Below are 143,197 nucleotides of genomic sequence, written 5' to 3'. Positions count from 1 at the left end.
TTTTTGGTTTTTCAAAGCATGGGTTCTCTGCGTAGCCATGGCTGTTCTGGAACTCACTCTGTAGATTCTGAAGTGCAGATTCTGAAGACCAGGATGGCCTCAAACTCAGATCTGCCTGCCTTGCCTCCTCGGTCCTGGGCTTAAAGGCGTGTGCCACCACCAGCAGGTTAAAACATGTGTCTTTTCATCCATTCATTTTTTGTTTGCTTTTGTTTTTTGAGACAGGGTTTGTCTGTGTAACAGTCCTGGAACTTGCTTTGTAGACCAGGCTGGCCTCGAACTCACTGAGATCTACCTGCCTCTGCCTCTCGAGTGCTGGGAACATCCATCCACTCATGAGTAAGTGAAGAGAAAGGAGGAACAGGTGAGGGGGCGTGGAGGCGCTTAAACACCACAGGACAAGACTTTGGAAGCGAATTACACTAAAGAGAGCATATATTCCAATTCCTTTATCTCATTTTGTTCTGTAAGATTAAGGTGGTTTCAAAACGAGGTAAAATAAAACCCTTCCCATGCTTTCTGCCACCACCACCCTACTCCAAGCAGTAGTCTCCAGTGCTTAGAGGAGGGCAGCTCCTTCCGGCTGCTCTCCATCCCCCGTAGGCATCACGCTCATCTTTAAAATCCCAAATCCAACTGTGGGTCACAAAGTACTTCTGGGCCTCCCATCATACTTAAAACCCAGCTCTCTCCCAGAAATGCCTGCCCCATCTAGCTCCGACTCCATCTCTAACCTCATCTGCCACGTCTCTGTTTCTGTTGTTTCATGCTGGCCTTGTCACGCTGGCCAGACAGCTACAAGGGATCTTGAGGCGGGTCCTGCTGTTGAAACTTCATGCTCATCACTCCCTCTCTGCAAGGTCCTGCCCTGCCCTCCCTCTGTTCCAGACTCTGCTAAACGGCCTTCCCTAACCTTGAACTACATAAACAGCAGAGCTGCCGTTCATTCTAAGTACGTCTCCTTGTTGCCTTAACGTTTTTTTTTTTTTAGACACATCTCTTTATGTGGGAGACATGCTCTCTCTGTCTCTCTCTCCAGAGCCTCGAGTATCCCAGACTAGCCTCTAAATTACTATGCACCCAAGAATAATTTTTTTTTTTTTTTGGTTTTTCAAGACAGGGTTTCTCTGTGGTTTTGGAGCCTGTCCTGGAACTAGCTCTTATAGACCAGGCTGGTCTCGAACTCACAGAGATCCGCCTGCCTCTGCCTCCCGAGTGCTGGGATTAAAGGCATGCACCACCACCACCCGGCACCCAAGAATAATTTTGAACTGCTTGCTGATCCACCTGCCTCCATCTTGAATGCTGGGATAACTGGTGATAGATTTTTAATATATACATATATATTATATATAATATATATTTTAAAGGGGCAAGAGAGATCAGTTTACACATAAAGCTTTAATGGTGCCCCATTTCTGAATAGTTAAGTTCACCTTGTCATAGGACCCTCTGCCTTTGCTCTAAATAATTTGTATATTGTTGGGAGCTGTGACCCCCCTCATCCTGAATTTCTTGTAAACAACTTGTTTTCCCCTGATCTGAGTGCCTACAGCTGCTCTGAGCACGAGACCCTCAGGAGTTCCTGATGGCAGGGGAATGGTTTCTGGTGGGTTTGACTGGGGCATGGCTATCTCTATACAAGCTGGCCCTGGACACAATAAAGGAGGCATTCTGGCATCAAGGATGACCTGTCTCTCTGCCTGTGAGTCTTTGTGTGTTTCAATCTCCAGCCCCTTGCCCGGTTCCCGAACTGTATGGTGGCGCATGGAGCACAGATGGGCGTGGTGCACCACAGTATATAGTCAGGCACCCTTGGGTTTTAGAATATCAAGTGTCGCATGAACAATACTGAAAAATAAACCTTCTGTTCTGGTGAATCTGGCATTCACATGAGTGAATCATATAATAAACCAAATCCAAAAAATACATAATATGCTAGAGATACACTATAGAGACACGGGGAGAGGGGTTGGGAGTGGGGAACCTATTTTAAACACAGGAGGCTGGCTTTCAAAGCTAAGAACAGGTCAGAGGGAGAGTGAGGCATGGGGCTACCCAGAATTGCCGGCAGATAGCTGTGGTCTTTGAGACAAGACCATGCTTGGCATGTTCAAGGTGGGACAAGCAAGCCAGGATACCTTGAGAGGAGTAAACAGAGGAGAGAATGATTACATGAAGTCAGAGAGGGAGGAGGAAGGTAGGTGGGCAAAGTCAGAGAGGCCAGTAATCACAGGATGTGTGGGTCAGCGGTAGATGTACCGTCCGTACTACTACGTGTACTACGGTACTACACCTATAGTGCGGCATCTACATTACAGGACCATTCACGAGCCAGGCAAGGGCCTGGAGATTTAAACACACAAAGACACACAGACAGACACGGGTCATTCTTGAAACAAAAATGCCCTTTTATTGCGTACCAGAGCCGCTTATATACGGACCCTTAACTGATAGCCATGCCCCAGTCAAACCCACCAGAAATCACTCCCCTGCCATCAGGGACTCCTGAGGGTCTCGTGCTCAGAGCAGCTGCAAACACAGGAAAACAAGTTGTTTTGCTCACTGCAGCTGCAAGCATAACAAGTTGTTTACAGGAAATTCAGGGACTGGGTCAACAGCCCCCAACAGGGAGATGCTGACCTTAAAAGATGTTTTCTGTTGGACTTAGGTGTTAGCGCCAATGGACAAGTCCATGGCTGTTCTGAGCCTGCAGTGCAGAGAAGCTAGCGAGGACGTGGGACAAGGCAGGATTTTAAGGCGCTCTAAAAGGCTGGTCCTTTTGACCTTGGGGTGAGCTGGACCCTGGAGGGGGGGGGATGGCCCTCTCTACAATGCATCATATCTCCTCCCAGTCTCCCAGCAAGCCACACAAACCATTAGCATCACCTGTGTGATGGCAAAAGCAGTAAGCACTGAGATAAAACTGATGGGCCAGGAAATAACCTGTGCAGAGGGCTCCATGGGGAGATTACTCTGTGTGTGTGTTGTGTGTATATGTTGTGTATGGGCTGTGTTGTATGTATATTGTGTATTTAGGTGTTCTGTCTATATCGTGTGTTGTGTTATGTATGTTGACTGTTTCTGTTGTTTTGTATGTTGGGACCATTTGGAGTCCTGGCCTCCAGCTGCTCTTCCCTGCTAGAATCTTCACTTTCCTTCTGATTTGAGTTACTGAAAGCTGTGTCAAAGTTGTTTACCAGCTCTGCTTCATGGGCACATGTTGCCTTGGGCTTGAAGATCAGAGGATAAGGTTTTCACCTGTTGGCCTACCTGACTGTGTTGGGTATATAAGCCTCCATGGTGCTATTGAATAAGAGTTTTCTTGCCAGTGACTAGAGGTCTGTGTCTCTGTCTCTCTGTCTGTGTGTGTCTTTGTATGTTTCAACCTCCAGCCCTTTGCCTGAAGCTCGCGAACTGTATGGTAGCACATAGAGCGCAGACAGGCGTTGTGAGCAGCAGTATATATGTTGTGGGCTGGGTTATATGTGTTGTGCTATGAGCATGTATGATATATGTTATCCTGTGTGGTTTTGTATGCTGTATGTGTATAGGACCCACTGTACTGTGTGGATTCAGAAGTAAATGGACCTGACGTGGCAAGAGACCTCCCATCCCTCTCCCATCCATAACAAGTCCTGCATGTATCAAGTGTCAGTGTGGCCCTCAGCTGTTAGTATCACAATTTGTTTTGTTTTGTTTTGTTTTTTTGAGGCAGGGTTTCACTGTAGTTTTAGAGCCTATCCTGGAACTAGCTCTTGTAGACCAAGCTGGCCTCGAACTCACAGAGATCCGCCTGCCTCTGCCTCCTGAGTGCTGGGATTAAAGGCGTGCACCACCACTGCCACCCGGCACATCACAAATTTATTTATGCATTCTTTGTCTCTACCACTAGATTGTAAACTGTCACATACCAGAGAGGTGCTGTCTCTTCCTCCTGGTTATCCTCCACACCCAGGTTTGTCTGATAAATGGATACTCTGAGAAAAATCTAACAGGGTCCCAGCCCTTGAAGAACTCATATTATGGTGGAATTCACTTCTACTGATGGCTTGAACTAAACGTCTACCTCAACGGTTCTTTGAGATTGTCTTAAGATCATTCTGTTTTCTCACTTGGATGCTCCTGTCTTCTGTTCACACCCCAAACCCACCATGTGTGGCTAGGTCCTGAACCTGAGTTCCTTCCCATAGTCCCCTTGCTCAAGGACACACCTCCCTCCATTCCAGAATGCCCTTGCATTTAATTGTCAAGGACATTTTGTTCATTAAACAAAACAAAGCAAAAACTGTGTACTTATTAATGCTGCCCTCTCTGGAGTATCTTTAACTTCTTAAAGGGTACTGCAATGTCTTGGTGTGTCTCAGACCAGCTTGCCTTCGCAGAATGGAGTATGGAGTCCACAGTGGGGGCCTTTCAAATAGTCCAACTGTTAAACTTTGCAGACCTGAGTCTGCTAAGAAGCGCATGCTAGCTGACCCCCACAGAGGTGGGCGGTGGAGCCTGTTGTCTGAGCGTGATACTGGCTCCCTTTTGATTTATTTGCTCACCATTTCTGCCTCTTCCTTCTCTGGAAGGAAGGACCGACCGTCGGGGATCAGTTGACCTCAGCTGTCGGGGTTAGGCCAGACATACTGAGTGTCTAGAGAAGAAAAACAAGCAGTAGTACCTGACTCGAGCCCTTGAGCAAGAAGACTCTGGGAGGCAGATCACGTCTAAGCCTGAGCTTGCTGTGGAATCATTTGAGGGCGTGGACTAATTAGAAAAATGCCAAGTACACTCCACTCCTGTGTGTCTAGATTCAGCCGTGACCGTCAGCCAAGGCCCACATCTCTACACCCACTAGCGAAGCCTGGTGACTCAAGATGGCAAATGGTGCTGCATCTGTCTACTGCCCACTGCTGCCGCCCCCTGTCTCCTGGGATGCTGAGACCACATCTCTGATTGACAGGCACACAACTGTGCCTCACTGACTTTTTTTCTTCTCATTGCCTCTCTTTCCTACACGTTTTCACCCGCGTGTTTTCTCCTTCTTTCCCTGAACACGCTCATTCTCCCTGAGAAAACCCTGCCATAAAAGACAAAAAGAATTAGCCCGCCAGTTGGGCTTACAGAGAGCACTGTTGGCGTAATGTGGATTCATGTCTGTGGATCCACGTCTTAACCATAGGGATGACGAATAGCAGAACACAAGAAGATACAGACACACTGGGGAGCCGAAGCTTCTCTGTCAGCTTGACTAGACTTAGAATCACCTGGGAGATTCACCTCTGGACGTGCCATGAGAAAGAATTAACTTAAGAGGGGGAGCATCCTGAATATGGGTGGTATTATCTCAGAAGCTAGGGTCCTAGGCTGAATTTAGAAAGGAAGGAAGGAAGGAAGGAAGGAAGGAAGGAAGGAAGGAAGGAAGAAAGAAGGAAGGAAAGAGGAGGGAGCAGAGGAAAAAAGAAAGGAGAGAGAGGGAGAGATAGAGATAGAGATAGAGATAGAGAGAGAGAGAGAGAGAGAGAGAGAGAGAGAGAAGAAAGCGAGCTGAGAACAGGCATTCAGTTCTCTCTGCTTTCTAACTGTGAACCCGACATGACAGGCCTCTGTGATAGACTACATACTCTCAAATCTATGAGTCAAAGATAAAGCTTTTCTTTCTTAGGTTTCTTTTATTTGTATTTTGTAGCAACCACAGAAAAGTGATATGCACACCTGCATGCACACCTGCACACGCACCTGCACACATATCAAAATTTATTTGTTTTAAATGTTTTGAGAAATCCAGATGGTGGTGGTACATACCTTTAATTCCACCACTCAGGAGGCAGAGGCAGGTGGATCTCTGTGAGTTTAAGGGCAACCTGGTCTACAAAGTGAGTTCCAGGACTGTCAGAGTTGTTACAAAGAGAAACCCTCTCTCAAAAAGAAACTGTTTTGAGGGCCACAAAAATGTCAGTGATTATTTTTGAAAAGTACATAGTCCTCTAGCTGAGGACCTGGGTTCATTTCCCAGCATGCACCTGGTGGTTCACAATCATTCATAACTTCAGTTTCAAGAGATCTATCTGTCACCTTCATCTAATCTCTGAAGGCACTAGGCATGTGCTCGGTATATAAATACACATTCAGGCAAAAATACCCATACATATAAAAATAAAAATAGTCATACCTTAAAATTGTTTTGATTATTATACATTAATAAAATATACTACTGAGTTTTATTTTGACATTTCATACATGTCCATATTTTGATTCACTCCAACCCAGTACTCACTTTTACCCCCAGCCCAACTCCTACCAATCCTCTTCCCCTTCCCAATCTTTCTACTTTCATGCCTTTGTTTTTAATTAAGAAATGAATAATGGAGCCGGGCGGTGGTGGCGCACGCCTTTAATCCCAGCACTCGGGAGGCAGAGGCAGGCAGATCTCTGTGAGTTAGAGATCAGCCTGGTCTACAAGAGCTAGTTCCAGGACAGGCTCCAAAACCACAGAGAAACCCTGTCTCGAAAAACCAAAAAAAAAAAAAAAAAAAAAGAAAGAAAGAAATGAATAATGGAGTACAATACTTAAACATCAGTAGTACATATTTGCTGTGGGACAATGGTCTGTACCCTGTCACTTGTATTTTAAGTAAACACTGATTGGCCAGTAGCCAGGCAGGAAGTAGAGGCAGAACAACGCGAATTCTGGGAAGAGGGAAGTTTCAGTCTGCAGTTGTCACCCAGAGACAGAGAAAGCCAGGCACAGAGCAAGCAAGATGTGACTGCCTCACTGAAAAACATACCAAGCCATGTGGCTAGCTAACACAGACAAGGATTACAGGCTAATATAAGTTATAAGAGTTAATAAGAAGCCTGAGATACTTGGCCAATCAGTTATAATTAATGTAGATCTCTATGTGTTTATTTGGGACTAAACAATTGCAGGACCATGTGGACAGAAACCTCAGCCAACACATATTTAGTAGGTGTCTATGACAGTTTAAATGAGAATGTCCCAAGCCAGGCGATGGTAGCGCACGCCTTTAATCCCAGTACTTGGGGGGCAGAGGCAGGCGGATCTCTGTGAGTTCGAGACCAGCCTGGTCTACAGAGCTAGTTCCAGGACAGGCTCCAAAGCCACAGAGAAACCCTGTCTCGAAAAACCAAAAAAAGAAAAAAAAGAGAGAGAGAGAGAATGTCCCCTATGGGCTCAGATATTGGAACACTTGGTCACCACCTGGGGGCGTTGTTGTGGAGGCTTTGGAGGTGAAGCCTTGCTGGAGGAAGCATGTAAGTGTGACAACCTCACTTAAAGCCCACTTACCTTTCTTCAGTTTTTATACTTTCGTACTGCTGGACAGATGCAAAATGCAAGGCTGTCACTGATACCCTTTTCTTGTTCATTGCTGAGCTGTGTGCTATGTATGGACAGGCAGAGGTATTCTGAATCTGTCTGTAGTTAGTGAGAAGACCAAAATTAAAATCTGCATCTGTGCAATAAAAATGTAATGGATATCTTAAAAACTGTATCGAATGCAGCAACCCTAGTGGCACCTGTCCCAGCTGCCAGAGCATCCGCTGCTTGTGTCTAGGGCCATGTGGGTGGGTGCTAAGGAGCCCATATGGTGTGATGTTCATTTCCTGAATTCCAGGCAAACAGCAGGTGGACTGTCTTCCGACCGCCTTTAACAGCTAAAAAGTCCCGTATCTGGCAGGGGGTGTGAGTACTTGGGAAAGGTGAAAGGACACAGAGGGAGAACAAGCCTGTCGTCTTTGATATTTCTATAATGGATAATTAGGAATACTGAATAACTCATCAGGGCCCACAGTTAGCTCTCAAACCTACTGTACACGTAGCATGTATGCCAAGAACGCTGTAGCTTTTGTTTTGTTTTCTTTCCTTTTGTCAGGCCAGGACTTTGCCACCCTGCCATTAAAAGTGGAACCAGAGAGGCCGGAGAACCAGTTTAGGTGCTAAAATGTTTTTTTGCGAGTCTGAGGACCCGAGTTTGGCCCCTAGAGGCCATGTAAAGCTGAGTGTAGGATGCACACATACAATCCCATTGCTGGAAAGGGAGAGACAGGTGAAACACGGGGGCTCACTGATAAGTAAACCTAGTCTCTGGTGATTCCAGATCAGTTGTGCTAACATCTTAGGGACCTACTAAGGTCTGGGGCCCTCTTATACTAGGATATATATATGTATGTATGTATATATATATATACACATACACACATGTGTGTGCGCACATGCGTATGTATGTATATTTATATATGTGTGTGTATATATATATGTATCCTGCTGAGTCAACCCTTTTGTGTAGTATAAATATTTTCAACCTTTCTTAATGTCCCCAAAATAGGCCTGTTCATCTCTCCCCTCATGTCCAATTTCTAAGCAAGCCTTCCTTGACCTGATCTTCAAATTCTATTTATAGTCCATCTCAATGTCTCCTTGCCTTCTTGTGTCTTCATCGAAGTTATCGGTGTTTTTTGGTTAACCCAAGGTAGAAGTTCCTGTGTCAGGGTTCTCCAGAGAAATACATCCCAGAAAAGATGGATTAATAGCCACAGAGTCATATAGGCAGAGGGGGGGAGGGGGAAGGGGAGCCGAAGGCTTGTAGGGCATTGTAACATGACTTTTTTCCTGGAGTTGGCATTTACTGAGCACAAACAATGTATTCTAAGAGAAAAAGAACCAGGCCCTAATGGACATGGAGTTACTCTTGGAAGGTCTAAGGACTGCAGAAATCATTTAGCCTCTCTCTCATCATGTGTGCGTACATACATGTTCACATATGTATGCATGTGTGTATGCACATGTGGAGGTCAGTGGTCAACATCAGTGTTTTCCTTCACTCTCCACATTATGTATTTGTCTGTATTTCAGGGTCACTCGCTGAACTTGGAGCTCATCCACTGGCTATACTGACTGATGGAGAAAACCAAGGGATCCACGTACGCGCTTGTCCCTGCCTCCCCAAGGCTGGCACTGCAAACCCATACTGTGTAGGTATTTTTTTAAAGGTGAGTCCTAGGGATCAAATTCAGACCCAGCGAGCACTGTACTAACTGAGCTGTCTTTACAGTCCCTTTTTGTCCATCACTCCGTTTCTTCTTAGTAACAAAAGAAATTGCTCTGATAAAAATGGACAATGAAGGGTCTTCAAAATTCTCTCATCTTTCTGCACGCAGGGAGTGTGAATGAGTCACGCCTGGAAGTCTCCCAAAGCTTCTCTGTCACCACCAACCTTCAAGAGGGTTTTTGAATCGAGTGTGACCTACAAAAAGTCACTAGAAATGGTACCAGCTCTCAAGGCAGGCACACGCTGGTAAGGACAAGCTGCAGATGTTCAAATCTGACTTTTGGCCCCGGCCTCAGCAGGCCTGTCTCACCACGAGGCTCTTTGATTTCCTGGGTCTTTTCATGAGGAGACATCATAGTTAATAAACCTTCAGTGTCCCTGATGGAAGATGGCAGATGCAGGGCTTTATATGTTAGCTGTCTTCTATGTGACTGTATCTTAAAGACACAGAGAGGTGGCCAAAGGTGAGACACAGCTTAGCCTCTTGCAGCCAGTGAGAAATGTCTCAGGACGCTGTCACAAAACTGGAGATTCCTGCAGAGAGCCAAAGCACTTTGACCGTTCTTTTTCTCCCGTCAGTCACACAGGGGAGCTTCTACTATCTCCCCCAAACTAAAAACTCTCTGAGACGCAACGACAAATAAAAAATGTGGCCTATGGTTTTTGAGCTGAAATGGTTCTTCAGCACCCTCCTGGGAACAGCCCTACTTTTTAGGGTCAGTGGAAGGGATTAGAACTCAGATCCTTACCTTGCACAATGAGTGCTCTTAACTGCTGAGCCATCTCTTCAGCCGCGACATTTGCCGTAAGCCTGGCACTTATAAGGCAACTGGGACAGATATTTGCTATCTGAACGTTAGACTTTTCACATTCAAATCGAATATTGAACAGAGGCTGGAGGATTGGAAATTCAAGATCATCCTTGGCTACTGAGTGAATCTGAAGACAGCCTGGGTTCCGTGAGACCCTGAGCCCCCCTCCCCAAATGAGTACTGAAAATGGACCTACTGTGCCCCTAAATCTTTCTGTGAATTTAAGGACTCTTCCAAAGAAATTAGTGGTTCCCTGTATTAACAAACATGGCATGATCGGAACGATACAAAGATATCATCGACATCTGGAAAAGTTGCATTAACTAGGAAAGTTCTGTGTTCTAAGTCATCAATGCTCAGGGCTGTACAACCACGTGTCAGAAAAACACTTCATCCAGGATGCAGTACTGCTCAGTTTGTTTGTTTGTTTAAATTTAGTTTTATGTGGTTGGGTGTTTTCCCTGCATGTGTGTCTGTGTACCACATGCATGCCTGGTGTCTTCAGAAGCCAAGAAGAGGGCATCTGGATCTCCTGGATATGAAGTTTCTTACTGGTGGTGAGCTGGCTATGTGCGTGCTGGGATTCAAAACCAGGTCCTCTGGAAGAGCAGTCAGTGCTCTTAATGGCTGAGCCATCCCTCCAGCCCCAAGTACTGCTCAGTTATATTTAAACGATCTCGTCTATCTATGTGTGTGTGTGTTGGGGGGGGGGGGGCTGTTCACACGTGTGCGTGCAAGCGAGTACTACTGCATACCCGTGAAGGTCAGAGGACAACTCTCAGGAGTTGGCTTGCTTTCCACTCTGTTGCAACAGGGTCTCTCTTGTTGCTTCTGATGCTTTGTACTCCAGGCTAGCTGGCCCGTGAGCATTCCCCTGTCTCCCTCCTCCCTATAGAAGTCTAGGATTATAGATGAGTGCTACGGTATGCAGGTCTTTTACATGGATGGGTTCTAGGGATTCAACTCAGGTGGGCTTATATAGCGAGCACTTTTACTCACTGAGCCCAGGTCAACATTTTTTTAAATTATTTTTATCATTTCCTCATTGTGTGCCACTGTGTGTATTTACTGATGAGCATGTGCGTGTTGAGTGCCGGTGCTGGTGGAGACCAGAGGCCTCGGATCCACTGGAGCTGGAATTACAAAACAGGCTGTGTGCTGCTTGATGTGGGTGCTGGGAACTGAACACTGGTCCTCTGGAAGAGCGGCAAGTGCTCTTGGCTGCTCAGCTACCTCTCTAGGGGCAACAATTTCTAACAGAAGTGTGAGCTGTTGTTTCTGGTGGTGTTAGAGCAATGAGAGCTGGCAGGTGTTGTTACAATGTCAAATGCCCTCCCTTCCCCTACTGCATGTTCATGAAAGACCGAATTTGTTTCCTCTCCTTCACCAAGAGCAAAATCTCACCAGAGACCAGATAGATGCCCAAGAATATGCATGACTTCCACATCCTTAGTGGAAAATGATCTTCTTGTTTGTTTCATTTTCTTTCAAAAATTATTTTTCACAAGCAGATATGTTAGATGGATTTACGTACTTTAACGGATAAACTACTTTAAATGTACGATTTTTCTGTTTCAGGTTCTAGGAGACTAAACATCAAGAACAAGAACGGGCCCAGAAAGAGAAATTGCTGAGTCATTTCTTTGAGAACGCCACAATGTCCGAAGACAAGAAAGTCCGAACACCTCTTGTATTCGGAGCTTGTCTTCTGGCTGTGACTAAAGAACTGAGCAGACACAGGGGTTGCATGGGTTCCTCTGTTCAGAGTGGGAGCCTGGCTCAGCATAAGCAAGGGAGCAGAGGCATTCCCTTTCTCAGCCTTTGTGTTCCAAGAGAGGCCCAGCCACGAGGTGTGGCTTGTTTGACTCAGCCTAGGACTCAAACGCTAAAGCTGCCTATAACACCCTAACAGAAAACATTCATATACTACACATACCTGAACACCCCATGACCCAGCCAGGGTGACACATTAGAGACAGGAAGAGATCAAGGTCATCTTCAGCCACATAGCAAGTCTGAGGCCATTTGCAGCTGCAGGAGACTCTGCCTCCAAAAATATAAATAAATAAAAGAAAAGAGAGAAGGGGCGAGGGTAGGAAGTCTTTATCCTAGGTTCCCATGCCTAGAAAACCCAGTAGGGTTCAGTACTGTCCAGGTTTCTGATGTCACTAGTCCTCCTCGAAGTTCCTCTGTGGATGGGAGATCCCTGTAACTGTGCTTCAAGTTACACTTCCCTCAAGGATTGGGTTCTGAGTGCAAAGGAGAGGCAGGGTTCAGATGGCGGCCATGAGTGTCGGGAGCAGCAGCTTGCAGCAGCAGCAGCAGCAGCAGCAGCAGCAGCAGCGGGCGCGAGAGGCTCCCCCATCATTGGCTCCGATGGCTTTTGAAAAGCAGAGAGGCTGGGGCTAAAGATGGACCCTGAGACTGGCGCTCACATAACTAAACATGTAGCCTGGAAGCAAGCCAGGACACCTCCCGTGGCTGGAATATCTGCTGCTGTTATCCTCAGAGACAGGTCTTAGCTCTGCGCTCGTTGCCATGGAGACCATCTAAGCCTGATGTTTTTCCCTTAGTGATGATCAAGAAAACCTACACACATACCTATTCAGGAAATATTCTAATTTGTGGGCTCACACCAAAATAAATGACTCTGTTCTTTGTAGAAAACAAAAGCAACAGTGTCTGGGAAAGAACAGGGAAGCTGGTCTGCTCCAACAATGGGAAGGAGGCTAGTAGTTACCTTCTAGACAGCACTCTGCCTTTCTGGCTCCAAATAAAACCTGTTTATATTAGAAAATATGGAAATTTCATATAAAATACAAAAGAGAATCCTTAAAACTACCTATACTTGCGTTTCTTTATAGAGTAAGAAAATAAATAAGATTTAAGCTTATTATTCCTTTTATTCCTAGGACAACCACCTTTATTAATTTGTTCCAAATCAGTCCTGCCTATATGTCTTATTTTTGTATATGTCTGTCTGTCTGTCTACCTAGCTATTCATTTATCCATCCATCCACACATCTATTTTTTTTTAATTTTGAGACAAGGAGCAAGGCAGTGGCAGCTCACGCATTTAATTCTAGCACTCGGGAGGCAGAGGCAGGCAGATCTCTGTGAGTTTGAGGCCAGCCTGGTCTATAGAGCGAGTTCCAGGAAAGCCAAGACTATACAGAGAAACCCTCTCTTGAAACAAACAGACACACAGAACAAAAAGTTTTGAGACAGGATTTTGCCATATTGCACAGACTGGCTTTGAACTCTTTTTTTTTTAAGATTTATTTATTTATTTATTATGTATACAACATTCTGCCTTCATGTGTGCCCACAAGCCAGAAGAGGGTGCCAGATCTCATTGCAGATGGTTATGAACCACCATGTGGTTGCTGGGAATCGAACTCAGGACCTCTGGAAGAGCAGCCAGTGCTCTTAACCACTGAGCCATCTCTCCAGCCCTGGCCTTGAACTCTTGAGATATTTCTGTAGGCTCCTGTAACTGCAAGTACATGCCATTGAGCTTAGCTCGTCTGTTCATTTACTGACTTATACAATACTTATTAATATTAATAATAATACTTATTACCTTGGTCCAACATTGTCCTGGACATGAGCAGGTCATTGATAAATCTCTGTCACTCTCCTGTTACTGGGATATAATACTATGCCCAGGAACAACTTACAGAAGGAAGAGGTTATTTTGGCTTACAGCTCCAGAGAGGTAAGAGTCCACCATGAGAGGGGACAAGCAAGCAGCAGACACAGCAGCAAGAACAGAAAGCTACATCACATCTTGAAAACGCATGAAGCAGAGAAAGCAAACTGCAAGTGGGGAGAGACTCTAAACACTCAAAGCCTACTCCCCAGTGACACACTTCCTCCAGCAAGGCTCCACCCCTCCTCAAAGGTTCCACATCCTCCCTAAACAGTGCCAACAACTGGGGATCATGTGTGAGAAGACCCTTGTCTATGGGGGACATTCTCATTCACACTTCCATAGCCAATAAGAAGATCTCCTTTACCACGGATGTTACGTTATGTTCTACTGAAAGAAGACAGGAAATTAACCAGACATGAATGAACAAACAGAAAACTACTGACTAGTGGCAAATGCTTTACAGAAAAAAAAGGTTGGATCATCCTTAGATGACCCATTAAAGAGAAAGTCAGCTTGGGGAAGACCGGGAGATGATATTCCTGAGGCCAGGAACAGTGGAGAAAGAAGGAGCCTTCATGCTTACCCAGAAAGGAGAGCAGTGTGTCTAACCTGTGACTCACGGACCATGGGGCCCAGCGCACTTGTAGATGACAATATCTTGTCACAAAAGGCTGAGTCTAGAGTCTGGTGGGAATGGAGGGAGAACAAGAAGTAGAAGCAGTTGACGAGATGAGCTGTAGAAAAGTCATAGAAGGTTTTGGAAAAGAAAGTACCAAAACCAAATTTTAAGACGCTGACTGTTTTAACAGGGGGTGGAGGAATCTGTTCTTTTCCTTTCTTTCTTTTTCACTCTAGGGAAGAGAGTTAGGGAAAAGGTCAGCAGAAATCTGCAGGTTCATTACTTAAGTGGGAAAGGAGGGCATGGCTCAGGGTCTTAGAGGGGGATACACTGGGGAGATGACTCAGTGGGTAAAGGCACTTGCTACTGGTCCTGATGCTGAATCCCTGGGACACACACGGTGGAAGGAGAGAATTGACTCCTGCCAAGTTGTTTTCTGACCTCCACTGTAGTCTGTGGCGTGTGTGCCCAAACACACATACACATAAATAAATGTTTAAAGATGGGCGTATCTTAAAACTTTAAAATTACCATATTAACCTCATGATTCTTCTCCACAAAATTATAAGCGACTGTGGTTTCAAGAGAATAATCATGATACACTTCCCAAGCAAGGACAGCAAGGCTCTTCTTCTTTCTACTCTTTTCCCCTTAAGATCATGTTTAAATGTAAATCCTACCGAAGATCTACAAATTTAAATAGCTTTATACAAAACGAATGAAAACCAAAAGCTTAGCTTCATGATAAGTAAGCAAGTTGAGAGCGGCACTGGGGTCAGGGTGGAAGAGTCTCCGCAGCAAGATCGCAGCATTGCCTTATCCTAATCCCACATTACCTCAGATTTTGGCTGAGGTAAATAAAAAAAATGCCAGAAAAAATAAAAAATGGAGATGTCAAAATACAGATCCCCATGCGCCACACTGACTGACTGTTTCTTCACTATTCTGTTTTATTTGTTGTTGTTATTGTTGAGAGTGCCTAGGAGTATCAGTGTACATGTGTGTACGTGTGAGTGTGTTAATGTGCCTCTGTGTGTGTGTGCGCACGCGCGTGTACGTGCTCGCATGTGTGCGCTTGAGCGTGCGTGCGTGCGTGCGAGTGCTCGTGTGGGCACAACACGGTGCGGTGCGTGTGTGGAAGTTAGAGGACAGGTTTTCCAGAGCTGGTTCTCTTCCACCTCAAGGGTCTCTCTCATCTCTACAGCTGTACTATGTGCCCCAGGCTAGCGAGCCTGTGACCTCTGTGTGAGCTCCTGTCTCTCCCTCCCATCCCTCAGGGTGGGGGGGAGTGCTGGGTTTGCGAAGGGAATCGCAGGCTCTGAGTTTTTATGTGGGCTCTGAAAGATAGCACTCAAGTGCATTTACGCACGGAGCCATCACTCTGGCCCCCTGACTCACTGCTTCTAAAGGTAGCAGCTAAGAGTACTGCTGTCCATTATCGTGATAGCCCATTTAGAAAATGCTGCAAGTTATCTGTGAAGACGTGCAAGACCCCACGGAGCATGCTCAATCCAGTCCCAGGGGAGGCAGCACAATCCACGTGTGGTCTCTGGTTTAAAGGACAATGGGCATCTCTGCTGGCGATTTATTACCAGGGTGACCAGCATAGTAATACAGTAATACACGGAGCAATTTATATTCAGCTGCCGAGATTACTGGCACAGAGAAAGGAAGTGACTTCATTTGTCTTTCATCCGACCCTTCAAGATGTAAAATTATTTCTTCTCACACTGCCAGAACAAATGCACTCCACTTAGTGTGACCCAGAAGCACATAATTTATTAGATGACACAGTGTGGCTCCCATAGAAATGATTATTACTACATATGCATGCAGAGTACTGGTATGGTGATGGCTTAGATCAGTGTGTGTGTGTGTGTGTGTGTGTGTGTGTGTGTGTGTGTTGTGTGTGTGTGTGAGCATACTGCATGTGTGCCTGTGGGTTTTCTGATAAAATGAAGGGCCTTTTTATTTTCAAAAGGCCCACAGCATATGAGAGAATCGGAGTAGCAGCTCGAAATGCTGTTGTACTAGTTCCGAATCCCTGGCATACGCAGCTTAAGAGGGCCCAGGGCTTCAGAGCGTCCTGTGGTCACTGGCCTCTGTGTTTCTGCAGTGAAGCACAACATCATGATGTCTTCTGAAGACAGGAAGTGCGGTGGGTGGGCGGAGATGACAGAGGCTGAGACTCAGGACAAGTGTAACCTTAAAAAAATACACCCCAGCAATGAGATCCCTCTAACAATCTCCATTTTCTACCACTGCCCAAAATTGGTACTGCACCATCTAGGGACTAAGCCTGTGCCTGGGAGGGGTGCTTCATACTCAAACCGTTAGCCACTATCTAGACGCTGCTGGCCCCATCCCTGACCGTGGCGCTGAATCTCCGCATCTCACATCCAGCTGTTGCCTTGCCATCGACACTTACTTTAACAAGTGTGGGAAGCTCGGCTGAACTTTTGAACTTCCTGCATCCCTCACTCTTTCCCATCTCCGTGGATGGCAATTCCTTCCTTGCAGTTGCTTAGTCATCCCTGAGTCTTGATTCTCTCCCACTCCACATTACAAATTCATCAAACCAATTCTTTCTTCCTCCTAGAATAGCTCCAAAAGGCACCCACTTCTCCACAGCTCCACCGTCCCCATCCCACACCACCTTTGCTTCTCCCCTGAATCTGGAGGAACCTTCTTTCTCTCACTTTTTATATTACATTTTATTTTATTTATGAAGAGTGTTTTAATTAGCATATACGAAGTATTGGGTTTCGTTACGGCATTTTCAAACATAGCCATTGTTGATTCTTCCCTCAGCCCTTCCCCGTATTCTCTGAAGTGGTCTTCTGATGTATTTGAAAACGTCTCTATTAACAATCAAACACACAGTAGAGAATATGATAAAAGCCCTAGGTCCATTCTTCCTCCAGCCTCTGTAGTTATTGCTGCATGACTATTTTTGTTTTATTAACATCACACTCTTCCAACTCCAATGACTGCTCGTCTCTTCCTCAAGTTTAATACAAAATCCTTTCCAGACATACAAATGCTCTTCCTCTTGCCTTGCTCTGCCTCCTCCCACAGCTGCAGACTTCCAGTTGTCTCTCACCAGCCTTAAGGATGCTCTTGCCTTGGTCCTAGCTATTCCTCCTCATGCATGTTCTCTCTCTTCCTTCAGGTCTTCACCCATTGTTTCCTGAAGTCTGACCCAGCCGACTGTCTACATGGAACAAACTCAAGTGTTCCTCTACCCTGGGATTTCCTAAAAATTGACTGCTAAGAGCAATAGTTTACATGCCTTGACCTCACCCCTGGCTTGCCCCCTTTCTATACTGAAATGGATTCACGCAATGACTTAACTAGGTGGAGCTACCCTGTGGGAGGAGGCTCACTAGCTGTCTCCCCTGAGCTGAACGGTGCAGTCTCATTGCATATAGGTAAGTCGGATACCAGCATGTACATGTTCCAGGAGCGAACCTTCTGTCCTGCTGCAAGCCAGAAATCTCATCTGCAGGCTAGGGCAGGGATTTTGAATTTTATTCTTAATGTGTGTAGTGATATAAATGGGAAATGCCACCCATAGACTTGGTTATTCGAAGAGCTGGTCCCCAGCTGGTGGCACTGTTTGGGGAGGTGGACAAAGTGTGTCAGTGGGGGCCAGCTCTGAGACTTTCTTTTTTTTTTAAATATTTATTTATTGTGTATACAGTGTTCTGTCTATGTGTATGCCTGCAGGCCAGAAGAGGGCACCAGACCTTATTACAGATGGTTGTGAGCCACCATGTGGTTGCTGGGAATTGAACTCAGGACCTTTGGAAAAGCAGACAATGCTCTTAACCGCTGAGCCATCTCTCCAGCCCCCGCTCTGAGACTTTCTAACATTGTTCGGCTTCCATGGTGCCCTCTTTACTTCCTGTTTGTGATTGAAGACGTGACCTCTCGGCTGCCAGCTCTGGCCACCATGCCTGCCACTTGCTGCTTCTGCCCCCCACCCCCTACCAGGACAGACCCTCTGTAACCAGCAGCCAAAATAAAGCCTTTTATCATAGCAACAGGGAAGCAACTCATACAGTGCTGCCGTGTAATGTCCGCGCTGTCAACAAACGGTCTCCTTTATTTAGCATTATTTTAGCAAATTAAAAAGGGGCCACACATGTACTTAATGACGTTGAAGTGCACGCTTCGAAATCAAATGCTGTGCTTTTTGTCATACAAATGTAGAATGATGAAGACAAACAAAGTGTGTGCTTTCCAGGGAGAGAGTGACGCAGAATCACACACGTCCCCTCCACCATGCTTGAAGGCTTCCGCTGCTCCCAGGACCCATTGAAACCTCAAAGGCTCAGGTGCAAAACATTGCCAGTCAGAGGCCAGCCGCATCTGGCTGCACACTGTACCCCATCAACCTGTTAGAATTTGGGTATAAACCCTGAGTTCATTCACTTGTACACAATTCATCAAAAGACTCATCTTTGTCTCTACTCAGGAAAAGGCAAGTGCCCTGGGCTATGAGGTGCCAGAGCTGCAGAAGGAGCCCTGTTGTCTTTCCCCAGCATCCTCTGGGAGTCAATGGACTGCCACAGAAGGCTCATGCTGTGCCTGGGGTACAGATTAGGGAATGTGTGTGCATGTAGCCCCTTAAGTTAGTATAACTGTAGGCTATTTACCCAGCTAACATAGAAGTTGATTCATACCGTTTCCTGTGGGTTAGTCACTAGACTAAAATGTGTTGATACCCACTAAGGATTTTTAGCCACCTGCGAGATGGCTGTCCCCACACATCCCATTTATTTATTTGTTTATCCACTCATGTGTGGGTGTGCATATGAAGGTTAGAGACAACTTGCTGTTTCCTTCCTTCCACCGCTTGAGTCCTGTGCATTGGAGACTCAGGTTGGCAAGCAGGCACGTAGCACCTTTTCCGGCTGAGCCATCTCACTGGCCCCAGCCCTTGTCTTTTTAGACAAGGTCTCACTGTGTAGCTACACAGTGGCCTTGAGCTTGCTATGCCACCCAGACTCAATCTCAGCCTTGTGATCCTCCAGCCTCCAGCTCCTGAGTACTGGGGCTCTAAGACTGTCTGTCTCACTAAACTTTACAGTGTTAACTACATAGATATGACTCAATTTAAAAGTGGAGGAAGCCGTGATGCACGTTCATCAAACAAAACGTCCACAGCCACACCATAGGTTGTCAATCAACGGAGATGCCATTTGAACATCAGCAGATTCCAGTTTTGGCCCCTGCTCTGCAGCTACCCACACAGTCCCGGCAGTGACAATGGAGGACTCTGGCAGTCTGCCCTCCATTTGATTAACAGTTTGGGTAAAGATTACATGGCATGGTGATCAGATTCACGTATAACCTAAAGGGTAAGCAGAACCTGTAGAGAAAACGAACCAAACAAATGCACACCTGAGCGTAGGCTCCTCCACCTCAGTGCTGTTGACACTTGGGACGAAACAATTTTTCCTTTGTGAGGAGCTTGATCAGATGTCTGGCAATAGCCCTGGCTTCTGGTCACTGGATTCCACCGACAACCCCAGTTAGGACAACCAGAAATACTCCAAACATTGCCAAATGTCACCCAAGATATAAAACTCCTTCTGGTTCAGAACAACTGACTTCATTTTTATCTCACCCGGCTTGATTTCATCATTGTGGCAAGAAGGAGGTGGGGTTGAAACTGAAATCAAAGTTACCTGACTCCAGATGGCATGCTCTTATCACGACAAGTTAACTTGCAACGAAGGTAGGTTCCCGTAGTTGGAGCCAAAACCAAATAAAACAGAGTATAAACCAAAGAAAGAGTTGGAAGAGTAAATGCTAAGAAAGGCAGGTGGGTAGGCCAGCAAAGGGCCATAAGGCACGAGTGTGTAAGCCTAGCACAGGGAAATGGTCAACTAAAGGAAGAAATGGTCCAAGATGGAGGCACTGATGCAAACAACCTTGGCTAGAGAAAATTCAAAGATGGGAAGAGAGGAACTGGAAGGAGTCGCACACATTCAACCTAAAAGGGAAAGAAACACAGCTTGAGACTTGTCTTGGAAAACCTGGAGACTCGGGAAGCAAGCCAGTATACGTCTTTTGATACTTTTTCCTGGGTGAAATAAGAACTGGGGGCATTTTAAAATTATAATAAACAGTTGGCTGAGGTGGAGTTCTTAAGAGAAGAGCTAATTTTATCGAAATTTCTTTTGAAATTGATGTTTTTTTTTTTTTTGGTTTTTCGAGACAGGGTTTCTCTGTGGCTTTGGAGCCTGTCCTGGAACTAGCTCTGTAGACCAGGCTGGTCTCGAACTCACAGAGATCCACCTGCCTCTGCCTCCCGAGTGCTGGGATTAAAGGCGTGCGCCACCATCGCCCGGCAGAAATTGATGTCTTTAAGGGAGAATGAGAAGGGAAAGGATGAAGAGAGAGAGAGAGAAAGGAAAGAAAAGAAGGAAGTGCTCACTTTGAACAACCTGAAAAGTTCAATTGACCAAAGAATGAAGGCAATTCTCCCAAGGCCATAAACTTCCTTAGCAAATTCTCCTTGAGTTTGGACGACACACACTTACTACCAAGCCACGTTGCTTCTACCTCACCCTTATGTGACAGACACACGCAAACCATCTTTGCATACATCGAGGACATTGTCAATCAATTTGTACCCTCTGACAAGTTCTGTCCTCAGCTTGAGATGCCATCAGTCTGCCTTCTACAAGAGTTCTTCTGCCTTTGTGCATCTTGGAGACTGAACTTGAGAAAAAAACTCCTCCAGATGTTTTCTAGCAGAGGGACCCTTCGGCAGCATCCCCAGGCCCTCTCCTTTCAAACAAATATGCATTATTTACTTATTTGTTTTTATAATTTTACAGTTTTAATCTTTCAGTAAGAGCGTGACGTTTCTTCTTTCTTTAAAAATTTTATTTACTTATTATGCACATAGTGTTCCACCTGCATGTATGCCTGCAGGCCAGAAGCAAGCACCATATCTCATTACAGACGGTTGTGAGCCACCATGTGGTTGCTGGGAATTGAACTCGGGTCCTCTGGAAGAGCAGCCAGTGCTCTTAACCTCTGAACCACCTCTCCAGCCCCCTGAAGTTTCTTATTAATGGTGCTAATCTTTTTAACAATTACAGATACTGCCTCTGTGCCCTCTTTTTGTCTACCACGCTACAGCGTCTCACGTTCTTCCTACCAAACTGCACATTTTCCCCGCTCTGTCTACTCTTTCACTGAAGATCTGACCACGTACTGCGAGCAGTAGCCACGCCACATCCTGAATGTTGTGCTGTCTTGAAATGTCCTCTGCCAAAGAAAACTGAATATAACCTCACTCGAATTTTTGGAACTTAAGTAGGACGCAACACAATCCTTTGCCAGAATGCTATACAAAATGGCCTGTAGTGAAGTTTATTATAAGCCTGTTGCCCTCTGAAACTTCATGAACACAGTCTCCACTGCCAGTGGCTCTCCCGGGATTCTGCTCATCCTCACTCCCAATAGAATAGCCCACTAAGTTCTGCTTGCAGATCTCTACGCTTTCTCTAGTTTGGAGCGCCAGACTTTCCACGGAACATTCTAAAGGTCTAAGAAAAGTATGCTTATGTTTATAAAAAGCAGTGGCCCTACTCCTGGTACCAATTCTTAAAAGTATAATATTTTGGTGGCTTTTTAGCATTTAATACATGTATACAATATAAAACATGTTAACCCCCACTCCTCCCTTTAGCTCTTCCCAGATTCATTCCCATCCTTCCCAACTTTATACCCTCATTTTAAAAAAAAATAGCCTATTTATTCTAATGTTTGCTACCCACATATACATGGGTGTGAGGCCATCCACTGGAGCATGACCCATTTAACCTGGTACCAATTTTATGTATTAAGATGCTTTTGTTGTTGTTGTTGTTGCTATGACCAAATACCTGACCAGAAGCAAATTAAACGATAAAATACTCATGACAAAGAATAAATACAAAATATTTGAAACAAAACAAACAAGCAACAGCAGAAGCAACTTGAGTGAGGGTTTATTTTAGTTTTAGGTTTGGAGAGATAGAGACCATTTTATGAAGGATAGCAAAAGTGTGCTGTGGCCGGTCACACTGTATGCACAGCCTGGAGACAGAGAGAGAAATGGCAATGCTGGGATGGCTTCTCCTTTGGATTTAGGTTAGAACTCCATGGCCTGGAATGGAGTCACCCACACTCAGGGTATATCTTCTCACCTCAGCTAAACACCCTCCAAGACAGACTTGGAGGCTTGCCTCATAGAAGATTCTAAATCCAGTCAGAATAGGTAGTGAAGATCATGGAAGACGAAAACAAATCTGGGTGAGGTGGTCCATGAGGCTTTCTGCACCAGGCTTAGTTCATTGCAAGGAAGCATGAATTCTAGAAACAACATAACAAGTATTCCTTCTTGTCTGTGGAGCCTTGAACTGGTCCACTATTTTTATATATTATCTTTCTCCCTCAGTTTCTGAAAGCTATAAGTCAATTTTCTCTTTGCATGGATCTCCAAACCTGGGCAATTCACATAGGTGAAATCTTTTTTCTAGAAGTCATATTTATGTGTATAAGTGTATTGTTTACGTGTGTGTGTGTGTGTGTGTGTGTGTGTGTGTGTGTGTGTACAACAAGTATATGCAGTGCCAGTAGAGACCACAAGAGGGTGTCAGATCCCCTGGGACTAGAGATACAAAGGGTTGTGAGCCTCCCAGTGAGGATGATGCAAACTGAACCCAGGTCTTCTGCAAGAGCAGTGCATGTTCTTGGCAGTACGTGTTCTTAACTGATGGGCCAGCTCTTCAGCGGCTAAAATAAAGCCACATGAGGGGTGTCTTTCACGTTTGTCTTCTTTCACTTAGCATAGCATCTTCAAGATTTGTGTGCTCCATGGTATGAGTCATTCTTTCGTCTAGTGGTTAAAAAAATATCCATTTATGGATGCACTGCGTTTTGTTTATCCATTCATCAGCTTACTAGCATTTGGGTTATTTTAACTTTGGGGTGATTCTGAATAACAAGGTTATGAATGCTTGTGTGTAAGTGTTTGAAAGGACAGTTTTGTTTCTCTTGGATGTGTACTAGGGCTAGGATGGATTAGTAATAAAATTCCCTTGCTGAACATTCAAAATCCTGAGACATTGCCAACTTGTTCTCCAAAATGGCTGCCAGTCCAGTAGCCCAGCCAGCAACATATGAAGATTATAAAGGGTTTTTTCACTTTCTCCCCAATAACTTATAATGTCTGTGTTTGTTTTTGGTTTTCTGAAGGACTATCTCATAGTTTTCATATATATTTCCCTAAAAGCAACAGGTGAACAGTATTTCCATTGACCAGTAGAAATATGCAGCCAGGTACAGACACACCTTTTGTCCCAGCACTCAGGAGGCAGAGGCAGGTAAATCTCTGAGTTCAAGGATAGTGGTGTCTACAGAGCGAGTTCCAGGACAGTCAGAGTTACACAGAGAAACCTTGTTTTGAAAAACCAAAATAAAATATTAATATAAACTTTTCAACAAAGGAGTGGATAATAGTGAAGAGTTTCTATTACTTATTCTTTTCAAAACTTTTTCTGCTGTGACCTGCAAGGCTTTGAGACTGACCAGTTGTGGTGACAGGGATGGAGATATGACAGATCCATGTACAGCAAAGTTGGGCTCTGGGCCTTGTGCTCTGATGGAGACGCAGCAGCAGCAGCAGCAGCAGCTAGGAAGCTCATAGAACTTATTATATTTAGTTGAATGAGGGGTTGGATTAGTAAACCTTGATAGGGGGTCCTTGTAGGGGAACAGTCTCAAACAGTCGTCACAAGGAGGAGGAAGCTGTGGTTGACAGTTTCTGTGCAGTCAACATCTATGCTCTGACCAGGACAACACGTTGCGTTTCCCACCAGTCGGAGGCGTTGGGGTCCTTGACATGGCCACGTTCCTGTCAATCACCCATGTTCACTCAGGGTATTATCCACTTGTCAATCTTCAGAATCCTAAATTCAGTTTTCCCTCTATCCTTCTGTGATTTAAAATCCCCAGAAATATGTCATTATGATGGTTGAGACTTAAATTGCCCTTATCTCTCATCATTAGCTTATCTTTCTATAGCCAGTGGCTGTCTTTCCTGTCTGGTGTTGTATAATATTGTTTTTATTGATCTGTAATTATTATTTATATTTTATGCTGGGTCACAGCTAAAAGTCTTTGGGACCGTTCTGTTCCATCATATTTTCACTGTAGGTACCCCCTGAATATGAACATTGTTGAAAAGTTCTCAGCAATTTCCACTTTAAATTTACCCCTCTCTAATCCCTCTTTGTTCTCCAGTTGTCTACTAGCGGGCCAGTCCCTTAAACATATTTCACCCGCTGTTATGGTTTTTCTTTTTTAATATCTGGACATCTCTGTGCAGCATTCTAAGGTCCTCAGTCCTTTTTTCCTCTTTGTTAATTCATCTCTCGAGAACTTTAAATTTTAGTTACTTAAAAAACTAGACAAGGGTTGGACAGATGGCTTAGTGGTTAAGAGCACTGGCTGCTCTTCCACAAGACCAGGATTCAATCCCCAGCACCCACAGGGCAGCTCACACCCATCTGTAGCTCCAGTTCCAAGGGACCTGATACCCTCTCTGGCCTTGACAGGCACTGTACACACAGGGCGCACAGACTTAACACACAGACTAAATACTCATGTGCATTAAAAACAATCAGACAAAGGAAACTGAAGGAATTTTCAGGTTTCTGCTGTAGTCAGGCCAATATGCTCCCATCTGGAACAACCAGCCAACTCTAGCAGAATAAAAGCTGCTTGAATAAATCCACTCCATGTCGGTGGCTTTACCAAAGCACAAAGGCAACGCCAGCCACACAAACCAGAACAACCCTCTGGACTAATGTGATTGCTTTATACTCCTTTGTCAACTATTTGTCACATGATACCTTGGACACACCTACTCCCTAGTCAAAACTTAGCAGGACATTCAATTACCAAGTGCAAACCCCACAAGTATCATGTCCCACAGTTCCTCCAGTGTGTATGGTTGTAGTTTAAAAAAACTAAACAGGCTTAATTTGCTTTTTTAAAAAAAATTCAGATGCATTCCTAGTTTTTGTACAATGGCTTAAAAATTATTGATTGATTGATAGAGTTACGGAGTCTTGCTGTGCAGTTCAGGAACTCATAACAAATTAAATGTTAGGGTGTTTTTTGTTTGTTTTTTTCATTTTCTATTCTATGTGGCTCATCTGTAATTCTGTTTTCATGTTTAAAAATCTTCCTTTCTATGCTTCCCATTCCATTGTTCTTGGCTCTGATTATTTTAGACAGTTTTATCCAACTCAGTTCTTTCTGATAGTCTTATTGATTGAAGCTGCGCATACTCTCCTGCTCTTCTTTGCCCGAGGATGTCTGCTCAGAGTGGATTACTTGTCTGTCTTATGTAGTTTCCCATTGTAAGTGCATCTTCATTTCGAAGCTTCACTCCTTCCTGAGTGCATCCTGTGCCTGTGTTTTCAAGGCACCCCAAGGTAGCAAATCAGTGCCAACTATTTTATTTTAATAATTGATTTTATTGTCATATTTTACACAGTGTGATTCACCCTTTCAAAGTGTGTGTGACAAGATCAGACACCTGTGGCATCCACCATCTGAAGTCTGTAGGTTTTCAGGAAGGAAAGCCGTCTAGGAGACTGCAGTGTGGACCCTCATCTTTCACAAATCCTAGTCCACAGAGAGAGTTCTCCGAAGATATTAAAACGACAAACTCTCTGGCTCCTAAATCCCACACGGCTGCTGCCTCAGGTTCAGCCCCCAGGCTTACTACCCTTTTTCAGCCCTGTCTCCTTCCCCTGTTTGTATTCATATATTTTACTGAAATATAACATTTATGCAGAAACACACACCACCCTAAGTATATATTCAAATACCACTTTGTGACTGAACACACATGGGCACTCAGATAAGGAAGAGTAAGGCAGCTAGGACTTCCCAGTCTCTTCTCTGCCTCACACAGCCTCATTAGTCTCACTCCCGACAGCACACACACACACACACACACACACACACACACACGTTAATTAAATAGCTTTGTGTTTATGCTCTTCTGCTTATCGAAAAAGATTTAGAAAGAATTTTCTGGACCTCAGTGCTAGCCAGTCCACTGCAGGACAAGTTTCCAGGACTACAGACTGCCAATTTCCGCACATAATCACGGTTTATTATATTTAACTGTATTTAGGTGTAACTATACAGCAGATTCTAAGTCTAGCTTCTTTTGTTATTATTTATATTTATTTAGTGCTTTTGGATACAGGATCTTGCTATATAGCCCTGGCTATCCTAGAATTCACTGTGTAGACCAGGCTGGTTTTGAGCTCACAGAAACCAATCTATCTCTGCCTCCCGAGTGTCCAGCTTCCTTCCTCCCTTTTGAGCTCTGCTGTATGGTGAATAAGAGTTAAACTATATATATATATATATATATATATTTTTTTTTTTTTTTTTTTTGGCTAGTAATTTTTAGATGGCCTGCCTCGGGACAATTTTCACACGACTTGGCTACCTCATCTCCAGACATACTTCATATTTAAATAGTTTTTGCAGATCCGCCTCTTTGATTCTATTTCATTTACTTTAACTGATAACTTAGATCTGAGACACACGAACACAAAAGACGGGGTAAAGAGTGATATGTACAAACTCATCTTCCAGTCGTGACCTCCTGACTGGGCGGGAGTTTGAGGTGAACAACATTTATAGCAAAGCCAGTGAAAAGGTGAGTGACTGGAGCTAAGGATGGGAGGAAAAGTGGATGTGCTTGCTTGGGGACAGACTTTCAGGGGAGTTGACATGAAGTACCAAATGTGGACAAAATGGTCCTGGTGGCTCCACAGTAGGCCACCAGCGTATTGCTGGTTTGAAAGCATCCTGATGCGGGGCTACATTATTCTACTGCCATTCTAGATGTAATCCACTAACGTGCCTTCTGGGTGGTACCTATGGAGGAAGAGCTCTTCTGCAGCGCTGGTCTGACTCTGGCTAAAGCTGTAAGTGTGGACAACCACGAACAGAAGGTTTTGCTAACTTACATATACTTTGAGTGTATGCATTCCATATCATCATCCTTAAATCTGTTGTAGGTTCCAGGCTCCAACTCACACTCTGAACAATTTAAAGTACAGGAGACTGCTTGTCTGGCCACTTGGGCAGATGGGAGATTTACACAGCAGAGGCCTTGCCGGAATTATTGCTTAAGTACACCAGTGTTGGTTTTTTCCAATAGTTGTTACCAGGGGTCATCTTGCCCACTGGGCACAATTATGCTTTTCCTGATAAGAGTACAGAGGACTTAATGGCAGACCAGCCTTAATGCTGGCGGTGACCCTGTGCTGACCCCTTGAGCTGACCCTTAGAGGCAGGGTTCTTTGCTATGGGGATGGGCCTAATGGCTGGTATCAGGGTTGTCTCCCTTTGTTTTAGGAAAGGAGCCTAATTGGGGGTCAATCCTAGTGAACAAACACATCCTAGCATCCTAAATTTCTCTTATCTCTAACAAGCCTGGTTAGCGCCCTACTTATCTTTGGGGTATTTTGGAGGCAGAGCTCTTTCAGCTGAAATTCCATTTGTCTGACTTAAAGCCTCCTGAGTAAATCTAGTAGTAAGTCCTTTATAATACCAGTTCTAGAGTTTCTTCTACCTCAGCAGCAGAACAGCCGATTCTGGGGTGGGCGAGGGGGTGGTGAGATGCAGTTCTGGCAATGTCTGAAGACATTTTGGTTGGCACACTACGGGCATCTGGCAGGCAGAGCAGGGGAGTGCGGGATAAACAAAACAAACCCTCACTACAACAAAAAACCCATCTAGCCGGAAGAGTTGGCAAGGCCCAGCGGCCAGACACAGGCTCCAGTCGTGCAAACTACCTTTCTGAAAGTGACTGCCCCACCTTTGGTTCACTCCAAGTCTGCTGCTCTAAGTAGTGCGGCTGGAGTCATGACGGCTCAGCGGTTAAGAGCATAGACTGCTCTTCCAGAGGACCCAGGTTCAATTTCCAGCACCCATATGGCAGCTCACAAATGCCTGTAATTCTGGTTTGAAGGGACCCAACACCCTTGGCAAAACAACAATGCACATAAAATAAAAAATAAACAAATAAAAGCAGCAACAACAAAACCTCTAGTAGTGGGACCGGAATCCATCAAATCACTCAGAGTTGAGTGATGTCACATGAATCTGATATTGGAAGAACCAGTGATGCCTGATGATATATATATATATATATATATGTATGTATGTATGTATGTATGTATGTGTGTATGGTCATTACAATTAAGCGACAAAAATTTCCTATGATTTATGCCACTATTTTTATATCAGCATTGAGAACATTATAGTTTTAAGGGTACCCAGCAAATCAGAATGCAAAATAAAGTATTTGAGAATTTGAGAAACAAAGATTTCAGTGTCGGTTTCCTATCCCCCCCACCCCAATTCAATTGTGAGGCACCCTTTTCCTTCATCCACAGCTCTCATCACCTTGCACTCAGGGTGAAGCTGATTTCAATATTTCTGCAGTGGAGGTGCCAATTTAAATATTGTCCCTTCCTCCTCCAGAGAACTCAGGCTACCGCTACCCACGGATGCACTTCCACTGGGAAGCTGAGGCGTTTCATAATGATCCGATCTATTTTGTAGCTGGTGTTTCCATTGTAATGCTATTACCGAACCAGTGTCGTGACAAATCGTCTGTTTATGAGGAAAATCACTTCTACAAGAAGTAGGAAATTAGACATGCTTCTGTTCTGCAACAAAACCTGGAGGGGGGAGGGAATTCTCCAATTTATTCCCATTTGTACCAGCAGAGAAGCTTTAGAAGATGAATTTTTCCTAACATCTTCTAAAACCGATTGGTAATTACAAATACGATGTAAAAAAAATGCAGTTCCCCAAATCCTAACGAAGACCAAGACATTCTCAAGCTTTCACTGCCACGGGCCCTTTAAGAAAACCAGGCACTTTTAACTCCACCCCTCTGCCGACTGGAAGCCTGCAGGTCGCTTTCCCAAGGCAGTTAGTTTTAGTGATAAACACCAAAGAGCTAATTTGCCCCCCTACCCTGCCAGCAAGGAATGTTCCCGAAGCTGTAAGCCCTCTAAATGTGGCGGTCTGGAGGTCGGGTGGGAAAAGAACAATAGAAAACTTGTGGAGTATGGAAGCCACGCCCACCCCAGACTGCCCTGCACTGAATAAAGCGGAAAGAATGCAGTTAAATCCCAGTCCCCGGCAGGGCTCCCCATACCCCATCCATCTCCCCCTGAGTCGGTTTTCTAGAAGCTTGCTGAGAGCGAAGGAGCTGAGTGTCTCCTGTCCCAGACCCAACACGGCAAGGATAAGGAGCCAAGTAAACTTAGTGGCTCCCTCAGCAGAGGCTTATTTGAATTGGCGATATATTCCTATAGGGGAAAGCCCTTTCCCCCTCGATTTTTTTCAAAACTGTTGTCAAATTGTGCTTCACCGACGGTGCTTTCAGAAGCCCCCTCAGCACTAAACTGAAGAATGTCTAGGACAAGTTTGGGGGGCTCACTGGAATTTCTGAGTTGACTAGGAGCAGCCATCTTGGTAGAGATGAGGTCAAGGTTCCTCCGTTGGCAGGTTGATGGACAAGGTTGAAATGCAGGTTTGATGGACAAGGGGGAGTGGGACTAGGAACGAGGACCTCGATTTCTTAAGTCATACTAAATGCTTTATATAAACTCCTGGAGCAGCTAAAGGCTAGAAAACACCTTTAATCCACCCCACCACCCCCTTTTTGCATTTTGTTTCCATGAGTTTGTTCTTCCTTTGACTAAACTCGGATAATAAAACCCGTCTGGTCAGTTTCACTTTCCAATTTTTTTACCCGTAAGTGAAAGCTGTTTGGTATCAGCGGGGTGAAGTGTTTAGACCCTGTTCACCTGCTAAGCCAGTTTCCTGCAAGCCCTTCGAGGGAGGGAAGGGCCTAACAGTATTTGAGTTTCTGATTGTTTGAGGCTGGCTCTCTACGGTAGTAATTACGGTTTTATTTTTACCTCCTGGAGTTTTGTAGGAGTTGGTGAGCGGTAATAATGGTTATACAGTTCCCTTACTTAATCGTGGCTATTTGTTTAGCATTGTGCCTGCAGTTACTTTGGAAAATTGGCACTTGAAGTGTGTTTCAACCCTTCTGGAAAAAATACTCCCGTTTCACGACTAGATGAATCTTGGTGTCTTAATCCTATTTCGTGCAGTGAGTGTTTGCAAGAAGCAAAGGGGGAAGAGGGTGGAGGGGGCTGCGCCCGGTTTTAAACAACTGGACGAAAGGGGTGTTTGTCTTCTCTGCAAAATTCTTTCCCAAGCGAGGCTAACCTGTGGCTGCCGTTTTGCAGTGCCCCCTCCCCCCACCTCCCGGGGCCCACTGCAGGGGAACTTTCTGTTCCTAGCTCCAAGCGAGCCTCTGCATGAAGCAGCCAGAGAGATCCACGCGCGCCGGCGCCGACGGAAGGTGCCAGGCTACAGCTTGGCGGGGGTGGGAGGGTGGGGTGGACCGAGGAGCCCGGCTGCCCCTCCCACGTGTCCCGGCACCTGCAGGGCTGGCGCGGTCGTGGAGTCCGCCTTTCTCCGGAAGAGGCGGCGCGGCCGTGGGTTGGAGCCTGGGACGCAAGGGCCCGGGGCGGGAGCACGTGCGCGGGAAGGCGGCGCGGACCCGAGCGTGTGTGTGCGTGCGAGCCGGTCGCTGAGCGCGGGGCTGGGGCTGCGGGGACGTCCCCCGCCGAGCGCGCCAGGCCCCGGCGCTGCAGTACTGCCCGAGTCCGGGCGGGGTCTCTGTTCCCTGGCGGAGCAGCTCGCGCGGCCGCGGGAAGCGCCCTCTCTTTCTCCGCCGCCGCCGCCGCGCGTCTGCGCCCTGCCACTCGCGCCGCGCTCTGAGCTCCCCGCTCCCCGCCGCGCGCCCGGCCCCGCGCCCACTCGCCGCGCGCCCGGTCCTCCGCGCCCCTCTCCGGGCTCCCCGCTTCGCCGGCTCCCCGGCTCCCCGCGTCTACTCGCTCCGCCATGGCGGACAGCGCGAGCGAGAGCGATACCGACGCGGCGGGCGGCGGCCCGGCAGCCATGCAGTCGTCCTGCTCGGCGACCTCGGGCGGCAGCGGCGGGGGCGGCGGCGGGAAGTCGGGGGGCATTGTCATCTCGCCGTTCCGCCTGGAGGAGCTCACCAACCGCCTGGCCTCGCTGCAGCAGGAGAACAAGGTGCTGAAGATCGAGCTGGAGACCTACAAACTCAAGTGCAAGGCGCTGCAGGAGGAGAACCGCGACCTGCGCAAAGCCAGCGTGACCATCGTGAGTGCACCCCGCCGACCGGGTGGGGGACCCCGAGGGCGCGCACCCGCGAGGGGCTGCGGGCCTGGGGACACAGGGAGCGGGCCTTGGGGTCCACGCGCGCCCCCCCTCCCTTGGGGTGTTGAAGGTGCTTGGGGAGACCCCACACGTCTCCTCTTCGCCCCGGGTGGAGGCCCCTCCGAGGCAGGGCTGGAGGCTGGCGGCGTGGCTTGGGGGGCGGGGTGGGACTCTCTCAGTCCTCTGACGCCTGGAGACTCCGAATCGCCAACCCCCACCCCCACCCAGTCCTCATGAATGGACGAAGCTGGGGTCTGTTTGGGGGTTAGTGGGGGAGGCGGGGTGTGTCGCTGGGCCGGGCACCCAGTTGGCAGAAGCACGGCGGTTTGCTGGGTCGCCGGCGCAGGGGGAGGGAGAGAGTGGCCCGGAATCCGGGAAGTGGAGTTTTCTGGCCAGGATAGAGAGGGAAGGGCGGACACTGGGCTACACTAGTACCTCGTTCGGAATCCCTGTCCTTTTGGACTACTAGGTTGGGCGGGTACGGAGAAGGAGGGGAGTGTAGCGTCTGGCACTGGCTGGGACAGGGTTGGAGCTGAAGCCAGGATGGAGGGTGGCCGCTGGGACCGCCTGGCTGAGCAAGGATGTACGTGCGTCTCCTTCATTGGTGGTGGAGTGCTTAGGAGTACTTGCCTGTGAGTCTGGGTACTTGACGGGAACACAGGCCATCTGTTCTGTTTCTACCTGGCCCCTCGAGGCTCCCTGGAAGAGGGTAAGATTAGTCTGAGATCAGCCTCCTGGTGTAGCAGGAGTGGAAAGGCCCCCGTAGCGGTGATGAGGCGAAACGTAACTAGAAAAAGTACGCGTTGTGCTCTCACCTCCCATCCTTGCCAACTCCACATCATTAACATGCAGAATCCCCCACAGACAACCCTATTCAGATCAAAACAGTTTCCCGGCCAGCAGCACGGAAGAAAATGTCAAGAAATCAAGGAGGATAAATTGCCAGAGCCGCTTGCACACAGCTGATTAGATGAAACCTTCCAGCGGAGAAAAGAAATTTGATGATGGGTCAAGGATCACATCCTGGAGACGAAAACGGGACAAATTTAAGCTGCCCTTGTGCCAAGAAAAAGTGAAGTGTGTGTGTGTTCCCTGTGCCTGGCTTCTCCATGGCCTTTCTTGGTTTGTGTAGATAGCAGGTTTCAGCCAAGGAGGCTGTGTGATTTGCAACCTAAATAGCCCGTTGATTTTTTTTTTGTAGAAAAGCACCCTGCTTGCTTTCTTACAGCCCGGTTCCCTGGGGCTGGACCCGTAAGCGTGCGTCTCCAGGTTGCAAGTTGTTGGACCGGCCTTTTGATAGGGAAGGAAACCGGTTTGTGGAGGTGATGGCCTGCAAGACTCCAGTCTGACTGGCCCAAGTGGGGACTTGGCAGAGTTGATTTGGAGCAGGGAGGACGTCGGTGGCAGTTGTTTATTTAAGATTTGATGTAAATGAAAACTACTTTAAATTCCTTGTAAAAAAAAAAAAAGCATTAGTCTTTCACAGACCTTGAGCAGTGGAAAGGAACAGAGCTTACCTTCAGCCTCTTCCCCCACAGGCTAGGCTGCTGTTTGTTGAGGTGCGGGAGACCCTGTTGAAAGGGTTATCTGTTTGACGTGTTGACCTCTAAGTGTGCTCGTCACCCGTACACAGACTCTGCGGCCTCGCAGGGACAAACGTGTTCATTGCTGGCGTGCAAGACCAGAAGCGTCCTGAATAATTGGGAACATTGGGTAAGGGCACATCTTTGTTCTTAGCACTCCTAACTGGAGCTAACATGCCATCCAGTCCCTTGTGGAAGCAAGTGTTTTGTAGTCCCAGTCAGTAAGGGTCTGACATTGTTCATGCTGGCAGTTTGAAAGTGTTGGGCAGGTCTCTCTCTCTCTTTTTTAATCCCTAATGTATTCGGAGAGATAAAAGCGCTTGTGGTCCATCTGGGTCCCTCATTTTTGGCAGGGGTTAGTTAGGAGCTAATTGTCCTGTGTAGCGAAGGGATTGCTGGGACTTTTGACCTGGGGTGAAGATGGGGCTGGGTGGGGCTTGGCCTCTAGAGCAGACCACCACCTGTAGAGTTCCTGCCAGTGTCAGGCTGTGTGGATTCCTGATAGATTGAACCTGGAAGGCTGTGACAAGGCCAGGGCAGGCAAGGAAGGCTTCTACTATTTTCCACAGTTGTTGTTAATTTGACAGGAACATGGGGAGCATCATCCTGTTTCTTGCTTTCCTGGCTCTTATTAGTTCATCTAATTATAACGTTACCTTCCTTGTTGATGAGCACGAAAGGCGATGAAGGCTGTCCGTGGAGTGGAGGAGAGAGAGAGAGAGAATGCGAGAGACCCATGAGAAAAGTAGGTTTTGTTTTTTTTTTTAAATCAACAGAAAGTCGTTTCTCCCACCTGCTTGCTGCACTCTTGGTAGGCACAGCTTCCTCCACCAGCAGCCCCGAGAGTACCGGAGAGAGTACTGGAGCAGTGTGTTTGTTAGAGTTGAGTGTCCCATTTCCACCCATATGGTTTACATCAGGGCTTTCTGGGAGTTGTATTTGTTGTGCGCTTGGACAAATGGACAGAGACATCGCTCACCCTAAGAGCATAACGAAAAAGAATTCTGCCACCGTAGTAATTCTGTGTCTTCCTTTTTGCTTCCTCCTGCAAGACTTGGAAACCCGTTGAGCCTTTACTGTATAGTTTTGCCATTCCCAGGATGTTATATGTTGGGTGTGGAAACAGGTTGGGTTCTGTCACTTGGTAGAAAGAATTGAAGGATCCTCCATGCTCTTGGTGTGTGTGTGTGTGTGTGTGTGTGTGTGTGTAGGCCTTATGTTGGGGGTCAGGTCTTTCTCGCTTTAACCCACAGCCTGAAGATTAGGTTAGTCTAGCTAGCCAGCTTGCTTAGGGCCCCCCTGTCGCCACCTCTTGAGGGCTAAGATTACAGGCTGGTTTCTAGGCTCATCCAGCATTCATGGCTTTTTCTTGGGTTAAGGGAATTGGAACCCAGTCCTCGTGACTATCCAGCAGGTACCCTCTCTCCCCAGCCCCTCTATAATATTTGTTTTCACGACTTGTTTCTTTTGAGTGTTTGGATGGAAGCCTTTATCTCTAGCTACATACCGAAGGACGTCTTAGTTGTTTGCAAGTCCTGGCCGTGGTGACTAAATCCGCCTTAAACATTCCCATCCATTTGTCTAGACAAAAGTTTTCGGCCCGTTCGGGTAAATACCCAGGATTAGGGTTGCTGGGTTATGTGGTAACTGCGTGTTTACTTTGGTAAGAAATCGCCAAACTATGTTCCAAAGTATCTGGAAGTGTTTTCATCCCTACCAGTGTTAAGTGAAGTTTGGAGTGCCCTTCCCCTCCTCACTGAGTGCTGTTCTGCGGCTTCTGGGATTCTGCTCTTTCTCAGGGTACTTGACCTCTTTTTCCACAGTCAGGTTCAAGGCCGATAGAGGCTCTAGCTTTTGGGCTCTCCTGTCCCGTCCGGTGCAGGCGGCTCCTTCCATCGTGATTCCCATTTCAAGAAGGGTGGCTCCTTTGCTCCTCAGCATCTGTGTAGCAAGAGGTAGCGATCGCCTGTGGGGAGAATAACCTGTAACAGACCTCTTCCCTAGGCCTGTGCATCCTGTGAGGGACGAGTTAGAGCGAGTCTTCAGTGTCTTTATCTGGGGCTTAGAGGGGGCTAGAGTGTTTTGAGTGATTATCCAGTTTTCTCCGTTAAATCAGCGGCAGAGCCAGGCTACTGATTATAGATGACGATCTCATTTTTTTTTTTTTTGGAGTGGGAAAATAAACAAACCAAATGCTTAGTCACCCCTTTGCATGGTGTTCACGTGCTCATCGAGATCAGCCTGCCAAGTCCTGGGAGAATGTGGTCTCTGGTTGTTTTGACTCAGAGCCTGAGGGTGGTCCCGGGGTGCAGGTGTGGAAGTACCATCCTGGGCGGTCCCTGTGGGGTTGCAGAGTTCTCAGCCAGCTGCTGGTACTCCATGTGTGAGCATGGTCACTGCCAGCTCCGCAGGTGTGTCTCTCTCTTCTAACTAGGCCCAGACATTCAGTATGTTTAGTTTGGAAATAAATGCCTGTAACCACTAGGATTAGGTTAGTACAGAAATAAAAAGTTGTGTTTTTTTTTTTTTAAATTTTATGTTTGCCTATACGCATAAATGTGCACCACACGTGTGCAGTGCCCTCAGCGGCCTGTAGAGGGTGTTGGATCCCTTGGGACTGGAATTGAGGGTTGGCTGGGAACTGCTGTGTGGGTGCTGGGATCTGAATTAAGGTCCTCTAGAAGAGCAGCCAGTGCTCCTAACCTTGGAGCCGCCTTTCAAATCCAATACAAAAGTCTTTGGAAGTGGTAGCCTAAAACAATGGCCGGCTGAACGCCATATTTAGAAACCTCCAATGGCATGTCCATCAACAATGGTGTTCTTACCTAGTGAAGGACACCCTATATGTAGTTCATAATGTGTATTTAGGATTATTTTATTTACTGTGGAGCCTCAGGCTGCAAGATTCCATTTTTAAGACTTAATTTTGGCAGGCCTCAGTTTTGCCCCTTCTTTTTGATAAATGAAACATACTTTTGGTTCTTAAGGAGTCATGCACTTAATAAAGTTTTGAGGGAGCAAGCTGGGAGCTCAGTGTTAGGTCACTCTGTACACTTCTCTGAAAGAAACTGTCCTTGCACTGAACGTTTTTTTTTTCTTTTTTCTTTTTAAATATATCTGTGAGTGCCTCTGGGTGTCTCATTCAAAGCACCCCGAACCTGACGGAGGTCACTACATTCTTTTGTAGTCCTCTTGTTATCCATTTGCTGGAAATGGGGCTAGTTAGAAATGGGGACTAGTTAAAGAATCCACAGTGTTTGGTTTGTGGGGACAGCTGTTCAAGACTGGAGAAACGAGAAACCTGTCAAGCCAACAGCAAAGCTGCTTGAACTTTTTCTGTGTTCTCTCTCAGTCCAGGTCGGCGCTCTGTTTGTGTCCCAGGCGGTGTGACTGACCCGACTTGCTTCTCAACCACTCTGTTCTGATCTGCTGGTTTGTGTGCATTTTCTGAGCCCATATAGGCCTAAACCGAGTTCCCTAGCTCCATCCGACTATACTGCTGGCTGGCGTATTTTGCCCTTCTGCTCCACCCTCGTGTCTCCAGTGTGAATTCTAGTAGCCTATGCTGTCTCCACACCCGTGTGCCCTGGCCTTGATGCTCTGTGAGCTGTGATTGGCCAGTCTCATAACCCATCTGCCACCACCCCCATCTTTTTCAGGAGAGGTGGGTCTTCCTGTGGGATCAGACTCCTTCTTTGTCCATGTTTCTCTGCAGTTGGCATCTGGGAGACACACGAGGGTTGGTGAGCTGGCTCAGGAGGGGCCCTGCTTGCATTGGTTTTCTGGGGTGAGGGTTTTGTCACCTGCACTTGCTGTTCATAGGCCACTCCTGGCACAACAGCAAATCCCGGTCTTCATGGTTTGCCAAATAGAATAGGTGGATGAGTGGATACACTGTATATTGTGGGAACTCACTGCAGCCAGTGTACCCTAAGCCCTGGCCTCTACCTTGTAGGCTACCTTGTAGCACATACCTGGATGTTGCCGCTACATTTCATTTGCAAGGGGACAAAGTGTCTTCAGGTTGAGTTTCCAAGAAAGGCCCAGGACAGAAGCAGGCCTGTTGGAAGTGGGCATGTTCACATTTGCTGCTTTGGTGGTACTGATGGTGACAGATCTTCCAGATGGTTCTTATGGCTTCTTTCGTATTAAAATCACCTGCACTGCCTCAGGGAAACACCCATGACCATCATAGGGCAGGGAGAGTGTGCAGATGCAGGGGACCTGGGTCTTGGCTTGCGGATGGGTGTGAGAAGAGGTTCGGGAGTCTTGAGTCCAGAGCTGTCTCCTAAGGATACTCTGAGTGGAGGTGGGGATACCACACCCCCTGTAGGTGCATTCTTCACGTTTTTCTCCCCCTGAAGACATACCTTGCAGACATAAGGGCGATTACACTTAGCAATGCTAATGCTTGTGTTTAAGATGCAGCAAGGCTGAGCGAGGTGTTTTTTGTCCTTCGGCATAATTTTTCCCTCAGTGGGGAGGCCTTGCATTTTCTCTTCAGTCACAGCGCCGGTTGCTTTTAGGTATATTGAATTATTGTCAAAGCTAGCAGAGTGAGTGCTCACAGGTTCAGTGTGTTTCTGACAGGAAGAGATGCTCTTGAAAACACTTGTAATGGCCAGGACCCTGGAATGGAAGCTCGCAGACTGGTCTTGCCTTCCACAGAAATTGTGTGTGTGTGTGCACGTGTGTGTGTAAGCACACATGTTTGATAGTTGTTAGATGCAGTGTGAAGTTTATCCCCACATCCACGTCAGTGAGTTGCAGATACCACTTTAGCTCTCTGAAGGATGAGGAATGTTGCTGCCGGCTCTTTAGAATCAGCGCTCCTCTCTTGTCTCTAGATCCGGGGGGGGGGGGGTGCATTTTATTTAAAAATCTGTTTAATTACTGATGTTCACTGTATACATCGGTGGTTTTCCTAAGGACATTTCCGTTCGGATATGTCATAGGCTTGGACCATGCTCACCCCTCAGTGACCCTGCAGGGTGGAGTGTGTTTCAGTGATCCAAAGTCATGATGCTTCTTTGTTTGATGGTAGGAACTTGATCTCTGATCCCTCCCCTCTGTACCTTTCTTTCCCCAGAAAGGCACAGAGTGACAGCTAGTACTAATGGCTCCTTAGTGACAGGGTCCGGTCCCTGTCCCCAGTGACTGCACCCGATCTTCTATGTGCTAGGTACTGAAAAATATCCAGAAGGAGTCTGGTGGCTCCTGTAACGCTCACCCAGGACCACACCTGACTTTATCCAGCTTGGCCCTGGCTGGGCACTGCAGGCAGTTGAGCGCAGAGGGAATGAGACTTGATCTCCAGGATCCCCCGTACCCCCATACAAGGAAGAAAGGAAGTCAGTACACGCTCCTTTAGGGTTTCTGAACCAGGGCCCCTCTCCCTTCGGCTTTCTACAATGAAGTTTATCTATCTTGATGTGCGTCTGTCAGGAAAGCGTGGTGTCAGAGCCCCTCATAGCTTCGTTAGCTTGTAGTTTAGCTTGTAAGGGGGGCTGTCGAGAGCTGCTGCTCCATTCATCTCTGCTGAGGTGGTTCAACCTTTTGTTTGTTTTTAATTTTCATTTTTATTTGGTGACGATGGAACAGAAATGTCACTGGTGTTTAAGTTTTGTGATTCGTGTCTGGCGGCATAGCAGGTAGCCCTCCGTGGTTCTCGTCCCCCCTTCCCTTCACGGAATGTAGTTGGAGGGACCAGACTGTCAAAGCTTTTTAAGCCCAGAACTATGGGAAGGCAAAAGACCACGTAAGGTAAGGTTAATTAAGCAGAGGATTTTCTGGGCAGGTTAGCATCCCAGCTGTTGGAAAGCCCGATGCTGATGGATGGGGCTAATCTCTCACAACATCTGTTTCAGATCGGTCCAGCCCCCCGAGGAGGCCAGGTGTGCCTCCAGTATGATCTGCTTAATACCCATCAGGGCATCTCAGGGCACCAGGGCATCTCTGGGCACCAGGGCATCAAGTGAGGCCATGCTCAATGGGGAGTGGAGGTGGGGTGCCCTCCCAGACATGGGTCATCATTCAAAAGAGCTTTCCAAAAAAGGAAGGGGGAAATGAAAGCGTGAGGACAGTGGTTTGTGGGCGCGCTTCAGCTAGAGTCCTAGTTGCCCCTGTGGAATGTTCTCTGTGTTGTTCACATGGAATCTTTTGCGGCATAGGCCTTCACAGATTAAATGAGAGGGCCTAAGAGATGGGTGTTTGGTGTAGAAGTAGTATATAGGTGGCCACATTCAGCCCCCAGGTGCCACAGTGAAGGCCTGTGTCTCCTGGAAAGAACATGAACCCTTACACACCTCTTTGAACCTTGAACACAAGGAACGGGAAACACTCAGGCACCCAGAGGAGGGGCCAGTAACTTTCTCGTAGTATGAAATTCTCAGCGTACACTCTGCTGACGTTAACCAGGGTGCAGTGTAAGATTCGGAACCACAGATGTATGCAGGGTGTTTTGGTGTCGTCACTGATCAGAACCAGAACTTTATGCTCTTCGGTGCCCCCGCTTTCCCTCCCTTGTGATCTCTTTTAATAATCATTACACTTATTTGTTCATGTTCTTTATCTGTGGTGTGCGGGGTGCAGGACTCTCCCATTGAGCGATACACTCGGCTCCATATTTATTTATTTACCTGTGTGTGTGTCCCTGTATGGGAACGGGGAGGTGGGGCCAGCGCAGAGGTCACCACTGGGTGTTTTCCTGTGTATGCTCTGTACTTTTTTGAAGCAGGGTCTCACAGATCCGTAAGCTTACCAGTTGGCTAGACTGCTGTTAGCCCCCAGGGCCTCTCTTGCCTCAGTGCTGGGATTTCATGCGAGTGCTAGCTGCTGAACCCTGGGATTTGCTGGATGCTGCTGTGCTGGCGACTTTTCTGTCAACTTGACACAAACCAGAGCCATTTGTGAAGAGGGAACTTTAATTGAGACAATGCTCCCGCTTGATTGGCCTGCAGGCCAGCCTGTGGTGGTGTATCCTCTTGATTGATATGGGAGGGCAGAGCTCACTGTGAGTGGTTCCAGCCCTGGGCAGTGGTCCTGGGTGCTTTAAGAAAGCAGGTGGAGCAAGCCATGAGGAGCAAGACAGTAAGCGCCACCCCTCCATGGTCTCTGCATCCGCTCCTACCTCCAGGTTCCTGCCTTGAGTTCTTTCCCGACGTCCCTGAATGATGGCCTACAAGCTATAAGATGAAATAAACTCTTGACTTCACACGCTGCTTCTGGGTGTGATATTTTTCACAGCCGTAGAAACCCTAGCTAAGATGCTGGATCTCTAACCTTAGGTCCTTAGGCCTGAGGCCAAGCTTTTTACCCACTGGCCACCTCTGTTCAGATTGTCTTCTTCTTCTTCTTCTTTTTTTTTTTAAAAAGATAAACTCCAGTCTACTAAAGCAGTCCTGGAACTGACGTTAGAGTTGAGACTTCTAGTGTTGTCAATCTCTGGCTCCTACATAAGTTCTTATGACCTGCTTTCTGCCCTGCCTCTGGTTTTTCTTGACCCTGTCACAAGTGAGCACAGAGGCCTGGCCCCGCACTTGGTACCAGTGCCCTGATTTATATGGACACCTAGAGAAGGGACTTGGTCATCCTATCACAGATTATTTGCCTTTTGTTGTTGTTTTTAAATGTAAATTCATTAATACTAAAATGAAAAGTGTTGCATTCTCTGAGCCGAATTTTGAGTAAACTATTACTTGACGGTGAAGGAACAAAGAAAACCTTATAGAATTCCCAAGAACATTTTCCCACTTGTCTTTTTTTTTTTTTTAATGTATGTGAGTGTTTGCCTGCCTGTATGTATGTGTATTGTGTGTGCAGTCCTCACAGAGGTCAGAAAAGGGTGTTGCCTTCCCTCGAGCTGGAGTTATAGATGGTTCTGAATTACTGCCACATGGATGTTGGGATCTGAACCAGGGCCTGTGGAAGAGCAGCGAATGCCCTTAATCCCTGAGCCACCTCTCCGGCCTCTTCCAAGTCTTTTATCTGTCTCTGTGGTAAGAGAGGTACCAAGGGAAGAGTTGTTGTAAGCATCCTCTCGTACGTCTTATATTTATTTGCGTATGTATGGGTGTGGTATTCCCTGTGGAGGTCAGAGGAACTTGAGGGAGTCTGTTCTCTTCTCCCACCGTGTTCCCAGGGATTGAGCCCAGGTCGGCAGATTGGGCAGCAAGCTCCTTTACCCTCGAACCTTCTCTTGGGTGCTGCATCTTCTCACTGAATCCTTATTAATCATTATTGCTGCGAACCCCCAAACAGGTATGCTGAGGTTTCGTTATCCGGGGCACAGCGAAGGGGGTGGTCTCATGGTTTTCAGGCGAGGCCATCGTTTGAACTTGAGTCTGGCTCCAAACCGAAAGCCTGAGGTGACAGCCAGTGGGAGGGTGATATTCTAAATTAGACGGTTCGGTCTTGATCTAGTTGTAGGTATTTGCTCTTGGTTTCCATACACTTAGTTCATTCACTAAGGTCATCGGAGGCCATCCTATCTACAGCAGTTTCCCCAGGATCCTGGGCTCAGGGGAGCATTGCCAGGGCAGCAGACTCTGTCTGGGGAAAGCAGCCACAGCAGAGAGGGTGTCTGCACTGTCCGGGGCTAGTTCTGCTGCCTGTCTGTCTGGCTTACCATCCGACACTGCATCGGTGTGTGCCACGGTAATCCTGCTCCTACACCGCGTGTCATTTGACCCATCCCAGGCCGGAGTCAGTTTCTAGTTCTTTGCTTAAAAATAGCATGGTTAGCATAGCACAAGGAGTTGGGTCGTGCCCCCCCCCCCCATACGCTGAGTACCGACTTCATGTCAGGAAACTGTGTCTTTGTGTGTCACTGAGGAGAGACTGTTAGGGTGGTTGTCCGGTTTGAGCGAGAGTGAGGGTCTGCTCTAACACAGTGGTTCTCAACCTTCGTAACGCTGCAACCCTGTAATACAGTTCCTCATGTTGTGGTGGCCCCCACCCATAAAATTATTTTCATTGCTACTTTATAACTGTAAGAATCATGACGTAAATATCTGATATGTAACCCAGAGGGGTCGCGACCCATAGGTCAAGAATCACTGTTCTAGAAGGAGGCCAGTTTGTAGTCAAGACATGAAGGAGAAGCTGGATTTGATCTAGAAGAAGAGGGACCGATCTCATGCTCAACAACCCCCCCCCCCAAATGTCTAGGGACCAGGGGAATCTTGGGAGGAGAGTAGGGAGCTGTTGGCTGCATCTGGTTGGGCTCTGCCCTGTCTCTTGAGAAGTAGGAGGGAGAAGTCAGGTGCACGAGCGATAAGGGCACCCTGCCTTGGCTGCTTGTGGCAGCCATTTGTCTGTTTTCTGTTTGGAGAGCAGGTATTTCATTGCAATAAGTGATCTGCCGTGTTCCCCATCATGGTACCAGCTGGATATTGTCTTCCTCTTGCCAGGTCAGCTCTCCCCCTACAGCAGCTCTTCGTGGTCTCCCAGTCCCAGATACCTCAGAGATGGCAGTGTGTGCTGGGATAGGACCTGGCATGACGCCCTGCGAGGGAAGACCCTGCTGGTTGTGTTTACTACGGACTTAACACAGCTGTCCAACACAGTTCATGCCGTGCAAGCTCTGGAGGGGAGTGGGACGTGATTACTGTGCAGCGCACAAACCTCCCACAGGTGGATTGAATGGAGGGGTGGGTTTAGAGAAGAAACCACGGTGCTGTCTCTGCTCGGCTCAGGGTAGCAGCTGTCTACAGCACTCTGAGGTCTTCAGTGCTCTCACGTCGGATCCCCCAGAGGCCTTTCTGACGCTTCTCAGTGCGCATTTCTTCTGTGTCCAGACTTCCCATGGTTGGGATTATATGAACGCTACTCTGCATTTGCCTCCTTTGACGCCTCCTTGTTGGGAATATTATTTTAAGGTGTGTTACTTTTGTTTATGTTGCATTTGTTTAACTCCGTGAAGCTGTGATACTTCGCTTGTCGTCTCGAACACCTGATGGCCTAAGACCTGAACAGCCAGTAGCGAGGCAGGGGGAAGGGTATGTGGGGCTGGCAGGCAGAGAGAGAGTACATAGAAGGAAAAAGCTGGGAAGAAGGGGTTTGGAGTAGTAGTCCGAGAGAGGGGAGGATTTCAGGGGCCAGGGGCCAGCCACCCAGCCTCACAGCAATCCACGGAGTAAGAATAAGATTTACGGAAGTAAGAGAACCGGGAAAACACAGAGGCCAAAGGGTAGACAGGATAATATAAATTAAGAAAAGCGGGCAAGAAACACGACAAGCTAAGGCTGGACGTTTATAAATAAGAATAAGCCTCCGTGTGTGCTTCATCTGTGAGCTGGGTGGCGGGCCCTCCAGAAGAGTCGAAAGAGCATAATAGCATCATATTACAACACCTTCTAGTTCGGTTACTAGTGTCCCACAGCGTCCATGTTGGAGTACAGGCTGGGTATTATTGCCGGAGAATATTCCACGCTCCGAGTACCTATCAGGTGTTTTTAGTTTCTGCCGTGTGGGTTCTAGTGATCATCTCAGCCCGCCCCTCTCTGCAATTCCGTAGAGTACATTTCAACAACAATCTCTCTCTAGCTAGTCCTCCAAGATGTCAGTGATATTTTGAAATGATATTTCGAAAGCTGGGAGAAGAGCCGGAGCCACACCTGGATGCTGGAGACCGCAGGCTAGGGAGAGCCTCACCTCAGTTCAGTCACTTAGGGTGCGTGCTTCTCTGACTAGGGGGATGGGATACCTGGGAACCTGGCCAGTGTCTAGGGGTTTGGTAAACCATGGGACTATGCTGTTTCATAGGGGCAAGCCTGATTCCTGATTGATCCCATCCCCAGGGCTGAAGGGCTCTTCCCATCCTTTCTGGAAAAGAAAGCCAGCATGTACCTTCCACCTGTTCATTTCCTGGCTTGAGCACTGTGGAAAGACAGGGCTGCCCTAGTCTTCTCTGTCGACCCTGCTCTCGGCTTCCAGAGGGTGAACTTGCACACTAGTGCAAGTTGTGCCTAACAGTTGGCTTGAAGACCAGAAGCCGAAACACCAGTCTTTACTGATGGTGCTGGCGTGGATGGGGCTTGAGTCGCGGAGAAGAGCTTGAAGGATGCAGACGAAGAAAGAGAGCCCAGCAGCGCGAGCCAGGGTCAGGTCTGGTAGACAGAAATTTGCTGTTGAGAAGACTCTCACGTGCCCTCTTTCCCCTGTCTGGTGTCTCAGTCTCTTCCGTGGCTGTCGTGTTAGTGTCCCGGGGACTTAGGAAGGTTGAGGGCTGTGCTCCTCATGAGGATACCACACTTGAAGTTTGGGGTCGAAGGTGAGAAGCCTACCTTTTCTGAGTGAAGAGCTCTCTGTTGTCACTGTTGTGATCCTTCTACCCTCACTCTCCCTGACTGACAGTGGAACTTCCTTGTGGTCTGTAACTGACAAGGATGTTTGTGTTCTTTCTGGCCGGTGGGTCTCCACAGAAGCAGTAGAGGTATAAGAAGTTTCTGAGCAAAATAAAGGTTGCTGTTCTTCCACCTGAAAAGAGAAGCCTCCGGGTCTCAATCCCGGCACCCCTGCCAGTCTTGGCTATCCAGGCTGCGCTTCCAGGCTGCGCTGACTGCGGCAGTCACTAGCTACAGAGCCATGGAGGAAGCCCTCACCTCCTCTGCAGTCACCAGGGATGTAGGACTGCAGCGAGGACTCTAAGACCCTTTCGGTTTCTGTCTTTTCTGTCTTCATCAGTCTTCTCTGAATGCCCTCCCATTGACCTAAGGGGGGTGAGTGCTCGCTCGTCACCGCTGTCCCTCGCTTGCTTCCTACTTGGCCTTGAGCTTCAGGCGTTGAGTCACTGACTGGTACCTGCGGGGTGGTAGGAAAAGGAAAGTGGACTTTGCGTCAGCAGTTGCTGCTTCCTGTGGGTACAAGGCACTCTCCCTCCAGGCCTCCCCAAGTCCTCTGTGGCTTCCAGGACCTTTGGTTCATGCTTCCGGTTTTATGTGCTGCCGCGCAGCTCTGTCAATAAGTCCTCTTTTGGGTTTTATTTGTTCTTTGAGGGAGGTCAAGGATAAGGGGAAAGGTTCCAAATGAAACAGGACACATACATAGCCCTATATATTTAAAAAACAAAACCCCTGACAGTTTTTACATACACGTTGAATGTTGCATGGGATATACGCTTTAAAATTGTTTGTCATTTGAAGTTGAGTTTTAACTGTGTTGGATGCTCTGACTGGCAGTTCTGAGCCCTGGAGGTGTGTTCTCTTCCCAGGCTGTTCTGATCCTGGCCCATCTCACCTCTCAGGGTTTGTTGGTAGAGGACTTCACTTACGAAAGCTCTTGGGACCTATCTGTGGGACTTCTGTTTTCCTTTTTCCATTGGTTGTGGATTTGCCTCTTGCCTGTGTTCGTAGTCTGCCTCCTTTCTGGATCTGGAGGCAGCCCAACCCAATGAGATCTCTCCCCTGGGTTCTTGAGACTCTGATGGCCTCAACAGTGGTGTCCCCGGTCCTCACGTCACCCTTTCCGTCCTTCCACCACCGGGTTCCTCTTTTCCACTCTGGCTTTCACTGTAGGTGTCAGGTGTCCCTGTGTATCAGCCACAGGGGAGCCCGCCTCTTTGATTCTCCTTTCCGCCTGAGCTTGTGATGGCCCAGGGAGATCTGGCTTCTTGGCGTCTCACCCCTTGGGAACATACCTCTTAGGACCTCACTTGTCTCCTCAGCGTGCTGAGGTGTACTTGCAGTTGGCTAGACAACCTGTTTTTGGCCAACAGGTGAACAGCTTGGTTCCTGAATTTTGAAAGTCCCTTCCAAGGGGGTGTCTTAGGAAGGGCGGACATCAGACCTGCCTGCTTTGTGACTCGGATGGCCTTTGGGTCTGAGAGCCTTGATGGAGGATGCAGGCAACCAGTGTATTCTGTTTGGGTCGAGCCTTGAAACAAAACTAGGGGACGCTGTTGCTGCGGCCTCGGAAACTGAAGAACTGATGTGGAGATGTTCCTTGGCCGAGGCGATTCTGCTGGTTTTGTTGGGACTAGGGTTTGGCAGCCTGGCTTTGGAACCTTTGTACATACCCACTCTACGTTTCTGTGACTGCCTGCTGTTGGGGGCCTGTGACAGTCCTCACAGATGCTAAGGACAAAGCAAATGGGTTTTGTTTTTGATTTTTCTAAAATGAATTCGGGTGCTCACTCTATAGGTTGGACAGTTGCTTTAATTTTTAGGGAGTGAATTCTTAATAGATAAATATTTCTTACACCCGCCGTTCCTTAAACATGCTCGTCAAAGTGTTCTTGTCTCGTGGCCTTTTTGCTTAGCTTTTATAGATGATGAAATGCCTACTTATTTAACTGAACAGTTTTCGGACACCTGGATAGTATTAGCGGTTAACTTGAGATGTTCCTTCTGGAAGGAAATCAGAAAACGACGAATAAACCATCCAAAGCCCAGGGACCTTGCGACTTCAGTGGAGATGGCATTAGGCTGTTGGAGAAACAGGCACGGACAGTGTGACTGCCGGGGTGGTCATCTCAATATTGAGGATTCACCGAAAGCGTGAGATCCTGGGAATCAGCTATCCCCGTGATGGGAGTGTTGTGAAGACAGAAGCCGGACAGGGAGCAGCCCAGAGTTTGCAGGGCCTGTAGTCCCGTGCTTTCCCTGAAGGATGCTGGTATTTTTGGAGCCAGAAGATGGATTTACAAGTGGGGAGCCTGGGCAGGGTGGAGGAAAGAATCACCCTTCCTGCCTTCTATTTTCATTGCCTCACATTGGTGGAACACAGCTGTAGGTTAGCTGACTTCGGGTACTGGGTACTATGGCCTGCAGATCAGGAGAAGGCAGTATGGAACCCTCTTAAGCTGATTGCTCAGTCCTAATGAAACGGAAAAGAGAATGGGTTGGCTATGTCTGCCCTGGGCAGCTACTGAGTGTTTTGCAGATGCTAGAATATTAAAAGACTTCTAGGTTCCTCTCAAGAGGCTAGAACGGGGACCATTCCAGGGAGAGGGAACAGGGGAGACAACGGCATGACAGGCTGTGCAGCCCCAGATGGCAGGATTGGGCCTAGTCTTTCGTGTCTTGTTCTCCTTTAGGACCTTGTGATGGAATGCCTCCTCGTGGGTTGGTGTTGTCATTTCTGACTGACGTGAGTCTTCCCCGGGGATGCCTGTGGGAGGCTTTGCACATGGATGTCTTACAGACCATCTGCTTCTGACACACACATGCCATTTAACTAGTACTGAGTTGCTTGTGATGCCTCCTCAGCACTGGGAGGAAGTTCATGGACAAGAATAGTGATGCTCCCAATTGGCTGTCTGGTTACCCACGTGTCAACGTCCAGGAGAGATGGCTGCCCAGCCCAGTGCCCTTTGGGGACTTGTCTCTCAGCCCCGGTGTCTGCGGATTGACTACGTCATTAGGATATACACAGTCTTCACAGTCCTCCACTGTGAAATTAGTTTTTCGATGCTAATGAATTTTATTTTAATTATGTGTAAAGGTGTGTGTGTATGTGTGTGTCTGTAGCTGTCTGTCTGTGTGTATGTCTGTGTGTGTTCAGATACTCAAGGCCAGAAGTGTCAGATCTCTGGAACTGGAGTTCTAGGCAGTTGTGACCTACCAGTGTGTGGGTTCTGGGAACTGACCTAAAAAAGCAGAGCACATTCTTAACCACTGGGCCATCTCCCCAGCCCTGTGCCAATAATGAATTCCATAGTCAGCTTTTAAAGATTTATTTACCTTGACTTTATGTGTATGCTGCTTAGTCTGTAGGATGTCTGCACCACATGCATACCTCGTGCCTGCAGAGGCCAGAAGAATGTTTTGGAGTTAGAGGTGGCCTTGTGCTGCCACATGCGTGCTGAGAACTCAGATTCTCTACAAGAGCAGCAAGTGCTCTTTACTGCTGAGACCTCTCTCCAGTCTGCATGTAGAACACTTTCTATCCTGAAAAATTTCAGGCTTACCCCAAGGAAGTGTGAGCTGCAGACTCCCCCGCTTCTCTAATGACTGATACACATGGTCAGCCTTGTAGGAAATGTGTGTTTGGAGGGCGAGCAGCATAGGCATTTCTGGACTCTTGGGTCCTGTCCTTGCTTCCTCCTGTTTCCAGCTCCTCACCTCTGTGTGCTGAGTGAGCCTGCTGACCTCCGCTCTCTCCTCTCCCCCTGGAGCTGTTGACAGCAGGCTCAAGGGTCCTTTGCCCGATGCCCTGCTTTCTGCTAGCAATGCCCCAAGCATCCAAGGCATGCTAGTTTAGCCCTCAGTAAGGTGTGCCAGCTGGCATCCCAGCACGCTGCAGCAAGTCTTCCAGGTGCCCTGCAGTTGGAACAAGGATCTTGGTTACTGGAGCTCTACTTAAGGACGTCTGTAGTAGGCATCACGCGTGGTCTTCTGTGGGAGCTTTTAGCTGAGCAACATCTGACAAGCACCCTGACGCTGTTTAGCTGTGGCTTCCAGAAAGTCTGGTGCGGTGTTCGAAGCCCCAGAGGTGGGGAGAAGTAGACAGGAACCTGAGGGGAGTGTGTGCAGACAGAAGGCTCTGGACCAGGTGGACGAGTGAGTAGTTCAGGATCTCTACCTCTGGGAGACCTGCAGTGCAATGGTGTCAACTGTATCAACTCTATGGTGTCTTGGGGACTGGGGGTCCGCATAAAGGATCTGGGGCACAGGGCAAGCATTAAGTTACCTGCCAGGGAACAGTTACCTTCCAGCTGAACTGGAAGGGTCAAGGGTAGGCAGTATGCTCCCAGGCCAAGGTTCCTATTCTGTAAGTAGAGGATGTGGGGGTAGGGGAATGTGGATGGAGAATGTGTGTGTGTGTGTGGGGGGGTGCTGAGCACTTAAAAACAAAGGGAGTCAAATTCTAAAATTCTCAAGTGATTCCAAAATGGCTTTTTACAAAGTGTGTTTATGTGTGTGTGGTATGTGACATCTGAGTGTTTGTGTTGTGTGTGAAAGCCTGTGTGTGTGGGGTGTGTGTGTATGCGTGTGTGCTCACGTGGCGGTGTGTGCTACACATGCATATGCTTGTGCTTGAATCTGCAGGCCTGTGGTTGCTATGTAGAAGTTTCTTCAGTTGCTCTCCATCTTAATCTTTGAGTCACAGTCTCTCTGTTGACGGAGCTCACCAGTTCAGATAGGCTGGCTAGCCAGTGTTCCCTGAGCTTGCCCTTTCTCTCCCTTCTAGTCAGTAGAATTTTTCCTTTGTGAGTGGCTATCAGTTACAGATAGCTTTTGGGTTAGGGATGGGGGGACGTGTGTCCACTTCCCTCTAAGTGCTGGGACCCCGTCTGGCTTAGACCTGTGCAAGGATTGTGCACGCTGCCGTATGTGAGTATGTGAGTTCATATGTATGTCAGCCCTGCTATGTTTACAGGTCTTGTTTCCCTGGTCCTCCATCCCCTCTGGCTCTTAGAATCTTTCTACCTCCTCTTATTCTGGATTCCCTGAGCTCTGAGGGGAATGGTTTGATGGAGACATCCCTTTTAGGATGGAGTCTTCCCAAGTCTCTTACTCTCTGCAGTTTGTTCCATTGTGGGTCTCTGTTTCTGTTCCAATCTGCTTGAAGAGGAAGCTTCTTTGATGGTGGCTGAGCAAGACACTGATCTGAGTGTAGAAGAATGTCACTTTATTGCCACATTCCTTTGGCAGAACAATAGGATTGGATTTCCCCAGGTCTCTGGCCTAGCTAGTCTTAGAGTCTTGGCCACTTGAGAGTTATCAAGTATGGGTTCTGTCTCATGGAGGGGGCCCTAAGTCCAATCAGATACTGGTTGGTTACTCCCACAAGCTTTGTGCCACTATTGCACCGGTATATCTTGTCGGGGTGTCACCACTGTAGGTTGAAGGATTTGTAGCTGGGTTGGTGCTTTCATTTCTCCTCTGGCATACCGTGAGCAGTAGTCATCGGGGAGAAGCTTACATGTAGGTGCCTGCTTGACTTCTGTTTTCAGTGGGTTGTGTAGGTGTGCTCTTCAGCAGAAGGGCCTTACCCCCCCCCCCCCCCCCCGGTTTGGAGAGCAACTGATAGTTTTGCCAATAACCTGGGTCTTTGGGGGATTTCCATGGGGCTCCTTTGACCAACAACTCAATTAGACGTAACTCATTTCTAGAGCTGGAAGTTTCCTTTCATGACAAGAGATGTCTGGTTGGGGCTTTGTTTTTCCCCTGTTAGTTGGTGTATCCATTTATATTTCTTTCATAGAATATATATTTTAGGAAGCTTCTACTGTATTAGGTTTGCTTACAACCCCTCAAATGGCCAGTTTTAGCTTTCTCTCCCTGTCTTCCTTTCCTTACCCCCTCCTCCCTCCCTTCTCTGTTTGTTCTTACTGTTCTGTTCTTCCTCCCAGACCCTCCATAACAATCTGTTCTATTTCCCCTTCCTACGGAGATCTATCTCCCCACCTCCAGTTTTCTACTTTATAGCTAACTTCTGCGGTTATACGGATCATAGCCAACTTACCGAATACTTAACAGCTGATAGCCACATATAAGCGAATACATACCATATTTGTCTTTTTGGGTCTGGATTACCTCACTCAGGATGATTTTGTTGTTGTTGTTTGGTTTTTTTGTTTTTGTCCCCCACTCCCCAAGACAGGGTTTCTTTTCTGTAGACCAGGTTGGCCTTAAACTCACAGAGATCCATCTGCCTTTGCCTCCCAAGTTCTGGGATTAAAGGAGTACATCACCACACCTGGCTCAGGATGATTTTTTTTTTCTAGCTCCATCCATTTACCTGTAGATTATTTCATGATTTCGTTCTTTATAACAGTCGAGTAATATTCGCCTTTTCTGACTTTTGCCTGTTATGAGTAGAGCACCAGTGATCAAGTATCTCTGTGGTCGGATGAAGCATCCCTTGGGTACCTGGTGAGGAGTGGCATATCCATGGCTGGATCTTTGAAGTAGATCTATTCTAACTAGCTGCCTGAAGAACCGCCACACTGGTTTGCACTGCCTGCGGCAGTGGATGAGTGTTCCCTTTGTTTGCTCTTCATCTTCACCAGCATGAGCTGTCGTTTGTTTCTTAATCTTGGCCATTCTGACCGGTGTGAGACGAAATGTTAAAGTAGTTTGGATTTGCATTTTCCTGGATCTTTCCTTAAGTGCTTCTCAGCCATCTGTGTTTCATCTTTTGAGAACCCTGTTATGACCTGTGCCCCATTTTTCAATAGTTACCTGCTTTCTCCATGTTCAGTTTATTTTAGAAATTAGTCTTTATCAGAAGTTCATAAAAGTCTTTTCGCATTCTGTAGCCTGCCACTGTGTCCAAATAATGGTGTCCTTTGCTGTGCAGAAGCTTTTCAGTTTTCATGAGGTCCCATTTATTATTGTTCTCAGCGCCTGTGCTATCAGTGTTGTGTTGAGAAAGTTTTCTCCTGTGCTAATGAGTTCAAGATGATGCCCCACTTTCTCTTCTCTCGACTTCAGTGTATTTGGCCATATGTTGTGGTCTTTGATCCAGTTGGAGTTGAGTTTTGTGTGCAGGGTGGTTAGGAATGGATGAATCTATTGGCATTTTAGACATGCAGCCATCAAGTTTGACCTGAATGGTTTGTTAAATACACTGTCTTTTCCCATTGTGTACTTAGGGTTTCTTTATACAACGAAATAAACAACAAAAACCAAAACAGGTGTCCATAGGTATGTGGACTTAATGTCTGGGTCTTCAGTTTGATTCTATTGATCAGTATGTCTTCCTGTGCCAATGCCATGCTGTTCTTATTACTATAGCTTTCTAATACAATCTGAGGCTAGGAATGGTAATATCCCCAGCAGTTCTTTTATTATTCAGTATTGTTTTTAGCTGTTCTGGATCTTATGTTTTTCCATATGAAGCTAAAAATTGTCCTTTCAAGTTTTCTTAAGAATTTTTTTTGGAATTTTGATGGGGATTGCATTGTATCTGTAAATTGCTTTGGGGCAGGATGGCCATTTTCACTGCATTAATCCTCTTGATCATGAGTACCGGAGAGCTTTCCATCTTCTGATATGTTTGTTCTTCAGTTTCTTTCTTCAGTGTCTTAAGGTTTTTATTATACAAGATTTTCACTTGCTTGGTTAGAATTTTACCCTAAGAGAGTTTAACTCTTTTTGGAGCTATAAGTATCGTTTGCCTGATTCCTTTCTTTGTCTACTTGTCAATTGTATATAGGAGAGCCACTGACTTTTGTATTAATTTTTGTGTCCACCTTCTTTGCTGAAAGTGTTTATCCGTTGTAGGAGATTCCTGGTGGGATTTTTAGGGTCACTTGTGTATACTATCATGCCATCTACAAATAAAAATACTTCTTCCCTTCCTATTTGTATTCCTCCTTTGTCTTAACTGCTTTAGCTAAGACTTCCAGTACCATATAGTGAATAGGTATGGAGAGAGTGAGCAGCATTGCCGTGTTCCTGATTTTAGTAGAAATGCTTAGAGTTTCTCTCAGTTTGAGTTTGATGTTGTCTGGGCTTTCTGTAAATCTCCTTTATTGTGTTGAGGCATGTCCTTTGTATCCCTAGTCTCCATTGTATTTTATCTGTTACTTCTCTCTGTAGTGGTGCTTTAGATGTCGTGTAAGGTCTTGAATTGGGACAAACAACCCATGGCCAGTTGATCAGATGCTGAAATGCTCTCATTCTAGATTGTTTAATGGCAGCATCTTCCTCCTCCCAGAAGCTCTATCTTCTCTCAGGTTTAACTGGAATTCTTTCTCCCTCCTGGGCAACCTCAAGCTGTTTATCTGACGGCTTTAATCCACTCTGCAGTATTTTCCATTTCCCCTTCTTAATAATTGAATTTTGAGCATTGGACCATCCATCCATTTACTCTTCTTCCATGATAGTCAGTCTTTGTCGATGTCCCAGGCATTGTGTTATCAGCTGTTCTGTGTTTGTCAAGGCTTGGGGGACAGTCCCTTCCTTTTAGAGTTGACATTCTCTAGAGAAAGGCAGACCAGGCAGCTGCCTTTAAATGGTGATAAGCCTCCTGAGAGGACGTGCCTGAATTGAGCTCCCAGGCTTGGGGCCGCGTCCCTGACGTGCCATGTAGACTGCCACCATCTGTAACTGCTTTGAACAACAATAAAAGCTCATCATGCAGAGAGCTGGTCAGAGAATGTTCTGGGCCAGGGGAACAGACCATGCCTATATCCTGAAAACGTCAGAGGCGTGGCAAGTTTAGGGAAATGAAAGATGTAGGTCCGGGTGCAATTGAGATGTGGCTAAGATAGATCTGGGTAAGAGTGGCGTCGGGTGCAACTCGGCAGACAGACTTACATCTAATTCAGAAGGTAGTGCTGGCTCGAGTACCTTTTAAGTTAGAAATCGGTCTTCATTTATCATTTGTTCCCCCCCTCCCCATACTATGTCAGAGTAGACCTTCTTTTATTTTTTTATCTTTCACTTGAGCAGATTCAGGCTGAAGGGGGATGGGCAGTCCTTTTTTTTTTTATTTAAGGTTTTCTTTAGGGTATATGTTTGTGCTGGTCTTCTTCATGCGCTAAAGACCAGATGCGGCAGACAGATGCAGCTGTGTGTGTTCAAAGCAAAGCCGCAGCTGAGTCTGAAGAAGGAAGTGGCAATGAAGAGGGAAGATGTGCTGGAGATGCAGCCCAGCTGGGTGTCTCCGTTCATCCCCATGTTTATCGTCTGCCCTTCCCTTCTGGGTGTGCAGTGAGGGGAATGTGACTTCTCCTAAACCACCCTGTTTTCCCCGAGACTTTCCTGGTTCAGACTCTGCCTGCCCCGGTGTTAGCATCTTCTGACTGGGGGAGAACCCCTCGACCTGCAGCCCAGATGAGTCAGAGACCAGACTTTTCCTTATCTGGTGGAGCCTTGGTGTGGTAATCTCCAGGATGACTCAGAGGAACCCTTTGAGTCTTGGCCGGCACATCAGGGCTGCAGAGGAAGCCTGGCAGAGAAAGTCGGCTTGGCGGAACTGGAAATGAGGTGGGTCGGTGGTCGGGGCCAGAGAGTAGGTGAAGGCAAGCAGGGAAGAATAATAAATAGTTCAGAGTAGGTGGAGTCAGACGTAAGAGGATGCCTCATGCCTAGGTCAGTCACTTAGGGAGGTACATGGATAAGAAGTGGGTGTTTGTGGATGGAGACCACCAGGAAGGGAGTCTGTAACTATGACATATGCATTTTTCTGACAACGCTAGTGGATTACTCTCTGCGTTGGGGACTAGAGTCGCAAGCAGATCCATCCTCTGGCAGCTCCCAGGATGCATCATGTGCTCCTCTGATCGGCCACTTTATCATTAGATAGCATTTATTGCTCCTCTCTGTCCCTGCACCCAGTTGTCCTCTGTTGACTTGCTCTCTGGTGTGACAGGATGAGACGCAGGGCTTCCTTAATAGATAATAGTAGGGGCCAAGTCACAAGCACACAACGTAGATAGGTTTGTATCTTACGACAAGTTTAAACAGCGAAGGGCTCCTGCCTCTCAATCTGAGACCAGATCAAAACCAAGGCTGGGCTCTTCATCCCTGTCATGTCTGTCTCTGTAGAAGAGACCACCGTTCTTAATTAGGCTTCCTTTAGATAAATTTTATGCAGATAGAAGTGTCCCATCTTTTTTTTTTTAAAGATGTTCATGAATGAGCACACACTGTACCCATTGCCCCCCCCCCCCCCAAACACACTTAGAGAACACTCTTGAGTTTATTCTTCCTCTGGGCATAGCGTTGCATTCTTCAAGGGCTGCATGTGCAGTGGCTCACAGACGGTCAAGGCTGCATTTAGTGCCCCTCTGTTGTATCTAGTGTGCTGCTTCCCACAGATGAGGTCACAAACTCGTTTCCTTAAAATCATTTCATGCATTACCCCGGTGATGGTCTGTGCTGCCCATTGGAGCATCTTGGAGTGGAATTGCCAGTTCAGAGTCACATGTATGCTTCCAGAGTTTTCTACTGATGTTCACTTGGGCGTGGCACATCTTCCTCTGTCGCACCAGCCAGCTCCCAAATAAGAACACGGAGACCTCTTACTAATTACAAAAGCCGTGCTTATAGCTGAGGCTTGTTTTTAGCTAGCTCTTATGAGTTAATTTAACCCATTTCTATTTATCTTTGTTCTGCCCAAGACTCATTTACCTCATCTACATAATGTCCATCCTGCTTGCTCTGAGTCTCATTGGCATCTCCTCTCAGCTCCGCCCTTCTCCTTCCCAGCATCCTCTGTGCCTGGATATCCTGCCTAGTTATTAGCCTTTCATCTTTTTATTAACCCAATCAGAGTGACATATTTTTACACAGTGTAATCAGATATCTGGCAACATTTGGATGCTCTTAATTTACCTTTGGCTTATTGTCCTCTATCTCTTTAAAAAAAAACATATTTCTAGAAATTATATTAGTTGTGTGTGTATATGGGGTGTTCGTGTGTACGTGCACACAGAAAACACCATACATGTGGATGTCAGAGGACAACTTTCTAGGGACTAGATTCTCAATTTCCTCTTGTTATTGCAACTCTGTGTACTCCAGGCTATCTGGTCCAAGAGCTTTCAGATGGTTCTCCTGTCAGTGCCTCCCATTGCCTTATGCTGGGATCCCTTACCTGTTGTCCTGTGGGTTCCAGGGTTTATACTTAGGTCATGAGGCTTACTTGGCAGGAGTTTTTCCACACCAAACTCTCTCTCACCTGCCTCGCCCTCTTTCGGCCCTAAGCCCTTTTTCCTTTCTTTATACTTAACTCTACTTCTTTTGCTTAAATAAACATGAACTGAGAACGATAATGGGGTTTTTCATTAAACACCCTTCTCAATAATAACCTGCAACTTTGTGAGTAGTAGGAGTTGGAAGCCATTGAAGGCTTGTTTTAAACAACTGTTTATAGTCATTTCCTCTGACTTAAAGCATCCTATCCCAGAGGAGGGCTCAGAAGGGAAACAACTCACCAATCCCAGGAAGAACCTGAAATTTACCAGCTTCACAAGTGTTGAGGGAGCTGTGGGCTGTGTTCCTGCTGCCCCAGCTCCTGGTCGCCTGGCTAGCTTATGCCCCAAAATAACAACACACAAACTGTATTCATTTAAATACTGCTTGGCCCATTATATCTAGCCTCTTCTTGGCTAACTCTTGCACCTGGACTAGTCCATTTCTAATAATGTGTATAGCACCCCAAGGTGCACTTACCGGGAAGATTCTAGCCTATGTCCATCCTGGGTCGGAGATTCATTGCATCTGCCCGGGAGAGGGGAGCATGGCCTCTGAGCTCAGTTCCTCTTCCTCCCAGCATTCTGTTCTGTTTACTCCTCCCACCTATGTTTTAACCTATGAGGGCCAAGCAGTTTCTTTATTTTTTAACCAATGACCTTCCTCCATCACACAAGGCTCCTCCTTCTTCAGGTTATACCACAGAAGGGATAGGTGAGGAAGACTCTGCAACCTGTCCAAGAACATTGCACAGTCTGTATTGTCATTCTCCATTAGTGGGGGCCACAGTGGGGGACGGTGGTCTTTGAGGAACCCTAGGAACTATTAGGAGCTTTGTTTAGACTTTGGGACTTTGTTAAGAGTGAGGGTTTTAAATTCTGGCTAGTCCTTGAACTTTGATCTGGTGTGTCCCTTGTCTAGAGTTTCTTAAAACAGGCCCTGCCCCAACCAGTGTCATTTCACATGATAGTGATCGTGGCCCTTTGTTCTCAAATATGTTAGGCCGTTTTAGAGCAAAGTGTGTTTGTTCATTAACTGTAGTCAATTGAGTCTAGGCCGGTTTGTGTAAGTCAAGCCAAGCAAGGGGTACAAGTTTTTACACTTACTGTGTAGTTGGGTAGGATTTGTAGTTTGAGCAACTTTTCAGTAGAACTTTCTAGTTTCATCACCATAAATATGGGGCATAAACAATAGACCAAAGAAATGATTCCACTTAAGTCTGACTTGTGACCCAGTTAGTTCATTGGGACGACTTAGGGGAGTACGGGTGAGCTCCTTGCAGCACGGATGACTCAAAGGCAGCTGCATCACTAAAAGGTCACAGCCTGGGTGCTGGTTCACAGAAGCTAGGATTCCTAGAGCACTCCACAGTGTTCCGGGTGCAGGGCAGGTTGCAGAGTCTCCTCCTCACCCATCCCTACTGTTGGATAACCTGAGAGAAGGAGGGGCCTTGTGAAGCTGGTAAGTTTCAGGGTCTTCCTGGGGTTTGGGAGTTGTTTACCATCCCCTGAAATGTGACGTGTGATGTGATGTTTTAAGTCAGAGGAGATGACTACAGACATGTTGAAATGTGCCTTTCCCTCTCTTAATTTCTACTGAAATTAAAAACTTGCCTTTCCCTCTCTTAATTTCTACTGAAATTAAAAACTCAGTTAAAAAACAGAGTGCTCCATTGTGAGCCCCTTTGTACACTTTACATGAATTCCCAGGTATTTATCATCGTCCACTCCCAAAGGACCCTGCAACCCTCTCCTCTCCCTGTCCCTTTGCTCAACCGTCTGAAAGTAGGGCTTTGATATATTGCTCGATTCCTGCATCTTCATTGTGTCTCCTAGAGTGCAGCTAGGAAGTGGGGATATTTCACAGTTGACTACCCGCCCCATCATAGCGTCCCTCTTGTGGGGGCCCACAGGAGAAATGGTTTCCCTAGGTCTTAGTAACGCTCCTTTTCCTGCAGAGGCCGTGCACTGCCAATCAGGGTACGCACAGGACCAAGATTTCAGTTTGAATAGGAGCTGTTGTTAATTGGCCTTTCTGTAACTCTGATTTTTGGCTTCATTTGACTGTTTTTCTCTACTTCCCATGACTGTTCGTGTCTCCTCGTCCTTAAAATCCTGTGTGCACTCATAGAACTGTCTTAGTGAGTTTTAGGATGAACTGCTTTATAAAAACTGCCCAGAACGGATCTGAAATTACAGTAGGCTCAGGTTGACCTTTGAGAGAGTCCAAGTTCAGAGCCCTGTTACCTCTTCATGCCCGTCAGGGACATGCTGATAGAGTTTTCCTCGTCTGCAGCCCCAGCACTTTCTTCTGCCTCCAATACGCTGCTTCGATGTTCGTCTTAAAACTCCTGAAGACCTTATAGGATACCCCATATTCTGGCTCACACCTGCTTCTCAGAGAGGTGCCTTTGTCCCACTTTCTCTTCACAATATCAGCCCCTCCTCTAGTATTCTGCTTGTGACAAAATGAAAACAGCCACAGGGTCTCTGTCTTGGTTCAGGGACACAGAAGTAGGAGAGGGGGATCTTGGTTTGGGATATAACTGGTAATTGCTTGTTTACATTTTAGAATGGGTGATGGATAATGTGATGTGTGTAGTCACCTTAACAGAATCTGGAGTCACCTAGGAGACCAGAACGGCAGGGAATTATCTTGACTTGGGCTCATTGATATGGGGAGACACTTCTTGACCATGGGCAAGGCACCCTGGAGTGTATGAACTGAGACGGTAAGCTGAGCAAGCATTTATGGCTCTGTCGTTCTCCTTCCCCCCCTCAAAGTTTTTCTATATAGCCATCCTGACTGCCCTGGAACTTGCTCTGTAGACCAGGCTGACCTCAAACTCACAGAGATCCATCTGCCTCTGCCTCCTGAGTGCTAGCTAGGATTAAAGGTGTGCACCACTACCGACAGTCAATGGCTCTGTTTCTTGACTGGGTGTGACCAAATGTTTAAAAACCTGGCTGCCTTGACTTCCTTCCTGTGATGGGCTCTACTCTGAACTGTAAGCCAGGAAAACTCAGTCTGCTCTTTGTTGCTTTCCTAAGAGTGTTTGATTAGCAACAGGAAAAGAAACTAAGTCAGGTATCATCTGGAGGACAGAGGGTGGCCAGCAGGTATGTATGTGCCACCGGAGGAGCCTCCCGAGACCTGGGAAGAGGCCAGAGGTCACAGGCAGGGGAAGGAGGGGCAGAAGGGGAGTGTGGCAAGGGGACAGTTGGACATTGATCTGCTCTCTTCCTGCTTAAAGTAAGAGAAGCATCTCCTTTGATGCCCCTCCCTCACAGGTGGAAACTCAGTCTCAGAGAGGCTCAGATGTGGCCAGACAGTGGACACACACAACCTGCAGAGTTTGCATGGCTGCCACATCTGCTCTCTGAAAAGGCATGTTGTAGGTATAGCTGACGTAATACGTGAATGCCGTTGTGTGATACGTATCCAGATCACCAAACAGAACAGCCCTGACACCCTGTATACTGACATCCGAGTGTCAGCTCAGCCACAGGGCCACACTCCAGGAGCTCAGGATGCCCTCCTCCCTGTCCAGTCTGTCCCCCTTAGAATCTTCCAGTGTCTCTCCTTTCCCTTTTGAACTTGGACCTCAGGTCTACGGCCGCACCATGGTGTGTGCTTAAGTTTGAACTAAGATTAGATCTCAGGAACTAGACTGCCCAGAAAATGTACTTAGATGCTAGGGCTGTCAGATCCCCTTTAGCATCCTGTTGGTATTTTCAGAATGTGGAGATGTGGAAGATGGTTTATCTGCGCCATCATTTGGTGCCCTTTTAGATCCCCAGATCCTCTCACTGTGGCTGGGAATGGAACTTAATCAATGCATGCTTTCTTAGTGTTGGGGGGTGTGTGTGCGAAGGTGTGCATGTGTGTGGACTGGCCAGACTGGGTGTCTAGGATTTTTCTGGTTTCTACCTCCCTGGAGCTGGCTTTATTAGTGTACACCACCATGCTGGGCTTTTTTTTAAATAGGAGTGCCAGGGGCTGAACTTGAGTCTTCATGGTTGCACGGCAAGCCCTTTACATGTCCAGCTATGGCCTCCCACCTCCCTTCCAATACTGCTTTCTGATAGCATCCAAACTCCTTGGTGGTGCACATGGAATGTGTCCTTACCCGTGGGCTGCAGCTGTGTGACTTTTCAGGTCTCGGTACAAAACCAGTGGATAGGGATGGTGAGCCGTACCTTGTAGTATGCAGCCCAGCAATGTAAAAGGAGTTAGAGAATGTTTGGGGCAGTGGATTCCAAGTCCAAGGCACTGTATGCAATGCAATTGAGCAAAGGGAGAGCTGGAGATGGGGGTCTTTGTCTTCTGTCGCCTTCCTTTTGACATCTTCTAATCTTTTATGCATCGTGTGTGTAACTTAACATATGCTGGTGTTTTCAGTGATGAGATAGAGACAGTAATCATTTAAATGGCATTGGCTTCCCTGTTGTGTCTCTTACTCCTTGATTGTAAGCTTGGGGTTAATCTCCGTACCTCAGTTTGTTGTGTGCACGCGGGCCTGAGTCGAGACCTCTGCACTACCTGCCTGTACATGTGGAGGTCAGAGATCAACCTTTGATAGCGTCTGTCAGGAACCGTCCACCTAGTCCTTTTGAGACAGTCTCTGACTGGAGTTTACTGATTAGGCTAGGTTGCCTGGTCAACAAGTCCTGGGGATCCGCTTGTCTCCACCTCTCCATCACTGGGGTGACACGTGAGGCCACCACACATGGCTTATTATATGGGTTCTAGGATTCAAACTCAGATTTCTCCTGTTGCTGTGACAGGCACTTTACCTACTGAGCCCCACAAGTTTCTTGTTCCTTTCCATTGACGACTTTTTTTGTTGTTTTTAAATAGAACAGGGTCCTGACACTGCCACCCCACCACCACCACACCCCCCTCCCTAACTGTACCCCAGCCATCCCATGATCAAAGAAAGGCCAGCTGTCTGCTATGGTCCACTTCCGTACTGACCTTGGGCCCTAACCCTGACACAAGAAGCACTTCCACTGTTTGCTTTCTTTTTATTGCCTTAGCCGGGATGTTCTGTACCGTGCCGAAGGATGCTGATGGTAGCATCCTCCTCCTGTTCCCCACGTGTATGGGAGTGTACCAGTAAAGTCGTTGGGTGAAAGTTTTGGGGAGATGCTGGGAGTGCTTGCTTGATTCCATTTGCTCTTATGACTAAGACGTATAAAGACACATGCTTTCTACCCTTCGGTATTCATTTAAAAACCCCCAGCATCAGAAGTATAGTAATAGATCATCCAGTGTTGAACTATCCACTTGTTCTAGAGAAGCTGTCTTAGGTTGGACTTTTAAAACTGCATTCTCTTCCTTCCTTCCCTCCCTCCCTCCCTCCCTCCCTCCCTCCCTCCCTCCCTCCCTCCCTCCCTCCCTTCCTTCCTTCTTTTCCCAAGACAGGGTTTCTCTGTAGATCTGGAGCCTGTCCTAGAACTCACTCTGTAGACCAGGCTGGCCTCAAACTCAGAGAGGCACCTGCTTTTGCCTCCTGAGTGCTGGGATTAAGGGCGCAAGCCACTATTTCCCAGTAAAAAAAAAAAAATACATTCTGTGTTTATAACGCACAAAAAATTGTTATTACTATTATTACTGGGGATCAAACTCTGCCTCACAGACTAGGTGAGTTCTCTGCCCATCCCATCCTCCAAATATTCTAGTCAAGATTTCTATGCATAAACGACACATAAGTGGCTCTGTTTTGTTTTACAGGTTGGAAGAGGGGCTCTTTTGGGTGGCTCTCCTTTGTGCATTTTTCCCCCCTTTAGTTAACAGATGATGCTATGTAACATGGTGGTCATCTTTAAGTTTGATGGAACATGCTGGGAAGAGCTCAGTGTTCTCTCTAGGCAGAGCAGCTTTTCAAGAATGCCAGAAAGTTCATGGTGGGGCAGTGGTCAGTAGTAAGGTCATGGGTATTCACTATGGGGATGTGTTGGGTTTTTTTTGATGGCTTTTACTTGTTCTTTGACTGATTTCACACACACACATATAGTCTATCTTGAGCCTACCCAGCTCCAGCTCCTCTCCCCCTCTCCTTAGACATGTTCCCTTCCGCTCTTGTCACGTCCACTTCCTTCTTGTCTCAGCACTGAGTCCAGTTGTGCGCTGCCTGCTGGGATGTGGCTAACCTTGTTGGCTCCATCTTGTGTAGGTAACCACAGAGCTGTAGTGAGCTCATGGGCTTATGGGCCATGCCCTGTCCGATGACAGCATTGCACAGCACCCTTGCCGTTCTCCAGCTCTTAGATTCTCTTACATACGGTTGACAGTTTAACAAGATGTGTGCGAGGATGTGTCAGTGCGAGTGTGTGCTGCTTGCACATGCTCGAGGCCCTAATTGTCATGTTTTCATGGGTGCAGAACTGACTTCTGTGTTCAGGCCGGTGTGTGTAGGCCAAAGTTTCTTCCAAATAACAGTACACTTTGCATGGTGAGAACACATTCTTGCCTGCTGCATGGTAGATGTTTGGGGTAGTCTGGTGCCACCGAGTCAGTAGAAGCAGGGGTTTTGCCCTAACATGACCTCTTGTTTTGAAAACCACACACCAGAGACCCAAGGGTGACTGGGCACTGGGAGGCCAGGGGCAGGGACTTATGTAGACTCTGTGGTGGTGATAGAACTAAAGAGTCACTAACCAGTGTTTGGTTCCCAGAGAGACGGGGCTTACTCTTGACCTCGTTTTCCACAGGAAATATAATTCCAGTGTCTGGAATGCCTTCCGAGGTAGGAAGAGGTTGTCTTGGAAGCTCCCCTGGCCATGAGTCTCGGAGCAGTCTGTCTTATAGCTCTCTTGGGCCTCTGTATAATTCTTTCTGCTCAGAAAGCTTATTCAGCTCAGACCTCCTGACTCAGTCCTGGGGAGTGTGTCACGGTCCTTTTAGACGAGCTGGTCTGTTTCCATCTTTTTATCAGTCTTTGTGATCTCTTTTGTGTGTTTATGGTGTGTGTGTGTTTGTTTGGATATATGCAGTTGCATGCATGCCACAGTGAACACGTGGCAATCTGATGCGACCTCAGGTGTCCCTGACTTTGCCTTTAGACCTTATTTGAGGCTGCGTGTGTCAGGCCAGCTGGCCTGTGGTCTTCCAGGGATGCTGTTTTCTCTGCGCTTCCCATCTCGGATGAGGGCTGGGAGTTACAGGTACCTGCTTCACACTTGGTATGGCAGGGATTTTACTCTCTGCGCGGCCCTACGCTTCGTTTCTCCTACTGGTAAATAGGCACTGTGGGTTTACTGAAGGAGGCTGCTTGTCATCGCTGTCCTGGAATCACCTCTGACCTGGTTTCATGGTTTAGTCTCTTACAGCACCTGAGGGATGACACGAATCCCTTCAGTGAGGAAGTTGGGATCCTGGTGTGTTTCTCAGCCTGTCTTTTTCCCTGCTGAGCACTGGTGGTCTGGGCACGGCCGACAAGTTCTTACTTGTTCTTAATCATAGCGACATTTTTCTATGGTCAGGGTGAGTTACCATTTCCCAGTGCCTACATTAATTCTTTCTTTCAAATTTCCACAAATGTTCATGGCTTAAGATTGTATAGATTTATCATCTTAAAGTTCTGTTGGGGTGCAGTCCAGTTGGACGGACAGCAGAGTGTGGCAGGCTTGAGTTACCCACAGCGTCCAGAGCAGTGGTCCTCAGCCTTCCTGACGCTGTGACTCTTAAATACAGTTCCTCATGCTGTGGTGACAGCAACCATAAAACTATTTCATTGCTGCTTCAGAACGAAAGCCTTGCTACCGTTACGCATCATAGTGTAAAGATGATATGCAGGGTATCTGATAGGAGTTCCGACCCACAGCTTGGGAACCTCTGACCTGGAGTCTCTGCCCTTGCTTTCTCTAATATCGAGAGGCAGCTTGGATTCCTTGCAGGTGGCTCCTCTCTTCCTCTCAATGTTAGCCATGTACCCTGAGGTCTCTCATATGGTGACCCTGACTGACCTCTTCTGCCTCTGTTTTCCACGTCCAGAGTTTCTCTGGCCCCACCCGGAGCTGCTAGGATCCTAGTGTTCTAAGTTGGTCAGTCAGCAACCCTAACTGCAACCGTACCCTTTGCAGCTTCCTGGGAGAGTTTATAGGACTGGGGTTGGACGTGGGTATCCAGAAGTGAGGCAGACATGATGGCACCTCACACTGCTGTCTGATGGCTGATGGATAGGCCATTTGGATTCCAGTGGATGACATTTCCGTGAGCACAGAATGTTCCATCTCTGTACTGCTTAATCCGTGTAAAAATGTCCAGACGGGAACTTAGAGAGATGGCTCAGTCAGAAAAGGACTGAGTTCGGATCCCCCGAGTCCACGGAAATGGCCAGTGGACATGGCGGGCCGCTTGTATGTGGAGGCAGAAGTAGGATCGTCTGGCTGATTAGGCTGTCTGAAATGGTGAGTTCTGGATGCAGGTGAGAGACCCAGCTTCAGTATGTAAGATAGTGATCAAGAAGGACACCCCGTGTGAGCCTCTGACCTCTAAATACATACGTGTACATCACACCCACACACAATATGGCAACCTCCACCACACACACAGACACACACACAAACACACCTGCGGAAACCCCAAAGCCAACAAATGTCTATATGACTGCAATTTTAGTGTTTGACTGGGTTGGAGAACAGGAGGCAAGCTGAACATCAGCGAGGTGTTTTCAGAACTGAAAGGACACCAATTCGTCCCTTAGTTGCCTTCCTAGTAAGAATGTAATGTCCCGCCTCTTACCATCTCTTCCAGTCATTCTGTTATATTCCTGTGTTTGTGGCTTGGTTAATTTGCCGGCATGTATTTGCCAGGTAAATGTGTAGGGAAATGAATGTCTGTTCTTCTGCACTTTGACAGCAATTGCCACCACCTCTTGACTGCCTTGCAGCATGCTAGCCAGGGCTATGTCGCAGCATGTGGCATGCAGGTTGTGTCTGCATGTAACTGCCACACCACCCCCGAGTTGGGGAACATTCATTCTTCCTAAAGAAGTACTTGGATGGTCCTAACTTTTCTCGCTAATTTTGAAGGCTAAACATACCTTCCCCCAGTTTATTACACAACCTCCGCAGAGTTAAGGCAAATGCCTTATTAGAGCCTTGAAAGAAACCTGGAGGTTCCCAGGTTCCTTTGGAATATTTGGGATAAGAGATGGTAAAATGTGTCTCCGTAGCTCCTTATACGTGAGTTGTTTTAGAGGGAGTATTTGTGTGTGTGTGTGGCAGGGGGGAAGTCTTGTGGCATATGCTAGTTGCCCAAGGAATATTAGACTGCATCCTCCATTCTTGGAGTTTATAAAAGATCTGCAATTTCTACCCAGCTCTGGAAGCTGCAAGTTCCATGGCCAGATACTGGCCAGAACAGTTTCTTAGCTGCTAGTTTCTCCTCGCCAGTTCCTGCCTCCGGCTACAATGCTGCTGCTTCCCCTATCTCCTCCTCCTCCCCCCTTGTGTTTCTGGTTTCCCTTGTTAGGGACACCAGGAATTACAGTAGGGCCCACCCTAATGACCTCATCTTAGCTTTATCTGCAGAGACTTTATTTCCAAATAAGGTCAACCTCACTACTCACTAGTTCTTGGGAATTAGGACTTTGGCCTATCTATCTGGAGGGACCCAGTTCATCCCATAACTGGTAGTGGAATATGGAAAAATGTAACACTGCTGGCGGATTGGCCCAGTCGATGCTGGAGACCCATCACCCAGCTGTGTACAGTCCGTACTGTGTACAGTAAGGAAGTGTGATAAAACCGAGAGCCTGTCTAGAGTGCCAGGCAGCTTGTCTGGGTTCTTGGCCAAGTAACTGGGGCTCTTGGTTTTCAGTCTTCTGGGGAATTGTATTTATGGGATCCAGTACCACCTTAATCCATTGCACTGAACAACGAGCTTTCCAGGAAGCTCCTCCAGGGGAGACTTGGGTCTCAACTCTCTGTTACCCCTCTGGAGAATCCCCCAATCTGGGAGGTTCTACTCCAACTGAACTCTGGGTCTCAAGGAGGTAACATTGTCTCACCCCTGTACCCTGGTGTCCAACCAGAAAAAAACCTTCACAGTGGAAGTTAATCTCCGTGAGCAAGGTTCAGTCTCCTGTTCCTCCTCCCCAGGAAGTCTAGAAAGAGCAAGTAACAAACACATAGCCACAAAACACCTGCCACTGTCTGTTAAGCCAAAGCCATAGGAAGCCAGTCTCTGAAGCCACGCCCCTAGACATAGACAACAGCTCTTGGCTGAAATGAACCCCCAGGGCCAGAAGTAGGGAGATAAACCCCGCCCCCAATGCATTTGCAGCTGTGACTCATTCTTACAGATGTGTGTGGTTGGTGAGACTTCACTGACAATTGCTTGCCCATCTGCTGTCAGTATGCCTTCTTTTCAAAAAGTAGATGTGTTTCCTGCCCCTTGATCTCACCTTTGATGCTGGTTACCGGTTCAGTTAAAGCTGCAGCTGAACGCAGATCCAGTGCTACTGGCTAAGGGTCAGCAGTCAGACTCCAGCAACAAGGCCTTGCTGTTGCTTGGAACCTGGGCGAGGTTAGGAAGCGAGTTGAAGGAGTGGTTCTGGTGGGGATTTTGTGACACCTTCTTATCTCCTCATACCTCAGGTTGGGCAGTTTTTCACGTTGCAGAGTAATTTAGGTCAGTTTGATAAGTCTCTTTCCAATCCCCAGCTGGAAGGGTCCCTGGTCTTGCTGTGTAGGGGAGCTTGGCTGTTTGGGGAAGGAAGGTCTTCATCTCTGACCTGACTGGTAAGCAAAGCCGTAGATGGGTGTGAATTTAAAGAGGAAGAGAAACTTCCTTTCTGCAGCCTGCACAGAAGCGGTGTTTTCCAACCAAGACCCAGGCCATATTCTTTGCATCCTCGACTAAAGTTACTTCACGGCGCGGATGAGTCCTTGAAAGCTGGCCGGGGGAATTGAATCACAATGAGATCGCAGTAGAGAATGTTATCCTAAGCGATGTACAAACCAGAACGTTTTTAACTTGTCAGACATTTATAAGATGGAGTTTGCCTGAAAGCATAGTAGAGATGATGATACTTGGAGCATGGGCTCGCCGTTTGTCTCAATGTGTCAGGATGATAAGTATCAGGCATGTCTAATAATTATGGAAATTCATGAATTGTCATAACGATAGGAACTTAGAGCCCTTTCGGGTTTTATTATGTTATAAAATATGCTTCTCTTTCTGCCTCTTTGAGGCAGCTGCAAGTTATTATTTCTTTTTTTTTTTTAGTATGAACACAGCATAGGCTAAGCGTGGCAATGCACACCTGTAATCCCAGTGCTGGGGAAGCTGAGGCAGGAGGATCAGGCTTTCAAGTCCTTCCTTCCCAGAGCCACAGAAACAACCCACTTGTTTCTTAGAAGCAGTTTGGTTTTTAAGAGTCCGACTCTGCATGCTTTATAAGTCGTGCATGTTATGGGAGCTGCTTACTCTTCTGTGGGAATGAAATGAAAATTTGTGTATTAAATGTGTACGGCTCAGTGGTGGGAATGAAATGAAAATTTGTGTATTAAATGTGTACGGCTCAGTGTTTACTTTTTAGTGTTGTCCTGGTTAGCCTTCACTGCCATCTGATACAGTTTAGAGTCACCCGAGAAAGGGGTCTTGATCGACACGTCTGTGGGGGATTAGCCCGACAATAATATGTCTCACCACCAAGGGGAAGTGCTTCTCCACCGTGGCTGTATAACTTTTGGCTAACGTTTTTATTATGTTGTAATTTATTCAGACAAAATAAACGAACCGTAAGACGTGCAAGTTTCAAAGCACAAGAAAAACTGGCTGGCCCCGGTCCACAGGCCAGGATGGTTCCCTCAGACCTGGACGCACCTGTGAAATGTTCCATGTCTTACCCCTATTCCTTATGTCTCAAGGGTATACCTAAACCGGTAACTTTTAAAAATCTCTCTTTGTTTCTTTAAGTGTGTGTTGAGTGCCTGGGCACACATGGTCGCAGTGCCTGGGGCGGACAGAAGAGGGCTTTGGATCCCTCGGGAGCTGGAGAGAGGCTGGTGGGAGCTGCTGCACCTAGCTACCAGGCACCAGACTCAGGCCCTCTGCAACAATCAAGTCCTCTTGACTGCTGATTGGTCCCTCCAGCCCCCTCACTACACCAGTTCATCGTGTATTCTGTGGCTTGGTTTAGCTTTAATGAAGAAGGGTGCATTTCTCCTGTAGCTTTTGTCGATGCAGTCCTGTTTCTTAGATGGTCCATGCTGTAGTTAGCTGTGTGTGGAGTACTATTTCTTAGATTGGTAGTTAGCTGTTTCTGTGGACTTCATTGCTTTTTAGTTCCTTTGAATCTGCCCTTTCTGGTCGGCCGAGGTGTTGGAGGTGCTCGTGGTGTTTTATGCACACAAAGAAGTCATCTCTTGATGCACAGGGCACGATTTTCCAGGCAGATACCTGGAGTGGAACTGGAAAGAATAGCAATACTGAGTTTTTCGGGACACCTGGTCCATTTCACACTGCCAGCTGTATTGCATGGAGAATTCCCATGGGTCTTTGTTCTTGTCAAAGTTTGATTTTTGTCTGACATCTTAATTTTTATACCAGTCCAGAGTAAGTGTTCAGGTGGTGGTTTTAATTTGTACTTTCTTAATTCTGTGTGGGGATGAGTGTGACTGTTGGAAGCCTTGGTCATTCAGCTTGTAGGCAGTGGAGCCCGCTGTGACCATTTTCCCCTTTGAAAGTTTCTTGTTAACGATAATAAAGTCTGCCTTGCCCTGGAAGGTGGATGGGCACCCATGCCTTGTGGGTGTTGTTAGGTTTCCTGTCCCCAGCCACACCTCATGGGTTGGGGGAAAAAGCTCCTTGATTCTGATTTTGGGACGCTGTCCCTAGTGTTCCCTCTGGATTCTAGTTTCCTTCTGTCTGCTGAGATCCCCCTGCTCCAGCCTTTACTTCCCTCTTCTGCTAGGTCCTTGAGCATTCTGTCCTTGCTACTGTAAGCCCCCCCCCCCCCCCCGTTCCCATCTCTGGAAGATCACATCCAGATCTTTTCTATTGATTACATTTTACAACTTGATTTTTGTGTGTGTGTGTGTGCTTGCATTTTTCTGATGTCTGTCATTCCTGAGTGAATGGTGAACATTGTGCACAACCCGAAGTCAGAGCCGTTCATACCACACCACCTCCTCCGTTTGGGCATCCAGCTTCAGCTGAGTCTGTCTACTCAGCAGCTAGGCCAGCTGCCGGGGGTTTGCTGGGATTCTTTCTTTCCTTGACCTGCAGGCTGTAGATTCGTCCAGCTGAGGGCTTCTGTCACCCTGTTCTCAGGGCCTGTGGTACCCACTCTCCCATCCTCACGGTCCATCTTCTAAGCTTTGGGGGTCTTTGTGTATCCGACCTACAGTGTCTGTAGGGGAGATGATGGGTTGGTTGCTCCTCATGGCTGGGCACCTGGTGGAGGCCGAGGGTGGTTCTCAGTTCTTCTGAGGCTGAGGGTGGTTCCTTCCGTGCATGGAGACAGCGCCTTTCCCGTACACCTGCCCCTTTCCTCCTCTGATACCAAAACTCCGCCTCAAGCCTCATGTGTGTCTTGGCAGGAGAAAGATACCAGCTTGTCCCCCAGGTGGTTCATTGCCCAGGTCATGGGGGTGGTACTTCAGGTTAAGCTCAAGGTCTTGGGCATCAGGAAAGCAGAGAATGCCCTCCACTCCAATGTCAGTTACTTGGGTGTGTGTAGGGCTCGTACACAGTCTGTGCCGCCATGCTCACCAAGTTAGACAATACTTCTTTCTTCACCCTAAGAGGTGCCACCCTCTTCGTGCCCTTTCTCCACACTCTGCTGGAGTCAGCTGTTGTTGTTTCTGTCTCTCTGGGTTTGCTTGGTTTTGATGTCACCTACAGCAGGCGACCTTTTATGACCGACTTCTTCCGTCGTTGTAGTATTTTCAGGGTTTGCCTTTTGGTAATACGGATCCTGACCTTATTCTTGGAGATGCAATGGCATTCTGTACATGGGCACTTAGGTAGTTTCTACTTCTTGGCCTTCACAAATGGTTCTTCTGAAGGATGCTTCTGTGAACGCTTGTGCATGAGTTTTGTATGGAAACGGAGGTACTGTGGTGAACTCGATACTTGAAGCATTTGTGTGTGTGTGTGTGTGTGTGTGTGTGTTTGTGTGTGTGTGTGTGTGTGTGTGTGTGTGTGTGCTCAAACTCACTTGTGCACCGTTATGAAGACCAGGTGTCAGGTGTCTTTTTAAATCATGGCGCGCCTTATTTGTTGGTTGTCTGCTAATTAAGATGGGGTCTCGCTGTGCCTCCATAGCTGGCCTAGAACTTGCAATAGGCTGGTTTGGCCTCTAACTTAAAGATCCACTTGCCTCTTCCTCTGTGTTTAGAGTGACCTTGTGCCACCAAGCCCAGATCTATACCCCCCGCAAGACAGAGTCCCTCTCTGAATATGAATCTCGTCGCTTGGTGAGACTGGCAGGCAAGAACCAAGAATCCTCTTGTCTCGGTCTCCAAAAGATACCAGTGTGGTCAACTTTTTATGTGGGTGCCAGGCTCCCAGACCCCAGTCCTCACATTTATATGCTAAGTGTTTGACCAGTTGAGCCATCTCCCCAGCCCAACCGAATTATTGCAGTGTGTCTTCTCAGCACCTCAGAGGGAGGTGACATATTTATTTAATAAGGGAGAAGACAATGCCTTGAAGGAGTCATGGCCCCATTGGACCACACAGTTAGAGGTGGCTGCCACATACCTGTCTCGTGTAGCAGGTAGTCTGCTGCTTTCATCTTGAATATGAACTTCTTTCCCTGTGTGGTCTGTCTGTCACTGACGTGTTAGGCCAGCCCAGTTCATAGACTTGTGATGTACCCACACAAGTAAGCAAGGGTTTCATCTTGACCCTCTTGTGGATTTGGGTGTTGGATTCATATGGTAGCGTGAGATGTATCTGTGAGAGTACTTGGGTTCGGTTGGGCGGTGGTGGTGCACACCTCTAATCCCAGCACTTGGGAGGCAGAGGTAAGCGGATATTAGTGAATTCAAGGCCAACCTTGTCTATAGAGTGAATATCAGGACAGCCTCCAAAGCTACAGAGAAACCCTGCCTCGATAAACAAACAAAAGGAGTACCTGGGTTCTTCTCACACACAGTAGCCTGAGCATAGAAGAATATGTGCCTGTCCTGTCTGCAGGCTGCATGTGGTGGTGGTGGTGGGGCCTCTAACTTTTCACTACAGCTTACTTGACAGGCACCACTGACTGATAAAACTTGGTAACTGTTAGGTTCCCATTAGCCTCAGGATCTCAGAGTTCTTGTTATCTAGAAAGCAAACATGGATATTGTTTGTCTTATAACCATGGTCTGGGATAGAGTCTGAGCTTGGTGGTAACCGTAGCACTGCTCATGAAGAGTCTGCAAGTCAGTCGGTCTGTCTCTCAGTCTGTGTGTGTGTGTATGTATGTGTGTGTGTGTGTGTGTGTGTATTTGCACTCACACAAGTGTGCACTTGCATGCTTATGTGGCTGTCCTGGGATAGAATCAGTAAGTGCTTTTGCTGCAGACTAGTGCGTAGAATGGGAGGGAGCATGCGTCAGCTGGTACAGCCCGGTGAGGAATTGCCGTCCTCGGGTGTTGAATGGGAATCCTCTCCTTGAGCTTTAACATTGGGACGGTGGGACATCTGGCTTGTGTTTGGTTTCACCGCCGCCTTTCTTAAACAGATTTCTGCAGGAAAGTGGTTTGTGGTGGTAAACCTATTGGTTTAGCTGGTGTGTAAGTTAATCCCTTAAGACCCACCAGCTGTTGGTCTCAAGGGATCCTTTTAAATTCTGAGCATCTGCTGGGGCAGTCAGAAAGTGCAAACTACCTTGCAAAATGACAGTTTAGAAAGAATGGGGGTTTTACCCGGTTGCCTGGCAGTGTGTTGGGTGGTTCCTGCTGTCCTAAGAATATGCCATCAGATGGCATTCAAGCTAATTTTTGTATTATTATTATTATTGAGACAAAGTTAGATTCTGTAGCCCAGGATAGCCTAGAACTGACCATATAGCCCAGGTTTGCTTCAAGCTCTGTCCCTCCCCCAGCTCCCCAACTGCTAAGCAAGACTTGTATACTTTTTAAAATTTAGATCTGGGGATGTTGAGGTGACTCAGGGAACAAGAGAGTGCGCTGCCAAGACGGACAATCTGAATTTGGTCCCTGGAACCCACATGGTGAACTCCCACAAAGTCTTCCTCTGACCTGTATGTATCTCTGACAGGGCGCAGGTGCCCCCCAAAGGGTTAAATTTATATCATTGATGACCAGACAACAGGATAGCAGTCGGAATGATTATTATTGTTGTTGTTGTTGTTATTATTATGTGTCTGGGTGTGTGGATGTCAAGTCATCGGACACCCTGGAGGTGGAGTTAGAGATGGGATTGTCAGCCAGCTGTGAGTTCTGGGAGTCTCTGAAACCCGGGTCCTCTGAAAGAGCAGCCAGTGCTCTTAACCACCGAGCATCCATCCAGTCCCAGAATAATAATAATCATTTTTTAAAAAATAATTAAAGTAACATGTACAAGTATAGTCTTAATTTAAATGATTGCAGTAGTCAAAGGATCCTGTCTGGATTCCTAAGCAGTGACAGTTTGTAATTCTTGGTAACTAAGACAAATCACTAGCCAGTGTCAAGGTAGTGCCTTAAGTCACTGCACTGAGACCTGTTGATCGCCACTTGACCATTGCTCTGCCTAGAGCCTTTTCTTGAAGCTGTGGTCATGCGCATGCATGCATATGTGCCTGTACTTTTGTGCTTTGGGAACACTGCCCTCCTTTTATTGGGCCCCGCAGGTGTTACATCCACCTGTGTGGTTCTGGTTCACTCAGACCCTTGGATGTCCTCAGCAGCAGAGAATGCTCTCAGTGAGTTCTCTCTGAGAACTCTCCAGAATGCCGTCACCATAGGCACCGCCGTCAGATCTCTGCCCAAGTGACTGAGAAGAGCCCATCTAAGGGTCACTCCGTGCTTGCTATTCCGGAGGAGTTGATCCAGCTCTCCCTTTGGTTATATTCACTTTCTAGTATATTGGGATTCTATTTGGTAGGCTAGGAAAAGGATAACGGTGAGGGTAGGGTCTATTTTCACCTCGGTAGACACTGAGAGCTCACTGGTGGCAGAGACCAGCGTGTTGTGTAGACACTGGTCCGTGACTCGGATGTCCTCATTGCTAAGCGACTCGATTCGTACTGGATATGAAGACAGAATGGTGTGTTTTTCCTCATCTTCAGTTCTGCAGACAAACAGAACAATGAAGACATTCTTTTTGCCTGCGTTCCCAATGTGCTTGCTTACATTTTGGTTTGAGATTTCACAGTGAGAGATAAACCTGGATTTGTTTGTTCAGCTTTGAGCTTTGAGGTGCAGGCTTTAGTTTTGAACTGAGACGTGCTTAGGGGCACTGAGATTTTCAAATATTTCAGATAACGGGGGAAGATAGCTGATGTAACCCAAGGATGAAATTTCACAGGAACTTGATTTATCTCTCTCTGTCAACTGTTGGTGTCTCTGGACTAGCGCCCCGGCTTGCTCTTTGTCCTGACCTCCTGTAGGGAATGCCTACAACAATGACTCTGTACAGATTCGATCTGAGGGCCTGTTTTAAGATTGGGATGTAAAGTTGAGATGATGCCCCACAGTGTGGGCGAAAGCCTGCTGGAGGATTGAATGGACGTAGGATGCTTTTCTGTGATGTGTGGCTTCTGTCGTGATCAGGTTTACCCATACCGTCAGGATACCGTCAGGATACCGGCAGGACACCGGCAGGACACCGGATGCCATGTCAGATTTTTCTCAGAACATTATTTATTTTCCTCTGAGGCAGTGTTGAATACATCTTACCTTTCTCTTCAACTATGAACTCATGTCTAACATAACCTGTGCCAACCAGATGGCCCCAGCTAGAACTTAGAACTGCCAGGAAGCTGAAGGAGCTTTTCATAAGCTCTGGTAGCCCCACTGGGCTTTTGAGACAACATCTTGCTGTGTAGCTCAGGCTGGCTTTGAACTCATTGTGATCCCTCTTCAGCCTCCCAAATACTGGGATTATGGGTACGCACCAGGACATCCAGCTTCAGATAGTTGTCAACATGATAGTTACGTTTACTCAGGGTTTCAGAGTAGCATTTTCTACTAATGTGCTTTGCCAAGAAATAAATGACTCCTCTTCAACGGTAAATCTTTTTCTTTTTTGCCACAGACCTGGCTTCCCACCCCCATGCATGTCAGTTGGGAAGGAACATCACAGTAACTTAAAAAACGTGCTCTTTTGCCTGGGAAGAACTATGTAGAAAAACAGCTCTGTCAAACATGCTTTGTTAACTAGCAGAGTCCTCTTTTAATAATACAAAAAAGATAACAGTCACCCTTTTAGAACGTATGTTTTGGTGGCAGCTAGTATATTCAGAACTGTCCATGCTTCCCAGTTCCAAGATGCTCCCCTCAGCTCTGCAAGCAATCGGCACGCGGTAGGAGCCACTCCCTAGGCTTGGGCAACCGTGAGTCCTCATCTGCCCTTAAAGTTCTTGTTTATAAGGAACTACAGTCTGTCATCCCTTTAACTGGACATGAAATGATGAGATGGAAGGAACCAAGTAGATGAAGGCTGAAGGTTGGCCTTCTGTGTCAGAAGTACTAGCTGGAAACCTCTTACTGTCCTGTAGGCCCCACTTTAAAGAGGAGGTGGTCTGCCCGGTCTGGGTGGAGACTCCTCTTACTAATTGTGGTGAAACTGCCACTCATTTAAGATAATGTGTGATCGTGTATAAGTGGTGGCTTGGGTGCTGGCTTGTGGCAAGTGACCCTTGTGAGATCTAAGCCCAGCCTCAGCTCAGCCAGCTGGGCAGAGTCCCTCTGTCTTTCTCTTCCACGACATTTAGAATAGTCAGAATTGAACTAGATTGGTCAGAACCAGGAAAGCAAGCAGCTTGGGGAGATTGCAGGTGGATCGTGGGGTTAGCTGTCTAGATGAGCTAGCTATGTAAGTACTTGGGATTCTTGCCTATCATGTGAGCAGGGGATCTTGAAGTTTCTGAATTTGCAAGAAGAGTACATTAGTGACTGTAAAAGACAAAAGTTGAGTTCTTGCCTGTTTCCTTGACTGTAGCAGGGAGGGTGAGATCATGCCCAAGGGCTTGTGAAGTGAGGCAGGTAAGGGAACCAACCCCTGGGGGACTCAGGTTCTGCTGCTGGTGTCCTTGGCTGTTCAGGGATTTTATAGCTACTGGATAGGCTCTGTGGCTCAACACTTCAGTGCTGTCCTGTGTAGTCCTGGATGTCAGTCCCAGTATCACAAGTGTATTTTGGCAAATGTTTTCTAGGGTTACTGAGAGACTGTAACCCAGGGGCGTGCTGTCCCCCCCAAGCCTTGAGGATCTCGGTGTGTGTTGGGGAAGCTGGTCTCGAGGTGGTGATGGCCTTGGAGTGATTGTCCAGCCCTTTAAAGATAAAGGTAGTGGCTGCCCAAACCGGCCTCCTTTTTCCTGTCCTTCTGGCTATCTGGTGTCAGTAGAGGTGTGGGATTTATGCAGCGCTCTCTCTCGTGCTCTCTCTCTCTCTCTCTCTCTCTCTCTCTCTCTCTCTCTCTCTCTAGACTTGGCTGTGTGCTTTCAGCTCATAAATGCCAACAGTAGAATTAAAGAATCTATTTAAAATAATAAAAGACAAGACTGGAGAGATGGCTCAGCAGTTAAGCACACTGGCTGCTCTTCCGGGGGATCTTGGTTGGATTTCCAGCACTTACACAGTAGTTTATAGTCGCCTATAACTTTAGTTCTAGGGGAACCAACACTGCCTTCTGCCTGCCATAGGCACACATGGTGCACAGACATCCCTACAGGCCAATACCTATTCACATAAAATGAAAACCTCAAAATCAAAAAAAAAAAAAACAGCTCAAGGAATGTATGTGGAATAAATATATCAAAAGGTTAAAAGGTTGGTGTGTTGTAGTTTTTTTTTTTAATACTTTGAATAGAGCTGAGTCCCTTTCTTTCTAAAAGGGATTTTCCTCGAGAGTGATTATGCTTTGCTGGTTTTTAAAGCTTTTGGGGAGATGAGAAGTGACCCCCCCCCCCCCGAGAAGAATGTTGTCACCCACTGCATTATGCCTGGCCCCCTTTAGCTCGAGTGTTTCCACTGTGTCTTTTCAACTCAATAATTCCTGCTTTGGCAATCACCCCACCTTCCACCCCTGAGTTCCGCGAGCGCACAGGTGTTCCTCGGTTCATTCGAGGTGGTGGCATTGAGGGAGTGTGCGCTAGTCAGGTGTGTGCTGCGTAGGCTGGGTCCTGTCACGAGGGATGATGTGTGTTTCGGTATCGATCTTGGGGTACCTCCTGAAATCTCGCCTTTGATAATTTGACCTATCACTTTTAAGAAGGTTCATTCTAATAGTGGGAAGTTGTACCTAGAACTCCTGAGGAATTCCTCTGCTTTGTGTGTAGGGGTATGGAGGTTCACGGTTAAGAACAGAACTCTCGCGTGCTAAAATAGGCAGGTCCAGAAATAATAGCTACGTTGCATTTGGGAAATTCTCTGTGTTCTCACCACATATTTTTGTTTTCTTCTTCTCAATCTTCTAAACAGCAAGCGAGGGCTGAGCAGGAAGAAGAATTCATCAGTAACACGTTATTCAAGAAAATCCAGGCTTTGCAGAAGGAGAAAGAAACGCTCGCCGTGAACTATGAGAAAGAAGAGGAGTTTCTTACCAACGAGCTCTCTCGGAAGCTGATGCAGGTAAATGCTCTTTGACCTTCCCTGCCCCGCACATAACCTCTCCCTCTTGCTCTCCTTCTCCTGGGAAAATGGCTTTATAGAGTGTTTCATTTCTCAAGTGCTAATGTGGTCGTCGCCTCGGTTCTGTGACTTAAGAATGCTGGGGTATGGGTCCTGCAGACTCTGGAGCCCACCTTGGGAAGGCGGGATGAGGCGCATGAGGCTCCTCAGGGCTGCACCCAGGTCGCATTGTGGAAATGCGGGGCTCAGCGCCTGCTGGAAGATTCCTTTCTTCTTTGCAGTTGAGTCACAGACACCTCCGCAGGCGGAGGTGGGTCTTCTGTGCTCACATATGTGGCAGGGAAGTGAGGTCATGTTCTAGTGGTTGAGCTGAGGTACTGACTGACCAGACTGCTCTTGCGAGTCATGGAGTGAAGCCCTTCGCAAAGCACAGCAGGGCGGTTCGGGTCCCTGTTAGGAGTCCATTCGCCTCTCTGCTTGTTTGTAGGCACATAAGTTATTAGCAGAACACAACTAAAGCCCTCTACGGCAGTGGTTTCTAACCCGTGGGTCCTGACCCCTTCTGGGTAGAAAAACCCTTTCACAGAGGTCATCTAAGACCATTGAAAAACAGAGATTTGCATTATGATTCATAACAGTAGCAAATACAGTTATGAAATAGTGATGGAGATCAGTTTATGGTGGGGGGATCACCACCACATGAAGTTCGTTAAAGGGCCGCGGCAGGAGGAAGGTTGAGAAGCACCCCTCTGCAGAGATAGTTTGTATCTAATTCCTAGGAATTTACGAATGAGATCTGAGAGAGTGAGCGGTCATATGAAGGGCGTCTGTATCTGTGCTGTCATTGAAGGAAGCACGGGTTTGTGTTTTCCGTTACCAGAATCGCACCCAGGTTGCATAAACTACAACCCAGAGTGTGTTTCAGCAAGGTCCCTTGTAAGAAGGTACTTGAAGCTTGTCACCGCAGTGCTAGGTTCTCACCTCCTCACCTAGAGGCTCCTCCGGGAAGCTTCTGTGTGTAGAAGCTTTAACTTTCTCCCTTTTCTAACATTTTCTTTCCTAGTCATTGAATAAAGACGGTGCTGGAGCTTGTGCCAGAATGGATTCCCGCAGGGGCTGTTGGGAAGGGACTGATACATTGTGATGTAGAGAGAAGAAGGAGGAGGTTAATTTGACTTGCTGCTGTAGCCCATGTTGTTCTCAACAGTCGATGACTTATTCTGCGTGATGTTTCTAGAAGCGCAGGGACACAGGCACAACCACAGGGTGTTTCTTCCGTGTTTAGCTGAGCCGTCAGTTTTCTTCATTTTTCACAGTGACGAAGCCTTTCTTACGGAACTCACACTGCTGTTAGCATCTGGCTGAAGCTTCTCACTCAACAATTAGAACCTAGCCAGTGAGATTTGTGTTCTGTGTAAACATACATCTCTGGGGCGAGAGGCCTTGTTGTTTGTGTAATTGGCCTCCCATTCACCTATCATAGCCTTTCCAGTTAACATCGGTGTCCCTCCCCTTCAGATAAGATATAAAAAAAGGGAACATGTTAAGAGCCACGTGCAGAAGGAAGCAGTGATGGTGGCATATCAGGCCCAAGACGAGGCTTGGGCTTCAAATGTCTTCTCCCAGTGTTTTAAGAATTCACCTCTTCCCTGCAGAACTGTAGTGATTGTTCCCATATTCCTCAAATCTAACTTTGTATGTATTATAAACCTAAATCTACACGCCCAGTTTTTCTTTCTAAAGAGAATAGTGTTTGAACTGTACGACACACTAAACTGAACCCCTTACCCCCCAAAGTAGTATATAGTCTGAAACTTCATGTGGTAGTGTCTCGTGTCCACCTCGAGACCCAGTATAAAGTGTGGTGAGCAGGCAAGTCTCAGAACACACTGTCAAACTCTCGGGTATAGGGATTCAGTTCCTCATGAATCTCGGCTTGGCTTTTAGATCCTTAGGTGGTTGTTGGTTGTTTATGCTTGCTTACACATGGCGTTAAGTCTATTTTGAGGGTCTGATTCGGTGGTAGAATGTACGTTAACATCTGACAATGTCACTACCCTCCATCTCCAGAACGTTTTCAAACTGAAACTCTTCACTGAGGAACCGTACTGACCACCGTCTTCTGGGCCTTGGGATCTTGAAGGTAGTCAGTAGTGTGTTGCTTGGAGGTAGGCGTTTCTGGCCTGTCTCCAAGTGGGGCTCCTTTTCCAGCTCTATAAACCCGTTCTTTCAGCTAGCAGCTGTATTGCTTGGTCTTAGTTGAAAACTTGGCAGGGTTTAGAATCGGCCAGGAGGTCTGTTGGGAGGGCATTTCCAGACAGGTTTAACTGAGGAGGGAAGACCTATCCTGATGGAGTTGCACTGCCCCTGAGGGCGGGGGTCCTGGGCTATCTAAAGAGAGAGTGAGCTGAACTTTCTGCCTAAGGCTGTAATGGGATCAGCTACACACACACACACACACACACACTGCACACCCTTCGGTGTGATGGCCATACACCCTCAAACCATGAGCCAAATAGCTCATCACAGAGACTAACCCAGTAGGCATACACACATGCCCAAGAACCTGCCTCCCTTGTTGGCCAGTTGGAGGAGCTATAACTCCAGGAAAGGACTGTCTAGTGTTTGATCCCCACCCTCCAGGCCCTTGGTACACATTTCCTGAATGGAGTCAACCGGTCCTTTGTCAGATACTCAAACTCTGAACCACCCAGTGTGGAAAAGCTTACTCCATCTGGAAGATTGTTAAGAGTAATCGGCGTGAATAGACTTTTCCAACTGTGTAGTTCCTTTAATACGGCTTTCGAGGTGTTTATTTCTGTTTTGATATAAAAAACTTGCTAAGGGAGACTGTTGTAGGTGCCACAGACAAACACACGTGGTAGAGTTGATCTGTTCTCTATGAGAGTGCTTTAGCGTGTTCCACCCAAACACCACTGGACATCCAGTTTATAGGGCAGTGTGATTTCTCTGTCTTGATTGGATGTTTTCTTAGTATCCGTTTCAAAGAGATTCCTGAGAACAATTAGCCGAGGCCCAATGGAGTTCTTCTTGCTTCTGCCTCCAGGGACTGAAGGCACCATACCTGCTCCTGAGATGCTTATATAAAAACAAAATCAAGTTCATGTAACTGTAGGTGAGGGCCCTTCGGACTATCAGTCTGGGAAGTGAGTCTTTAGTAGAGCAAACCACACGATGTCAGACATGCAGCGTGTAGCTTGTCTCGCTGCGTGCTTTTCTGTTTTGTGAAAACTTTTTCGGAGCACCGTATATCTTTCTGAGCCCCCGTTGTGGGACTGGCTACTTGATGAGTGATGGCTGACCTGAAAGAGTAGTAGCTTTCGAAGGATAGCGTACCTCAGAGAGAAGGCAGCATCATCATTATGTGGAGTCGAAACGAATACGATGCTTGGAATGAGCAGACTCACACTGATAGACGGCATGTATGTTAGAAGTCTCAAAAGCGGTTCTCCAACGTGTTAGCAGTCACTTGGGCTGGGGGCGGAGCATACAGTCTGTTATGAATTAATTTATTACCTTTTGAGGCAAGGTCTCCATCATGCCCCAGCTCATGATTCTGCTGCCTCAGCCTTTCAAGTGCTGGGAATACAGCCGCGCACTGCCTCACCCCCGCTAGGTTATGGTCATTGTAGGTGTGCCTGCTCTGTTTATGAGCAACATGCATTGTTTCTGTAACTGGACACTCTTTTCATGGGATTTAAAAATCCTGTCAACTGGATGCCTTTGCCTCTTGAAAACCGCCTCCCTGCCCCTTGCTTCAGCCCTGGGAGCCCCGCTGTCATGGTCATGAGGAGCATGGAGGCTCATATGGTCAGACAGACTTATTGTTGGGTGATAAAGGATTCTCACTTACCTCCCGTCATTAAGAACCAGTATAATCCAAATGCCTGGTGGGGTTCACTCCATGCTGACCCTCTATTGCTTTCATCATAGAATAATTGAGGGTAATAAGGAATGCTGGGTATTCCATATTTGTAAAATCTGGTCCAGTTTTCAATTTGCTTACCTTGAAACAACAAATAGGTTCGCGGTCTTATTTTGATTTGCATTTGAAGTAGCATCTGGCCCAGAGGGAAATGCTGTCATTTTAGATGGAATGGAAATGACTTTTATTCTACTGAGAAATCAATTCTGTTTTTAAATTGTATGTGTTTGTGTGTGTGTGTGTGTGTGTGTGTGTGAGAGAGAGAGAGAGAGACAGAGACAGAGACAGAGACAGAGACAGAAAGAGGAGGGCTTTGTGCATGCGAGTGCAGTGCCCACCAAGGCCATTGGACCCTCTTGGAGCTAGAGCTACGGATGATTGGCAGCTGACCAATGTGGGTGCTGGGAACTGAACTCAAGTCCTCTGTAAAGAGCAGTGGATACCTGTAACTGCTGAGCCATCGCTTCTCCTGTCTCTTGAGTGTCATTTTTGTTACTAACTTGACCCCCGAGGTTAGAATGCTTTCTATAATTTCAGTACTTTTCTAGCATCTGTAGAAACGTGGAAGTTCTGTGTGAAACCGGTGGCGAAGCCGCTGGCAGCAGGAGGTTGCCAGCTGGTGCCTCAGATGAACATCATTCAGAAGACGGTGGTGAGTGTTTCAGACTGGTGCCATGCAGTGGCAGTAGCGTCCTTCCTTCTCTTCCAAGGGAATAAAAATGGGAGGGAAGCAAAATAATGTGCCCAGTTGTTCTTGTTTGCCCACCATGCTGCCGTGGTGGTCGGCATGAATGGCCCCCGTAGGCTCGCGAATGTTTGAGTCCTTGATCTGCAGTTGCTGCCGGTTTAGGCAGCATCAGGAGGGGTGGCCTTGCTGGAGGAAGTATGTCACTGGGAACAAGCTTTGAGACTTGCGCCGTTTATAGTTAGCTCCCTCTCTGCCTCCTACTTGTGTGCGTCAAGATGTGAGTTCTCGGCTGTTCTGCTGCTGTGTCTTCGCTCCAGCATCATAGACTCTAAGCCTCTGAAACTGTGAGACCAACTAAACGTTGCCTTGGTCATGGTGCTCTGTCTCAACAATAGAAAAGACACCTTGCTTTCTCCCTCTCCCTCGTGGAGAAGTTGTGTCTCCTCCCAGATGGGTGTGCTTTCCCCAGAACTCCTAAGCTTTTATGCCTCTGAGATGCCAACTAGGATATGAGGCTACTTCCTGATGCCTCCACAAAGGTGGTAACTCATTTCATTCAGTTTGTGCAGGCAGCAAAATCCCATGACATAGTGATAATAAGAAACTGTTTTGTTAATTTCAGGGTCGCCGAGGTCAAGAATGTCTTGGTATGCATTCAAATGGCAGCTTTGCCTCCTGTGGGGGAGGTGAAGGGACCTTGATATATGTTTTTCATTAGGTTGGCTGGACCTGTGGTCCTTGGGGCCAGTGGTGTTTGGAGATAATACTGACCAGGGGAGATTGCTTTTGCATCATAGCTACCAAAAACAGTTGGAAGGTTTGGTTTTTTTGCTTGCTTCTCATTCCCAGTTACCAGACTCTCATCTCTGTCTGGTTTTCATTTCCTTTCATGGAGCAAATAAGTTCCATTCACAAAACAGCTGCAAGGAACTGCCGGATTGTTTAAACTGCTTTTGAGATGCCACTGGCCCACCCGTGGCCAAAGTACAAACCCAAATCCCCCTGTTAATAGCATGCACGGCAGCTCTCTGTAGAAGGGGTTCAGTGTGAGGACGAGAGAAGACTAGAAAGCTCTGCAGGGATAAGACATTGCTCAGTGGCTGGAGAGAATATTCAGTGTTTGCCAGCACTGGCTGCAGTTCCAGAAGACCCAGGTTCGATTTCCAGCCACCCATACTGTAACTTACAACCGTCTATGGTTCCAGTGCCAGGGGATCCGACTCTCTTCCGGCCTCTATGGGCACTGAACACATGTGGTGTATGGACGCACATGCTGGCAAAGCACTCATACACATAAAAGTAATTGAAAATCCCAACGTTGCCACGTTTCTCTGAAAGACTGCACACGAGTGAGTCGACACACGCCGTTCGTCCTTGAGTGAGTTGGTATTGATTCTGGAAAGATGCACGGGGTCAGAAGCTGCTCTGGCCCGGCTTTGACATAAAGTATGAGACAGAGCAGATAGCAGGGAAAATAAAGGTTAAAGGAGAATAAAAATCACGAGGTTAAAGCCAGGGCCGAAGCTTGCTGGATTTATGAGAAGGAGGGAACGATTATTGTTTCTCGTTGGGAGTGTGCGTCTTGAGTCAGGTTGACCTGACTGGTTGAACTTGAGCCATCAGTGGGAACACAGGAGGCCTAGAGGTGTGGGCCTATGGCAGGAAAAGCGGTCCCCATCCTTCAGAGTGGGAAAGCAGCTGGTGGTGTAGGTTGAAGCAGAAGGTCAGAAGCCCAGGAGAGGCGTCTAGACTCTAGATGGGGAAAACAGAGGCCCTGGCTCTGTGGAGACAGCCAGGCTAGTGGCGATAAGTAAGGCTGGAGGTATTGTCCATTAGGATTTATCTCATCGCTAGGAGATGTGCCTTGAGGGTCAGAGACACAATAGGAGTTTGGGACACAGCCAGTTGGGGGGAGAAATGGTACAGAATTTGACCCAGCTGAGCTTGTTGGTAGGGTAGCTAAATGGTCAGGACTCCAGCCCAAGTGCTAGCGAGTTATCCTGCTCTGCTTAGAGATCCCACGGAAGTGTGACGTCTTTGGAACAGATTGGCATTTCCTAAGCTAGAAATCTTGGTTCCACGTGATGCAGCAGCCACACTCTTCCCTCGGGAGGTCACCCCTGTCTGCACGTGCTCGCCACCCCCTGGAGAAGAGGCCCTTCTCGTCTCTCGCTCCTAAGCACCACCAACTAGAAGTCACTCAGTGTCTGTGACCAGTAAAAGCTGAGCATTGCATCCTCATTTAGTTGGACATTCAATGTGATAAAAATAAGAGCCACGGTTTAACTTACCGCAAGTCCGATTAGCAGAGGAGACTGGATAAAAAGGACACAAAGTCAGGCAGAGCTGGTATCTTAAGTATGTAAAGGCAGTCGAAAAGGAAATTAGAGGATGCAAGGAGGTGGCTACCGTGAGAATGGGGGGGGGGTGAGGACCTCAGGGAGAGGGGGTACTTGTCGGTTGGGGTGACGGCTCCTGACAGAGGACAGTGGCATCCACTACTTGCATCCTGCAGCCCCGTTAGCAGCCTCTTGCCGTGTCACTGAACTTCGACACCGCCACAGCTCTGTTCTTGGTGTGGATGCAGCACCCTCATCATGGTGCCTTTTGTACTCCCAAGTTGTTTTCATTCGTCCCGAGGGTCATTCCAGGGCAGACAGTGTGCACAGAGTGCCGGTGCCATCCTTCAGCCAGCCACCGTGTGAGCTTTTTCGAGACATTGTGGAGTAAAGAGTCCTGGTCACTGCCCTTCAGGGCGATACAGTGTGGGTGGCCGCTTACGTCAAGGCTGAGGGCAAAGGGTTTGGACCAGAGACCTTGGCTGGAACCCTCCTCATCTGCAAGCCTTCTGGCTGTCTGCTAGCCTTTGAAGGTAAGCGTCTGTCCTGTGTGGTGCACAGGGTCACAGTTCCCTATGCCAAGTGAGAGCAAATAAAAGACAGCAAGTTACCCAAGGTGCCCAGGGTATGACAGTGCCCTCAGGCGGATTCCCTACTTTTAGAGGGTCACGTGCTAAAAGTGCCACGAACTATCATTAAAACGCACAAGACCTGCCAACCGTGCTCACTGCTGTGTGAGGGTGGGACACCGAGAGGCACACGGGGAGGCACCACCGTGGAAGTGTTTTGAGCTACCCCCCAGTGTTACTAACTTGGGATGTGGGAGTCAGGCTCAGTACACAAAGTTCTAAGGTGACGGGGGCACAAGGTGGAAGTAGACCCACTTTCTGCTAGGAGCAGGCCTGTGTGACCCCCAGAGTTGTGACCTTCATCCTTAGGCCGGAGTGGTCTCCAAAAGTTTAAACAATATGGAGAAAAAGACCGAGGGAAAAGACATGGGCCTTCTGTCTGTGTCTGTGTGTAGTATGTGTATTTGGATAAGTGTGCATGTGTGTATACATGTGCCTGCAGGCCAGATGTCCAACACTGGGAATCTGGTACCTCTCTCTTTGTTTTTGTCTGAGACTGGGTTTCTCTGTGTAGCTTTGGATTCTCTGTCCTGGAACTCGCACCGTAGACCAGGTTGGCCTCAGACTCACAGAGATCCGCCTATCTCCCTCTGCCTTTCGAGTGCTGGGATAAAGGTGTGAGCCACCACCGCTTGGCCCCTGGTCCCTCTCTGAAAAGATCTCCACTCTACTTATTTTTTTCCTTTTTTCTTTTTTAAGTGTGTGATGTGTGTAGGCATGTCTGTTTGTACAAGTGTTGGTCCGTGCCTTGCACTTGGATTGAGGCAAGGTCTCTTTGCTAGCTCCTGTATGTACAGGTTAGCTAGCCCCAGAGTTTCCTGGCTCCTGCCTCTGCCGCAGCGCTCTTAGGAGCACTAGGATTGTAGACACACACTCACACCGATTGGTTTTACATGGGTTCCGGGGATTGCTTCTCCATGGAGCCATCTTCCTAGCCCGTTTTAATTCTTTTTCGAGATGGCTTCTCTCAGAACCATGAGCTCTCCGATTCAGCTCTTCAGTTGGTCGGGGAGCTTCAGAGATCTGCTTGTCCATCCCTCTCTACACCGCCCCCCTCCAAGCTCTTGGTTTGGCATGCTGCTGCCTAACCCAACGTTTTCCATGGGTACTAGGCCAACAGCATCCTTAGGCTTACACGGCAGTACTTTTCCCACTGAGCTCTCTCCCCAGTCCAGGATTTGCCTCCACAGCCACTCCCTCACTCAGGCCCATCTCTTTCTGCTCATGCTGTTGTGTGAGCGTGGTACAAAGCCTGGGGACTGACTGGACTAGGTTGCAGAAAGACTTGAATGTGATGCAAATGTCTTTATACTTAATCTGCAATCAGTAGGCAGTTATTTTCCAGTGTTAGAGAGGACACTGGAATATCAGGGGTTGTCTGCTGTGCTGGCTAAATTTATGTCAGCTTGATATGAACCGTGGCCATCTGAGAGGGAATCTCAGTTGAGAAAATGGCTCCATAAGCTCAGGCTGTAGGCAAGCCTCTAGGGCATTTTCTGAATTAGTAATTGATGGGGGAAGGCCTAGCCCATGGTGGGTGGTACCATCCCCAGGCTTGTGGTCCTGGGCTCTATAAGAAAGCAGGCTGAGCAAACCATAGGGAGCAAGCCAGTAAGCAGCTCCCCTCCATGGTCTCTGCATCAGTTCCTGCCTCCCAGGTTCCTGCCCTGCTTGAGTTCCTGTCCTGACTTCCTTCAATGATGAATAGCAATATGGAAGTGTGAGCCAAGTAAACCCTTTCCTCCCTAAGTCGCTTTGGTCATGGCGTTTCATCACAGCAGTAGAAACCCTAACCAAGACATCTGCTGATCAGATCCACTGAAGACCCTGATCCATTGGTCCTCAGTGGTTGATGTAATCTCATGAACAATAGTAAGACCTCAGCTAGCCTGGGGCATCGAGGGTGTTTGTTAGCCATGGTAGAGGCTGAATTCATGCGATGGAGGACAGGGCGATGTGAGGGAGCTGTTGAGCAAGGACGGGGCCAGCAGCAGCGGTGTGTGTATGGGGGAGGGGTGTGCCAATTGTAGCGTGCTCTTAAGAGACCCTCAGGGATGCTTCCAGAGCTCATGGTGTGTGTCTGAGTTGTCTCTCAGTCAAAGGCTGTAAAATTGGTTCCTGAGAGGTGATTAATGTTCTCAGACATTTTATGATATTTTCCTAAGGAATAGGTGAGTGACAGTCCAGTGGCTAACTCCAGTCATAGGTTTTACCTGGTCCCATGCAGGTGGCTGTGACCGGCTGAGCCGTCGTCAGTCTTTTAGGTGGGGAGCGGGAAGTTGTACACAAAGAGGCAAATTACCGTTGAGAGGGGTGCCTCAGGTCTCCTTGAGGAAGCTGGGTCCTGGGGTGACACTGAGGCTGCATCAAGAATAGGTAAGACCATTGCTGTGCAGCCTGGAACCTGGCAAAGGACACCATGTGGGCACCTGTGGCTGCTCACGGTGGTACCCAGGTGAGCGGGGGCAGCTTTCTTCACTACCGTATAGCAAGTGGTGTTGAGCGCACAAGGTCATCTGGTTGTGTAGGCTTGTTATCCCAGCTCCTCAAGAGGCTGAGGCAGGAGGCTTATGTTCAAGGCCCACCTGAGCAGCTAGGACCCTGTCTTAGAGTAAAACCTGCTAGGTGAACGCCTGTGATGAAATGTGATCCCAGTTTCCTAGATTCGCTGTTGTCAGCATTAACAGTATGCACCACCTGAGTGTATGTATATGTATTATGTGCATGTGTAACATGGGAATGTAGAACAGGGCATCAGATCCTTTGGAACTGAAGTTAGAATTGGCTATGAGCCATCCATCATATGGGTGCTGGGGACAGAACTCTCACCCTCTGTAAGTGCCATTATGAGCCGTCTCAGCTCCTAAACTCTCTCGTTTTCAAAACAACCCTTTTCACCCAAATAAGCAGAGTAGAGTTACGTTAAGGAAATAGCGGTAGTTGGTTTCTAGCATGTTGTGGCGTTTGCTTGCTTTCCTTACTTGATATTATTTTATTTTTCATAAGAATTGCAGACCTTAGTGGCAGCGTGTGAAGGGCCCTGATGAGATTAGAGATTTAGTAGTTGAGTTGGGGGTTCTCACCCGTATTGGAGACAAAGCAGTGAGGGTCCTGGAGCTCCTTTCTGGTGGCGGCTCTCAGGTCTGCCTCCGACAAGGTTCCCTCGAGGGTTTGTGGTGGAATGAGCTATGGTTTGAACCAGCAGGTGGATTCAGCGTGTCCGTCCGAGCCCTTTTCCGTCCAGGATGGATTGAAATGGCACAGAAGAGACAGAGTGTCTCTTCTGAAATGTTTGGGACACTGGGTGTAAAGGATTTCAGGTATTCTAGGAGTTTGGATTATCTGTTTATAACTAATGGAGGTATCCTGGGTGAGAGGACTCAAGTGCAAAACACACAGTGTGAGTGTTGCACACAGCCTGGCTGCGGTTTCAGTGTTGAGTGCCCCTGTAGTTTTATTCCGGCATGAAGGCAGGTGTGACACTTTCTACCTGTCGAGGTTTATTTTCCAGTGCTCTAATAGTTTCAGGCTTTGGAGCATGTGAGGGCTTCAGGTTAAGGGTACTCAGTCTGAATCTGCCTGAAACGGTAATTTATGATTTCTATTTCAGGCAGACTATCTGAGACAAACTGGAGATCTTTAAAATCACCACCTGCACCGCCCTACACACCTCTCCCCCCTCCCCCGCCCCACTCTCTCGTCCTCCCCACTCCTTCCTCCCTCTTTGCTCCACTCCCCTTCATCTTAAATCTCATCACATCCCTGTGGGGGTGTGTAAGCCATTCCTGCGCTGAGCCATGTTTTTTTCTTCTGCTTCCTTCGCTGGGAAACCCGTGCCCTGCTTCAGATCTGCCTGTCACCTGAGAGGTGGCAGAAGGGCTGCTGACTCTGTTCTCTCCTTGGAGAACAATGACGGCTGTGAAGCCCTGGCAGAGTCAGGGCTTGGGGTAGCTCAGTAGCTTCCAAGTGGTAGTGCAACCTGGGGACCTTGTCCTGGTCAGGACAGTTTTATCCTCCAGTCTTCCTTAAGGCATGACTCTGGAGGACACCGACCCCGCAGCAGAGCCTTTGTTCTAAGTTCACTGTGTCGTCCTTTAACGGAAACGCCTTGCCGGCTATTGACAGCAGTTGAACATCTGTCTAAATATGACTTCCTGCCATCAGCCATTGCCTCTCGGGTTAACATTCCCTGACAGATGATGCGGGTTGGGCCAGAAGCTTTTCAGGGTTAGATTCCATTCTTTATTGTTTTAATTTGCCTGGGGGCAGAAGCAGTAATACTCTTTTCAGAGGAAAACAGAAGAAAAGAAAAACTAAAGGAGCCATTTTCAGCTAATAAAATGCCTGCAGTTGAAAAACATGTCTGAGGATATATTCAGGAACACCTTTATGCAAATGGATTAAAGGGTTTAAGACTTAAGTGCCTCTTGTCCTTAACTCGCAGACAGACCTAATGTGGCCAGTCTATTTCAAGGCACAGGGACATCTTAACAGTGGGTTTCATACCTGCACCCCACACATGCCCGGAATGGCAGTATTTGGTGAAGGCAGCCCTTGCTTGTTTTTCATAGTCTGCCGCTCAGAAGCTCTGCCTGGGCTCTGGCCATTCGTGTAGTTTGAATGACTGCATGGACTTGCAGAACCTGAGTTTTCAAGAATGAGCTAAGAATAGATTTATCCCTGTAAGCATCCCCTCACATCTGCTTTCTGTTATTTTTTTCTGAGTCCCTGCAAGGGTGACCAGCTTGTTTGTGGGGAGGGAGGATGCAGCAGCTGTTTCGGTCAACACTTCCCGTGGTGGAAGATGACCTCAGATTGAGAAGGTGCCTTTAGACAGTATGCACTTCTAAGCAGCAGAAAACCCTGCCAGATGTGAGTGTGTGTCTCTTTGGGTCTCCCAGTTGCCCACTGTCCCCTCCTGAGGGAAAGTGGCTGGCCTAATTTTTCTTGGAGTTAGTTTTTTGATTCTCCAAATGACAAACATGTCTCTCGCAGACTGGAGGCAGAGTCTGAAGGCAGCCTTCCTGGCGTGTCCTGGGTTCACTGAGGAATGGGGCCAAGGGCTGGGTGTGGTTCTGGAGCTCTGTTGATTCCAGGTACATTGCCCTCCTTTGTCCAGTGAGTTGTTGTGTTCCTTATAAAAATGGAGGTGAAATGGGCCGGGCCCCACGGCTCATGGCGAACATACCGTTCCGTGAAAGACATTAAAACTCTGCGTACTTCATTATTACCGTCAGCTCTGCCGGGTTCTGCAGCAGAGGGCTGACTCTCGCTGTAGATTAGTGTCTGTGTCTCACTGATGCCCCCACCCTGTTAGTATCCAGGCACACCTTGGCCCTGCCCCTTGGGAACCTGCCTCACGCCTGCAGGCCTGGCAGACAGTACCCCGTCCCTTAAGAGGCAAGCCCCGCCTACGCCCACTCTTACTTTTCGCCATTTCTCTGAGGAGGCAGCTTCCTGTCTCTGTCTCTCCTTTCTCCCCCGCCACCATCTCTCCTCTTTTCTCTTTCCCCATTCTCTTTATCTCAATAAACTCTGTACCCAAACTCTGTCTGTATGCATATTGGTCTTTCACCCACCAAGGGTCCTGCTTAGGTCCCTCTCGGGCCGTAATCATAACACACCCACCCATGAGAGTGCCGGAAATCATGAGCGGTTATCAGTGAGAACTCTGGCCTCCCCTGTGACCCCTGGGTTTCTTTCATTTCCTTTTGATTTTAAAGGTTGGTTTTATATTCAAACTATGTAAATTTTTTCACATTTAACACTGTAGCATTAACTTTTAATTGCATCTATAAAAGGTCCCGCCCTAGTCCCTCCACCCCCCCCCCCCACATACACACCCCGGGTTCCTTAATGAGATGTAGGAGGTGTGATGATTTCATTATGCAAAGGAAACTTGATGTTGCTGATTTTTGCCAACACCGGCTTACGTGCACCTTGGGAAATAGCATAATTCCAAATAATTTGTGAAGTGTATTTTCGGATTGTGACATCTTGTTCTACAGACATGATGCAAATCTGAGTAGGTTATGGTTAATTTAAATTGGCTGGCAGTGTGAAGTTTCTACATGGAAAATTCCTTGGGCCGGTGAGATGGCTAAGCAGCCAGAGGCACTGGTCACAAAAGCCCGACAACGTCAGTTCAAACCCAAATCTTAAGGCAGAAGAAGAGAGCTTACCTTCTCTTCATTGGCACGCATATGCCTGAAGTCCTTAGTCTTTCTGTCCATGATGTATAACTTAAAGGGGGCTGCAGTACGTGTTCTAAGGCATCCCTCTCTGATCCCTGAATTCCCAATTCCTCCCTGCAGAGATATCCACTGAACTCTTAGAATAGATAACAGGGTTTGATTATGGTTTATGTATTTACTGTTTGGATGACGCCCTGTGTTTGCAGAGAATCAGCTACGAGTTGTGCACATGTGAACATGAGTAGGCACCATTTTGCTCGTGCGCAGCTTCTTGGTGGTGCAGTTTTCGGAAACCCGGATTTGCAAGGCATTGATGGCGTTTGAGTTGCTCAGTGTCCGCATCCGTGTTCTTGTCTTCCAGCTGCAGCATGAGAAGGCGGAGCTGGAGCAGCATCTGGAGCAGGAGCAGGAGTTTCAGGTCAACAAGCTGATGAAGAAGATTAAAAAGCTGGAGAATGACACCATCTCCAAGCAACTCACGTTAGAGCAGGTGAGCCCTGGCTTTCTCTCACCGTGTGTGGGGGTGGGGGGCACAGAGGAGTCGGAAGGAGGGACTCATTTCAGCTCTTACGGCCTCCCTCCCTGTTCGTCTCCTCACGTGCTCTCTCGCTTCAACCACAGTTAGTGTGCTTCAGGTGCTGGGCCGCGAGCTCCTGTTTCATGGCGGAAACGTCAGCTCCCTTTGCTGTGAAGCAGAGGGGAAAGGTTCTAAGGCCAGGATGGTTTCTGTGTCAGTCCTCTGGCAGGCTTGTGGGGACCAAAGCCGCCGCGGTCAAGAGTCATTCAGTAGGAACGATGGACACCTTCCCACATTCCTAGCACCCGTGTAGGAGCGGCCTCCACTCAGCCTTGTAGAGACTGGTAAAGGAGTGGTAGGGTGACCCCGCTGAAACTGGGGAGCAGCAGACTGGGGGAGGTACAGAAGGTGGCTAGTGTCACTGGACCCCTCCGCTTGTCTGACAGGCTGCTGTGGGTGTCCGTTCCAGAGCTAGCCTTAGAAGTACACGCTGGTCCTTCTACTCACGTCGTACACAGCTGTGGCAGCCGTCACCCTTCCATTCAGGCAGCTGTGTCCCCGGCATTGTGACCTTTGATGCCTTTTCTCACTCAGTGGCCTGAGGTGACATTTCCCTAAGGCACGTTCCACGGTGTGTGGCTCTGGGCTTCCACGCAGAGCTGAGCAAGTGGGTTAAGACATCCCAGCTCCGTCTTGCAGATGCCGAAAACCATAGGATGATCTGGCAACGTTTGTGCTAGTGTTGTGATCTCTCTCCGTCTGTATCTTTTCTCTTTGTCCATCCCTGTGCTGGCCCGTTTGTCCGTCACTCTATAGGTCTGGGTGTTCACAGTTTGCCTGAGTTGAATCCAGGATGGGAATGAGAGGTGTTTTTCAGCCAACAGTGACTTATTTTCTTGTTATCCACATAGTTCCCTACACAAAGGTATGAAAGGAGGGGACCGACCAATTATGCCTGAGTTTTGTGGGACTGAATGATTTCTTTAAAAATGTCCTCATCCCTTCCTTGTTAAATTTTGTTCCCAAATGCTGGTTGTTTCATACGTATATCTAGAGTTCTCTGTTTCTATTAATCAGCTTTGTAAGGAAGATGCAATATATAGGTTTTAGAAGGTGCATTTCCCCAGTTTTAAAACGCTTTGTTCCAGTGTTTACCTACCGCATTGTCATGATAGACAAACGGGCTCTGCAGGATAAACCTTTGAGGGTTTGTGTCTTATTCCACAGCGCAGGTCCCAGGCGTCTAACCATTTAGCTGAGGGACACTCAGGAGGCTCAGTAAGAGTCTCACAGTATTGGTATTGTGCACACTGCGCTGGGACATTATGATGTCCGTGGCCCGTATTTTAAGCAGCCTTCTGCTTGGTGTGTGCTCATAAGCTGTGACCCTCTCCCCAGGTGTCAGTTGTGGCCACAAGGTGGAGAAAGGAAGCTAGCATCAGCAGTAGAGGGCTGTAATCTCTCACAAGCCTTGGGGAGATGGGGAAAGGGGTGTCGCGTGACAAAACTTCTCCCAGGAGACACAATGTCTGTTCACCCCAGATAGGGAACTCACAGCAGGTGAGATATGGACGCCACCAAAGGCCAGCTTCGGTGAGCCAGTGAGTTTTTTTGAGGTTGCTTGCAGGAATACGGGTGAGGGGTTACAGGGGCAGAAATGACTCAAAGACAGCCCATCACCAAGCACGGGGGACAGCTGACAGAATAGCCAGGAGCACACTGCACAGCCTCCAGGCAGCTCCACAGGTCTGGAGAGTGTCCTTGGTCCAGACCCCTCCCAGGCAGGTCAGAGGGTTGCTGCTGCTGCTGCTTCCAGGGAGCTTAGCTGGTCTGGTCTCAAGTCTTGCTTGTAGCTTGGCTTCCTTGAGTCTGAGGGAGGGTACTGTCTCTTTTTGTTGTTGTTGTTGACTCTGGCAGGGAGGGGCCTAGAGAATCTGGTCAGTTTCAGGGACTTTCTGAAGCTGTTTTGAGTTGTTTACCTTCTAGCTTAAGGAGTTTGCTACAGGATGGAATGCTTCAATCTTAGAGGAAACTTACAAAAAAGGGCTGTGAAGACTGGAGCCCGGATGGTCTCTCCTGGTGTCTTTCAGGCTTTGCACTCTTCACAGGCCTAAGTAACAGCTCAGTGCACACTGTCTGTGAGCTTGCATCTTACTAGGAACAGACCCAGCAGAGTGTGTCTTGCAGGGAATCAGAGACGAGGCATGTCAAGATTATATTTTAATTAAAGCGGAGAGTTGTTACATTGTCTAAAATGTCTTTGGCATTCGCGTGGGTGGGTCTGGGTGGCTAAGTGTGAAGAACTCTGCTGCATCCTTTTGCACCGCAGGTAATTGTAACCAGTGTTTGAGAGGGATGTTCTGGTTTCTTCAGAGCTTCCGCAGCACCCCCGAGCGGCTCGTGGTTAGCTCTGTGGTTGTCATCTGTGTATCTGTGTGTGGTGCTGTGCTATCCGTTGGCTGTCAGCATGGCTTTGTGCTGTTGATGCGCCATGCATGGCTGTCACTGTCAGCGGCGGGCACCTTTGTTCTTTCTAATGATCCACTGCTGTTGAAGCCATAACTGTTGGGGGCGGGGGAGTGCTCTGTCTTACGGCCCCACAGACACATCATGGTTAGGCCTGAGTGTTGCTTTGAACGCAAGAGAGCCAGCCGTCCTTCCCTTGTTAGAAGACAGCGCTGGGTGCGGGGAGTATTCAGGACCTGCTATGAATGTGAAAGGAACCAGGTGTGGCTCTGGTTCCTCTGTTCAGGATTTGCTTTTTTTTCTTCTTCTTCTTCTATGTTTTAAGACAGGATCTCACATAGCCCAGGATGGCTTCAGAATCACTGTTGTGACTGAGGGTGACTTTGAACTCACGGCTTCCTGCATGCTAAATGGGCATTCAGCAACTAGCCCAAGCTGCTGCCCTGCCCCTTCCCCCTTTAGACCCCGTTCTATTGAGATGTAATGCACGGATCGCCATTTCATGTAGTATATTTACAGTTGTGCCGGCATCATCAGTCGGCTTCAGAGCAGTCCCATGGACTCCAGCAGAAGCCTCACACCCTCCACCTGGCTGTCCCGCTCCCCTTAAGCCTGCTGTAGATGGATCTGCCTATTCTAGGTGTTTTTTCCCACTAACATCATACGGTACGTGGGTTCTTGAGACAGACACCCTTCATTTAGCATAGCGGTCCATGTCTGCACACTTCTATCTCTTTTCTAGCCGAATAATTTCCCACTGTATGTGGTGTACCGCATCTTACCCATCCACTCATCGTCTAGTACGTGTTTGGGTGAACTTTTCCAGTGCTTTACAAAGATGTGTGTACAGCTTTTTGTCTTTGTTTTTTTTACTGTGTAAACAGCAAGAAACCCCTCCTTGCCTGGCCTTAAACCTACCTTGAAATGAAAATTGCTAGGCCACATGTTCACTATTAAAATTGTATAAAACATAATTTTAGCATAGCTCACACTTGGTGGATGAACCTGAGGAAGGGCTCTTGGAAGCCGTTCTGCCGGAACTTTGCATTGGCCGTGCTGCGTTCATTTGAAAGGTGCAGCTTGGGCTGTCATGGTTTTTAAGAGGCGCATCCCTGTTCTTCATAAAGCAGGGCTTACCTGGCCACGAACTGTGTTCTCGGGCTCCCCCGTCTGGAGGCCATGCTTAACTTCGCTTCTACAAGGCCTTTGCTCTCGGCGGATGGCGTTGAAAGCCGGGGCCTCCTTGTGAGAGGTTAATGAGTGGTGCTTGGTCTTCTGTGCAGAGCCGGGCTTCCTTGATTATTAAGGCAGGAACAATAGCAGCCCGATGAGTACGGTCCCTGGGCCACCAGAGCTATTGCTGGTGCTTGTGTTGCAGCGTGTGAGTTTGTAGTTGAAAGGCCGTGTTGCTGGGAAGGTAAATGTTGTCCTCACACCCTATGGGGACCCGAGACAATGAGGATCATTTTGGGGACATCAGCTCTGCTTCCAGAAGTTGTCACTGTATCCTCTTGTTCCTGATATACCTCCTCCAGAACATTCTGCAGAGGAGGAGGGTCTTGGGACTCGCTCCTCAGGAACAGATGAGTTTGGCCTGTCAGTGGCCTAGCCCACTTGGGCTCCCTTCTCAGAGATGGAATCAGAGGGGTGGGCTGGGGACCAAACTTTCTCCTGTTATGCAGGTCACACATGATAGGTGAGGGGAGCGTCCCCAGTCTAGTGTTCTAGACAAGGGAATACGTTGTTTGTCCCCCAGGGAACTCAACTTCTATCTGTTTAGACAGCCCACAGCATTCATAACTGTCCAGTTTAGGGTTTATTTCACATTCTAAATGCTCAGTGCCAAAGAGAATTTATAAGCAGGTGTATGGGAACATGCTGAAGTAATGGAAACCTGCTAGGCCTTTACTGACCACAGTACTGAAGTGGACTAGTCCGGCCACCATGCCTTTAGAGCTGATACCAAACACTGTCCTTTGCCTGCGAGTCCTTCTGTCTTTATCCGACAGCGACAGCTTGGTCACTGTAAGTCTCTTGCTTGCTATTCACATTGCTCAGGTGACAGTAACAACATTTGGAAGTTGTGTTTTGTTTGTTTTTCTGTGTCTAAGACTCTTGATCCCGAAGTGTTTACTGTCCGCTGGGTAAGAGTGTCCTCACCTGTCTACCAGGCAAGTCACACGGTGGCTTATTAGTGAAGCCCGGCTCCCCAGTTCCCAGGGCCTTCACTGCGCTTGGCTCAGGGAACTGTCTCTTGAGAGATGTCGTGCTTTGGATGTGGCCAAGCCGTGCTACGATGTGGTACAGCTGGCATGGCCTGGAACCCCAGAGACAGGGAGCTGGTGTGAAGGAACTAGGTCACTGGGGGCACCGCCTTCGAGTGCTGTGGTTCTGGTGCTGGAGAGAGACAGCTATCAAAGAGCAGAGCGAATTCCAGTCCTCAGTGTCTGGTTTCCTATCTCTCTGTCCAGTATCCTTCTGCTATGATGCTATGCGCCATGTTGAGATGCAAGCCAGGGGGCCTCTTTAGACCTGAACCCAGTCTTAGACTTTGAGGCTCCAAAACTGCATGCCTAATCGACTTTCATCACTGCCTTACCTTGGGGTGTTGTGTTCTAGGAACACAAAGTTGACCAGTGAAAGAAACAGTGGCGTCCAACACCCAGCATAGACGCTCAGGTAACGAAGCAGGAAAATAGTGGAGTAAATCCAGTCATGTGACTCAGTTCACATTTGAATGACACACAGCTGCCTGCCACTGGCCAAATGCCTGCCTGCCCGCCCTCCCTCCTTCCCACCTTTTATAATTTTTAAAATAGTGGCGCTCACGAGAAAGATGCTGTGCAACAGAGTTCTCGTGGAGGGGTTTTTATTAGGGGAAAGGGGAATGTAAAGAGAGGGAGGGGAAGGGGGAGACCGGCCTCTGGGGACAGGAGCAGCAGAAGAGAAGAAAGAGAGAGAGAGCGAGAGAGCGAGCGCAAGAGAGCGAGCAAGAGAGCGCTGAGGATGTAGCCTGTTAGAACCCCAAGGACAGGCCAGTGTAGATGCCTGAATACAACACCTACCTACCTACCTCCGACAATTGGCTCCATGTAACGCCACCGTTTACTTAAGGAATTTTGAGTGTCCTTTTATGTGAGTTGTCCCTACTCTGAAATTCCATGTGTGAAGGACAGATCCTGGGTTGGTATAGTCATTTGGTTTCATCAACAACTATAATGTCCACTCCTCAGCTAAAGTAACTTCCGGAAATTTCCCTGGAGCCCTTTCACCCTCCTTGCTGGAATGAGCCCTGTGACCCCAGGCTGTAGTTTGACCTTTTTTTGTGAAGCAGGCATAACCTCTAATTTGCAGGTTTGGAGGAGTATTTACTCCCCTGCCCCCGCCTCTCTCAGGCTCCACGTAGGTGGAGACTCTCCTCTGCTGCGGGAGGATTCAGTGCCCACGATAACGCAGCACAGCGCCTATGGTGTCACTGTGTGTGACTATGGTTTACTTAAGAAGGGAGACGCTCACACGCCGAGCGTCGATTCTTCCATCCTGCCTCGTTTTTTGGAAGACGTGGGTCACAAAAGACGAGACCAGTTTCATCCGGCAGCGGGCTGCAACCTGCAGGTGGAAGAGCTTGCTCCGATGTGTCAGAAGCCTTGTTGTTTCTAGAACTTCCTTGGGCTCATTCCCTCTGCCTAGAACACGGTCTTCTGTGCCCCTCCGGGCCTCCCAGTCTGTCCTCCAGCGAGCCGGGCGTCTGCACATGTTGTCCGGGCGTCTTGTAACATTCCATACTTGGCTCAGTTGTTTCTGTCTCGTAAGCTTTGCAGACCGTCAGGGAGGGCAGACACTGCTGACCCAGTGATCATATTCCCAGGGACAAGTATCACAGCTGCTGCCATTGAGCAACGTAGGTTGTTGAGCTCGAGAGATGGTGCAGCACTTAAGAGCCCTTGCTGCTTAATCATGAGGACTGAGTTCAAATCCCATCGCCCCCACATGAGGCAGCTAACTTAAGAGCACCTGTACCTCCAGCTCTGAGGGATCCATCCAGTGCTCATTTCTGGCCTCTGTGGACCCCTGCACACAAGGGCCCATACATCCACACAGACATAAGTGTGAACACACCATAATAAAACAGATCTTAAAAAGAAGAAAGAAAAAAGGTGGATGATGATGGTATACACCATTAATCCCAGCACTCGGGAGGCAGAGGCAGGTGGATCTCTGAGTTCAAGGCGAGCCTGGTCTACAGAGCCAGTATCAGGACGGCAAAGCCTACACAAAGAATTCCTGTCTCAAAAAAAAAAAGTTGTTACCTGTCTCTTTGGGTATTTGGGGCTACCTATTTTCCAGGAACCTATCACCAGGCGTCTTAACCCTTCCTCAGCCAGTCACCAATATTTTACTTAATGAGGTTTCTCTCCTCGTATGTCCTTGTGACCTGGCTTTTTGGACTTGTTTTTGCCTGTACTTCCATTGTGCTAGTTGGATGGGATTCTCTATGAACTCACGTCTTTACCACGTATCCCCCATAAGTCACAGTCTCCCAGTAACGATGACAGAAGTTTCCTGGCCTGGAGCCTTGCTCTGGAATGACAAGTGGTCTCTGGCGGTCAGTAATAAAAAGCTGGTGGAAGCCTGCCGTGGAGGGAAGCCGTCTCCAGGCAGCAGAGGAGACCGGGACACACCAAGATGAAGGCAGAGAAGACGGGACCCAGACCAGCGAGAGAAACACCCGTGTCCACTCTCGTTCAGGGAAACAGACGTCCTGGCAGGCAGAAATGGGAGAGGAGGCAGCCAGGCTAGTGCCAGCAGACTGCACAGCCATGCTGACGGCAGGCATGCTGGTGAAGGTGGTAAATGATCTCCCTCTCCCTCACAGGGTGTGGAGAGAGACATGCCATGACAGCGGGAGTTTGAGGGCACAAGCTCGTCACTAACAGTGAGTCATTTAGCTGTCCCAAGGCCTGGCCAGACCTTGGTGCTAACAGTGTCCCATGGTGTTACCCTCAGTTCCTCGCCCTAACAGGTGACTCACAGGCTTGATAAGACCCCAGCTTCTGAGGACAGTGCCGAGTGTCCTGTGCCATCTACAGCTGCAGAAAACAACATAGGCCAGTATGGTAGTGTTGGAGTCCTCGGGAAAAGATTGTGTTTTCTACTGATCAGTTCTGTGACGTGGCAGCTTCATGCATACACACGTGACATTCTGATTACTTCTACGCACCCATGTATTTTCCTTTAATCCTTATCTACCACCCCATCTTTATTAGTACTTCTGCTCCCTGTGAACCCTCTCCTCCCTACCACCTGATTCCATCCTGTCAAGCTTCCTACTCCCTGTCAGTGACCCTTCTTCATCAAAACCCCTTCCTGTTAAATACCTCTCTATTGACCAACCATCTTTTTCCCCTACCAGTTCCTATCTGAGATTGGCGGTGGTTCATTTTTTTTTTTTCCGGCGAAACAGGGAAATGTTTAATACACTCATAAGTTTGCGTTTGAGATTCTTGTTCTTAGAATTGGGGTTCTTTGTGTACTACGCCTTTTATGTTGTCTGAAAGGTAGTTGGCTCACAGTAAAAATCGAACTGACACCCCACACACGTGGCTCGAACACAGAGCCGCCTGAGTGTGTGTCTTGTAGTGTGAGTGGACAAGAGCACTGATGAGTTGCCTACAGGCCAGTGCGTTCGTGGCGTGTCCCTGTGTCTTACACAAGAGAAGTCCTTGGCTTTTTGGTTGTTGGAGAACACATTATATCTTCCAGCCACAGCTATGAGAACCAGACAAGGTCTGTTAGCATCCCATTCACATCCACAGCTGCCCTTGCAGATTCCAGCAGCTGGAAGGGCCTGGGAGGGGGCTGCTGGTACCCGCCGTCCCTGTGTTTTGAAAGCATGAAGAGTCGAAAAGTAACCTTTATTCCTTGAGCATCTCCCTGCATTAAGACAATAAAATTGAGCCAGGCAATGGTGGTGCATGCCTTTAATCCCAGCACTCTGGAGGCAGAGGGAGGTGAATCTCTGTGAGTTTGAGGCCAGCCTGGTCTACAAAGAGCTAGTTCCAGGACAGATAGCGCTGTTACACAGAAATCCTGAAAGAGCCATACCCTCTGCTTCTCCAGGAGAGGGATAGAGAAACCTCCAGTCATGCTGAAGATCGCATAGGGTTTTGTGCCCTGGATGTAGATGCACTGGGGTCATTACCTTCACTCAAGAAGCGTTGGCAGTCCCTGTCACTTCATTTGTCCAGTCATTTTGAGCTGCCGAGATGTCCCAGTGTCAGTTGAGAGGTCGGGGAAGAAAGGTGTGTGTCCTGTAGCAGTTAAAGGGACACCTGGCCCCTGGTGGCATCTGCACTTCGGTGAAGTACAAAAACTCAGCTGTGGTCCTCCTCGTTTAACCTTGTTCCCACTAGCATCAGGTCATGTCTCCACATGGGCCAGTTCACACAGGTGGCCTGTCCTATGTAGAAGAAGGGAGCATCTCATCAGCCAATGGTGTGCATTGAATGATCAGGCCCTGAGGTCAGCTAGTGGTGTACATTGAATGATCAGGCCCTGAGGTCAGCTGGTGGTGTGCATTGAATGATCAGGCCCTGAGGTCAGCTGGTGGTGTGCATTGAATGACCAGGCCCTGAGGTCAGCTAGTGGTGTGCATTGAATGATCAGGCCCTGAGGTCAGCTGGTGGTGTGCATTGAATGATCAGGCCCTGAGGTCAGCTAGTGGTGTGCATTAAATGATCAGGCCCTGAGGTCAGCTGGTGGTGTGCATTGAATGATCAGGCCCTGAGGTCAGCTAGTGGTGTGCATTGAATGATCAGGCCCTGAGGTCAGCTAGTGGTGTGCATTGAATGATCAGGCCCTGAGGTCAGCTAGTGGTGTACATTGAATGATCAGGCCCTGAGGTCAGCTAGTGGTGTACATTGAATGACCAGGCCCTGAGGTCAGCTAGTGGTGTGCATTAAAAGATCAGGCCCTGAGGTCAGCTGGTGGTGTGCATTGAATGATCAGGCCCTGAGGTCAGCTGGTGGTGTGCATTGAATGACCAGGCCCTGAGGTCAGCTGGTGGTGTTCATTGAATGATCAGGTCCTGAGGTCAGCTGGTGGTGTGCATTGAATGATCAGGCCCTGAGGTCAGCTGGTGGTGTGCATTGAATGACCAGGCCCTGAGGTCAGCTAGTGGTGTTCATTGAATGATCAGGCCCTGAGGTCAGCTGGTGGTGTGCATTGAATGATCAGGCCCTGAGGTCAGCTGGTGGTGTGCATTGAATGACCAGGCCCTGAGGTCAGCTGGTGGTGTGCATTGAATGATCAGGCCCTGAGGTCAGCTGGTGGTGTGCATTGAATGATCAGGCCCTGAGGTCAGCTGGTGGTGTGCATTGAATGATCAGGCCCTGAGGTCAGCTGGTGGTGTGCATTGAATGACCAGGCCCTGAGGTCAGCTGGTGGTGTGCATTGAATGATCAGGCCCTGAGGTCAGCTGGTGGTGTGCATTGAATGACCAGGCCCTGAGGTCAGCTGGTGGTGTGCATTGAATGACCAGGCCCTGAGGGTCAAATAAATGACACTAGGAGGCTGTTTTGTGGGCCATAAAATCCAGAGTCCCCATCCTGAGATTGCCCGCTTATCATTTGAAATGTATCGGGAACCTGCTGAGATCTTGCTGGATGTTGATTGATGGAGAAAGATTCGGAGCCGTGTGTATATATATGGAAAATGAGTGAGAGATTAAATTCAGCCCCACAGGACAGTGGGGTGAGTATAGAGGCAATAAATGGTTTTATTTTAAGGATCCTTGCATTTTGGATACAGTATATCTCGAGAAATTTCTTTGGTCTTATTTATTTCCCTCACACTATTTTAGAGTTAGCAAGATTGCTTCTGGGTTAGAGAGTGTTGCCACCAAGCCTGACGACCTGAGTTCAGAGAGAACCGACTCCTGCATGTTGTCTTTTACCTGCCAGCCCCTCCCCCAACAGTAAATAAACTGATGTTTGTGAAAATCGCCCATATGATTTTTGTAAGAACTTGTCTACTGACTTTTTTTTTTAGATTTATATTTATTTTGTTTGTATGTGTGTGTGGAGTGACTGAGGAGGCCTGACTAGGGCTATGGATCTCCTGAAACTGGAGATAAGGGTGCTGTGAGCCATCAGATATGGGTGCTGGAGACTGAGCTCAAGTCCCCAGGCAAGAGCAACAAGTACTTTTTGCACTGAGCCATCTCTCCGGCCTCTCCACTGAGTTTTTGACATAGCTAAAGGACACATACCCAGTGGTTTGCGGCCTGCTTCCCACCACAGTAATTACTTGGTCAAAAAAGGCAAAAAAAATCCTGGAGAGTTAATGGCCAGCATGCCAGCCTGTGTAATAGAGGGCTGATGCCCTAGGAAGGGAGACCCGTGCGTCTGTCTTGTTGTTTGTTTTTTAAAGTTTCCATTGGGTCTTGTGGCCCATGGCCTTTAACCCCAGCATTTGGGAGGTAGAGGCAGGCAGACTCCAGAGCGGTGGTTCTCAACCTTCCCAAAGCTGTGATTTTTTTTTTTAATACAGTTCCTCATGTTATTTTCATTACTACTTCCTAACTAATTTTGCTACTGTTATGAATCATAATGTAAATATCTTTATTTTTTGATGGTCTTAGGTGATCCCTGTGAAAGGGTCATTTGATGCTCCACTAAGGAGTTGTGACCCGTGGGTTGAAAACCACTGTTTTTAGAAGTTCTTCTGAAAGAAAAGAGGAGAGGTTGTATTATATGAAGCTGACTCTGGGCTCTCTTGATGTCCCCCAGGGAGGTAACCTTTGCTCATTTTTATCCTTGTAGGAGAAATGGTTGATCCCTGAAGGGTGCTTTAATACCCACAAATTAACACCGGTTTATTGTTGGGTTGCTATTGGTGGTTGCTGTATTGTTTCTATTATGAAACTGCAGCTTTCTAAAATTAGATCCCTTTAAATGTTTTTTTATGACAAAAAATAGATGTTCATTTTTAAAAATAGGATAAGGCAGGAAGTGGAAAGAGACAACCATTTCATCCAGGGGATTGTTTATCATGCCGCATAGTTCGTTAAACACACCCGCCCACCCCCTCAGTCTGCTCTCAGTACTGAAACATTCTCAGCTTCTGGAGTCTGTCACTGACCTGCAGTGATGGTTGTAACCTCTGGGACTTGAAAGTGGCCACCCTTCCCCTCCTCTGACTCTTTGCTGGTTGACTTTTATGAAGCTGTCACGTGTGTGAGTCCTTGGGCTGCAAATACCCTAGGACCTGTCCTTAGTTCTGAAAAATGGTTGCTGATTGGTTCATCAGATAAAGGTGGGGTGGGGCAGCGGCAGTGTCTTAATCTGGACTAGCACAAATGGACTGTGTGTTTTGTTCTTTTAAGGACTGTTTTCTGGAAGGCGGGGTGTGGGGGACAGAATGAGAGGTGTCCCTGCTAGGAGGAGAGTTGCTAGGGCCAAGTAACCACCCCAAAACAGCCGAGGCTGTGCTTCGGTTCTGGCTGTCTCTGCAGCTTTAACCTGTGAAGGGTGTGCCACTGAGCAAGGACCACTGTGCACTGACAGCAGCTGCTGCTGTGTCCTCTCATGAATCCTCTGAGCTACTTTCTTCTGATATGTATGCACAGGTCTCCCCTCCAGCTGTGAAGCACACACAGCTGGTTCCTGAGTGGTCATTTTCTAAATACTGGTGCTTTTATTTTTCCAGTGGTTCTGATCTACCCCTAGGTCAGCACTATGGATGCCTGGCCGTATGTGTATTAAGAGAACTAGCGGTAAGAGTGGGCTGAGCTAGTGTGACCTTCAGCTACAACCTCTCTGGAAGGACTTAGGTGATCCCATCCCCCTCCTGTTTTCTTAGGCTTTGTCATCTTCTCAGTAAACGAAAATAAAAGAATCCTGGCTAAGTGTTTGGTTGATAGAGGGCTTGTATTTGAATAGATTATATTCCCTATGTTCTTTGTGGGAGTGGGGTCTTGCTATGTGGTGGCTTCAGACTTGAATACGTAGCTCTTCATGGGGTGGGAGAGGCAAGTGTCTTCTCTGGTCACTCTGCACTTTATCAACTGAGGCAGGCTCTCTCACTGAATCTGGAACCTGCTGATTTGCTCCGTCTAGCTAGCCAGCTTGCCTCAAGGACCAGCTCGCCCTGGCGCTCTTCCCCCCTGAGTACCAGGGTTACAGGGTTAATGACCTGCCTTGTGAATGGTGGGGTCCCAGGTGATGGTCCTCGTTCTTGCATGGTGAGTATTTAATCTCCTGAGCCAGCTCCCGGCCCCCCTCTCAGTGCTTTTTTTCTTCCTTTTAAAGAAATTACAGTTATTTTTCTGGGGGAAGATGGTATGCCCATGGCATGTGAAAAATCTCCAGAAGTCAGCTCTCTTCTCCCATGTTCCTGAGCCACAAACTCAGGTTGCCTTGATTGTTAGCCAGCGCCTTTGTCCACAGAGTTATCCCTTTGGCCCTCAGAGCACGTTGGGAGAACCCCCATTGTAATAGACTTTGTGTCTGTTAGTCTTCCTTTTAGCTTCTTTTGTGATGCCTAGGTTAGTGTCTGATAGATCAGTAATGTCTGAGTTCTAGCAGACTGCTCTTTCCATTTTATTTGAGGGGTCTGATCTTTGGAGTTCAGAGTGTCTTTTCTCTTAGTGGTACAGGAGAAATTGTGCTTAGACTAAACCTTGCGAAGTGGATTGGGAAAACCCCTATTTGCCTCCCAACTGAGCCTGGTAGGAAAGGGTTGAGTTCTCATTTGGTTTGTTACTGAGCCTTTCTTTCCCCTGGCCCCTCCCCAATGTGAATGCTCTATTTTATTTTAGCATGCATTTTGTTTCATTACAGTTTGGCCCTCTTACTCTTGGTCCCTCCCCCCCCAAACACACACACCCCTGCCTCGGCCTCTGAGTGCTGGAATTACAGTTTCTGCTCTAATAGGGACATAAACAATGTGAGGGGAGGCACAGTGGAGCTTTTGTATCCCCCAGGTATAAGCCTGAAAGGTCAGGGAGCTCATGTTCCAGGGATACTTTCATACACCCATCCACCAAGGATGTTCCAGGTTTATTGGGGGACCATAATAGGGCTCTCAGTCTGCCATTAATGAACCCGAAATGAGAAGTGGAACTGCTGAACCCCAGTGAAGAATTGGGCATGCCACTGAAAGCCTTAATTAGGAAGTGGCTTTTCAAATGCACTCTCTGGTAATCAGCTGTAACATGGTGGGAGGTGTGGAGCTTGGCCTGATAAGTAGATATTTGACCACGGGTAAAAGGGTGCCAGTTGTGGGAACCTGAACTTAAAACAAACAAAAACCTGAGAAGAGTATAGGGGAGATAATTACAGATAACCCAGCAGTTTGGTATTTTTGTGAGATGGAAGCCAGTCTGACCTGGCAGTCTGGATGCCCTGGGACCTCATGGAGCTCCCTGCTGTGCCACCAGGTACTCCTGAAGTACCCTGACCCTGCTTCTTCCCTGTGTGTTACCCTTGAGCTGTTCTTCAAAGCCATATTTCTCCACACAAATGAAATGCTTTGTGTTTCCTGTATGATCCTGACTCGTTCAAGGGTCCGAAACAACCGCCAGTATTTACTGAAGTCTCGAATCGAGACATTTAGGATTTGTTCATGAACAAAACCCAGGAGGATGAGGGGAGCTGAGAGGAGGGTGAGGGGGCTGTCGTGCATACAGTCACAGCATAGTCCATGCGTGTGCGAAGGTGTCATAATGAAGCCCCCTTATTTTGTAATAAGGGGTTTTTTTTTGTAATAAAAGCAAATGAAATATAATAGCAGCTTACAAAACTAGTAATATATTACCACCAAAATACTGATAGTATTAAAGAAAAAAAAACCAGCAAGAATAGGGGGCTGTGGAGTTATGCCCTATGTGGCTAGCACAGGATAAAACAGCCAGAGATAGTGACAAATACTGAGCACACGATTCTAAGTGCACCTATGACTGATGCCTAAGTTAAGTCACGTAAACTCCGTCACCCAGACATTAGGCTTCTCCTTTGCATCTCATAACTTCCTGTTCTTCTGACTGACTGTTGGTAGAGCTGGGGTTTGAACCCAGACATTTGAATCAAGGTTTGTGATCATAACTACTTGGTTCTTGCAGCTTTTCAAGAAACAGGGATAAGTCTAATTATGGTGGCGAATTAGCGCCGGGGTTGGCTGTCTTGTTACAGTGGTTACAGTCATAGGAAATAGTTTGATCTAGCACCCAGTCATTCCAAAGCTATTCTGCCAGCTCTGTCCTCATCCCCCAGTCAAGGATGCCCCAGTGCCCTGGCATTCTCAGTAAAGCTCTTCCCTTTCCTCTAGTTGAGACGGGAGAAGATTGACCTGGAAAACACGCTGGAGCAAGAACAAGAGGCTCTGGTGAATCGGCTGTGGAAGAGGATGGATAAGCTGGAAGCTGAAAAGAGGTTTGTTTAGCCTTGTTTGCGTGCGTGTTTGTGCGTGCGTGTGGGGGGGGTATATATGCAAGTTTGGAGGACTCCTGGCTGTTGCTGTGGAGAACAGTGGGACATTTGAATTGCTTGGGTGACATACACCACCCTAACTTGTTAAAGGAAATAAATGTTGATCTCTCTCTTGGCGGCCTCCTCTCTGAGCCTTGTTTTTCTCTTCCCTCCATAGTCAGAGTCGGCCATAGTGCCACAGTTCCCCTGTTAATTAGTGCACATCTCTAAGATTCACTTAGTTGGAAGATTTTGATAGAAAAATGGCTAGCCATTCGCTTTTAAGCCTGTTGTAAATAAATACCTGTGGATGTTTAATGCTTGTGCGTTCAGCGTACAGATAAAAAGCGTCACCCCAAAACGGATGTTTTCTAAGTGGCCTTGTTGCAGATTGCCTTGGTCCTTGTTTTTGATCACACTGCACTGTGCTTTGGGGTTGGAAGGGACGGAGCTTCTAAGAATGGCAGGAAGATCCTGTCTCAGAGCTTTGTGTGGGGTCAAGGCCAGTTTCCTTTGAAGTTGATTTCTTAGTTCCCTGCCCCAGAGTCTTGTTTGCCTCCCAGAAGCCTGTGCGTTGGTTTTAAAGCCCCGTTCACACTATTTTGAGTTGATGTGTAGAATTACAAACACCAAACCAACCTCAGAGTTCAATAAAAGTGAAAGTTTGAAATATGTGTCTAGGGGACTTCCTCCAGCCATAGGCAGTCAGCATTATGGTCGTAGTTCTGATAATCTGAATTAGGCAGTTATTTCGTGATTGCGACCATATTTACTCAACTAGGGTAGAATGACAGGTGAGTCAGTTTGCAGTTGGGCGAACTGAAAGGTAAACAGTTAATTAAACACAAAGCAACTCCAGGAGCGCCAGTGGCTTACAGAAGGAGTTTAGAGTGTTGCAGCTAGCCTGCCCTTTTGGAATGCAGTTGAGGTTTTATGTACATATAAATGCATTGTTACTGAACTTAGCTGTAATAATGGTCATTATGTAGGCAAAATGTTGTTGACCCTTATCTTTAAGTTACATCTGAATGATAACAACTGAGCGCACCAGCTATTACCAGAAGAATTCTGATTTGATTTGATTTTTTAACATTTTACCATTGGTCCCAGTTGTCCAAACCTTCCCCACAGGTTTTTATCAGGAGGAGCTTTACTGGCTCTAAGTGACTTCCTCTTCCACAGTGATTCATAGCAGTTCCTAAATTTCACCCAAAGCATCCTTTTCAGCCAGCTTGCTAACCACGTAGTCAGCTAGTGTCTGAATGAATGTTGGCTGGACTCTGGGGATAATAACCAGAAAGGTGTTCCACAGACTTTATAGTTACAAATGACTGTCAGGGTCACTCAAAGAGCGGAAGGAACAGGGGTGATGGCTCCATGGGTCATACGTATAGCACAAAGCCCGAGGACTTGAGCTCAGATTCCCAGTACCCACACAAAACTGGATACGCTAGCCCATGCATGTAATCCCAGTGTGCTCCCAAAGCAAGGTGGGAGGTGGCGACAGAATTCCCAGAAGCCCCGGCCGGTTTACCTTGCTTAGCAGCTGAGAGCAAGAGACCTCGTTATACACGGGTAAAGGGAGGGGCCACACCTGAGAGAGTCCTCTGACTTCCATGTGGAGCTGGCACGTGGACTAACACATGAACGTACAAGAAACAGAAGGGATGAGATCTGGCTGTGCCGCCTGTTTGACGTGGGGTAATTGTAGCTAAGGAGGACAGAGGTAGCGAGCTAGACAGACGGGCATCGGTCTGTCCTACGGACTCTTTTCAGGCCAGCTCTCTGTGCGAATGTTGTGTAGTCTTTGCCGCAAACTGGTCTTCATTGTTGCTTTCTTTTCTTTCTTTTTTTCTCTTCTCTTCCTGGCTGTGAAGAATCCTACAGGAGAAATTAGACCAGCCTGTGTCCGCCCCACCATCGCCTAGAGACATCTCCATGGAGATTGATTCTCCTGAGAACATGATGAGGCATATCAGGTTTTTAAAGAATGAAGTGGAACGGCTGAAGAAGCAGCTGCGAGCAGCCCAGTTACAGCGTACGTGGCCTCCCGTCCCCTCTGAGTTCCTGTCCGCCGCATCCGTGCATACCAAGCCCGCGTCAGTCCCCGTGCTTGCTGATGAGCTTGTGGTAGTCATGTTCACAGTGAGCTTTACTAGTGACGCATAGGCTTTTGTACGCGTGTCCCTGTCATCTTGGGATATATATATATATATATTTTTAAAAAGGAAGCTATCATAGTGGAGGGCCAATAATTTAGAATACTTCCAGAAGATAACTTGTCATAATCTCAAGAGGGAGTCACTGAATTAGCGGGTTCCCGGGCATCTTCCTTCCTTCCTTGCTGAGATACAATTCTCGACTTAAGGGGAAATGTGCTTATTTGGCACACAGATTACGGCTCCTTGTGACATGGGGAGTCACAGAGGAACTGGTCACACCACACTCTCGGTTGGAAACAGAAAAGTTGATTAATTTATATCTCTGCTCGGCTACCTTTCTAAAATACATATAGATATATGTATTTTTATATGTATATACATACATACACATGAACCTATGTATTTCATGTTATTTTGATTATAGTCACTGTTCTCTTCTCTCGCTAACTCTAGCCACACCCACCCTTCATCACCACACTTCTGACTTGGTTTCTGCATATTATTTAACTCCCTGACGCTACTCGTGCTATCCAGGTACTCAAGTGTGGAGCCATCCCTACAGCACAGTCAGCCTACCAGGGCCTGACTCTGACCCTGGACCTCAGGAAAACTGATTTGGAATGGTGCCACTCACGGGGCATATCACCCTACATCAGTGAATATAATTAAAATAACCCTTCCCACATAATTTTCTGAGGCCCCGTTCCACGTGGCTCTGTTACCGAATGTGACTGGGGGAGCCGGTCACGACCTGTAACTCCAAATCAATGTCTGGCTACCTGTCCTCGGTAAGGCAATAAAGAGGCCAAATTCTGGGCTAGATATCCCAGTGGCTAAGAGCACTGGCTGCTTTTCCAGAGGACCTGGAATCAATTCCCAGTGCCCATGTGACAGCTCACAACCGTCTGTACCTCCAGTTCCAGGTGATGCCAATGCACATAAAATAAAGTTAAATAAATTTTAAAAACTAAAAAGCCGAATTTATAGTGGAAAGCAGAAAAGGAAGATTTAGTTAGTCACTGGCCATACTGGGGAAGGGGACAAAGCAAGCAAAACTCCCAAGTCTGTGTTCCGGGTCCTGAAGTGAGATAGACGTTTGCATAAATCCAAACCAGTTTCAACACATTGTTCCCACAAGCGGGCTGTTTCCATCCCCTTCCCAGCTTATGAACCACACAGAGTCTGAGTCCCAACTGTTTCCAAGACTCAACACAAATTGAGAACTCAAGACCTTCAAGTGCTCCTGAGCCAGGGATGGAAGCTGGGGAGCTACTGTCACAGCTACACCAAAGAGGGTTCAGGCCGTCCGATATACAAAGTTGGAGACAGGATGGGACTGGACATTAACATTGTCCTTTAAGCCTCACTTGAGACCAGCTGAGCGATGCTGAGCTTTGCTGATGGCCTCTTTGGGCCAGCCTTTTCTGTCTTGGGGGGCAAAAATCACACTAGCGTTCACAGATGCCTTCAGCAAGATCTGCAGACCTTTAAGAGACCAAACAGTGCAGTGAGTGCCAAGGGATGGGAGTAAAACATCCTTTCCTTGGACCGGGGATTGAACGTCTAAGTAGTCCTGGTTAAAGTGTGGTCCCACCCATCATGGATGCGTCTAAGTAGTCCTGGTTAAAGTGTGGTCCCACCCATCATGGATGCATCTTTGTCTGGGTTTCAGTCTCATCCTGTAGAGCATGAAATCTCTTCCGGGAAGACAGGTTCCCCTCCGCCTGTCACCTTTTCCTTCTCCCAGTGTGAGATTCCCGGGGAAATTCCAACTTCTTTGGTGCCCAGTGTTTCTGTACTTTGAGGAGGGAGTAAAAGACAAAAGTGTTTACTCCAGCCAGTAGCACATTGACAATTAACCCTAACAGGCCAGGTGACCTTTGTAATCATGTTTATCTGTCTGATGTGCTAATGAGTCTATGCAGGAGCCCTCCCTGCAGTTCTGAAGTAGGAAGGGGGCACCTTGAAGGGAAGGGTGTTTGCCTTCCTTATTGCTGCATCTAATCTCAGCTGACATTTGCGCGTGGTATTTGCAGAATAAATGCTTCTGAAATTTAGACTTAATATTTTGGAAAAGGCCAAGGTGTGGAGTGGAAATCAGGGTCCTGGGTTTCTGAACTTGTCTAGGTCACTTTGCATTTTTAGGGGTCTACACTCCTCCTGACGTTTGTTTGAAGACGTGTCTTTCTTGAAGTAATGTCGTGGGGGCAGGGCTTCTCTTTCGCTGTGCCTGCCAGGCGAGCAGTTTGCATGGGCACATGCCTAGTGTTCTTGCAGGTGTGTGCATGCATACGAAATTGCTTCGTACCAAGAGTTGCACGATGAGCATGACCTTCTGCATCTCTCTCTTTGAAAACAGCTTTGTTTTGATTTTCAGGGCAGGGTTTCTTGGTGTAGTCCTGACTGTCCCGGGAGTCGGGACTCGCTTTGTAGACCAGGTTGGCCTTGAACGCAGATATCCACCTGCCTCTGCCTCCCTAGTGCTGGAGTAAAGGTGTGCACCACCATCGCCCAGCCAAACCACTTTTGAAAACAACTAGTCCTGCAGTTCTTCTCCTGGCTACCTACACGGGCTGTCTTGGGCCCTCCTTAAGGGCTTGACTGTTCTATACATGAAATGGTCATTGCAAGCGATCCATGTTTAAAATATTTTATTTAAATATCTTATTTATTATGTATACAATATTCTTTCTGCGTGTATGCCTGCAGGCCAGAAGAGGGCACCAGACCTCATTACAGATGGTTGTGAGCCACCATGTGGTTGCTGGGAATTGAACTCAGGACCTTTGGAAGAGCAGGCAATGCTCTTACCCTCTGAGCCATCTCTCCAGCCCTAAAATATTTCTTATTGCATTTGTTTGTTTGTTGTTTATGTGGGTGTGCACATGGCCTGGTGCTCATGTGTTGATTAGAGAACAGCTTGTGGGAGTAGGTCCTCTCCTTTCCCCGGGTGGGTTGAGGGATCCAGCTCGGGCTAGCAGAGGCTTGGTGGGAGCCTCTTACCTCAAGGACCATCTCACAAGGCCCAAGTGACCCTTGTTGACTCCAGCTGCAGTGAGCATGCTTGTGTATGCACCTTCTCTCCTGCAGCGCATTGCAAGTAGGGGCCCAGTGTTCTGTCTCCGATGGTACATCAAGATCGTGGAAGTCTTTCAAAAGTGTAGCGTGTTCTCTCTCACTGTTACAGCAACAAGCCTAGGCACAGGCTATATATAAAAGCTCCCCTTTTGTTTTGGGCCACTTGGGGTTCCATCTGTGCCACCTCTTTGGCTCTTCTCTTAGGGCTGCCACTCCCATGTCCTCTCCCTGTTCAGGTCCCCTTTTCACTGACTAACCCTTGTGATTATCTCACACCCACCCTGATAATCCAGGATCATCTTGCCATCCTGAATCCTTAACTTCATCACACCTACGGAATCCCTCTTGTCTTCACTGTGTCACGCAGTAACCTGTTGGGATGAGCCTGTGGGTGCCACCATCGTTCCTGCCAGCACTGGGTGGTTTCCAGAGTTCTTCCAGGACGAGACTGTAGTCCGCTGGCATGTTCATTTTTAAATCCTAGTCATTCTGAGGTATCTTAGGTAACTGCATGAAGCCCATAAGCTGGGTGAGCTAAATGAAAACGTTCTCAATGCCATGTCTGGGCTGGCTAGGCAGTGTGTTTTTATCACTTCTTCCCAGGGCTCCCAGCTCGTTTTCTCCTTCCTCATTCATGCTTGACTAGTCGGCTCCGAGGGAAGTATGCTTTATTCTCACCCTTGTCACTCACTGCACTGCTTGGTCTTTAAAAGACCCGCAGACCTTGCTGAAGGCATCCGTGAATGCTAGCGTGATCCCCCCCCCCCCCCAGGACAAAAAAGCACCTCGCCCAAAGAGGCCATCAGCATCACTCAGCTGGTTTTGGTGAGGCATCTTTAGAGGACAGTGTGTCCATGACCCGTCCTCTTCTCTGTCTCCAGCTTTCCGTGTCACATGGTCCTGCATCCCCTTTGCTGAAGCTGTGAAGTGGGCCCCTCAGCCTCCATCCCTGTCATAAGCAGTTAATGGTCTCAAGTTCTCAGTTTGGGTTAAGCCTTCAAATCTGCTGGGGCTCAGACTCCCTGTGGTCCATAGGCTGGGAAGGGGATGGAAAGCAGCCCACCTGTGGGAGCATTGTTTGAAAATGATTCAGGTGCCACCCTCATTGGATGACCCCTGTGGTTTGATTTCAGGAGGTACTAGACTATGAGGGCCATTCAAACAGTGCCCCCTCCCACTAGACAGGGAGTGTCAGTGACCAGCAGAGGGCACCCAAGGAATGCCTTGGTTCCAGCCTCCTGTGCCTGGGTCCGGACGCTGGAGAAGTTGTGCTTGGGACCTGCGAGTATATCTGAGTTAAATAGATATGTCAACAGGAAGTCCTGAAGTCCTATCTGAGGTGACCTTGTCTCTAAGTTACTGTCTCAGCACACCTCTGCCGCAGTGTCCCCATATGCTAATGAATTGCCCTCCTTTTAGTTTTTTCTGTTGTATTGTTTGTTTGTTTGAGACGAGGTCTCCCTGTGTAGCCAGGCTGACCTCGAACTCTGAAACCTCCTACCTTAACCACCCCCCCACCCCAGGTGCTGGGAGTACAGGCATGTATCCCATGTCCAGCCTGAATTGCGATTTTCTTTAAAAAAAACAATGTTTGCTCTTAAGTCACTGTCCTGGGAGACTTTGCTGTCTGTGGAAGAGAACTTGCTCTGTAGTCGCCACTCTGAGTTTGAGCAACATCAGGGCCACCTGGTAGCTCTCAGTGAGAAGTCTGCACACAGGCATGCTTGGGGAGACTTAATTTAAGCTGTCCATATTAAAAGTGAGCTTTGTTAAGTGTTTTCCCAGCATCACTTCAATTAAAAAGACTTTGCATATGGATTAGGCAGCGGGGCTTCCGGCTGTATTCAAAACAGCCAGGAGGTTTAGTGTTTAGTCTACATCACGGTGTCTAATAATCTGAGTATTTTAGTTTCTGAAGCAGGGCGAGTCCAGACTGGAGAGATGGCTCAGCAGTTAAGACTGCTTCCTGCTGTCCATTTCAGTTCCTAGCAGCTGTGATTTCGGCACTAGGGCACGGGAGGGGCGTCTTCTGGCTTCCATGGGCATTGTACTCCGCTGTGCAATGCTAACACACAGACACACATCTACGCATGATTTAAGATAAAACAATTTTCTTACGTTAAGAAATACAGTTTAAGAGCTTTTGTATATTCTGCTGCACACTTAGAAATCCTTGAATAATTGTTATCAGAAGCCGTTATTGGGCAGGCGGGCTCAGTGGGTAAAGGCTCTTGCCACCAAGCCTGACGACCTGAGTTCAGTCCCCAGAATCCACGAGATTGAGGAGCAAAGCAGTTTCCGAAGGTTTTCCACGCACACCTGGATGAGGTTTATATACACTTCATGGAGAAGAGTTGTTGTTAACTGTGTGTTAACTGTTTTACAAGAATGTTATCTGAACATCTTCTATCACAGCATGCACGGAGGGTGACTCTCCACTCCCCAAGTGGCCTGTCTAGAGTGGACAGGCAGCCTGTCCCGCTAACTGGGCTCCCTTCTCTCCCAGCCTCTACCATGGAGGAGAAGGAAGTCTGACTGTCCTGTGGATGTGAAGACACCTAGCCTGCCAACACTGCCTGTTGTTAGATCACTCGCTAACTGTAACTCACTTGTGAACTTTGACGCCAAGGATTAATTTTAAGCCCTGGACTCCCGCTAGGGGAGGGGGCCCGTTCCACAGGTGGGGTAATGATTGCACAAACCGCGGTTTAATTGCGAGCTTTGGCTTTTCAGATTCCGAGAAGATGGCCCAGTACTTGGAGGAGGAGCGGCACATGAGGGAAGAGAACCTGAGGCTGCAGCGGAAGCTCCAGAGAGAGATGGAGAGAAGGGAAGCGCTGTGTCGCCAGCTCTCCGAGAGCGAGTCCAGCTTGGAGATGGATGACGAAAGGTTTGTGTCCGTGCCCCACCCCCACCCGCCACACACACACACACACACACACACACACTCTCTCTCTCTCTCTCTCTCTCTCTCTCTCTCTCTCTCTCTCTCTCTCTCTCTCTCCCCAGTCCCAGGGGATCCAGCGCTCTCTTATGCCCCCTACAGGCACCAGGCATACATGCAGAAGGGCAGAGCTTAAATGTCACGTGGGGTCATGGTGATGAATACCCCACGCTGAAGCTCACGCTTGCTGTAGACGTGCAGGGCAGGATACTCGGCTTACGCTGGAGCAGAAAGTGCCCTTCGGAATGGTGGGCGAGGGAGAGGAGGCAGAGCTGACATTTGTTTTGTTTTTAAATCTTCAACATTGGTATTTAAATGTAAGCAAAGTACTTGAGAAACACATTTGCTGCTGTTCCTATTTCTGGTAACGGGAATAAATAAGTTCACATACTTGGATACAAATACCACAGGCACATTTAGCAGGATTTCCTCCAAATCTTCTTTAATTGAATTGCAGACATTTTAGTGATTTTTTTCCCCCTTTAGTATATTTATGTTTCCTCCTTTGTCAGTACACAATGCCAAGCTTTTTTTTTTATTCCTTGGTAATTTCAAGCGTGTATATTAAATTTGGATCATTTTCATCCCCCATGACTCTCTCAATCTCTATCACTCCCCTCCCTTTCTATCCATCCCCTCCTGTTTTGATATCTTTGTTTTTAACTCACTGAGTTTAGTATTTAGCTCGTATATGCATCTGTGTCCTTCGGAAGTAACTGTGCTGCTATGATCTCAATCAGGAAAGCATCAGGCCGTAAAATTGCAGAATGATCTGTGGGGGTGGACTTTGAATAGTGTTGAGTTTCCTAGAGACCGTCTCTCTCAAGTATATTATGTGTGTTGACCACGTTCACTTCACACCCTCCCCTTTCTCCACTTTCTTCCACCTGATTGGGCATCTTTCCATCCCTCAGCCCCCCTTCTGATTTCACGCCCTGTGTGTACATATAAATGGATTTGTATATATGAAAGAAATCTAGAATCAACAAATAAAGAGAAGACAGGATCCTTGCCTCCGAGTCTGGCTTAATTGGCCTGCTTTGGTTTCCAGCGGCCTCTGCATTTCAGCAAATAGCCTAGTTTCTGTCTTCTTTACCCTTGCATAAGCTCCATGGCGTAGGCACACTGCATTTCCCTTCTGTACGGACCTCTGTGCAGAATCTGTAAGTCAGCTGTTGGGCATAGAACTGTAGAGCAGAGATGTACAGGCATCGCTGTGACTCTGACGTAAAGCCCTCTGGTAGCGGCATATCTGAGACAGGACTGTTCTGGGTTTTTTTTGAGAAACCCTCCTACTGCTTTTGATAGCAGTTGGGCTGGCCCACATTCCCACCAGCAGCCAATGAGGGCTTCCTCGTATCCCATCCCCACCAGCATTTGTTCCTTGTTTTCTTAGTAAGTACCATTCCAGCCAGGGTGAGAATCTCTGAATAGTTTTGACTGGAATTTACCTGGTAGCTAAAGATGTTGGACATTTTATCATAAGTTTGTTGATGTTTATAAGTTTTCTCCGAGATAGGATCTCACTGGGCAGCTCTGCCTGTCCTGAAGCTCACTATGTAGACCAGGCTGTCCTCAAACAGGTAAGGTGTGCCCCGCCACAGCTGGTTTGTCCTTAGGCGTTTAAGAACAACTGTTTATCTCATTTTCTTGTTTATTGATGGGCTTGTTTGGTTTTTTTAGTATTTATTCTTTTTAGTTCCTTATTCTGGTTGTCATTAACCGCCTGTTTGATTTTTTGAAGCAAAGATTTTCTTCAGCAGTTACTGTTTCCATTGGTTGTCCATTTCATAGCGTCCCATTTACCAGTTCTTGATAGCATTTCCTGAGCTGTGTCTTTCTTTCCAGAAAGTCTCTGCCAGTCAATGCCTGTGTCTTTTTTTTTTAAAGCTTTATTTATTTATTATGTATACAGTATTCTTAGTATTCTGTCAGCATGTATGTCTACATTCCAGAAGAGGGCACCAAATGTCATTACAGATGGTTGTGAGCCACCATGTGGTTGCTGGGAATTGAACTCAGGACCTTTGGAAGAGCAGGCAGTACTCTTAACCCCTGAGCCATCTCTCCATCCCAATGCCTGTGTCTTAAAGTGTTTCCCCCAGCAGCTTCAGACTCTCAGGTCTTTAAAGTCTTTGATCCGTTTTGAGTTGATTTTTATACACAGGTTTCATTCTACCTGTGGGGGTACCCAGTCTTCTTAGCACCGTTGTTAGAGAGGCTGTCCATTTTCCAGTGTGTATTTTTGTGCCTCTCAGAAAAAGCCAGGTAGTTACATGGATCTGAGTCTCCACCTGCTGTTTTTTCCATGTGCCTTACTGTTTTTATTAGTATGGCTCTATAGTGTACCTTGAAATCAAACACAGTGACACTGTGAACTCTGTTCCTTCTGCTGGGGATTGCCGTGATTCTCTGGAGTCTTTTTGCTTGTATGTCAACGTCAGGATCCTCCCCTGCTTCTATGAAGAATGCCTTTGGAATTTAGATGAGGACTGCAAATATTATTATAGTGATTCTGCATATTCATGCTAATGGAAACAACGTCCATTTTGGGGGAGCTTCTTTTTCAAATGGTTTTTCAGAGTTTTAAATTTTATCATTGTTGAGATCTATATAACAAATCATTGTACAAATAGGAGTCATTTGGTTTCTTTCTTTATTTGAATCAATTTTATTTCTTTATTTCTGCTTCTTCCTAGCTATGACCTCATGGCCATAATGAATAAGTGTGGAGAAAGTGGGTGTCCTTGTCACAGTTCTGCTTTGGGCAGCAATGATTTGAGGTTCTCCCACTTAGTGCTGTAGCACAAATATTAAAAACCCAGAGACAGATACTGGGGTTCAACCTGAAGATCAGAAAAGCAAAGCAGCCAAGCCACTAGAGAGCGAGTTACTGTCTCATCCTGCCCTACATTCCTCTCTAATGCTGGGATTAAAGGCATGCACCACCACCGCCACCCAGCATTTATGGCTGACTAGTGTGGCTGCTAGGACTGAAGGTGTGTGCAGCCACTGCCTGGCTTGTATGCCTGACTAGTGTGGCTGCTTTGCTGCAGGCAAGCTTTACTTACTAAAACACAAATAATAGACCACCATGTGGTGTAATGTTGGCTATCAGTCTGTTGTATATATCAGGTCTTTTATCATGAAAGGATGTTGGACTCTGGAGATGGTGAAGTGATTTCCACATCAAAGACTGCTGATGTATTTATTGCTATGAGTATGTTGAAGCATAGTTGCATCCCTCGCATCCTTGCCCAGCAGAAAGGTATTGACTGCTGTTGTTGGGTCCTTGTGTGGTTTGGGTAGCAGCAATGCTGGCTGTGTGAACTGAACATGGCTGTGTTCTTCCCTTTCCTCTTTCATGCTGTCCTCGGAAGAGCTTTGGTGTCGCTTCTCTGGAGGTCTGGTAGAACTCGGCAGTGAATCCTCCTGAGACTTTACTTTTAAATTGTTTTTAGTTGGGAAACTTTGTCTTACTAAGTTAGTCACATTGCTTGGCATGACTCTGTCAAGTTCTAAGTAGCTTACGTCTTCTCAATTTAATTTTGATAAGTTGTGTGTGTTTCAGAATATGTCCATATCTTATAGACTTGTCAGTGTTCAAGAGTATAGGTTTTCACACTGTGCTTGAATGGTCCTCTGAGTCTGATCGGTGTCTGTCTCTGGGTTAGTTTGGCTGAGGCTCTGTCAAACTTCCCTTTTCAAAGAACCAACATTTTGTTTCATTGGTTATTAGTAGTAGTTATTACTTCCATTTCATTAGCCTCTGTCCTGTTCTTGGTATTTCTGTCTGTTGAGTTTTGTGTTTGGCATGAAATTTCTCTTGAGGTGTATCATTAAGTTCCTGAGTTGTGATCTCTCTGTGTTTCTCTCTCTCTCTCTCTCTCTCTCTCTCTCTCTCTCTCTCTCTCTCTCTCTCTCTCTCTGGGCATTTGTAACTGTAAACTTCTTAGAAACACTTTGATTGTATTCCTTGAGTTCTGATACTCTGTTTTTGATTTCATTGAATTCTGGGAATTTGTGATTTCCCTCCTGACTTCTTCTATAACCTATTCATCATTCAGTGCTGTGTTGTTTACTCTGTGTGACCTTTTGTGTTCTGTGGTCTCTCTCATTGCTAATCTCCTCCTTTGTTCCAGTGCAAACAGGTAGAATGCAGACAATTAGTTAAACTTTCTTAAGACTTGCTTTGATCCTCAGATTCGACCCATTTTGGAGAAGGGTCCATAGGCTGCCATGAGAATGTGCATCCGGCACTGTTTGAGTGGAATCGTCTTAGATATTTGTTTAATTCCATTTGATCTGCGATGCTCACTCTGATATTTCTTTGTTAGTTCTTTTGGTCCTGATGGCCTGTTGCTTGGTGAGCATGGGAACGGAAGTCTCCCGATACTGCCTAAGTGTGTGCGTTTACACCTGTGGTGTTTATATTTATGAAACTGCGCTCATCTTCTTTACCTCTCCTGACTTGCTCTCCATTGAAGTCTACTTTGCCAGATGTTTCAACTTGATTTCAAGTTCTGTTGCCTTAGAATGTCTCCTCCTCCCCTTTACTTTGATTCTCTGTTTGGCTTTGCGGGTAAGATATGTTCCCTTGTAGGCAACAGACAGATGGCTTCTGTTTTTTAATCCAATTTACTCCTCTTGTGTGCTTTGTTTGGATGGTTGGGGCTATTAACATTCAGAGTTAATATTGAAAGGTGTTTGTGCCTTCCTGACAATTATAGATTCTATAACCTTTGGCACATTGCCTTGCAAAGATCTCTGCTTGTTTGCTGTTCTAGTACATACTTCATTCTTCACTGTGGCCTCATGGCTATGTTTTTTACTTTTCTCTTTGCTATGTAGAATTCCTTCAGGTATCTTCTATAGTGCTGGTTTATTGATTATAAATTAGTTTGTGTTTATAATGAAAACTCCCTGTCAATTAAAAGGAATAGTTTTGCTGGGTATAATAATAATCTGGCTTGCTGGTTAACCGTTTTTCAGAGCTTGTTGTACGTCCTCTCTGATTTTTCGAATTTCTCTTGAATAGTCTGCTGCTCTCTGGGTTTCCTCTTCTCTGTGACTTGATTCTCTTCTGTAAGTGTCAGTGTTAATTTCTTTGTTCTGTGTACTCGGTGTCTTGACTATAGGATGTGCGAGGTGCTTTTCTCAGTATGCCTTTTCCATCTGCGTGACCCTTTCTTCTCTAGCTCTGCAGTGATTTTACTAAATGTTGTCTATGTCTTTAGCTCCAACTTCTCTTGTCTCCTATGCTGAAACAAACGTCATATGGGTAACCAGAACAGCTGGTTTCTGTATCTGTACCTCGTTTTGACCCTCCTCCTTCATCTCCTCCTCTGTGCTTGTGAGTAAGGAAGTCATTAAGATAACTAACAAGTCAAAATAGAACAAGGATTTTGGGTGTGCAGCATTTACACCTGATTTATGGAATTAGCCTTCCACTGACACAGACCATGTCTGACCAGGTGTAGTCCGGCTTCCCATGGGCCACATCTCAGGGTAAAAGGGAGACAGAGCCTCCGGAGACAGATGGGCACCCTCACCGTGAGACCTGGCTTGCCAGCTAGGGTCTGTTCTTTGAGAAGCGCTGTCTGCTGAGGATACATTCAGCTCTCCACCTCTGATTCTTTAGGGAAATTCAGACCAGAGGCCTGCCAAAGTATCCCAACCATTCCCCTCGATGCTTTCAAGAGAATTGATTTAAAAAAAAACAAAAATATGACAAGTTATATAATTGAAAGTTGCAGAAGTAAAACAAGTTGTCCCCTTTTAAGCATCTCCCTGCTTCCTCCCTTAAAGAATTGCTTTTCTTCTCAAGAGATTGTGTCACAGAACTCTGATCCTTGCTTCTGAGCTTCATGCATCTGTTCTGCATCAGTTTCTCATGCTCAGGAAAATGGTTTGAAAATGTCAGCCCAAACGCAAAGCAGTTCACTGGACAGTTGAGTACATATTTGAAGACTCAGGGAAGACTAGGGTTGGAGTACAGAACACCTGGGCTGGGCCTTGGGGGTGGGGGGGGCATTCTTGAAACGTGCCTCCTTCACACGTCCAGGTGGGTTAATGCTTACTGCAGAAGTCTGTCTTAATTAACTCTTACCTATCATCTATCCATCCATCCATCCATCCATCCATCCATCCATCCATCCATCCATCCATCCATCTATCTATCTAGGCAGGGTTTCTCTTTATAACAGATCTGGTTGCTCTGGACCTGCTCTATAGACTAGACTGCTCTTAAACTCACGGAGATCCACCTGCCTCCGCCTCCCCAAATGCTCGGATTAGTAGCGTACGCCGCCACACTTGGCGCTTTACTTCATTTTTGTTGTTTGTTTTCATCTGCTTTTAGGCAGGCTCTCGTGCAGTCCTGAGCTGTCCTTGGATTTTGACCTTTCTGTGTCCACCCCAGAGTTGGGATTACGGGTGCATGAAGGCACAACCCAGGGCTCCATGCTTGGTAGGCAGGCACTCTGCCAGCTGAGCTACATCCCCAGCCCTGCTTTTATTTGTTCATAAATTACTCCAGGTACAGTGGAGATGCCTGATTAAGTACCACTCTGCCTCCAAGGACCGCTAACAATGTGGTGAATCTCGGGGAGAGAAAGCTTCAGGCACTTAAGACCACTTAAAGGGGTGATAGTAACCACCTGCCTGCATGCTGTACAAGGAAGGGGCCTACCTGGTATTGCTGTGGTGGGATGTTCTAAAGAGGGGAAGAAGACAAAGAGGCCGGCATTTAACTGAGCTGTGTGTCAGTCAGGATCTATGCTGGGAAACGGCCAAGTTAGCTCCTCCTCGTGTGAATTAACGCCAGGGCTGACTGTGCTCTGGGATGAAAGTACAGGCCTGTTTAACTTTTAAGGCCAGGGAGGGCGGTTTGTCAGGAAGTCTGTCATGCAGAAATTCTCTCCCATCAGCACTCTGTGGTCCTGAGCACGTTCGGGACTGGCGTGACTTCTGAGACTCAGCACAGTGTGGCTGAGCGTGACCCACCGAAGGTGTTGCTGTTGTCGGTGAAATTCTAATGTGTGACCATCTGTTATGTAAAGCTTGCCTTGCAGACACATGGCACTCAGCCCCAGAGGGCATATGTGTCTTTAAACTTAATGGGATAACTTAAATATCTGTGAGCTTATTTAGTTTTGAGCTTCAAAGAGCAATTTCAGCATAGAAGTCTTTGGGCTTCAGGGATCACTGAAGGGACTTCTTCAAGCCTGGTCCTCTCTGATGTGTGGCATGGATATGACAGGCCTCTGTCAACCTGGAGCAGTATGACCCAGGAGTCTGCACTCGTAATGTCCCCTGGGTCCACCCTCACCAACTCCCTGGGTTTTGACCTCAGATTGTGTGGTCACACCTTTGCGGCTAAGATATCTTCTAGGGACTACTTGAACACAGGTGTTTCAACTCTCTCCTCCTCTCTTCTTCTAGGTATTTTAATGAGATGTCAGCACAAGGATTAAGACCTCGCACTGTGTCCAGCCCCATCCCTTACACGCCTTCTCCCAGTTCCAGCAGGCCTATATCACCCGGTGAGTGTAACCTCCACTACCAGGCAGTGTCTGGGGGGTGGGGATTGGACCCAGGGCCTCACACAGCTTTAGCAAGTGCTCCCCACCGATTTTCAGCCTGCTCTTCTGGCATGTTTAATCGACAGCCCTGGTTGTGTTCTCTTCTATTTTGTGTTTTTCAAAAATAAGTCGCTGTCAGTACTGAGTGTTGGCTTGAAGATCTTAAACATGAGAACTGTGTGTGTGGTGGGGGGTATATTACTACTTTATTATTATTCCTCTTTCAACTTTTATTTCTGTTGTTAAAATGTTCTGCAAGGCGATCTTACTGCATTCGTGTAATGGTACCAAGATCTTCTCAATAGCTTGTTCGGATGTGTCTAAATCAGGAATGGGCAGTAACTAGGTCTAAAAGCAGCTTCGTGTCCCCAGTTAACAGTTGTGAGTGCATCCAGAAGCCAGATTTGGTTTCTGTCTTTGTTCTCAGTTAAAAGGAACTTGGGCCACTTGGAAAGATGGGTGTGTGACATTTTTGCAAAGTGAAGAATTTTTCAGAAATAATGGTGAGGCTGTGACAGAGAGTCAGGAGTCCCCAGGTACCAAAGCCAGGACAGTGTGACCAATAAACGCCATGGACAGCCATGACCTCAGCAGTGGGCATCAGAAACCGCAGTACTTCCCAGTAGTGTTATTCCTTAGCGGTTTGGGGACACTCTGATCTCTCCCATTGAAATTCCTACAATGTGTCCCTGTCCTTAAGCTGTGCTGACTGTTTTCTGCTTAGCAGCCTCTGTGTGCAGATTTCCAGGTTCATCAAGGGTTAGTTGTTGTTGTTACTGTTTTATTCTCTAATGTATTCCTGGGCCAAAAGGTGAGGTGCATGGTTATTAAGACTTAAGAGAGAATAAAAAATAAGTTCCGCTGACTTAATATTATGTAATATCGATAGGGCCCCGGGAAGATAGTTAAAAGAAAATACACCAATAACTTATTGAGGTCTTTTCGGTCATCTGAGCTTTCAGTCATCTGAGGGAGTCACATCAGTCTGGTTTGCTCGTGGTGGGATTTATAGCACAATGACATGAAATTATATGTCCTTGTGGCTCAGTGCCAGATGGAAGATTGTCATCACTGCCCTGGATTCCCTTTATTGATTGATTGATTGATTGATTGATTGATTTGGTTAGGGTTAGAGTCGGAGGGCTTGGTGTTCACAGTTGAGAATTACTGGCCTAGAGCATCAGAAGGGAGAAAGAGTAGATGGATGGATGGACGGATGGACGGGCGGGCGGGCGGGCAGTCAAGCAATAGAGAAACTTTGAAGATTCATGGTTAGACCAAGCAGCTGCCTTAGGAAGGCAAGGTGAAAGAGCAACACATCTTTACTTAGTTAAACAAATCGAGCAAAAACAAACACAATGTGCCTTCACATAGTTAAAGTAGTATTCTCCAGCAGAAACAGATGTAACACATCTTTGCCTGTGTAAAGCACTATTCCACAATGCATGTATGTATGTTTGTTTTTACCTGTGGATATGAAGTTTTCCCAACACCATGGAAGAGACCTTGTCATCCTTTCCGCAGCTCTTGGCCGCCATCTAAAGGGTCATTTGGTGGACTACGACCACGTTCATGTCTGGGATTACTGTTCAACTCCTGTGCCCCATAGTTGTTTGTTTTATGCCCCTTGCTACCCACCGTGCCCACTGAGTGGCCCCGCACCTTTGCATGTCTGTTTTTATTGAAGAGTTCTCTAGAGGATACTAGACAATCCGGCTACAAATAACGCCGAACCTCATTGCCCTTGTTTGTGTTTCAGGCCTTTCATACGCGAGTCACACAGTTGGTTTCACACCGCCAACTTCGTTGACCCGCGCCGGGATGTCTTACTACAACTCTCCAGGCCTCCACGTTCAGCACATGGGAGCCTCTCACGGTATCACGGTAAGTGTCTTTGCTGGGCATCCGCAGCTCCTTACTGACTGAGTGCGGCTGCCGTCCGCCTTTACCACCCTGTGTCTCAGATCACTTCTCCCTCTGGACACAGAGTTCTGGTGTGGAAACTCATATCCCCCAGATGGGGGAGACTCATCTTCTTTTATGGAAATTGCCCACTATGAAATGTAATTGGAACTCTGGACAATGTCTTCACTGATTCAGTGCTATAAAAGCATTGCCGGTCGTTTTCCATAATCGCCAAAAATACCTATTCTCAATGCCTTTGCAGTTCACTGACCCTCAGTGGCCTTCCTAAACGTTGCCCCTGACTTCCAGATTTATTTTTCACTCCTGGATTCAGGAGAGTCAAGTTCTTCCGGTTCTCACGCTCCACTTGGGAGAGTAGCCCTGCCTAGGTGGCTGTGCAGTTGGCTGAGAGAACAGGAAGAAACGCGAGACTAGGATGGAGGAGAGAAACTAATTCAAAGAGCCTTCCCCTGTGAAATTACGTGGGGCGCCCATCCAAGTCTTCTGAACTTTGCAGAGTGTTGTGTAAAGATAGAAGGTGTTGTCCTGGGACCCCTCAGAATGTGAGGAAAAGCCGAAGAGTGGAGGGGAATGAGGCCGCATGAGTGACAGTGTTTAAGGGGATAATATGGCATCTTTATTATTATCATTATTATAATTATTTTGTTTCATTAAAAGGACCCTAATTGAGTGTTTGACTATGAAAGATGTATTATCATTTTTGTATTACTTCTTCACAGGCGTAGGTATGAGGAACACCACCTCGTTTATCTTGTTTATGTTGTCCCAGCTAGTTCAGGAACCACTAATGATAAAGAAGGAACCCATGGCTTTTTTTTTCCCCCCGAGACAGGGTTTCTCTGTGGTTTTGGAGCCTGTCCTGGAAATAGCTCTTGTAGACCAGGCTGGTCTCGAACTCACAGAGATCCGCCTGCCTCTGCCTCCCAAGTGCTGGGATTAAAGGCGGTGTGCCACCACCGCCCGGCAGAACCCATGGCTTTTATGACCCTTGTTGGCCTAGGTTCCATCCTCCTCAGCCCCGATTCTGACTTCGTTGGACTTGAACTGATATCCCAAACTGACCTGTGGTCCCTGTGTTCTCCTTACAGAGGCCGTCGCCACGGAGAAGCAGCAGTCCTGATAAATTCAAAAGGCCCACGCCTCCTCCATCTCCCAACACACAGAGCCCAGTCCAGCCACCTCCGCCACCGCCTCCGCCCCCCATGCAGCCCGCGGTCCCCACGGCAGCCGCCTCCTCGCAGCCCGCCCCGTCCTCGCAGCAGCATTTGGTGCACCCCTCCTCCCAGCCTTAATGCATGAGCTTAGTCAGAATTTCAAGTCGGGACTCGTCTGATGGAGCCGCCTTCTCAACGCCAAAGGCTTCCTTCCTGGCATATTTGGATCTGATGTGTTTGCACTGAGGTTGTCTAGCTGCCCTCCTCGTAGTGTCGTGAATGTTCGTCGGAAACGCAGCCGGTGTTGTGGGTCTACAACACTAACCAGATGACTTTCTTTCCATCGGTGTTTTACTTGAATCTCCGTGTCCGTCATTCCCTGGCTGGAACATTGCTATCTGGTATTTGGTCATAAGAAGCAGTGTGCAAAACCCCACACCCTACGCCCGGCCCCAGGGCTTCTCTTCTTGGCTTTTAGGTCTGTAAAATAGGAAGGGAAATCTTGTTTTAGATTGTTCCTCTGTGAACTTGCAGGAAATTACTAAGCTGTTAGTAACCCTCGTCCACCAGCTCACAGGGGAGTTTACCAAACTATCCCAAGAATCGAGCACTACAAGTTCAGACCTTTGCAAACCTAACTCTGAGTATAGGATCGGAAGTGAGATGGATTGGTGCCCACAACATGTCTAGTGTAGAGCTTTCTACAGACACACTTTTTACAGGTTGTTTTTGATGTAAATTGTCTCTTGTAAAGCAGCCTACAGAAACAAATCACACAGCTGTAGCTTCTCCCCCTCCCGCGTGGGGTGGGAACTATCGCCTGTTGAGATGCGATTCCTTTCCTTTCTCCTCCAAGTTAAGCCGCCTAAGCTGGTCCCCTCTGCCGTGAGCAGGTAGATGCCTTCCCTCTGGTCATCTTGATGGCTGACTCCAATGCTGTCCTACTGCAGGGGCCATGAGATTGTAATAGAGCCGAAATGGTGACCCCCCCCCATTCTTTTGTGCTGTCCTGAGCCAGGGTGAACAGGTATTTCCCAGGTACAAAATGCTCTTAGGAAATACTGTATGAAGTGTAGGTAGCATCTTAGCGTGATGGCCAAGGGGCACTTGACAGAGAGGAAGCATAGCTAGCAAAGGAGCTCATTGGCCTTGCTGGCAACTCACGGTGCCCATTATAGGTTAGCCAGGAGAGCACCAAGGAGGTTCTGAACACGATTGCCATTCATTCAGCACAAATCACTTGGGGTGGAACACCGAGTGGCTCTGTTACCACCTTCATTTCTGTTTGTCAGCCGTTACTTTGTGCGTTCGTAGTCAAGTGCTTTTTTTCCTGCCTGTGTTTGCATATTTATATATGCCGTGGATGAAAATAACTTACTAGAGAATGTATATTTTATGATGAGAAACGTGAATCTGTTGGATATAATCAGAGAACTGAAAATTAATTTATCAGTCATTTTTAAGAGTTCATGTTTGTGACAGCCATCTCCAATAGCGACTCCTCACGGAACACACTCCCGAGAACAAGGAAATACCCTGGTGACATTGTAGATACTTAATATTGTACAGCCTAGGAACCTCCATTTTTGCCTTCGAATGCATATTTAAGAGTTAACAGAATGAAAAAGGCGTTATGGGATGACAGTGTTTGATGGCATTTTAAGAACTTGAGGACAAGAACCACCGTAGGACCTTTCACCTCTTCTCTTCCACCCCTACACTGAGAATGTTACCCTCCGACGACCAGGAAGAAACAGTCGGTCTGTGAAAGTTTTATTTTTAAGGGTGTGTGTGTGTGTGTGTGTGTGTGTGATGTACCGGCCATGGTGCCGTTATCAGACCCGGGGTGGAGGCTGGTGCTGTCAAGGCGGTAAGTTTTCAATGTCAGACTAAACCCGGGCATTTCTCCAGCAACTCCCTGATCCTCTTGGTACATGACCATTCCAGGGAAATTCTGAGGCTAGGGCAGAAGAATTCTTCCTTCACGGTACAGTCTTGAGTCTTTTTTTTTTATTTTATTTTCCTTGCGAGAGAAATTTGGTATGTGTTTACAAGACTTCTGGGATTGTAGATTTCGCACTGCTGGCTCGCAGCTTATACTCCAGCACACGAGTCCGTTCTGTAAAGATCTCTCCTCCGCTGCCCATCAGCCTAGTTACCTCCTAGAAGCACAAAAGGGAAGGCTCTGCCGTGCGGCAAGCAGAGCCTCTCAGAGCTAGGTTCTTGGCGTTCAGGCTTGTCTCGGACAATGTCCCGCAGATTCCTCTAGACCCATTCCTTCCCTCGAAACGTTCCCCTCACAGCACTTTTTAGCATAATCCAGTTGCTTCTCCCTGCAGGCAGCAAGACCAACAGAACAAACACTACACCTGACTTTAGGATACTTCCTGTTACTTTGGAAGCCGGCAGTGATAGGAAAGAGAAGCAGCTGCTGAGCCCCCAGAGACAGGAGCCTCCGTACTGCGGGAAACCCGTCCTAGGTTGGTTGGGGCTGGACATGGCGCTTTGGGGGTTCAGTTCCCTTCTCTGACAGGCTGACTCTGGATTAAAATCAGTAGCCATCCTCAGCAGGTGAGAGCAACAGTACCTTCGGTGGCTCCACCTCCTGTCGTGTTGACAGAGACCCTCGGGTACCACTGTGCTGCTAATAGGTTGAGGGTCTCTTCCCAGATGCCCTCGCCTTCATACAGAACCCAGTCCACACACCCAGCACCCAGCGCCTCTGGGCTCTGACCTGCTTTCTCTTGTCAAGCATGCTGGCCTTCTAGACAGACTTCTAGACCTTTGGCCAATGTGGAAGTATTTAGGATTTTATGTATACGTCTTGGTTGATTGGAAAGGAGACAGATGGCGGGTGACCGCGGAATGAATGTGTGACCAGAATGTGGCTTTGACACCTCATGCTGCTGTGCCTTTGTCATTGGCTTCTGATTCGACCAGATGTAATAAATAATGTGAATTTTTGTTGATCCTTTGGCTGTAGGAAAGCAATGTGTACCCCCCCCCCCCATTATTGGGTAGGGTAGACATGATCTTGACCTGTACAAAGCTCTGCTCTTAAACCCAGGAAGACAGGATAAAGCGTGGCGATGCGTGCTTCAGAAAGGGTGTTTTTTTAAAAGTGTTGGAGACAGTTTCCTGTGTAACTTTACCTTCTGTCTAGTACTTGTCTCATAGGATAACCAATGCTGAGAGCTTGTAGTGATGACTACCAAAGACATGCGTAGTAAAGCTTCAATTTCCAACGATTAAAGAGCCTGCCATTGACGCTGTTCCCTGGTTTCCTTCTCAGGAGCCATTGGGAAGGACTAAAAGAGTCTTAGGGGTTTTTTGTTAAGTTTAGGTGTTTTTTTTTTAAATTTTTTTTATAAAAATGTGTTAGCCTATCATTTTGGGGAGCATTTTCCAGAATGCTCAGCAGTTGTGATTACTGGCCACACCCAGGTTGCCTCTCCTTGAGTGATCAGTGGGATCCTCTCTGCGTGCTAGCATGGGTGCTGTGTGTGTGTGCACGTGTGTGCACGTGTGCGTGTGTGCATTCATGCCTTAACTTGGGTTACTGCTCAACTTTGCTGTTCGACTCGGTCCTCACCATCATCAGATTGTATTGTGCATCTTGATCTGAACTTCATCCTGGAAAAAAAAAATTAAAAAAAAAAGGTTGCAGGCGCCACAGGTTGGAATGCATTCCTTTGGAAGACTGTCCAGTCAGATGCACCCTGAGTTGTTTCCACTGACTTTTATTTGGGACTTCATTTGGAAAGACAGCAGACTGTCAAATGGGAAGATGTCAGCAAGGAAGAGAGGAGAGCCAGATGCTAGCATGTCCTCTGCCTCTGCACACCCATGTGCTCTGTGTGTTGTTCTGCTAGCCTGTCTACAACTTGACTAGCTTGGAGTTCAGGTAACGGTGGCAATCCTGACCTTCTCTGTCGGAGTTTAGAGAGACGTAAGATGTCCAGTTAATGTCTTATTTCCTTTATGTTGATCAGTCTTTAATACATGTGCTGACTCAGAAAACCTAAATAAAGATAATTTTTTTAAAATGTACCTCTTGAACCATAAACTTCCCTCTCGTCCTTTCTGGTCTTTTGAGTTGGAAACGGTCATTGTTTGGTGTTGGTTCCAGCAGACTTTCAAAGTAAAACCAATTATAAACTCTAAAGACATCCAGAGGAAGTAAACATAGGAAGATGGCATAAATGGGACTAGTGTGGAAAAAAATTGTGGATATTTTTCTGCACGTATGTCCACGTACTACATGTGTTCAGTGCCTGTAGAAGACAGAAGAGAGCATTGGATCCCTTGCAACTAGAGTTAGAGGAGGATGTGAGCTACATGGGGGTGCTAAGAACTGAACACAGGTTCTCTGAAAGAACAATCAGTGCTCTTAACCACTGATAGGGCCCATGGTTTTGAACCTTTATAGAGTGCTTGCTGCCCCAGTATGCTATATTTCAAGTTCAAACAGTAAACCTAGAGGGGTGTGTGTGTGTGTGTGTGTGTGTGTGTGTGTGTGTGTAAAGGAAAGCTACCTCCCAAAATATCACATGGGGGCCCACATGCACAGGCATGCACCATAAGACATGTCAATGAATGATGCATCAGCCTGAAAGCCTACAGTAATCTGGACAGCCAGGCTGTTGTGAAATGCTGTGTGTTGGACATGTATGTAATAGACCTGGTATGGATAAGCCTGTGACATCAACCCTATGTAAACAGCACTCATTGTTACTACAGTGTGTAGTAAGCAGTAAGTGCATTGTTTTAAAAATGTATTCTATTTATTAAAAAGTTTACTCTTGGGCCAGTGAGATTGCCCAGTAGATAAATGTATCTGCTGTAAGCCTGGCATCCTGAGTTTGAACTCTGAGACCCCATGTGGTTGGAGAAAACCAACTCCTGTTAAGCTGTCCTCTGACCTCCACATCCCTTCAGTACACTATACAAAAGCAATAAAAGGTAGTGACAAAACTGTTCTTTAAAACACTTCAGCATTGTTCCAACCAGCCATGGAACCGCTGGACCGCCTTTACCCATTGAATAAAGGCAACTCTGGGAAGAAGGTCCCTCCCTCTCTACATCCAGGATTTCTGTGCTGTGTTTCAGAGTCTTGGGAGGCAGCAAATGAATGGCCCACCCTGTGCTTTGTGAGGGATTCCAGCAAATGGCACAAGTCACCATGGTGGAGTCAGGGAGCCTGGGAGGTGGAGGGAATAACCATCTCATCATCACAGATTGCTGATTCTCTTGAAAAAGTCAAGTGCAGGAAGGCTGCTATTGCCCAGTCATTGCAGGCTGAGGGGTCCGTGCACCTGGAGAAGAGAGCCCCCGCCCTCTTCAGAGCCAGTCTGCCCGCCACTGTAGTTACTAAAGCATGGACCTGCAGACTCTTGAGGTCCTGACCTACTTGGAAAGGGCATAGGTTGAATACGGGAAGTCCAGTACAGCCAGTTCTTGTGTGCTCATGGGAAAGAGGAACAAAAATTAAAGCCTGCCTTGGAGAAAGGCACAGACCAGACGTTCCTGGACTCATATCCAAATAATATAAGACAAATACCAAATGTCTTACTTGGTAAATGAGACTTCCTTGTGGACCTCAGGCTATAAAGTAGGATTAGTGTTTCTCTTTTCTCATGGCTATAGTAACCTCTAATGCAGTGGTTCTCAGCCTGTGGGTTGTGACCCCCTTTGGATCACTTAAGACTGTTGGGAAACTAATATTTTCATTACAATTCATAATAGTAGCAAAATTGCAGTTATGAAGTAGCAACAAAAATTTTATGATTGGGTGGCTGGGGATTGCTGCATGAACTGTAGTTAAGGATCTCAGCTTTAGGAAGATTGAGAATCACGATCTAATGTGTTTCTTATAATACGGATTGGGGGGGGGGTTGAGACAGGGTTTTTCTGTGTAGCCTTGACTATCCTGAAACTCATTTTGTAGACTGGGCTAGCCTTGAACTCACAGTTATCCATCCACCTGCCTCGGCCTCCTGAGTGCTGGAATTAAAGGTGTGCGCTACCACCGTCCTACTGCAAGATGTGTCTCAGGGTGGGGTTAGCAGGCTGAGCTGAGGCAGGTCTGGCATTATAAAGAGATTCAAAGAATGACATATTTTAAAAGTCCCTGCTCTCCTGAGTGTTCTGGGGCACACTTTTAATCCCAGCACTGGAGAGTCCGTGGCAGAAGGATGTCAGAGCCCCAGACCAGCCAGGGCTATACCATGAGACCATGTCTCCTAAACAACGAGCCAAAAGCCCTACCTCTCTGAAAGTAGCCCTGATTCATATTGCTTGCTAATTTCTTTAGTGTAAATGTTCCAATCACAAGTGACTTCAAGCTGTAGCTTCGTTTACCGTGTAACTGTGTTAACTATAAATAGTCTTGTGAGGATGAGAAAAGCAAGACAGAAGCTGGCTTGTAGCTTAGGGGTAGAACACTTGTCCCGCCAGCACACAGTCCTGGGTTTCCGGAAGTGGTGGTGCATCCCTGCAATGCTAGCACTTGGAAGTGGGAGGCAGAGAGTTCAGGTTATCTTCAGCTACGTAGCGTAAGTGAGGCCAGCCTGGAATAGATGAGACAATGTCTCGATGAAAATAACAAAAGCAGAATGAATTTTTTTTTTAAAAAAAAGTGTGTTAAGGATTATCTTTTTCTCATATCTGTTTTTTTTTTTACCCAAATTCTGTGTACTTTCATTTTTAAGTGTCTATGGTGTACAACCAGGTGATTGTTCCTAGATGTAATAGTTGGCTCTTATGAGCTTTGCCCCAGCACATTGGGCTTGAGGTCAATAGAGGCTTTGCTCCCCAGCATGCATGTCCATCCTTTAGCCCACAGGCCATATGTGACCACAGTGTCTGTGACTGAAGTCCAACAGAAAATCTGAAACTTCTTTCACCATAATTTTTGCATTGGGGAGCATGCTTAGTCAGTTTGTGACTTCCCTGTCCTGTTGTCAAGCATGCACTTTGTCGGCAACAATGTGAACACCATGGTCTTACGAAGTCTGGGCATGCCATGACCTTTGGTGCTTGGCGATTCCCTCACAGGGCAGGGCCCGAGAAGGGGTAGGGGAGCAGCAGTGATTTATGTGGGAAACTCGCAGCCCAAGCACAGTTAAAGGCTTGGAGCAAGCACGAAATGGATGTGGAAGAAGGCATGCAGCCGAGTGAGACTCTCTTGGGAATCTCAGGACCCTGAGACAGCTGTCATGTGGAAAGCGTCTCCGTCTCGTGCACCAAGAGCTAACCTGTCACTCTCTGACTGTGTCTTTGTTCGAGTGTAGTTTTCACACTCAGTTTTCCACCTCCCTGCCTTTGTCTTCCCTTGCCACCACCCTGTGATTCAGCCTGGACAGGAGCCCGGAAGCCATACAAGCAGGAATATTAGTTAATAGTGGGAGGAATTCGGGTGGGCGATCTTTTCCTCTTAGCAGTCCTGTGTTGGATGTTCTAGATGGAGGTGGCTGCTCCTCACCCCTCCCTCTGTCTTGGGTGTCACAGACTTCATATGACTTGCCTTGGGATCAGTTGGCAAGGCCAAAGAATCTGGTTCCAGAAACACGATCTTAGCCACTTAATGGGCAAAAACTGTCGAGATGGGATGCCTGGTCACCCTGGGTGACGCTTGTCTGTGGCTGGAGCTGAGAATGGTGATATACACCTGTGCTCAGCGATTTTTCCAGACCCAAATGTACCGGGGTACACTTAATGCTCTGCTGGCCACATCGGACACTTGTAACATCTTCTGCCACCTTGTCCCTATCCCCAGGTCATACTATTCAGAATAACACTATGAAAATGTTTGCTAACTGGCCACATTGTGTAAACAGCACGTTCCTTTAAATCAACCCTCTCCCCGTGTATGTGGAGGTCAGGAAACAACCTTGCTATTATTCCGAACCTTCCACTTTAAGACTTGTTAAGGTCTCTTACTGGTTTTTTCTTTCCCACTGTGAACCCAGGTTAGCTGTCAGCTGTCGTGTGAGAAGCTGCAGATCCCTTTCCTGCCTCTCATCTTTTCAGGGGAGTCTTGAAGTCGCAGACAGATGCACTACTATGTCTGACCGGTCATTTTGGGAATTCAAGCTCAGGTTCTTACACTCACGCCTCAAGCACTTCTCGCAATGGGCCACCTCCCCAGCCCATGGCAGCACAACTTTGACATTCTGAGCCCTGGTTCCTTCATCTTGGTTTGTTTTTTGTTTGTTTTTTGTTTTGTTTGCTTGCTTGCTCTTTGGATTTTTAAGGCAAGATTTCACTGGCGTAGCCCTTGCTCTCCTGGAACTCATTTTATAGATCAGGCTGGCCTCGAACTCTACAGAGATCCCCTTGCCTGTACCCCCCTCCCACCACCACCACCAAGTGCTCAGACTAAAGGCATGTGCCACCACCGCCCGGATTATCTTGGTTTTTAAATGCAATGGCTTATCAAACTAAAAGTGAAGAACCCTGAGGCACAGAAATCCGCAGTCCACTGTTCTCACTGTCCACAGGGCAGAACATGTTAGGCTGTGGGGCTGGCTGAAGTCTAAATCAGAGCAAAGGTTTCTTTGGACTCGACCAGTACCCAGGTTTCCAGCTGAGTTCTTAAATTCTGAAGAAAACTTGGTTTCCCTCGCCTTTAAGACCTCGATCAGCCCTGTTTCACTGAGGGCAAGTTGAACAGCCCAGGCAGGAAGGCGCGGATGTGCTCATAAAACAATTACACAGTAAATGTTATTTTTATGATAGTCTCTGTGTGCTTTGGGGAGAACGGTTGCTTTTAAATAGGCAATAAGGACCTTGGTTGATGTATAAATGTCACTGCCACTCAGAGAGAGGAAAAGGCTACTCATGCTACTGGCCACTTTATACAGCTCCACGCACACTCACACTCACACACACACACACACACACACTTTGAGACTGGAAGAAGGGAAGGGACCCAGGTTTGACCTTGAATGTTTAAGAGCCTACGTCCTGAGTTAACATTTTGTTTATTTGTGGAGGACCAGTGGATTTCTTGTCAGGCTTAGATTGGCTTGGTTATGTGTCTGAAAGGGAGTTCTACCCATGAAGCATGGCTTATGCTCGTCTGTGCTGAACACCAACTTTAGTGAGACTTCCATTTCAACAGGGTCTGGCATCCATGGTTCTGGTTCCAGAAACACCAGAACACCCCATGCATTTGGCTCTAGGCATGACTCCTCTGTCTCCATCCTCCCCTACCTATTTCCCCCTCCCTCCCGTTTTACCACCAAGATGGCACGCTTTTGCCATGGCCATCCCTGTCCATTTTGAGAGCACGGGATTCAGAGCATGGTCTTGGAACCAGAATGTCTGCTACCAGAGCGTGCAACCTTGTATACCTGTGTCTTTGGATGAGTGATGTGGCCACTCCGGATCTGTAGCCATGTCTTTGCCATCAGGTTGTATGAGAGTGTTACCCTGAGTGACCCTTGTCTACAACTGAAGCTGAGAGCAATTATATGCACCTGTGTTCAGTGACTTTCCAGACCCAAGCTAGCAGCCAGTGGAGCTTCTCCGATCTGTTTTCATTTTATGAACTTGCACATACACATAAAATCATGCCTTCTTCTGCAGTGACCTGGTTTTCCTTCCACCGACATAGGAATAATTGCAAATGAAAGTGATAATCACCTTTTAGAGTGTTTCTGTCTTTCTTCCTGGGTGCAACGGTGTCCACTGGTCATGCCAAAGCTTAGGAACTGTCACTGAACTCGGTTGGATTTAGAATTGCCATGGAAATGCACTTCTGGGTGTGTCTGTGAGGGTGTTCCCAGAGACGTTTAACTTCAGAAGGACGTATCTTGAGTGTAGGTGGCAGGGTGCTGTAGCCTGAGGTTCTGAAAAAAGAGGAAGTGGGGTGCTAGCGGACATCCGTCTCTGCTTCCTCACTGTGGACACAGTATGGCCAGCCACCACACAATGCCTGTGGTCGTGACATACCCTTCATAATCGGCTATACCCACCTTTAGATTAAGAGCTCAGAAAGCCCCTTCCATTCTTAAGTTGCTTTTGAAAGATGTTATTGGTAAAGCAGCAGCAGCTAGAAGAAGAATTAATTCATCAAGGCAGAAAGATCATGAATTCAAGGTTGGCACAGCTACATTGCAACCCTAACCACCATCCTCTGAGACCACACAAAGAATTCCCTTAGTTCTAGGCTGTGCATGGTGATAGACACTGTAATCCAGCCCTGGGAAGACTGAGGCAGGAGGCTGGAGAGTTTGAGGTCAGCATAGGCTGCATGGTAAGACTCCATCACACAAGAGGAAAAGGGCAGAAAAGAGGAAAGCATACTATATTCATCTTGTAGCCTCTTCTGTGGGATGCTTTGACTTGTTAAGATTTAGTTGCCAAGGCCCCACTGTATAGGTGGGAGGACTGTCATTTATGTCTAAGAACGGACAGAAACTCTCCGTCTCCGAGGCCCACAGCTGCATCAGCCACAGAAGATCCCCTACAATGGGCACAGACATCATAACGGGGCCCAGATTGAGCCAAACAGGACAGAAGGCAACAGCCTTCCATTGACATTCTTCTTTAGTTCCTCTATGTACTTATTATCCCAAAGATGATCTCTCTGGGGTGTGTGTGTGTGTGTGTGTGTGTGTCAGGTTGATTAAGGGCAGCACATTAGTTTCCTGGTAAATATTACCATGAAAGGTGTTCATTTACTGCATTTGGCTAATCATCTATCTGCAGTAGGCCAGTCTCTCTTCCTCCAGTGGAGGCTCCTTCCCAAGGTCCTGAGAATTCTAAGGAGGAACATGAGCAGAGCAAAGCCTCCAGATCCGACATGACTGTCAAGGGACACCCGCCAGAGCTTCCTTTCTGCAACTCTGAGGTCCCCTAGAAGAGGAAGCTAGGTCCATGAGGAAGGAGTAGGTTGGTTCTCAGATTTCACCGAGGATTTGCTTGGTTTTCTTAGAAGGTTTCCTGACTCATTCATCACTCATCAAGCATATTACTACATAATTAACTTCTTTAAATGATATCGGGGAAATCATGACAACAGTGTTCATGGGCTGGGGAAATGGTTTAGCAGTTAAGAGCACTGACTGCTCTTCCAGAGGACCTAGATTCAATTAAAGCCCCCCCATGGCAGCTCACAACTCTATGTACTTCCAGTTCCGGGGATCCAACTCCCTTATAGAAATACACATGGAGACAAACACCAATGCAAATGAAACATCTCCTTTTTGGGAAATTTAAGAAATAAAAAGTGAGAGAGTTGTTCCTGGCAACAATAACATGCTAGAAGCAAAATGTATAAGTTTGCTGGGTTTTCTAGAGGCTACATTGACTGACTTACCTATCACAGTTAGGTTTGGTAAATGGTGTGTTGGTATGTGTGCTGGCAACAGAATCACCTGACTGTTTACCCCATCTCCCATTAACACAGCCATATACACATACAGCCAGTAGGTACTCATAAATGCTAAGCCAATCATTGTAACCGGAGGATTCTCACCTGCCAGCCAGTTTCCAAATAACCACTCTGAGCCTTAATATTAATTGCAAACGGTTTGACCTATGAGCTCAGGCTCATTATTAACTAGCTCTTACACCTTAAGTTAACCCATTTCTATTATTCTATATTTTACCATGAGGCTCATGACTTGTTAACTCACACCTGGCTTCTCCAATGGCTGTTGACACTCCCAGACTCCACATTCTTTCTCCCTGTATTCAGTTTGGCTTTCCTACCTAGCTATATTCTGCCCTGCCATATGTCAAAGCAGCATTATTCGTTAACCATTGAAAGCAACACATATCTACAACATACAACAGGGCTTCCCATATTAAATCCCAGTGTGGGTAGTTGAAATTTGGAAGCCCCCGCATATTTACCCAATCAGCAATCACTCCTGTCTCACCAGTATCTAGTTAGTCAGAGAGTTTGTTTTGGGACAAAAGCAAAAAACAAAAACATAAAAACAACAAAACCCCCCACACAGTTGACAAAATGAATTTAAGGAAATGTTTTATTGTTTCTCTAGGCTAAAGAATCTAGTCCTTCATGGTTAGGAAGTCATGGCAGAAAGGTCATGAGATAACTGGTCACAATGGGGTCACAATGATGACACAGAGACCTGACTGCTAGTGTTCAGCTTGGTTTTATTTTTTTCTTTGTTCCCAGTCTGGTACATCGTGTCCATAGCATGGTGTTCCCCTCTTAAAGAAGTTTCTTCCCTCCTCAGGTAAATCTCTGTGGAGACTCTCTTATAGACATGCCAGAAGTGTGTCTCCTAGATGACTCCAAATGCAGCCAAACTAACTATGGAAGATTCACCATCATGGGGTTCGAGCTAGGGTTAAGAATGAGATAGCCAGTGAGCCCTGCCACGAAGATGGCCACAGTACAGTTACATACTGCAGTCACTCTTAGGTAAATGCCACTTCTCCTTTAAAACTCAAGACAACAACTGTCTTCGGTGGAACTTGGTCTAAGCTGCTCCCCCAATGATCTGGATAATTTGATGTTCAGTATGAGGGAGGGGCATGGAGGGACCATCTGGAAATTCTTGCAATAGAGATTTTCAAAAGAAGAGCGTCCCAGAAGCCAGAAGCCACATTCTATTCTTTCTGTCTGACCACATCAGTTCTGCAGGTTGTTTTGGGGATATGGTGTCACCCCAACATCTACTTCTCCTTAAACAGCTATAATACAATTTTAAAATTGTTTTGGAGAGGAAACAAACTTCAAGCAATCCATACCAGAGCTGAGGAGATGGCTGAGTCAGGAGAGTACTTGCTAGGCAAGCATGGGAACCTGAGGTTCGATGTCCATGATACATATTAAAAAGTCAGGTGTAGTGACAGTACATGCATTCCCAGCACTGGGGAGTCAGAGACAGGTGGGTCACTGAGGCTCCATAGCTAGCCCAGGGTACTTGTCAGGTTCCAGGTCAGTGAGAGACACGGTCTCAAAATAGTGGACAGTGTCTAAGGCAGTGGTTCTCAACCTTCCTAATGCTGTGACCCTTTGATACAGTTTCTCACGTTGTGGTGAGCCCCCCAACCATAAAATTATTTTTATTGATACTTCATAAGTGTAATTTTGCTAGCGCTATAAACCACTGTAAATATATGCTATGCATGATATGTGACCCCAAAGGGATCATGACCCACAGATTGAGAGCATTTGTCTAAGGAATGAAACCCATACCTTACCCACAACCCCACACAGAGATACGAACGCAAGATCAAGATCAATACTAGACATTTTAAAATCCGCTTGATATCTTTTGACCATGCAGGAATTAAAAATAGAGTTTCCCCGAATCCACATGTGGTATTAGAGCTCCAACAAATCTAGCCTTCTTAGGCACCCGCATACATGTGGCATTACACACATACAGAGACGCAATGCGTACTCATATGTAAAAACTAAGGCAATAAAAGCCCAGGTCCCCATAGAAAGGGAGCGTGGAAGAGCAAAAGTCATTCAGCATTAGCTAAGCCTTGCGCTCTCAGCGAGGAGCTTTTGATTGCTTGTTAATATTTTGGAACAGCTGACATGGGGACCTATGGATGGAGGAGGAAGCCATCCCTGTCTAGTGGCTTGCTTGAGCTACTGTTACAGTTCATCCCACCTGTGCCCGTCAGTTCCCTTCTACTCTCTTCCCATGACAGACAGGCTCATGTGTCTGCCTAACACTCTAAGCCAGTTATTAATAACAGCCCTGTGAGCTCTGCCTCTACTGAGAGCGTATGGTGTGCTTGAAAAGGAAGAGCCACCATTCCCGTGACTTTGGACTTGGCCTGTTGAACCCCAAACAGTAAGTGTTGTGTTTGTCTTTTTAAGTAGCGTTGGCAGAGGAGAGCTTAGTGTGACTCTTGCCTGCTCCTCCTAGGAAACAATGGCGGCTGAAACTTGCTGAGACTCACAAAACCTATTTCCACTGCCTGTATTTCAACATCGCTCCAGTTCCATGAGCCTGGTGAGAGGAGAGATTAACGAATTAGAATCCCGCCCCTTTCGTTTCAGGTTTGACTAACGGCAGGAGGAGCAGGTGATTAATAATACTGGATATAAATTGCTTGGCCAAGCCGTAGGGCTGCAGCTTGACACATTTTCCTGTGTTTTCTCTCCAGATAGAATCCCAGGGGTTTCAAAGGGAGTTTTCACTTACAAGAATCTATGTGGGGGAGCTGGAGGAGGCATGAGGCCCAGCTGTTTTCCCATGTTCTGGGTTTGGGTCAGAAAGAGCAGCCAGGTTGCACAGACCCATTGCTTACTAGTGTCATAACCAAAGGGCTTCGTCTTTGCTGCACCCTTTGTAATGGTTACTTATCAGAGGCTGGCGAAGTAGGTCATTGTGTTTGCTGTCTGGCAAGGGAGGATAATGGAATTCAGAAAGCCAGATGCCTTGCCCAGCCCTCATGAACAGAGCTGACACCTGATACTCCAGTCCTCCTTCGAGGCCATGTACTAGCATAGCTCTCTGCGTAGGTTGTGGGAGCGATATTACGGAGCATGTGTGCGCTTCTAGATAAAATCTTAGCAGCATTATTGTGATGAATCGGAAAGACACAGATATGGGCCAGGTAAGAGCAGTTGCAAAACTATACAGGGATTCAGCCTCCCTATTTAGGAACTGAAAATTGTTGCTTATCTTGCAGGGTTTTGGGTGTTTGCTAATGTCTATAAATAACCATGAATAGGAAAAACTATTTTAATGTTATCCATAAAGTCCCTCATCCGATGTATTTTCTCTTCAGAACTATCCACCATTTCGAATTGAATTTCAGAGCCTACAAACACCATACTTGATAGGAAACATTAGTCTGAAGAACAAGCTCATGTTGACCTGCCCCGCATTGGATGTCTTTGTTTTCAGAACGCTGTGTGCTCTATCAGTGTTGAGAGTGAATGGGAAGATCCTATCTTGCTTACAACTCAAGACTAAAGGCCCTACAGCTGGGATCAGAGATAGTGAGGCAGCTCCACCCCTGAGTCTCCTGCCCATTTGCCTCTGCTGTGCGCTTCTGGGAATCTCTTTGTTTACACGGAGTAGAGAGGAAGGTGGTTGGGACTCCAGAAGCAGGATGGGATTTGTGTTTTCCTCTGTAAGTTTACACTGGACAAAGGTGTATTGCATTTCTTCTGTGTAAAGGCACAGGACTGGCCCAGAACAGCCCATAAGCCATTCCTGTGGTAAGAGAAAAATGGTTATTTTATGAGGAACTCCAGTAAGAAAGTGGGCTTCTTCATAATTCAGAACTTTGGAGAACCCACAACCTGATCATAATCTTCATAATAGCTTGATGAGCTTAGAAAAAAATACTTAATGATAAACCTTGCTGGGAATGGGAGATGGTGGCCAAGTGCTTGGCACACAAGCTGAGGACCCGAGTTGAGCTCTCCAGCATCTGTATGAAGTTGAGTATGGAGGCAGGAGATGACTCAGTGGTTGAAATCACTTGCTGCTCTTCCAGAAGACCCACATGGTTCCAGAAGAACCCATGTGGGTTCCTGGCACCCACATGGTGGCTTACAACCATCTGTAACTTCAGTTCCAAGAATCCAATGCCTTCTTTCGGCCTCCATGGACTTGGTCCATGAACCAGGCATTCACTTGGGGCATAGACACACATGCAAGCAAACACCTATATACAGACAATTTAAAATGAAACAGACTGTGGTTGGTGGTGGTACATCCCTATAACCCTAGTGATGAGATAGGCCATGGAGACAAGCAGGTCCTTGGAATTCCCAGGCCAGCTTGCCTAAGCCAATCAGTGAGTTCTGGGCTCAGTGAGAGATTTTATTTTATTTTATTTAAAAAAAAAAGAGTTATGAAGAAAGACAGTTGATATTAACATCTGGCCTCCACACATACCTGCACATGGATACATGTGCACAAACAATGTAAATACCCTCACATACATGCACACACAAGCATGCACATACCCTCCACATGCATGCACACATAAGCATGCACATGGACACATGTGCACAAACAATGCACATACCCCGCACATACCAGCACACAAAGATACACCTCACCATCCCTGTGGTCACCAGAATAATTGAGGGTCGACATCGTTGCCAGTCCTGAAGGAAACCATGGTCTCATTTAAACACGAGATGGTGTTCTCCAGCCTTCTGCATTCTTAACTAAACCTCCCCCCAGAGAACATCCAAAAGCTCTCAGAAATTGTGCATACACTGAAGAGAATTTTACACCAGCAGCCGCGAACTGGTAGAAACGTGTGAGGCGAACCATGCAAGCAACCGAAAGCTTTTACCAAATGCTTTGGAGAACTCAAGGATTCTCCCCTCTCTAGTCCTCATTCCCAATCCAGCAATGACACTCGTTTGGGCAGTTAAATTCTGCGTGTAACACCCCCACCGCCCCCACCTCGCCCCACCCCCATGACCACCACTACCATCCAGTCCACCCGAATCCCCATACCTTTTTCCTCAGCCCACCTGGCGGCTGGATATCGGGAGCTGTTGCCTGTTGGGGTTCTCTTTCCAAGCCTGGTACCAAGAGTACTCAGCCAAAGCCTGGACGTTTCATTAGACCTTGTTTAAGAGTGCATTCTGTGAGTCATGGACAGGGTGGGAGCTTAGCGGACGATAATGTCCTGATCATTTGGATTGCAGACTGTTTCTAATACCACTCAACAACACCAACGTGAGCTGGAGAGATGGTTCAGAGGTTAAGAGCACACTGGCTGCTCTTCCAGAGGTCCTGAGTTCAATCCCCACTAACCACAACCATTTGTAATGAAATCTGGTGCCCCCTTCTGGCCTGCAGGCATACATGCAGACAGAATACCGTATACATAAATGAAAACAAACAAACAAAAACAAAAAACTGACATAATTTAAGGGTCAATGTATAACTTACTTAGTGTTGAGAATGTGGCAACTAGGAACTCCAAACCTTCAGGAGCCCCAGTAGCAGATGAGGAAGAGGACGCTTTTTCTCGTGAGTACAGAAGGGGTTTGTTTAGGGCCAGGATGCTGACTTTCAAGCATCAGGGGCATGTGTGGGGCATGGTGGCAACATGAAAGGAGAGATGTGAGTAGCATGGGAGAAAGAAAAGGGACGGAGATGGCTTGGAAGAAAAAAACATGGGCAGAGCGGTGAGAGCCAGGTCCAGTAACCCCTCTGCCCCCTGGCAGGCACCAGACAGTCAAGTGGCCTTTCCCAAGTGCTGCCAGCCAAAGCAGGGCTTTGCTGGCCGCGTCTCCATTGGCTTCACCCTCCTAGGGCTTTTTGCATGAGCCACTCCCTCGCTCTTCTGGTCGGGTGCTGAGAGGGGCCGGTTTTCTGATTCTGATGATTCATCTCAGTGGTTCCTGAGCACCAGGCGGCTTGCCGGCTCTCGGCTTTTGTTCTTATCAGCCCTGAGAAACTGCAGTGCTGAAGCCTACTGCCTTGGTGCCAAGCAGATTTCTTTGCCATTCTCAAGTCACAGCTTGTTCAGCAGATGACCTTGGAGAGATTATTGATCTCTCTGGGCTTTTAGTCTCTCCAACTAAGAGAGGACTCGTGTTAATTTCTAACAGCTGGTGTTTCCTGAGCCTGACCTCAAAGTGTGGAGGGTCAGTTAATGCTGGCCATGAAGTAAATCATACAGATGCCTGCCAGGCGGGCGTTATTTTTCTCTCTGTTCTCCCAGATAAAGTAACTTCCCTCTTCCAAAGGCCTAGAGAGCCAGCCAGGATCTAAACCCGTTCCATCCAGCTCCAGATCCTCCTCTTCCCTTCTCCTTATTCACTGCCCAAATGTGGCCAAACACGCCTTTGTTCTCAGTTCAACTTTACTTTGTCAAATTTGTTGTGTGACCCTGACCCGCCAGATAGTTCCTGTGTTCCCTCGTGTTTTACATTACAGGGAACTTTCTGGTTCTATGTTGGCCTGAATCAAAAATGAGGGGTCGGGGGGATGACAAAGGCAGATTCTTTACAAATAATAAACTCGGGTGAAGCAGAGACCAACGGCTTTAAATGTCAGAAGGTTGCTAGGCAGTTGTGGCACCAGCTCGGCAAACAATGACCAGTGGCCCTGGCCAAGTCTGTCCCTCTCAAGAGTTCATGTAGCAAAATGAAAGGGCGATGAAAACAGAGCTCGTTCTGGTGCCGGCGTCTCTTTAATACTTTCACTACTAATTATTTAATCATTTTTTCTTAGCTAGAAAGGAGAAAATCACCTTGAAATTAAGTCGTCATCAGTAAGCAGGCTGCGGCAATCAGGGCTGCAATCACTGTAATGCCGTAGGTTCTTCTCCTGTTTTCAGGCAGGTTTTTCTCCTAACCAAGGTTCACCCTGATGAAGGCCGTCTTTGCTCTGTATCAAGGGCCTCTCTGATGCGATTCAGCTTCGGGCATCCTTGAATGGGGCCTTAGTCAGCCCAGAAAATACAGCTGGAGCTGACAGTTCAAATTTGATAGAGCTTACAAATTCTGTTCACTATTGAACGTGCATACGTTCCCAGTGAATTCCCACATCACTGGAGTTTGGGACCCTTAGTGGCTGCAGATCTTTATGCTGTCATTTAAATGACTGCAGGTCACGGCATCCTGGGTCAAATGTTTGTGGCCTGCCAGTGGCTTGACTCAGTTCCCCAGTTACAAGCCAACATAAAAAAATAAATTAGAACAAAAACATCTAAACAGATTTTC

General features: G+C 47.3%; 2 protein-coding genes across 5 annotated transcripts in view; both read left to right on the top strand.

The window, feature by feature from the left end:
* Nucleotides 1-31,043: 31,043 nt before the first annotated feature.
* On the top strand, nt 31,044-128,605 carry Ccdc6 (coiled-coil domain containing 6). Its single transcript, XM_075980017.1, has 9 exons — nt 31,044-31,470; nt 76,297-76,446; nt 90,604-90,732; nt 105,553-105,656; nt 107,570-107,730; nt 113,666-113,822; nt 121,320-121,420; nt 123,219-123,343; nt 124,474-128,605. Exons 1-9 carry the CDS (start codon nt 31,189-31,191, stop codon nt 124,675-124,677), a joined length of 1,413 nt encoding a protein of 470 aa, XP_075836132.1. The 5' UTR covers nt 31,044-31,188; the 3' UTR covers nt 124,678-128,605.
* Nucleotides 128,606-138,230: 9,625 nt separating this feature from the next.
* Nucleotides 138,231-143,197, top strand: part of Mrln (myoregulin) — a 13,019-nt gene continuing 8,052 nt past the window's right edge. For 2 of the 4 annotated variants that reach the window (XM_075978848.1, XM_075978850.1), the window contains exon 1: nt 138,231-138,335. Coding sequence is in view for 1 of the 4 variants with exons in the window: in XM_075978847.1 (XP_075834962.1) it covers nt 138,489-138,497 (9 nt within the window). In the remaining 3 variants the exon portion in view is untranslated. The other 2 variants (XM_075978847.1, XM_075978849.1) reach the window with 2 other exon arrangements.

The sequence above is a fragment of the Microtus pennsylvanicus genome, chromosome 7, assembly GCF_037038515.1.
Source record: "Microtus pennsylvanicus isolate mMicPen1 chromosome 7, mMicPen1.hap1, whole genome shotgun sequence".
In the NCBI taxonomy this organism is placed as follows: Eukaryota; Metazoa; Chordata; class Mammalia; order Rodentia; family Cricetidae; genus Microtus; species Microtus pennsylvanicus.
Note: the sequence above shows the minus strand (reverse complement) of the source record. Positions and strands in the feature narration are given on the sequence as shown.

Bases quoted from the DNA above. Each gene is read 5' to 3' on its own strand.
- Ccdc6 (XM_075980017.1), top strand. From the start codon at position 31,189: ATGGCGGACAGCGCGAGCGAGAGCGATACCGACGCGGCGGGCGGCGGC. The intron at 105,657-107,569 runs GTTTGTTTAGCC...CTGGCTGTGAAG, and splicing joins AAGCTGGAAGCTGAAAAGAG to AATCCTACAGGAGAAATTAG. The intron at 113,823-121,319 runs GTTTGTGTCCGT...CTCTTCTTCTAG, and splicing joins TTGGAGATGGATGACGAAAG to GTATTTTAATGAGATGTCAG.